This window comes from Pelobates fuscus, chromosome 13 (genome assembly GCF_036172605.1).
Source record: "Pelobates fuscus isolate aPelFus1 chromosome 13, aPelFus1.pri, whole genome shotgun sequence".
NCBI lineage: Eukaryota > Metazoa > Chordata > Amphibia > Anura > Pelobatidae > Pelobates > Pelobates fuscus.
The window spans coordinates 15,636,188-15,780,366 of NC_086329.1; the positions used below are offsets into that span (position 1 = coordinate 15,636,188).

At 40.2% G+C, this 144,179-nt stretch overlaps 1 protein-coding gene across 3 annotated transcripts; it reads right to left on the bottom strand.

The window, feature by feature from the left end:
* Nucleotides 1-2,698: 2,698 nt before the first annotated feature.
* INF2 (inverted formin 2) lies at nucleotides 2,699-74,559 on the bottom strand. 3 transcript variants are annotated; one of them, XM_063439960.1, is made up of 23 exons: nucleotides 74,321-74,559; nucleotides 39,730-40,138; nucleotides 38,749-38,864; nucleotides 37,076-37,235; nucleotides 34,074-34,107; nucleotides 30,781-30,922; nucleotides 29,519-29,660; nucleotides 27,543-28,415; nucleotides 20,968-21,104; nucleotides 20,809-20,870; nucleotides 20,312-20,414; nucleotides 19,390-19,475; nucleotides 18,937-19,037; nucleotides 18,735-18,805; nucleotides 17,719-17,826; nucleotides 16,797-16,867; nucleotides 16,326-16,446; nucleotides 15,482-15,646; nucleotides 14,241-14,343; nucleotides 13,519-13,656; nucleotides 11,693-12,718; nucleotides 10,617-10,670; nucleotides 2,699-4,066 (listed from the first exon to the last, which is right to left on the bottom strand). In XM_063439960.1, the coding sequence occupies exons 1-22, from the start codon at nucleotides 74,339-74,341 to the stop codon at nucleotides 10,618-10,620; spliced, it is 4,242 nt and encodes a 1,413-aa protein (XP_063296030.1). In that variant the 5' UTR covers nucleotides 74,342-74,559; the 3' UTR covers nucleotides 2,699-4,066; nucleotide 10,617. The 3 variants fall into 3 exon arrangements, with proteins under 3 accessions (XP_063296030.1, XP_063296032.1, XP_063296031.1); XM_063439962.1 differs by lacking the exon at nucleotides 74,321-74,559 and adding an exon at nucleotides 44,512-44,532; XM_063439961.1 differs by lacking the exon at nucleotides 10,617-10,670.
* Nucleotides 74,560-144,179: the final 69,620 nt, after the last annotated feature.

The window sequence follows — 144,179 nt, forward strand, 5'->3', positions numbered from 1 at the left end:
GCACCCTAAAGGTAATAAACAACAGGATGGCTAAAAAAAATTATATTTTGCATGTTTGTGTGTATCTATATGTGTGTTTGTGTGTATCTGTATGTAGGTTTGTGTGTATGTGTATATGTGTCTGTATGTGTTACTGTATGTGTGTCTGTGTAATCTGAATGTGTCATTCTGTGTCTCTGTATGTGTATTAGTGAGTGTGTGCGTATTTGCTTTGGCGTCACTGTGTATCTTTTACAATATTATTACAACAGTACATAAAAACACACAACACTACACACAAATTCACGCCTACATTCACAAGCACACATACTGCACACAACAAAAATGCTTACATTCAAACACATGAACACTACGGAGTGCTAATTAAACCCCTGCAAGGGTGGGCTAATGGTAGATCCCCAGCTGGCAAAGCATTGTGAGAGTTATAAGACAGGTGGGAATCTATCTTTTGACCATCTTTCTGATGGAGGGGATCCCAAAAAATTCTTGCACCAGGGCCCTGTCTTCTTTAGTTTTGCCACTGTATCACAGCCCGCTGTAGTGGTTATGATGCCAGGAGTAGCCTGGCCCAATTCCCCACTGACGGGACAGGCACTTCCCCCCTTACTTTGGTCACTGCTGGGCTACAATGCTCCACTGTGGTGCAGTTACATGCTGCTGGCTTCTGCAGATCTCCAGAACCTGTGACAATCGACATGTATTGACTGAGAGTGTCAGCCGACTGGTCTCACACAGTGACTGTCATTTGAGATTTGCCAGCCCGAAACTGTGTTTACGGGCTGCGTGGTGGCACCCTATGACGCTGTCTGGCAGCAGTGGAGTTAATCTCTCTATGTGCAGTGCTTCAAAATGAAAAACTTTACATATAGACTAGAGGCACCATAACCACTTCAAATCATGGGAGTAACCCTTTAACTCTTACGAGTTCAATACCTTTCTTGGCATATGGCTCTCAGATGAGTGGCTTAATGGACACCATAATGTAACAAAGAAGAAAAACTCACAGGCACTCCAATTTCAAGCCGTAGGCAGTTTTATTGTGGCAGCATGCAACGCAACGTTTCGACCGGAAAGGTCTTTTTCAAGCTTGTTCTGGGATTGCTGGTCCTGCTCTGGAGCACCCTTGGCCGTTGGGATTGAGTGCGGTTCTCACCATTTACTCACCATAATGTAACAATACACACTGGGCTCCATAACCACTATAGTGCACATCCCCAGTATGATACCAACTCATACCAGGTTAAGACATTATTTATTGACCAACAGTCCGCTGGCACTCTCCCCTGTGAATACAGCTTAAACCTGGCATGTTAACAAGGAAGTATGAACTTCTGCTTTGTAAGATCAACTCGTACTGTAAGTTCTGTGAGCATCTAACTCAGCAAGGTAAGAGTTAAACCATTCATAATACTTTACGTCTAATTAATGCAGGGTTTTAGTTCATAGTTTATTTAAATGAAAACCAAAAACTTTTTTTTTCTCGAAATAAAATAATTTATTAAGAAAGTATTCTGCACTTAGCAAACCCCCCAAATATCATTATTTACATACAAGTGTTCAATATTGCATCACCAATGCAAATCAGAAATAATGCTCTGAATTTGATGGATAACCTTTTTTTTGTGCCTCAGTGGTGCAAAATACATTCTCAATCTGTCAGCACGCAAAGGAATTAAGACAATAGATACTATGCTTTTTGTTTTTGTTTTTTGTTTTATACATACATATATTCATTATGTGTTGTCTACACTTGGATTTGTGAATAATGGACATGCGGATTGCACTTTGTATTGCAAGCCTGTCACATAAACATTTTCAGTTTGGCAAATATGATAAAAATAGGTCAGTCCAGATGTGAAGAAAAAAAAAACACCAAAACATATTAAATATACTGTGCTTTGCCCAATTAAATTATACAACCTGCACTTTTACATTTAGTGGATAAGGTACAGCAATACTCAGTTATATTTGGTGTATTTGTTGCATGTTATATATTATTACACACAGTATATCCACAATGTTTTTTTGTTGTTGTTGTTGCTTTTTGTGTGTGTGTGTGTGTATGTGTATGTGTGTATTTGGTATGTATCAAATATGGAATGTCCAAGTCCACGAACTGCAGTCTGTCTGACTAGTACCTATTCCCCATACCGAAGAAATGAAATCAAAGCCAACTCTAAAACCAGCCTGGTGTTCTGAACTAAAACCAGCCTGGTGTTTTTTTTGTTTTTTTACTTTTAATTTTGTTTGTTTATTTTACCACCTAAGCCAGGACGGTGTCCTTTATTTTATCCAAAACATTTATCTTTAGTCATATTTCGAAGATAAAGCCATTAGGTCTGAGTACACTACGTTGCTTATATCTACATATAGAAATATTTGCACCTTAACCCCTTAAGGACCAAACTTCTGGAATAAAAGGGAATCATGACATGGCACACATGTCACGTGTCCTTAAGGGGTTAATGATGAATGCACATAACTATTTCACTTTTACGATTAATACCTTATTATATAGGGATATTTTAGTTTGCTTTTAATCTCTTATTGTTTTAATTTCTTTTGACTGTTTAGTGCCTTAATTTATTGTAGTTTCTAAAAAAATAAAAAAATAAAAAAATAAAAATAAAACTGTAGTGTTTTCTAGATGTTTATAAGGGATCCATACTACAAATGTGTTTTCTTTAGTCTTCTGGCAATTAGTTATCTATAGAATAACATTTGTACCATTGTTCTTACATCAAAATTAAATTTCAACGGCTACAAGAATGAAATGACGTATAAGTGTGTTCAGGATGAGAATAATATTGCCATATCATTACGTAAAATGGACTAGAGGGTGACATAAAGTAAACATTGTCACAAAAAGGTGATGTCTTCGGTTGATAGATCCTACTAAGGTCAAAGAAGCTTGTATATGTTCCAAAACGAGATGCCGAGAGGTCTTTTGTTTGTGGTTTAAATTGACTAAATCTTGAGCTAACAAGGTTGCAAAATGTAGTTTGGTTGAGTTGAAATTAAACTTCCACCGTAGGATATAGTTTTTCTGCTCCTATTTGCCCTAAATTTAGCAAACAAGTTGTTAACTAATCACAACATCTGCCTCATTAGTGACGGGAAATACCCAATATGTATCATCTTTCTTAATACCTATTTTAGTCGTTAATCTCTCTCACTAAAATACAGTCAGTGCTTGAAATCCCCACAATGCTTGAGGGCCACCAGCTAAGTCCGAGTACCTTGTGTTTTCTCCTTTTTCTGGCACAAAATTTAGTTACTACACTATTTCCTCCCTGTTTTTTTTTTAATGTTCATTTAAGATCTCATATGCAATTAGGCTTTTATCAATCTGCATCCTAGGCAGTATTACACGTCAACGTCTGAGTCTTTCAGGGTTATTCACTAGAGTGAAAATGGTCAGGAAGTCAAAATGAATTTCCAATTGAAGGCCAAAGGACCAGAACAAGACGCATAACCGAACGTTTCTAGTTTGGCTATGTTAGCCTTACGTTTGAATTTCACTTTGGACTACCAAGAATTGTGAGTAACCTAGTTTAAATTACTTCTTTCTCCAGTTATTTGCTTGCTTGCTTAGCACACTGTATCTATTTTACTTACCGCGAGCACAGTTTACATATTTCATTTAAAGCAAGTAGCTATGCCTTGAGGCTGGCGTCATTGTTTAAAAAACTCTGGTTAAAAATTAGCAGGCTTATAAATGTTTTTTTTTTCTTTCTTTTTTTTTCTCTCCGTGTACGTACGTATCTATTCAGTATAATATCCATATTAATAATACGATCAATGATATAGCTATTTGCCTCTAAAGTGCAGTAAAATACATTTCAGCTTTTCCATGGAAAAACAAGTAATTAATATAGAAGCAGCAAGGCCCATAGACATGCAATTGATAGTAAAACCGTTCCAATTAGGGGACTGATTTTATAAATTATTGTGACCAGCACAAGGGCGAGATAAGCAAAAAGGCAGATTATTGAAAAAAAAAAAAATCTCAATAGATATATTTGCTGTCGACTTCATTGCTTGTTCTTCATCTTTTCTCTGAAACCTATAACAAAAAAAATAAAAAAATAAAAAGGGAGCAAAATTAGACAAGTAACATTATGTTAATAATCGTAGAAGAAGCCAGCAAGAGGGGTCATCTTACTAAGAAATCAAAGAGTTATTTTTACTTCCTTTGAATTGCCCCACCAGAACTTGAATCCCAACACGTGCGTGGGGGGGGGAGATTTATTTCCAACGTGACCCCCAACTTCCTAGATCTCGGTCAACCCCAGGAAACCTGCGTTTGCTCGATGATCTAATTATTATTATTATTTATAAAGCACCAACAAATTCCGCAGCGCTGTACAATGGGTGGGCTAACAGACATGTAATTGTAACCAGACGAGTTGGACGCACAGAAACAGAGGGGCGCTCAATGAGCTTACCTGCTAGAGGGTGTATCTAATAAACAATTCCCACCTAGTACTCCAATTTATCTGCTAAATTTAAATGGAACACAGTTAAAATGCGGGTCTCCCTGAATGCTATGACTTTGTCTGGGTAGAATTAAACTTTGCCAAGTGTAGGAAGTGAAAGTGATGTTCATCAAAACGACATGCCTTCTGTAACCCAAACTGTAGGGAGCAATCGTCTCTAGAATTGATACATTATTTGGAATCTTTTGCTCAAGAAAAGCTGGAGTTGCTTAGGGCAGCTATACCTGCTTTGCAGACAGCGCTCTTGAACGCGCTCTTGCGCTCTTGAACGCGCTCTTGCGCTCTTGAACAATAATATACACTCTCTGCTGTAAAAAATAATTTTTTTCCAATATTGGTTTACACATTTCCATCGGCTGTAAGAATATTTAAAGTAGTATAGTCTAAAACAGCTGACGGACAATGAATGGTGTTTAAAAAGGATTTAAAATGATAGCAAGCAATGTCCAATAGGACATACAAACAAAAAATGTCAATTTTGAAGTGAATTAGCCCTGGTATTAATAATCTAAGTGGATCCAACTTGTCACTAGATATAAATCAAAACTGTCCTGTTCCGCCCCTATTTTCAAGATCATTTTCCAACTACACTAGTTTCCTAAGTATTAAAGCATTATGTCACCCTTTATACATTGCCACAATTTTCCAGTTGCTCCAGACCGACTGTGGTGTAATAAAACGTCAGGAAAAATAATGGCACAGAATTGCCTTTCAATATTATGCATAGACAGTGCCACTAATTCAGCCTGGGAGGGAAAAAAATAATAACATAAGATGAATGTGTTGGTAGGAAAATTTAGGACCCAGAACACGTTTTTTACAGACAAAAAAAAAACCAAGCCGATACGCAACATGTTTTATATACTACTATGTTAATAGCAATTTTATTTTAACTTCCACATGTGAAAACCAGTTATTGCTTTGGGCTGCAAATAATTGGTCATAAAATACCTACCTGTTCCTGTGGACATGCTGGTTTTTAAAGCAGATTAATTATTAGCAGTTTTATGGCGACATATTCTGCAGCGCTTTATAATTATAGAATGGGGATAAAACTTACCAGGAAAGGTTAAAGGATCTTAACATGTATAGCTTGGAGGAAATACAAGACAGGGGGGATATGATAGAAACATTTAAATACATAAAGGGAATCAACACAGTAAAGGAGGAGACTATATTTAAAAGAAGAAAAACTACCACAACAAGAGGACATAGTCTTAAATTAAAGGGGCAAAGGTTTAAAAATAATATCAGGAAGTATTACTTTACTGACAGGGTAGTGGATGCATGGAATAGCCTTCCAGCTGAAGTGGTAGAGATTAACACAGTAAAGGAGTTTAAGCATGCGTGGGATGGACATAAGACTATCCTAACTATAAGATAAGGCCAGGGACTAATGAAAGTATTTAGAAAATTGGGCAGACTAGATGGGCCGAATGGGTCTTATCTGCCGTCCCATTCTATGTTTCTATATCCCAGACCAGGTATTCTAAATACAGAATATAACAGAGAGAAGAGGTGACAAAGGTCCTGCTCAAACTAGCTTACAAGCAGATGTATAAAAAAAAAAGTAACTAGTTTATAAAGGTGCAATTCGCTATTCAAGTATAATTCAATTTCTAACGTTGAAATGATCATGGGATGACACAAACGGAACACGGACTCCGTGATATCACCCTGCACTGTGTGTGATCGTATATCTCAGTCAGACGTTTCTGTGTGAGCGAATATGCTCGACAATTATTGCTGGTGCATATACGACATTTGCCATGACATTTAGTTTCAGCTGTTCCGTGAAGACGACAGCAGATCATGTTGCTATCTAATCCTACTTTGGTTTTAGAAAAGGAACCAGTCTTTTTTTGTTAGAGGAACATGAAATAAAGTCAAATAATTGTAACGGATCTGAGGAAGCAGGCTGTAGGCTTGTTCGTGTCCGTTATTTTCAGCTCGTCTGCTCTAGAACCGCAGCATATTTGGTGAATAGGTGTATATTTTATTTCTTCCCAGTTGGGCAGGTTTGTCATTTACCAAGCAGCTTAAATCTCTCATGAAGTCCCTATTGAGATGTACTTACCTGATACTGGCGCCCACGCTGCTACCCACGTTGGATACTACATACTTTACCTTCAGCCCAAGCAAGCAGCTCCCTCTGCTGGTTCCCACGGGAAAAAATCCTTTTACCTGTTTTCTTCCATGCATATTATTAGACACTGCCCATTCAAATAGGGCGTCTTTTATAAATTCAAATTCTGTGATAAATTCAAATGCTGCCCACCCTTAAAGTGACCACGATATTCCATTATCATTCATTTTGGAGTTGCAGAGAGGACGTGGACCAATCAGAAACATTGTTAGCTTACATAATGCTAACTTGGGCCCTTATTCCTTGCCCTATCATGGTTTCTGGCTTGATACAAGTCATAGTAAACCTCTCTAGTTATATTCTGATATTGACCTTGGCTTGTATTGGGACTTTGTGTATTTCTGGTATCCTGACCTGGCTTGTTATTCCGTTTCTCCATATTTCTATATTACTGACTTTGTCTTTACATTTCTGACATTCAAAGATCTGAATGAGGGCTTTACCTTTACTCCTTTCATAGACACATGATGTTCTATACCTGTAGATATGTATATAGTTAATGTGTTGAAGCGTTCTTTACTTATGTCTCTCTTTCACAATTTATTTCACTTATTATTTTTGTATATAATAATCCTCACATAACCAGGTACTCTTTAACCAACCAGCAGCAAAATATATTCATAGACCATACATAGACAGAGCTCCACATTTGGATATCTCTTTTCTCTAAGTAAGTTTAGACTGAAGTGACCTTATACAACAAACCATTCATGGTTAGATCTAGATCACAGAGACTTCCTCTCAGACCTTTCGATACTTACCTTCTCCAGTGGGATCAGTTTCTACCATAAATTAAATTTCATACCGGAAGAACTATGTACAGCTCTATCTCTAGGGGTCCACAACACAAAATAGGGCTTTGCGCCTTTAATTCCGGTTTAGTCTCCGCATCATCCACCTGCATATATGGTTACTCACTGAGTATAGTTGATATTAGTTTTACTCATGTACTTCCTGTGGGTTCCCCAGACACAGTGACATGATATGTACACATCACTATACCGCTTGTGAGATCGAATTCACTTCCCTACACATAATAGTGGGTATAACATAGGTCACTATGATTCCACCAGGGATAGGGAAGTATAAAAGATCGTATCTATGCAAGATGGGTCGCAGTGTTATCCCCCAAGTATAACACTGTTCTTGCGGACAGATCAGCCAGGCGATTTTCTCGCCGCTCACAGGTCCCGCCCCGTCTACACCCACGTGGGCGGACCTAATGCTGATTGACAGCTCGCACAGCGTGCCGGCTTGGCGGGCGTAGATGGGACACACCTCTTACTATGATTGGTCGCTGGATCGTTCACAGGGCGTACTTAAACGCCAACTGTTTCAGTACCTGGTTTACCTTTGACAAAGGCGCTTTGGCAGCGCCGAAACGTACGTTAGGTCCGCTATTTGCTTTTAGACTATGCACGTTTGATGTGATTCTTTGGTTAGGGGGAATGGGTACTATTGGTATCTAACTGTTGTTAGAACTAGTCAGTAGAATGCTTCCAGAGTAGAATCGTTTTTTCTTTTACAGCAACATTGTGAGTTGATATTTCTACAAAGCCCTGCATACACAGCAGGTTCTCTACAACTGCATCCAGTGTATGATACACTTGCCAACTTTATCAAGTGTTAGAACCAGCCAGCAGAGTGCTTTTAGAATAGTATCTGTTTTCTTCCACAGCTACCATATAAGCTATTATTCCTACAAAGCTCTGCATACATAGTAGGATCTCTACAGATAGATCCATTACATTGTGCAATAGCTTACTGTATGAAGTGGTAGGGATACACTTGTTATCCCATGAATACTGTTTTCACATTCATTTATTTAATTATAATAAGTTGCTATCAAAGATTCTCTCTCCTTTTTGGAGCCTTGGGTTTACCCTGCTGCTGTGACATTGAGCCTCCACATTTAGAGACATTTATACAGCAATTTTTATGCAGGCTTATTTCCCTTCAGACTCCACTAGCATTTCTACATTTTGATCTGGGATATTTCCACAGATTATATCGTCCCTTCCACCCCCAGCTTTTTATCCTTAGTGGTGATGGTGCATTAAGTTTTATTTTCATTATTTTCAGGGATCATTAATTTTATGATGCCCGCAATAAAGTTATTTCTCAAGATTGTTACTTAAGGCAGAACAACATCTGGGCCATCCAAGCTTACGGATCACGCTATTACCATTTTCTATTTCTGACATTCAGCCCAGCCACTCTAAGGCCCGGTAATACGTTATTCTAGTACATCTGTTTATGGGTTTAACCATTCCTGCAAGTTGGGATATGACCCTGTAACACCTATTTTTTAATACAAGAAACTAAAAGCTCATCTTCAGGTTTCCTTGCTGCAGAGATTAGCTCAGAGTGTATTCCGAGCATGCAATGAGTTTGGGAACACCAAACGTCTTAGTTTGATCCTCATTCAACAACTACAAGAAATTCACGGCCACTTGACTTAACTTAGTTCTTGCTTGGGGGAAACAAATGCTAATTTGTAAAATTTGATTGCGCATGTTGCAAAGGAGTGAGTGTAAGCTTCTGGAACAGTACAAAAAATATTGTTGTTTAATTGTAACTCTTCTGGTCGGAGCCAAGAGCTTGGCAGGTGTTGAATTTTGATTTTTCGGAGATTTGGTATCTGAACTCCGATTGAATTCCCTTTGGTCAGAGCTGGGAACTTGTGTGTAGCCTTACCTCCTTACCCTCACCTCAAAGCACCACTTATTTTAATAGTGAGACGGCTTATTACATTTCTGATCAATTACGCAGTTTACCCTAAAGGCATGTTAATGACATCCAAGACGGGAAGACATATTTACACAAATTCAGCATATATTCTCAATTGCAGAACAGTTTGTTGCTACTCTCGTTCATTTCCTCGCTTTAGCCCATGATATAAAAAAGAAAGAAAAAAAGTACATTTCTTGCATTTTATTAGACTAGTTGTTAAATTGCACACACATGGTATGAAACTAAACTGTAATAATGATAACATAAGATTCCAAATTCCAGAAGACAGAAATAATCAGTGTGGAGAAGGCTTATGAGTTTATACTGTAAATAAACTCATTATTGCTGAGGAGGCACAGTGGAACTGTTCATTACTGAGACATTTCGTAGCTTCCCTAACTTTTAATCACTTTTTAATCTTCTTAGGCTGATTTTACCAACTGCCCAGGGCACCATTTTTTCCTTCTGGAGTCCAAAAATGGGGCGAAAGGGTGATAAATGATTATCAGACCGAAGGAAATATTAAAAGTGACTATGAAATCACATAGGGAATTCTAATAGGGCTATAAAAGTTAGAAAATGTGCTTGTTTTGCCTTATATTTCTGCAAGAATTCCTACATACAGATTAAAGCAGTAGGGATTTCTGAGCTACCGACTTTTTGAGCACTGTGTCGTAGCCCATTCACACATTGAATAACTTTGCCGTGCTGGTTCCGGATGACTGAAAATAACAATGGTCATTTCGGGACTACACGTTACCTTCTGTACACCTCCCTTTCCTTAATAGAATTAAGTTAAATAAAAATTGCAATGTTCAAAGAGCAGTGCACAACAACCACTTCAATGAGCTAAAGCGGTCTGGGTGACTAGTGTTACATCTGTATCTCCAGGAAACCCATAATGTCTGTGTCCTGCAATAGAATATGCGTATTCCATACATTTAACAAAAATACATCGAGGTTAACATTTCTAATCTTTCTGAACAAGCGTTACATTTTGGGTGACCCAAAGGCAACATGCATTTGTCCCAGTAAAAAGTAGTTCCACTCTTGAAGCAAACCATTTAAAAAGTAATGAAAAAGGCCAATTGGGACAGGTCTGATTGATAAGGCAAGATGCAGTAAGGATTAAGGAAGATGCAGATTAGACATTCTAGTGTTAAGGATTGAATTAGTATTGGAAAATAATAATTTCAGGGGGTCTGTTAGTGAACGTAAATCCTGTTTTATTTACATACCTCACTGTACCACACAACTTTTTGTTTTGTGTGTTTCAGGTTCAATTTCAACCTCTGTTTTTAAAGAAAGAAAACACTAATGTAACAATGCTGTGCACAACGGTTACACACGGCTTAGGAAGGTTAGAGGGTAAGAAAATACAAGATTACTTTAAATATAAGCTAAATGGAAAGGTTGATATGGATAATAAGGCCACATGGAATTATCTTAGGGGTTTGTAAAGAAACTAGAACTGCTCTCAGACAACAAATGACACACTGTGCTAACAAAACAAATGCACAAAATTGGCATTAGCCAGCGCAGAACTCAAAGCTGAATGCTGCATATACAGACTCCAGGCACCATAACCACTTCAAATCACTTAAGTGGTGATGGTGCTTGGAGTAACACATTAAGTTTAGAGCGATGCTTCACATTAGGTGTGTAGTTCACGCCCTGCTGACCAAACACAATCTCTGCAGCTCTGTTCAGCGGGGAACCAAACAGGAGAAACCCGCAGAGAAGCTTGAGATATTAAGTCATAATAATGTGTATGGGCCAAGGTATTCTGGGAAGTTTGACTTTGATACACAGTAATTGTATTTGGATTCATAGGTTAATGGAAAAATATCCTCAATACCTAGATTAATGTTTACTTAAAAAGCATTTCAAATTTTAAAAGGTCTCTGACATTTTAAAGCATTATGTAAATAAAACATCGACAGTGGTAGGGTTATTTACCAAAATAAACTGAATTTCAGATGTTGGGCCAGTGCAGCCAAACTGAAAGCAAAGTGGACTTAAAGACCTTTTGCAGGTTGGCTATTTGGACCTTAAATTTGTATTCTCACTTCAGTCAATAACCCTTTTTTTTCCACCAGTTTTTCACCAGTGAAATTCGGACATGTGAAATTAGCACGGAGCGTGTGCATAACTGAGAAGACATGCGCCTAGATTGTGCAAAGTTTTAGAGTCATGGTTTTAGGTTAGGTGGAGGTGATACATTGCCGATTACCATACTGAAACATATACCTGTTAATATTAGGAGAAATAAATGGAAAGCCGTTGCAGAGGAAACAAAAATAAATAAAATTACCTTCTCCAGTTTTGGAATGCCTTTTCTTTCTCCTTTTTGAAGAGCCTCTTTTCCCTTTTTGATCTGAAATGGGCGATAGGGTGGAGCTCGTAGAGTTATTTAGGGTATCCTCGTTAACCACAGTTGGTGAACTTTCCTCCAATATATTTGACACGGCTGGGGGTAAGTCATCAATTGGAACATCTGCCTGAGCTGTTGGCAAGCCATCAACGGTATCATTTGTGTGAACTGGAAGCAAGTTATTAACCGTATCATTCGCCTGAGGTGTGTTTGAAATATTTGGGGATGAGCGATCAACCAGAACATTTGTCTGAGGCTGGGGCAAACTATCAACCAGGACATTTGTCTGAGGCTGGGGCAAACTATCTACCTGATCATTTGTCTGAGGTTGGGGCAAACTATCTACCGGATCATTTGCCATGATTAGTTGAGTGCCGTCAACCAGAGAATTTGCTAGGTCTGGAGGTAAACCTCCTAACCCATTTTTTTGAGTTGTTGGAGGAGGTTCATCCTTTGAACTTTCCATTGCTGCTCTGCAAAATGTATTATTTTCTGGATCTGGAGATTCCTTTAACTTTTCTGAATTTTTATTTATTTCATTTACATTCTGTATGTTTTTAGGCACCTTTTCATCATTTCCATTTGATTGTCCTTGGTTTTCAGAGATCTCAATATTTGGTGATTTGCTATTCAAAATACTGTTAGAATCAGCTGGACATCTCTTCTCCTGTGTGGTTTCCACATCTTCTACATTGACTTTTAGGGTAGCATTCAATACAACAGGGGTAACAAGAAGTGGTTTCTCAACAATGCCTTCAATGCGAGGATTATCATTTTGACAAGATTGGCTTGACTGTGCTTCTACATCTACTTTACTAATTGAGTTCAGAATTGGTGGGCTATCCTCTTTGATTTTAGGTTGGTCATTCAAAAGAGAAGGATTTGAACAACTTTTCTCGTTGGTTACTACATTGTCATTTACGTCAGACACTTTTTTGGAGTCTTCCACCATTTGTACAGTTTTGCCTTGAAAAAAAAAAAAAAATGAAATCACAATTTTTAGAGTGCTACGGTCATGAGACAGACGAGACTCACAGAAACACAGGACATATTTAGTTAGTGAGAGGTTGAATGTTAGTCATGCAGTTCGATTTGGCAAGCCACTTAACAAGCTGAACACAGATTTGCAGAATAGGAAAAAAATATTTATTTTTGGCATGCAACGGTCCATTACAGTCAAGAATACATTGTTGTGTTCATTCACAATATTATTAATGCAAAAAAAAAAAATAGAAAAAATAAGAAAAAAAAAATTAAAGCGACAACATACAAGAATCAACAGGTACCAAAAACTTTTATTCCTTAGATTGCATGGGAAAATCTGTCCTGTCCAATAAATTATTTTATCCCACAACACAGAGGCTAAATTACATCTCTAAATGAATCAGCAATGCTAAATTGTTAATGAAAACCCCAAACTACAGTTTACAAAATAAATATTCGTTTTAGGATCCCCAATATGCAATTTACCCCAATACATTTTTTTTTTTTTACAATGCAAAACTATATTATTGCAAATGAACAACTCTCAGTATGCAGTTACAAAAGGAGTGAGATTCTACATAGTTTTAAACGCATGCGGGTCATGCACATCGCATTACACAGTGTTAGCTATAAGCACATGCAGGTTAGGATGCAGAGAGTCCAGCTGATGGTCAGACAGAATTTCTAGTCCATGTTCAAAAAAGAATTTGAAAGCCGCATGCGGACTGGCGACACAACCTTTCTCATGCCGAAACCTCTGATACCTATAGTGTTTAACTCACTGCTGGAATTTTTAGGCCCAGATTCTGCATCAGTCTTAGTCTTTGCAGTTTTGCGCAGCTGAAACCCTTTCTTGATATCCGCCAACAAAGCATCAATAATGCACCCTTCTTCCACCTTTGCCGCTGCTCCTTTACGGACTGGAAAACGAAGGATAAAAGTGGGAGAAGTTACTTAATGACACATTGGAGAGAAATAGTTAATGAGGAACATCACACGTTAAAAGATATTCGCAACTTCCAGCTACACTTTTTGTGGGAGACGTGATCGCTGGTAAAACGGCCGATATGTTTCAAGTATAAGCTATTAAACATAAATCCACCAGATCTCCACGAGCATTAGATAAACATCTGTTCGGGTCTGAAGAGCTGCAATGGGCACTTTATTATTATTATAAAATTAGCTAACTGTAGTACTTTTCTATGTCAAGTAATTTGAGCAGTTTAACGAAACCCCCCGCCCCCCAAAAAAACAAAAAATCCAAATCAAATCTTCACCCCCCCTACCCAATAAAAATAAACAAAAAAAAATCTCTCTACTTTGTTAGTTTCCTCAGCTGGTGATAAATCTGTTATGTTTCGGTGTTTTTTGGGGGTTTTCCCCCTATTTTTTCTAATAATGCTTTATAAGGAATTGTGGGATACAATTCTCACTTTAATTAATAATATAAAGAGGACACACGTTACCAGACATTCATTCACGCACACATGCTCAGTAAACATACTTATTTTTCCATTGTCGCCTTTTTGTCGCTTCGCTTCGTCGTCTGCCAATTGCTTTTTTCGTTTTTCAGCCTTAACGGCTTGATCTTTTCTGTCTTTATTTTCCTAAGGGTGGGGGGCGTGGGGGAGAGGAGACAGTTCACATTATTCCCTAAACTTGAAATTGTCAGGAATCGACTGCTGCATTATACATTATGGCTCAGAATAACTAGTTTGGGCAAGCAGTAGGCTTTGAGATTTTTTTTTTCTCCCCAATTCAACATATTTTGCGCCTAAATGATTAAATTCCAAAATGACTCTCGAATACTCGAGTGAACAGAATCTCCAGCCAAAAGTATTTTCTGCTGTTCAGAGAAAGGGAGGGGGGAAATGCATACTTCTGCTGGAGAACACAAAAATGGTTGTTAAAGTAAAATAGTATCAATTGTTCACTGGGCATGGTCCCTTCTATGAAATGTATCACCTATAACTTATGCTATTTCCTTTTCCAACGACATTCTTTGTTTTGTTTTAAATTGTGCATTAAAGATTTAGCAAATGACGTCACAATCAAATTTAAACCAGGAAGCAGCCATGGCACACATTGCCAAGCAAGAGGAAAACCAGAAACATTGTTTCATCTCTCTTCTGTCTGCTTTCTCTCTGTGCTGACTGACAGGTGCAAGGGGTGGAGTTTATACAAATGATTGACAGGGAGCTAAGATGGAGCCTCCCAATTGCAGGACAAATAGGTGTGGATTTCTACATTTAACTTTTATACCTCACAAAACACATATTTCTGAAGTTCACAAATAAGTAAAGAGAATATCAATCATCACTGGAAGTTGACAGTTCCCCTTTAAGCAATCTTCTCCTACATTTAATGATCCTTAAAGTTATTCCAAGAGAAGAATACTGCAACAGAATCCTCCACCACAAGGATATATCAATAATAAGTTATTAAACTAAAAATGTCCTAAATAAGATATTGGATTATCTTGCTACTTTGCCTTTATCTACAGCAGCCGCCATACTTGGAGACAATGATGGATCAGTGATCCAGAGTTCACCCCCCTGGGATCTGGACTGGGAATTCCAGCTCATAACTAGTCAACAGACTGGATAAAGGGTCGAATCTGAGAAATACAGATGTGAAGCTGTTAGGACTCCCGTTTCATTGGTAGGGCAGCTATGGAGGGGATGGAACCTTACGATATCATCTTATATCTTCTATTGGATATTTTTTAATACAGAAGTTGCAGACCTTTTTTGCTTTCAGGAACAGGTCCCGGAATGCCTTCATGGTGCTAAACGTATCTTCTAATGAGAGTTTTGTGTGATCTTCACATAGATATTCAGCCAGCTTTTTCTTTGTCTCTGAAATCTCCTCCAGTTCTTTATCCAGTTCATTGAGGCCATTGATGCAGTCCTGAAAGTCCATTATTTAAAAACATATCGGATTACAATTATTGGTTATATTGTACATGCATGCAAAATCAACATAGGGGCATAATGTGAAGAATGTTGAAAATCTCAACAGCCGATTAATCATTTCTTGTAAACTACACAGATATTAAAGGATCACTATAGTGTCAGGAAAACAAATTGGTTTTCCTGACACTATAGTACCCTGATGGTGCCCCCACCCACAAGGTCCCCCTCCCTGGGACCCCTTCAGTTACTCACCTTCTTCCACTGCCGGGCTCCCTTACCTCTCCTCCTGCGCTGACGTCAGCTCCCCCGTCTGACGTCAGCGGAGCGGAATGCACATGCGCTGCAGTGCCGCGCGCTCATTCAAAGTGTCCATAGGAAAGACGCTCTGCGTGATGGAGGCATTCAATGCCTTCAGCGTTGCAGATGCGCCACTAGTGGCTGTCCGGAAGACAGCCACTAGCGGCTGGCTTAACCTCAAATGTAAACATCAGGCAGGTTTAACCCTAGAGGGACCTGGCACCCAGACCACTTCATTGAGCTTTTTTTTTTTTTTTAAATAATAAAAATAAAAAAAAGCCAAAATTATTAAAAGTGGCCAATACGGAAATATAACATGGATTTCTTTAGTAAACTATACATATAAATCACAAAAAGATTAAAGACTCCATTCTTACCTGAACAGGTTTTTCATATTGCGCCTTAATATCAGAGTCCGAGACGGAGATTTTTTTCTGCAGATCTTTTAGTTTTTTCAAGTTGCCACTCGTTTCGGAATATATATTTTCAAGGTTAATGCTAGGTAGAAATGTATACATAGTTAAAAATTAGCGTCTTTTAAAAAAAATTAAATTAGCTGAAAAACAAACCGACAATAATTTGTAATAGGGTAGATTTAAACACACATACACTCTCTCTCTCTCATTTATAGGAAAGAGACAAAACCGAAAAATACAAAAGATAAATAATAATAATAAAAAATAAAAAAAAATAAAAAAGGAAAATTTCGCTACAAGCAAAAACACTGATCAATTTACACAAGATACATTTCACGGACATGTAGATTACAAGGATATAATCACAAATATTGAGAGAAGGCATTAAAGACTTGTCAATCATTGCTGATAAATACTGGCAGCAAATATTACCTGGCAGCGAAGGATACATTTTCAAGATCATTTGGAAGCTGAAGTAGATCTGTGTGATTCCCTTCTATCTCCTGAAATGCAGTAAAATTCTTAATTACTTTGATGACGTTTCTGTTTTTTTTGTTTGTTTGTTTGCTTGTTATATTGTGTGTTGTACATTCCATTTAATAATATATTCGCTATTTTTGCACCAGAAAATATAATTTTTTTTTCTGACGTTCTTTTACATCACATCAATTGTGTCGGAGAAAGCGATGCGTAACACTCGCAGTATATTCTTATTTTATTCTTAGTAAATATGAACGAATTGTGAAGGTGCCAAATGTGTATACAATATAAAAAGAAATTAAAAAAAAGTGACACTTTCAGGCTACTTTAATAAATTGGAACAGATTTATAAGACCCTAGTTCCAGTTTCAGAACACTGCTAAAAAACAAAACAAAAAAACACACCAATATAACAAAAATAAATAAACGACCCAGGCTTTGGGAGTTTCCAAAATGGATGGTTGGGGGGAGTAATTTATCTACAGCTGATAAGGGTATACTGACACCTAGTGGGAACTATAGTTTATTCATGGAATATTACTGGTAAATATACTTGGGGGAAAAAAAAAGTAAATACATTTAAGATAATATCCATTACCTTTTGTTTCATCACAAATATGGACATTCTTTCAGTTTTGGCTATTCCGTTCAGATGACATGAATGTCTCAAATTCCAAATATAGTATTTATCATTCCCTATGTAAAATGTATTGTCCTTACTTTGTTAATATGGCATTGCATTATATAAAGGTACCAAATTAGGGAGGGATCTTATTTGTCCCTCACTAAAAGAACAGATGTTTTAAAAAAAAAAAAAAAAAATTCAATAGTCAGACATATACTTTTCAGTAATTTCTCACAGAAGCGATGCTACCTCTAAAATGTGATGCAACAACGTAATGCGGGTTTGGTTGGCTTTGGTCTCAGTCAATTTTAATAATGTGCTTATTTTAAATCCATTGGCGTTTCCCGTGTGACTGCCCTAGAATAGAGGGGAAAAAACCAGAACAGAAAAAAAAAGTTACGTTTAATTGTTTTAGAGAGTTCACATATCAGACGTCTAGTTCCACTTAAACCTCAACTTCAGCAGAATTGTGGAAAGTGTAATACGCCTTTATCTGGTGATCCAGTTTTTCAATATGTGGGATTGGATAGAGAGAATCATGTGATCAACCTTAGATCGCCTGTATAAGTTACAGACGGAATGAAAATGTATCTCTATATTTTGTAAAGCTTCCAAACAGAAAAATAATTCTGTTTACTAGAGGATTATAAAGGTTAGTGATCCCTTCATTTTACTATGCATTTGGGTTACACTAGCACAGATTATAGCATCATTGGTGCAAAAAGTTAGATCAGAATTTTACAGATATAAATGAATACATAAATTCTACACGTGCAAACAAGTGGCTCAGCACAATGTATGGATCAGAGTATTACATGCACCATATAATAAATGGTCAAACAATAAAGAGTAAACACGTTTCTGATACGAAGTGCAATGTCTTAGAAAAGCAAAATGTTTCCAGCAACCCTACAGATTGTAATGAATTATCGAGCCTCGCTTGGCACTGAGTTTAATTTGTTCAGAATGCCAAGCATTCCAGAATGGATTGCAAGGAATTGTGCCAGGTTATGCAATGCAGGATGGATTCCTTTTAACCCTTTCAGCATTCACATCAGGATTGGAACAGTAATTTGCCTCGATACAGTTAACACATGGGCTCATTCCTTTAAATAGGGATTGTGAGTGGCATAAATAGTTGCACTATAGCACAGAGCCCCCAGTCTTTCACCAGAACTCACTCACTATGACCTTGAGTCAGAATGTTAACGGTAGAACAGACACACGTGTGAAGCCCCCCCTTGACACACAGTTACACAACGTACATAATTTAAGAAGTTTCCGACTTTGAGGACTAGCTGACAAAAGACAGGAAGCCTGTGACTGTTTAGGATATCTGGAATGAAAAAAGGAAAGAAATAAAGAGGGACAAAATCTAAATACATATTTATATGATATATATGGATTTAAACCTGAAACTGTATAGTTACACCCTCTTTGGCTGCCAGAGTTAAACCGCTCACTTACCTTCACACGCTTTGCTAACTATTTGTGCTTTTGGTCGCAGCGTCTCAAGCATAAGACTGGTTTCCTCACAGCACAACATGCTCTCAAGTCGAAGTTGATAACTGGCCAGAAAGAAATTGAAATTCACATTGTTTCAATTTAATATAATATCAGAGTAAGAAAATATGAACTGGGAATGCAGGGTTACCATCCCACCCCATTCCCTAGGGCAGGGATAGGCAACCTTCGGCACTCCAGATGTTGTGGACTACATCCCCCATAATGCTCTTACATCCATAATGCTGGCAAAGCATCATGGGAGGTGTAGTCCAAAACATTTGGAGTGCCAAAGGTTGCCTATGCCTTCCCTAGGGTGTCCATTATTCTTGATGAACGTATAAAATTAGCAGGGATTACATGGACACACAGTAAGAAAGAAAGGGGGAAAAGTTCAGAAAGTGTTTTATTCCATACCCAGGAACGCCCAGAAGCCGCAGATAGAATTGATCCGCATTTGATAACTTTGACTGATCTTCTTGGTAGGATTTTAAGTTTTCCACCTTGAAGGAAAAAAAAATATATATATAGATTTACTGTGTAAATGCAAAGAAAATGAAAATGCTAAATTAGCTGCAAAAAAAATAAAAAATAAAAATAATCACAATTTAAATAAATACACGCACCTTAAAGCAACCACATAGGATCCTCTATAATCACTGAACAATGAATGAAGGAAACACTTGGTCTTCTACATACTTTTATCCCATAATCCTTGGCAGCATAAATGTTGGCCACAAGCCACAGTCTAATCTAATTTTAAAACATGGGTCATGAATTTACAGTTATGCTTTTAAGCCCCTTTTTCTAAACCTATATCATGTAATTCAGAACTATGATAAAAGAAAAGGTTAAATTAAAAAAGTGATCTTAATTATCTATGACTACCGTGCTAGAATACACACTTCAATATAGAAAAGGGAGAAGAAAAAAAAAATGTATAATAATAATAATAATAATAATAATTAATATATATATATATATATTTAAAATGTTTCTAATGGGTGCAAATTTTAATTTCATTCAAATTTTTAGACATTTGACAATTCTCTCATATATCCCAATGTCCATTGGTGCTTAGAAGTTAAGAATGTCCCTTTAACTTGCGCAAAGATGTCATATTCTAGAATAATGTAATACAACGCAGACAATCAAACTACAATCTCCAGTGTACGTATGCTATTATCCACTTAAATATTATTATTTTCCATAAATTATTTATTATAATTTTTGTTTCTTATTGTTGCACAGTTTCATTATGAAGGCACATGTGAAAACCTTCAAAACTGCAAAGGGTAAAGATAAACACATTCATGATTAGATCGTAAACTTTCCTTACTTCATGCTTTTCAGGAAGCAGCTTTAGGAACTGTTTCAGAACTTCAATGTCAAACTTAGAACTGTCTCCTTTTTCAATAAGAGCAACGACTTCCTCGTTCGTGCTGCACCGGAAGGGAAAACCACAGTGGCATTAGACGAGATGGACACGTAAAGGGTTTCTGTTTAAACTTCAAACTTCTAAAGGCTGGTCATTGGTACAATTAGACAATTTATTGAACCACTGTCCAAGGAGACATGCTACTTTGCTCCACAATGTTAAAGTTATGCCACTTTTTACATTTTGGACTCATGGACAATCTTTGTGTTCTCCAACACTTTTAAGGAAACGGGGATAAAACCATACAAAAAAAATACTCAATGTTTTTGAAGAGTTTGTACTTTGTGGGTGGGCAGGGTCACCAGAAACACCCAAGTGAAGATCTTCCTTGCTTTAACCCACTATTGGCTCATGAAAAATGTAGGAGATAAAATCACCAGCTTTAATACAGAACTTACCTTCTAAATTGCTTCAAAAATATATTCAAGTTAAGGCTTTTCTTGGAATCTAAAAATGTAATCTTTAAAAAACGAAGAAAAAAAAAGAAATGTTATGGGTAAGCAGCATAATCTAGCATAGATCACAATGCTTCTTGCGTGAATTATAGGTTGGGTTACCTCTTTTGGCACTTTCTTGATGGGGGCTTCTTCTTTAGCTTTTGTTTGTGGAAGACAAAACAGTTGCTCAATACTTGAATAGTTGGGTTCAACAGTTTCCTCAGTGCTACTGGAGGAGGCCCACATCGAATGGGTTTCTGAAAGATGACAAGATGTTAAATGGAAAAACTGAGGCAGAAAAAAAATATATACAATATTTGTTAAATATTTTGTTCTGGGGGGGCGTGTCCTGGACGCGGACCGGAGCAGCCACATGTAGTCAGAGCTCCGGGCCGCGACGGCTAATAAAGGCGGAATACAAAGCCTATCACGCAGCACAAAGCCACAAAACATCGTCCGGAACCACAATGTCTCAGCCCAAAAGCAAACGGGCAGGAGAGAAAGGGGAGAAAAATAATTTATTTGCCGCACAGACAGCGCAGGGGAAGGCCTCAAGCCAGGCTGAGCACTCTCAAGATGGCGCCAGCGGGGAACCCGAAGTGGAGACTGGCGAACAAGAAGGTCCACTGACCCACAACTCCCTGAAAAAGTTGCTGCAGGAGATGTCAGACAAGATAGTGGGAAAGCTGGACACTGCTATCAGAGACCTGCAAAAAGAAATACATGATATAGGCCAGCGCACCTCGCACGCTGAGGATTAAATCACAGAATTGGCGGAGGCCCACAACTCATTGGCAGACACAGTAGAATGTCTAGTTGAAAGGCTAAATGACCAGGATCTCAAAATAGCTGACATGGAGGACCGGGCACGCCGCAACAACCTGCGGATAAGGGCAGTAGCTGAGACGGTGAAAACAGAGGATCTCTCCACCCACATCACGGGCCTGCTACGAGAATTGGCCCCTGACTTACCACACGATCTGCTCCTGTTAGATAGAATCCACAGGGCGGCCAAACCTTAATTTTTACCTCCATCCACGCCAAGAGACATCTTGCTCAGGATGCATTACTATCATGCTAAAGAAGCAATTCTCAACGCCTGCAGAAAACGGAAGGAGATGCAACCGGCCTACAGAGGTACGACTATATATGCGGACATCTCATTTACACTAAAGAGGAGACGGGACTTTCGAGAGGTGACCACCGACTCAGAGAGAATCATCTTCCATACAGATGGGGATACCCCACCAAGCTCTTGGTGATGAGAGAAGGGAAGACTACCGCCATCGGCTCACCAGAGGAAGGCCAGAGATTGGAATATTGCAGCCGCGCCACTGACGGCCCAAGAGGGGGACAGATCCAAAGTGTCACAGGACTGGAAAAAGACGAAAAGGAGATAAGAGACAGAGACTGTCAGTGTGGGCGCTCTATGGCAACCTAACTCATGGACATATCAGCTGCAGGGCTGGGTAAAGTCCGAAAATGCACCGCACTCACGATATAACATATGTGCTCCGGATAGAGCAAGGGGATAAGAGAGGTAATACACTGGGAGCATAAGGGACAATAGAGTAGCACAGGAACCGGCTCCTTTAATTCCCTCCCAGCTCACTGAGGAGAGCCAAACCAGCCTAACATACCCGCCCAAAATCACAAAAAAAAACAACAAAAAAAAAAAAAAAAACCCCACCCACACGACCGTAGCACACTCTGAACCACAATGGAGATAGTGCAAAAATGTGAGACTAAATTAACCACAAAAAAAAAAATCGTGACGAAACGCATCTACATATATGTATAAAACCAGCATAGTCACGAGGCTTTAGCACTTATCTGGGCCTACCCAACATAAGCACAAGATATAGCCGCACAGGGAAACAAAACTCCCATAGGACAAGAGGCCATAAGCCTCTTCCCCCAAAGCACGACAATGCAGTGCCAAGCCGAACATACGGCATCACTAGTACTCAAGAATGTTTATGTTAATGTATTATTGTTTAATGTTTTATGTTATGCTTACGCTATACATGTTTTATACCTTACTAACAAAAGGGTGACAGGGTTAGTGGGTAACCCAATGACAAACACCACACAAAAATTGACGGGCCCCAGAAACCACAAGGTCAAGCCTAATGACAACTCCGCAGACCCATTAAGGGATATAACCTACACACAGGGGGTAGAACTGCTCGGCCGGAACAAGCTGGGAAGAGCAGTGACACCCCTAGACATAGAATACCATACATGAGGTAAAGAGTACCAACCCCATGAACCACCGTGATAGTGTGCTCTTTTAATGTCAGGGGTCTAAACGCCCCGGTGAAAAGACACCTTCTAGCTAAAGAGGTTAGAACCCTGGGAGCTGATATCCTATGCCTCCAAGAAACACACTTTAGACACAATGACCACCCCGTAATATTGACTAATGACTACCCACACCAATTCCACGCCACATCTCCAGCGAAAATTAGAGGATGTCCATCCTGATTAGTAAGGCGGTCTCGTTTACGCTCCACTCCACGGACATAGACCCAAATGGCAGGTACATAATTCTCATAGGGAAGTTTAACAACATGCTATACACCATCGTAAACATATACTCCCCAAATACCAATCAGAGGAACTTCCTACACAAAATCCTAACCAAAACGAGCACTGTCCAAACAGGCATCACAGTGATCGGGGGTGACTTTAATCAAATAATAAACCCGGTGCTTGACACGACACTACCGCCACATAGGAAAAGCCACCGCTCTCTAAATAGGCAATGCAGAGCCATTGCGAAACTCTTGCACACCTACCACCTGTATTATGCTTGGAGGGTTACACACCCAACAGAGAGAATGTATACACATTACTCAGCGGTGCATAACTCCTACTCGAAAATCAACGGTTTCCTAGTATCAGGTTCGGCACTAGACCAAATCATGACTAGCGACATACAGCAAATTACATGGTCTGACCACGCACCAGTCACCATAGAATAAAAAAACAACTACGACTTTAAACACCATAGCCCCTGGAAAATCAATAACTCCCTGCTGAGGGATGAGAGGTTTGCAGAAACACTGGCAGGAGACCTCCGCACATACTTCCAACAAAATGACACCAAAGACACCACAGATGCTACTCTGTGGCTAGCACACAAATCAGTAGCGAGAGGCCTACTGATACGCAGAGCAACATACGTGAAAAAGCAGCGTCAAACACAGCTTAGAGCATGGCAAACAGAACTCTATGAGGTGAATAGACTAAACCAAACCAAACCACACCGACTATAGAGACAAAAACCAGAATAGCCCAGCTCACTAAGCTTATACTCCAACAAGCACTGGACGCACTTAACTCAAACATGCAACGGCTCAGACTGACACCTTATGTGCAGGGAAACAGGGCAAGCAAGCTACTAGCAAAACGACTAAAAACCAGGCAGGCGAATCAGAAAATATCCTACCTCACGGACCAGAAAGGGTCCAAAATCTCCACCCCTAAGGGAATCAGTGATGTGTTCGCCACATACTACTCCTCCCTGTATAACATACGAGACGACGCGCAAACTACGCACCCGACAAACCTAAATATTAGGAAATGCCTAGACGAGATTACACTACCTAAGATTACAACACAACACAAAGAAGCTCTCACTAAACTGATAGAGGAACAGGAGATCAGGGACCTGATTAAAGACCTTCCATCGGGAAAATCCCCAGGACCTGACGGGTTTGACAACCATTATTACAAAAGGTTTGGCGACATACTGGTGCCTTACCTGGTTAGATTGTTCATGGAGGCAGCTCTCAAAGGAGAACTCCCCAGGGAATCGTTGGCAGCACATATTGTCACACTCCCTAAACCGAATAAACCCCCAACGGTGCCGCAGAACTTTAGGCCCATCTCCCTCCTAAACACGGATGCAAAACTTTTCGACAAATTATATGCTAACCACCTGGGAAACATACTACCGCATATCATCCATAATGACCAGGTGGGCTTTATCAAAGGGAGACAGGGTGCGGATAATATGAGGAAGGTTATCAACATCCTCTACCATCTGAAAATCTGGTGAAGGGGGGACTACAGGTCTCCGTCTACACTGGGGGTTCCTACAAGTAGTATTAGGCAAGTTTCACATCCCAGACGGGTTTGTGACGGTGGTGAAAGCCCTCTACAGCGACCCCTCAGCGAGAGTACTTAATGCTGGATTTCTATCCAAGCCATTCCATCTCACAAACGGAATGAGACAAGGGTGCCCCCTGTCTCCCCTGCTTTACGTCCTGGCGTTAGAGCCACTGGCGATTTGGATACGGGATAACCCTGCGATACACAGAATGGAGATAGGGAAAAAGATATACAAGGCAAACTTATTCGCCGACGACATACTGCTAACCCTCACACAACCACACATATCACTGCCGAACCTCTTACATGAAATGTATAGGAATAGGGATACCGCGAAGCGACATAAAACAATTCAAACTCACATTCCCCTTAGACTGGAGAGACGATTATCTCGCATTCCTGGGATTGAGAATTCCAAAAGAGCCACAGGGTCTCTTGGAGCGCAACTATGGGAGACTACAGGGAGAAATCAGCGACACACTAAAACAATGGAGGATAAATACCTGTCTTGGGTGGGGAGACTGGCGGCGGTGAAGATGATGCTATTGCCTAAATACCAGTACCTACTCAGAACACTGCAGATCCCACTACCTCACACATACCTCCGACGGCTGCAAAAAAACATCATTAGCTTCATTTGGGCACACAAAAAAGTTTGAGTAGCCACAAAGATTCTCACTAAACAGGTGTCGCAGGGGGGACTGGGTTTGCCAGAGGTGCAAACGTACTATAGGGCAGCGCTGCTGTCCACAGCATTACAGGCACACACAACACACAGCCCACCACAATGGGTGGAAATGGAATCGACCTGGGCATGCCCCAAGGGCCTTAGATACCTCTTCTGGGTACCGCATGGGAGACGCCCGGCGCTCCCGGGGATGCCCACTACAACTGACACCCTGCTAATGGCCTGGGACAAGGCCAAACCACAGCTAGGGTATACCACTGACTGGACGATGGCCAATCCCTTATACAGCATTCATATAGCATACCCCAATTTTGACCACCGCATATGGACCGAAAAAGGGTGCACACGAGTTACACACCTTTATAGCCAAGGACTACTGAAACAATTCCCTGACCTGCAAACAGAGTATGACCTGCCGCAGAGGTTGATATTCCTACTCCTACAGCTAAAAGGCATACTGGCACACAATACCACCCTAGATACCCCGACACATACAAAGAGTGTAGAAAGAGCATGCACGACCATGACCATGCCCAAGAAACCACTCTCACTCATATATGCCATACTCAACGACTCCAGATTCCAATCGCAAACGGACAACTACAAAGAGGCTTGGCATAAGGAGCTAGGTTCGATATTCACAGAAGAGCAATGGAACAAGGCATTCATAGCGCATAAGGGCAGATCCAGATGCGCCTCCCACCTAGAGCTTATGCGCAACCTGCAATATCGATGGTACCTGGTGCCAACCAGATTAGCTAGCATCTACCCAGGCACTTCCAGACTCTGCTGGAGATGCTTAAAAGAAGAGGGCACAATGCTCCACATTTGGTGGTCGTGTACGGCTCTCAAAGAATATTGGAAGAGAGTAGAGGAGATGATTAAGGGGGTGCTGCTCATAGATACTAAGCTCAGTCCGAAGAAAGCCTTACTATTTATATCGCTGGAATCCTACACAAAACCACAAGCTAGCCTTATATTTCATATATTAATAGCAGCAAACCTCCTGATAGCCAGAAGCTGGAAACAGACATCACTAAACCTGACTTATGAGACAGGGACCTGTCCGTGGTTCCACCCAACGAAACACATGATACAGGCCAGGAGGGAATGGGAAACATACATAGAGGGGGAGAGGAAGGGTCGAATCCCTAAGGAAAGGGAGGTTAAAAAAAAACCACACACACAAAAAAAAAAAAGTGTGGAGTGGCGGAAAAAGTGAGCTTTACGAAATGATCAATAGAAAAACCGGAGATGCAGAGGCAAGCGTTTATAACTAGGAGACAGAGATAAGATTAACGAGCACAAACCAACCGTTCAACGGGCCCCAGGGAAAGGCGGAAAATGAACCCACTATGTACATAATTCTAGAGAAATAAGGTACCCCGTTCCCATGCCCCCTCCCCCCCTTTCTCCCCCCCCAACTGGGACAAAGCATCAACAATAGGGTGCAACAACAATAAAGATAAGCCCCTCATAAAAGCACGAAGATTAACCCAAATGTGAATGCTGAAAATGTCTCACTGGAATGCTATTGTTGTAATACAAATGTCTTCCCCTCCTCCCCTTTTTTCCTTCTGTACCCTAGTTTCAATATCCGGAAAAACAATAAAAATTGTCAAATTGAAAAAAAAAATATATTTTGTTCTGTAATTTTTAAGCAAATTGTAGTTGGAGATTGCTTATACTCATATCATCTCGCATTATAGCCTATTGTATTTGGCATGGACAAGCATGAAAATATTCAAAACAAAAATAAAATTGGTAAATGAAGAAAAAAAAATAGCTAGAATGTGTTGGCACGGTTTAAATCATTGTAGACTTCCCAGAGGGATTCATAGCCATGCCATTCTTTTGAATGCTAGAAGTTACAATTTCGGCTACCTACCTTTAACAACATTTGATGGAAGTTTCTGCCAATTAAGTTTCTTCATTTTTAGTGTTGGTCTATTGACTTTGAAGCAAGCTGGTCTTGAGCATCCCAAGGAGAAGTCAAAACGGGCCACCACAACTTCATCAGTGCCACCCATACCAAAAAATGGGGGAGGTGGTGGAGGAAATCCTCCCATTCCAGGTGGTGGGGGAGGAGGTGGAGGAAATCCTCCCATTCCAGGTGGTGGGGGAGGAGGTGGAGGAAACCCCCCCATTCCAGGTGGTGGGGGAGGAGGTGGAGGAAACCCCCCCATTCCAGGTGGTGGGGGAGGAGGTGGAGGAAACCCCCCCATTCCAGGTAGTGGGGGAGGAGGTGGAGGAAACCCCCCCATTCCAGTCAGTGGGGGAGGAGGTGGAGGAATGCCACCCATCATTCCTGGGTGTGGGGGAGGAGGTGGTGGAGGAATTCCACCCACCATTCCAGGAAGTGGGGGAGGAGGTGGTGGAGGAATGCCACCCATCATTTGAGGGGGTGGGGGAGGCGGCAGCGGAGGAGAAAATCCACCAATTCCAGGAAGCGGTGGAGGGGGAGGAGGAGGAGGAGGAGGAGGAGTGGACGATGGTGAGGTAGTGGGGCGTGGGGGAGGTACATGTCCTGTTAAAGTATGATCCGATTGAGAACCAGATAATGGCAAAAAGTCTGCAGCCTTCAGAGGTTTTTGCAATGCAATTTCCAAGTCTTCATCACGAAAACCATCTGTGGGTTTGTCAGTTTGACTACTTTTATTTAGTTTTTCAATACATCGGTCTTGCTTGTATTTTTGTTTGCCTGGGGGTTTCTTTGAAGCTAAGAGTCTGTCCATAATATCATTGAGGTTTTGGTCTTTGCCTGAAAAAGTAAAATATGGTTAGGGATAAAGTAATAGCAATTAAAGGGATACTGTATGTACTATAACCATTTCATCTAGTTGAATTGGTTATAGTGCCCAGAGTCCACTGGTACTGTGCCTCTATTTTTTGAGCAGTTTAACACTGAATGAGAGTCACTGGCTTCCCATAGCTCCTCCCCCACTAGAGGTATGGCTAAGGCAGAGATTACACACTTCCTTCAAGCCATATTGATTCATACGAGCAGTGAGCTCTGTGATAGGCTGAATGATGTCAGCGGACACTCTCTGCCAATCACAGCTACCCACTACTGCTTATGCAAATGCTTCCTCATTAGATCAAGCAGCAAAGAGGTCATGGGTTGCTGGGGACCCATGTTTATTATTAAAACATTTAAGATGGTTTGAAACTGAATGGAAAGACAGCACCAGGAGACACCATAACCATTTAAATGATATGTAGAGCTTTCAAAATACTTTACAAGAGAGTCCAACTAAACACTTTACAGACCTATAGCACCTGATTTAAAGGTGAATCGGAATTTCACAGAATGTTTACTCATAAGACAAAAACTGCAAGTGGCGCAAAGGTGCATGGTAGACTTGACATCTTGACTTTTTCATTAACTCATGTAGAACCACTGCAAATGCACTAAAACCACTACAGTTTATTACAGTGGTCCCTGTGCAAAGAGACTCTCTCTGAGAAAGGGGCAACTTTTATACTGATTTCTAAGACCACTTCTTGTAGCTGTCACTCAGCCAGCCAGTAAAGGCACTTCCTGTTGTGGTGCTACAATCTTTGTAAGACCACACACTTTTCATAGAGCTAATGCATCTCTGTTTGAAGATGCTGAACTGGTGCAAATCGGTGATTGCCACGCATGTGTCCACAAAAGGGTAAACTTTGGATTGGCTCAGATCATGGCCACTGATGATCTCATGCGGGGCAGAGCAGCAGCCATGGAGAGATCAACAGGGTGTGGGCAGAAAGAGAAGTAAAATGACGTGTTTTCAGTTTTACAGGGGGCCCAATAATCTAAATAAGCAGGGAAGCACTAACGTGCAAAATACATGTTTGTATAAATAAGACAAACATTCTTACAGTCATCTGCAAGTAAAACTGCTCGGTTCACCAAAATCTCCAGGGCTTCCCACAGTAAAGGGCTGGAAGGGTGAGACGGATCCAAATGGAGCAGGCCCTGCAGGATGGACAAAAGCTGTACAGAAAGTGGCGAGCAGCTAACCTAAAGCAAAGGAAAAATAACAAACAAGACATACATAAATTACATAAACCATGTATTCACATAAACTAAACTAGGATAGGACACAACGATCCACAGGCTCATCGTTAAATGCCAACAATAACATCCTCTATAAAATCCAGTATTATCGCTCTTACATAGGACGGACCGGTGACTTAATGGGCTGCAAAACATCCGGCTGCGTTTAGTGCTATTACTTGGCAACTGTGCCAGATGTTGCCTAGCTCCACATTGATATCTGCGCCCGGTGTATCTGACTATTTAATAAGATCTAAAGTGGTGATGGGGATAACGTACCAGTCAGTTACAAGGTGGTAGGAGCATGCATTATGGGGAGAAATAGAGAGAAACAAGATAAACATGGAGGATGGTGGCGGCAGAGAACAAGTGATTTCTGTCTTTGGATTCTGAAAAACACTTTTCTCTAATACGGCTCTTCAAATTGTCCAATGTAATATAGATCATGAGAAAAAAACCTCTAAGTGGAGATTTCCCAATAACCTCTTCTACGTATCCTTTGAGTCCTCCTATTGCAAATGAGATAATCTGCCAACGGGTCCGGCTGTGTATCTAACGGGTAGAAGGGTTCTCACTACCAGTGCTAGTTATTAGGCTGTGGCTGAGCTTAGCTTTGCACTGGAACGAGCCTCATTAGTGAGGTTCTGGTACATTCAGCAACGTGCTGGAACATTTATGATAATGGGTCTGGTCAGAGCAGAGAGATCAAGCCTTGTACCACAAAGTAACCACTCCCCTGTAGCAACACCTTCTGGCACCAGGTGGAAAGTCTAATAATCACATTCCATCGTACATATACACACACACACACTAGTACTGAAATAAGTGGTGATCCATCGATACCTGCCATTACCAAAGTTCTGGCATATGACTGCAAAGTCTTGCCACTTCAGTTATGAATTCCCAGCACACCCGTGGCTTTTTAATGGCTACCTACCTTGTCTGGGTTGGCCCTCCACTAACATTGCCCCTTGGTTTCCTCCATTTTGCTCTTTACTTGATCTCGATTTAAGTGAAAATAATTCTATTTTATGTTAAGGTTATTTTAAAAGCATATGTTTTTTACCTGTGCCCTGTGACTTACTTTGTTAAAGAGCGTAGAGAAGACAGCTTGATGGTTATTCATATCAGTCCCTCCATAGATCTTAAGTAGTTCTTCTTCATCTTCCAACTTGGCTTCTTCAAAAACAATTGCTTGTATCAGCAGGTCTTCATCCTCCAGATCCCTGAGAGGTATATGGATATATGCAGCACATTACTAGGGGGCAACATGAGGTCGCAACAGAACATCTTTGGCCAAATAATATATACATGCTGATATGCAGTCCCGTAAACGACTACTGTGCATTTAAAATGTTATATATCTCTATATATCTACACACACACACAAACAAGGTCTGTCCAGAAAATCTCCAGCCATTGTTAATATAATGAGAATGGTTAAAACAACATCAGTGTATCTTGGCAGCCAAGAAAAGTGGACTGGACTGGAATGTGCATGCGTTAACAATGACAACTTCATTGTACTAGTCTGTGGGGGCGCTAAGACGCCGTTCAAGGAGTATGTGTAACGTGTGGCCCTCGCATTCAAAATTACTGAGTGAGAGAAGCATCAAGTTTTGCGTTAACCTTAAATATTCCTCTGCGGGAACTATTCAGATGATTCAGAAGACTTTTCGGGGACAATGCAATAAGTGTAGCGCAAATAAAAGCACAAATGCTTCAAAGATGGTCGAGAATCTGTTATTATTATTATTATTATTGCAATTTATATAGCGCCAGCAGATTCCGTAGCGCTTTACAATATTATGAGAGGGGATTTAACTATAAATAGGACAATTACAAATAAACTTACGGGAACAATAGGTTGAAGAGGACCCTGCTCGATCGAGCTTACATTCTATAGGAGGTGGGGTGTAAAACACATTAGGACAGGAATTTGCAATCAAATAAGGTGGACTGCCCTTTAGGAGAGGGCAAGAGACAGGTATGTGAGGTAAGGGTTAGTCTTGGAGGCCATAAGCTTTCCTAAAGAGATGGGTTTTAAGGCACTTCTTAAAAGATGCAAGACTAGGGGAGAGTCTGATGGCGGTAGGCAGGCTATTCCATAGGAAGGGAGCCGCCCGCGAGAAGTCCTGCAAGCGCGAGTTGGCCGTACGAGTGCGGACAACGGACAGGAGGTGGTCACGGGCAGAGCGGAGAGACCGAGAAGGGACATACCTATGGATCTGTGAGGAGATATAAGAGGGGCTAGAGTTGTTCAGTGCTTTATAGGTGTGAGTTAGTACCTTGAATTGACTCCTATAGCATATAGGAAGCCAATGTAAGGACTGGCAGAGGGGTAAGGTGTGAGAGAAACGACTAGAGAGGAAAATCAGTCTAGCAGCAGCGTTCATTACGGACTGTAGGGGTGCAGTACGGCTTTTGGGAAGACCAATCAGGAGAGGGTTACAGTAATCCATGCAGGAAATTATTAGAGCATGGTCAAGCTCCTTGGTAGTATCTGGTGCAAGAAAGGGGCGGATGCGGGCTATGTTTTTAAGATGGAGTCTACAGGATTTGGCAACATGCTGGATGTGAGGCTCAAAGGTGAGACCAGAGTCAAGTATGACGCCAAGACAGCGCGCTTGCAAGGATGGACTGATGTTGGTACCACAAACTTGAAGGGAGAGCGAAAGAGGAGGATCAGTATTAGGAGGAGGAAAGACAAGGAGCTCAGTTTTTGAGAGATTGAGTTTCAGAAAGCGGGAGGACATCACGTCAGAGATGGAAGAAAGGCAAGCAGTGACACATTGCAGGACGGCAGGGGAGAGGTCCGGGGAGGAGAGATATAGCTGGGTGTCATCAGCGTACAGGTGGTACTGGAATCCAAAAGAGGTAATAAGTTTGCCAAGAGAGGCAGTATAAAGAGAAAATAGAAGGGGACCAAGGACGGAGCCTTGGGGGACTCCAACCGAGACTCTGTTGAAAGAGTTGGTGCCCTGCGACTTTTCCCAAAACTAAAATCACCATTTAAAGGGAAGAGATTTCGGATAAATATGGCAGCTGATGGCGATTCCAACAAAGGATTTTGCAGAGTGTTTTGAGTAGTGGAAGAGACGCGGGGAGAACAGTGTGAGATCCCAAGGTACCGACTATGTACAATGTTTCTTGTATCTTGTATTTTCTTCAATTACTGTCTCTATTTTTCATGTTATGTGGCTGGATACTTTCCAGAAATACCTCGTACATAAAGTGTCTAATGTGTAAATGGTCACAATGCAAGAATTGATAGTGAACTTCAGATTTTATGCAAAAACATTCAAACTGAATGATCAGATGACTAAAAGATGTTTTTATAGTTTGGCTACTTGGGGCTAAAATTTAGAAATCACCACTTTGAAATCCTGACAATTCACACTTTAGTGTAGAACTCTAATGGAATTATTCATTAAACTATAATTTTTTAGTTAACTGAAAACCCAAATGACCAAAAAAAAAGGCTAAAATAGTCAATTCAGAAAAATTCTCCAACTCGGCTAATAACTATAGCTTGACTATTATAGCCTGAATTTTGCAATGTTTCAATGCGCTGCAGTTAAGAATTCAGTGAACAAGCCCACGTAGGTTTATCTCCAAGACAAAATGCATAAATTATCAGTTTGGGTTAATTAAGGGTTTATCACAACTAGTTAACTACATATATTGGAAGTGCAAAACAAAAATGATACTTGCAGCTACAAACGTAGCAAAGGGAAAATGTAACGGTTTTTATAAAATTGACTTTTTTTTAAAAAAGAATTTAGAATCCCACACCATAATTCCTGAATACACAATGGCCAAGGTTAAAAAAAAAAAAAAAAAAAAAAAAGCCTATTAACCCCAGTAATAAATTGGCTGGTTAGTTTAACACCTCTTTCCTGGTCTGATACCAAACCATGCAGTGTATAACTTACTACAAATCACCATTCAATCAGGGATTTTATATTTAAAAAAATGCAATAAATGGTCGTGGCAACAGCTTTCTAAACATTCAGATCACACTACTGTCTGATAATCATATTGGTTATTGATTTGCCTGTTATGCACTCAAGTGTAAATTGTCTTAAATTTCAGAGTGAATTTGCATTTTTAGACCAAACTTGCGGATTTCTGGAATTTTTCCAGTTAAGATATTTTGCCCGTAAGTTTTAAATTGACTTGGAATTCACATTCTAGTTAATAACCTTGTGTGACAGAACAGCTACCAGAAACAGGAGGATAGTTTTAGAGAACTTAGTAAACAAAACGTCAATACATTAAAGGGAACAGGTCAAACCGAACTTAACGATTCTAAAATAGTCTCAGAAGATAAAGCATTTACCCTTTAATTCAGTTTAACTCTGAGTACATCCGTACCTTAACTTTGTTAGCAAATCCAGCAGCTGCAGGCCTGAAATAGATGGATTTAGCAGTTAAAACAAAACAGGAAGCCAAACAGCCCTGTAATATATGTATTTTTTTAATGGACATCTCATTATTAGGTCGAGCAACTTGATCAGACACACAGGGATTCTACAGCTAACGCAGGAACTACAAGATACCAACTGTTATAGGACTTCCACAAATTAGACTGCGTAACTAAGGTTTGTATAATTAGCAATCAATGTCTTAATGTACACCTAAAGGTGTTATGAATTCTGATAAGCTGTAAATATATGTATTGGAAGAAAACAAATGTGGATCTAAAACTATTGATGCATCAACAATACTAAAAAATTTTTATTTTTTTTGAAAATTGCAGGTCTTGTGATTCATAATTTAAAAAATAAATAAAATGTTTTTGATAGGTTAGTTTAATGTGTAAAAAAAAAAAAAGAAATAGGTTGTATACACAGATTTCCACCTTCCTAACAGACATTGATAGAATTGGCACTGGTACTGCAATTCTACATTATCAGTGAAATTGTGAGCAAATCAGTAATTGATCTTGATGTTTATTAACTCTCTCTTGTCAGTATTGAATAATGGAAGTTTGGTTTAACTTCAGGATATTTCATGCCCTAGTCTTTCAGCAGTATTAAATAATTAAGCATTTTTAAACTGGTCTCCATATCAGTTATACAGCATCGATTGAAGGCTGTTTAAAAGTCCTAATAAAATTAATTTTCATAGACTTACATTCAACCTATATTTCGTTATTTACCCAAACATGGTTTTATTGCCTAGAGTTTATAGTCAGGGCATAGGAGATGGGTTGATAAATTATTAAGTAGACGATTAGTGTGTTAAATTGTTTGACCAAGGAAACTGCCTGAAATAGATTACTGTTCAGGATTATTCACTAAAGTGTGAATTTTGGGAATCAAAAGTGAATTTTACATTTTAGGTAATTATAGCTAAATAGAAAAAAAAAAAAAATCAAAGTCAGTTTTGTTTTCAATTTGGCTGTTTTTTGTTTTTTTTTGCTTCTAAAATGTTAAAATTTGCTGTAGATTCAATACAGCTCACACATTATTAAATAACCAGATTGGTTTAAATGTGTGTGTGTGTGTGTTGTGTTCCCTATGATCAACTTGTCCTGAGAGCAGATTTTTTAATTTTTTTATTTTTTGTGTGTGTGTTTTTTTCCATTATAATAGATCAATATCTTGCCTAAGGGTGTTTTTTTTTTTTTTTTTTTTTTTAAACCTACTGTAGTAGATACAATCAGATTAAAAGCACAGAATATCTCACAGTTTACACCAGACATAGCCACGTTTTCATGGAGGTAAGTCAGTGACCTTCATACCTGTCTTCAGGAGAAACTGACCAGCAACATTTTCATAATATCCCTGCCAAGCACAGGTGTGCTAATCAGTGGATCGGGTAGATTTAATGACACCTGTGCACCAGTAGGGAAATCCTAAAATCCTAAAATCCTACTCAGCTCTTGGGTCCTAAGAAAAGGTTTAAAGAGACACTATAGGCACCAAGACCACTTCAGCTCACTGAAGTGGTCTGGGTGCAATTTTCCGTTTGCATTTAGTGCTACAATGTTAAGCACTAAGTCTGCCTCCAGTGGCTCCCAGACAGCCACTGGGGGCGCTTCCTGGATGTCCTCACGCTCTACATGAAGACATCCAGCGTCAGATTTTTCCCCATAGGAAAGCACTGATTAATTGCTTTCCTATGGGGAGGTCTAATGTGCATGCAGCATTTGCTGCACATGTGCATTAGAGCCTGCTCGTTAGGGTAGAGCATTGACCCAGTGCAGAGGGACATCGGCCCTGGTATCCGGTAAGTAAATAAAGGGTGTTTAACCCTTTTGGTAGGTAGGGGAAGGCAGGGGGACCTATAGTGCCAAGAATACAGCTCTGTATTCCTGGCACTAAAGAATGTGAGACAGTAGTGACTGTGTCAACCTTTTGCGGTGTAGACAAACGACTTTCATGGTTATTTACCAAAATCGAAAATAGTCAGGAATTCAAAGTGAATTTAAGGCTAAAATAGATAAAATGGGAAAAATTATCCCAGTCAGCTTCACATCCATTTTAGCTACTTTGGCCTTGAATTTGAAACTCACTTTCAAATACTGGGGAAAATCAGACAAGTAAAAAAAAGCATTATTTTACTTAGTTCAGGGGTGCAAAATAATTGAAATAGTTAGTAAAACACTCTAGCGTTAGGAATACATGTTTTTTTATTCCTAGTGCTAGAGTGTTTCTTTAATCGAAAAACTAGCTGTCAGTTTGACTATTTTGGTCTAAAATGTTAAATTCATTTTGGATTATCGACACACCACTTTAGATAATAACTCTTTAACCATTTAACACCAGGAAGGAGTGTGCTTTAAAACACATGATTAAAGGGATACTCCAACCACCATAACCACTTCAGTGATTTGAAGTGGTCATGGTGGTAGGAGTATTTATGTGTAGTGTTTCAGCTTGAATTCTGTTAAGGGTGACCTAATGTCAATTCTGTGCATATTTTAAGTCTTTCGACCGCGCAAGAAAAGTTTAAAGTGAAGTTCAAATTTGCTAAATCATGTTTTTTGTTGGACTTAAAATTGTAAAATCCCTTTAGTGGTAACACAGAATTATTCACTAACTAAACTCTGAACAATAGTGCAAACCAGTGACATAGTATGGGTTGCCAGCGCCCGGGGAAAAACAAGTTTTACACCCCCTAACCATGCTTCTACCATGCTTCTACCATGCTTCTACCATGCTTCTAAGAAAATCTTTCACTTGCCATATTTGTATTTTACCACCAGATTCCTTAATTAAAATGCAGATACGCAAGTAAAATAAGTATTTTGAGTGGACTGTGTTTCATTCAGAAATCGAATACTATAATCTTACCAGGAAGACAATTTTTTTTTCATTTGAAGATATAAATGCACACATTTGTGTTCCGTATTTGACATCTGATATTACCTATAAACTCATTTCGTAGTTGTACACGTAGGCGAAGTTCTTCTGTCCCCAATATCACGGCATTTATAACACTCAGCAGTGTCACCATATATGGAACGTTGTCCGTCGTTGACAGTTCAATCAATATTACACTGAATCGATACTGTTGGCTCTTCACGGTCTGTTAAGGCAAAATTACTCTCGTTCATAGCCCCTCTTCCAAACATCATGTTTATTATACCAAAACGTTTCAACATTTGCATTCCGTCTTGAAAATCTCGTTTGTAGAAATGTCAATATAAATGATAAACTTGTTATTAAAATACCTTAAAAGATGTTAAGTTAATAAATAATTTAAAACATTTGGCTTTCTTTTAAACCACGGCAAAAATAATCTTAATCATGTTAAATTTATACCTGATTTAATTTTTGGGTTACTGGTTAATATTTGTTTATTGTAATGTGTCAATATAATGGGGGCACCTTTCATACAAAAGTAGGTCTCGGGAGTGCCCCCTATCCTCTCTCTGTTAATATAATAACTTTATTCTGACAATAGCAGCATGATACATGTCTTAAACATGGATCACGGTCTACTGTTATACGTTTCAAACTTTTTAATAAGCAAATTGACAAAGCTGCACCATTTATTTAGACTTTTTGTCCATGATTGTGAATGACAGTCTGTTAAAGGGACAATGTAGGCACCCAGACCACTTCAGCTAATTGAAGTGGTCTGGGTGCTGTGACCCTTTTGCACTTAGTTTACATTGCAGCTCTAAGTCTGCCCTCTGTGGCTGTCTACCAGACAGCCACTGGGGGGCGCTTCCGGATGCGTAATGGACTTTTGGTACGTTATCTGACACTGGACGTCGTCATGGACCTCCAGCGTTAGATTTTCCCCATAGGAAAGCATTGAATAAGGCTTTCCTATGGGGAGGTCTAATGCGCACGGACATTGCCGCGCATGCGCATTAGGTCTCCCCCGCCGGCCGACGTCGGGGGAGGAGCCTGACTCAGCACTGAGGGACATCGGCGCTGGATTCAGGTAAGTAGCTGAAGGGGTTTTAACCCCTTTAGCGACATGGGATGGGGGGCGGGAGAGAGGAGGGCACTGCAGGGTTCTCTAGTGCCTGACACTGGAGAATCCCTTTAACAATCTGTGTGCAGGTGTATGTTATATTAAACATAAATCGGGAAAAAAAAAAAACACAAAAACAAACAAAAAAGTAAAAAAAAATCCTCAAATGGGGATTAAGACTTTGTGCAGAACTGTATTTATCTCAGGAGAGAAAAGCGCATTTAAGAGTTGGTCCTGCACTGGAGAGCTAAAGGAAGATCCTAAGTATAAGCTTCCAAATCTCTATCAAAAGGGAGGTGGAGAGCAACACCAGAAGGACCCCAGGTAAAATAGTTTGGCTACATACACTGGGAGGCACCAGGTCACTCCTGGTACCATTATCGCTATAGTGGTCATGGTGCTTGGAGTGCTCCATTAACTTTTAATCCTGGCTACTAAGTCATGATTTGAAATTCGGTACCCTGTCCTATCAAATTATACTTTCATTAAAAAATATATATATATATATATATATATATATATATATATATATATATATATATATATATATATATATATATGTAAATAAAAAATTAAGTAAAAGTATTTTTCTGTACGCCAATAAGTTGTTTACCTTATAGTGCTGAAGAGCATCCAAAGCCAAAGCGTGTCCTTCAGTGGAGTAGATGCAAAGTGCAGCCAACAACTCAAAAACCTGTTTCTTGACCATCACATTGGACGTGTCCAGTGCTGTAAAACAGAGATTATATATAAAACATACAGTGAACGCTCTGGATGAAAGAAACAATGTTATACTGCCAGTGATTAACTGTTGCATTAATTAATAAACAATCATAACTTGACTTTCACATTTTTCCTCATTTTAAAAACAAATATTTTTTTTAAATTTTTTTTTTAACAAACTCATATTCCTATCGCTGTGGCGTCCATATTAAAAAAAAAAAAAAAAAATTATAAAAAAAAAACAGCGCCCCTTCCCCCCATTTGCCATAGAATATAATAAAGCTAAATGTTTTCCTAAACTTTTTCTTGGGCCGAGGTTCTGTCACGAAGGAGGCATGGCCAATGTCGAATAAAATGCTTCTCATAGAGGGGAGTGGGAGACCCGATGCGCTTGCGTAGTGAACGCTATGTGCAATCCAAGTCTCCCCATAGATAAATATTGAATCAGTGCTTTCCTATAGGGGCTTCTGCATCATGTGACCCAAATTTACTTAGTCGGTGCTGCAAGTTTCACCCTTTTTTAATATGGTTAATAAAAGGTATAGGATGGTGATACATGAATGCCAATGATAATAGTATTATTAATAGTTATAATATTGGGGCTCAATATAACAGTCACTAGAGGAGGACAAAACCCTGTAAATGTAACATGTTACAAATCTATGGAATCCTTGGACGGGAATGGAATTGTAAGAAATTCATAACCTAAACGCCCAGCTGATATCGGGAACATTAAAAAGCTGCAGCGAACTGGAGGAAAAGTTAGTTGAATGCAAGGAATTATGTTTGTTTTCTTTTTTGTTTTGGACACCATAAATGGAAAGTGGGCTAACCCAAATAACAGATATTCAAAGAATGACGAGTTCCTCACCTTGGGAAATTTTCCGTACATAACCTTCATTCTCAACTATATACTCAATTCCCTTGTGGGAATTCATAATTGTTCGGACACAGTTTATACAAGTCAGCTGGAGGAGGGCGTCAGCAATTCTAGATACCCCTCTCCCAGACAGTGTGTCCAGGGCTTCCAGGAGAAGGTCCAGTCCACTGAGCTCCAAGAACTGTACGATCCAGTTGTCATCACTGCTCTCCAGGCGTTTTTTCAGACCCGAGTAGTTTACAACAGATGGGATTTGCAAGAGTCGGATGCATAATTCAGGGTCTGCATTCTCCAGGTTACCCTCAATCTGGTCGGGGCTCTGAGGGCTTAGTTTCTCCTTTAGAGCCGCCCATTTTTTGTGTGCACCCTCTTTGCTCGCTGACATCTTTGGCACAGCTTCCTGCACACAAAAAATGAATAAAAAATAAACATGTTTTAAAAATATATTACTTTAAACATTGTTTCAGTTCTGTAGAAGAGAGTGAAGCATGACCATACTCTGTTCATAAACCATGACATATTCAGGTTAATTCACTAAATTGAGAATTGCGGGGATTTTAACCCCTTAAGGACCAAACTTCTGGAATAAAAGGAAATCATGACATGTCACACATGTCATGTGTCCTTAAGGGGTTAAATTTAAGCCAAACTGAAAACTTTTGAATTTCTCTCATTTTAATTTTTTGGATTACATTTTGCAATTCACTTCCAGTTCTCTTTGAATTCCCATTCTTACTTTAGTGATTAACTCTGATAGTTTATTTAAAGAGTGCAGTTGTGACCAGGTCAATGTCACTAGGTGTACCAAGTAAAATAGCGGATAACAGGACACCTGTCTGTCTAGCAGTAGGAAAATAAAAATCTATTCTCCTCCTAACGGGCTCTCTGTATTACAGACTGTAAACATCAGGATGTGACATAATGTCCTGGTCCCCCCATTCATTAATACAATGTAAAAGAGAGAAGTATACCTGACTGCACGCTGGTCTCCAGAACCATTCCAGAATGGACTGGTGCAGCAATGATGCATCTTGAAAACATCTGGGAATATTTGAATCCATTTGTGCAAAAAAAAATATTTTGTTGCACATCTGGTAGAGGCAGTGATAGAAAAGAACCTTGCAAGGTGCCACAGAGGGACAGCCAGGCATACATTCATGCCAGACAGGTACCCACCCTCTTTGGGCATTGCCAGTGATGTAAGCTGCATTACTGGCACACCTCATATAGATCCACCTTGGTCCTGATTCTATACCTCCCAATGTTTGAAGCTATAGGGATGGCATCCTATTAAGCACTTGGGTGAAGGTTTCATTTTATAAACTGTAAATTTTAGTGACTTTAAAAAAAATAAAACATTACATTTTAGGCCAAAATAGTCAATTTTTGGATTTTTTTTCCCCCGAAGACCTCGTCAATGAGGGCCAATTACGACACTATAGGCACCATAACCACTTCATCTCATTGAAGTGGTGATGGTGCCTGGAATCATCCAATGGCTCGGTGTTAAACCACCTTTGACTTGGAGCTGCTGCAGATGGCTTCTTTAACCTTTTAGTGAATAACCCCCTTAAAATCTGAAAGACACAAACGTCCCCTCTTTTTTATTGTCATCCTTAAAAGGGGCACTCCAGGCACCATAACAACTTAATTGTAGTGAAATTATTATGGAGCAAGGAGGTCCCTAATGCTGGTACATATTTTTTTTCACTCCATCAGCGGACGCTCTCAGCCAACAGTGTTGCCCAAGCCCAGACTTCTTGATTGAAGCCTCGTACTGGAACAGAAGTGAAAGGGGCAGAGCTGACAGGAGTCGAATTGAAGACTTTGGGGTTAAACCGTCTTAAGAGTTTGACCACTTCAAGTAAACTGGCAACCGGGTCATCCTTGCACCAAAACAACTTCATTTCTATTATGTTTTTATGGTGCCTGGAGTGGACCTTTAAGAGGTTCCATCATGCATTTTGTTTAATTTTTTTTTTTTTTTTAAATGCAATGACAACAAAAAAAACCTGGGAATAATAGGCCCTTATCTTTTGCTGCAACATGGATTGTGCTCTTTCCCTATTTACATCTGAATGTGACCCCAGTTGTCCGAACAGTAGGCGGGCTTTCTACACACAATCCCTGTTTATATTTGCCTTTTCTTGTGTAACAGGCAGAAACTGGCAGAGTCACTGCAAATCTTTATTCCTGCTGCAATACACAATTATACAAGGATTTAACTGTTCATGATATGACCAACACAGACAAAAACATTCATATGGTTTTCACCATGGTACCCGAGATTACAGATAACACATGTGTGAAATATCCAAATTGCTGTTACTACAGTTTGTTGTGATACTCTGTCTTATATTAAAAATCTAGTAAGTCACATCACAATCCAGTTCACTCCTGGCACAGCAAAGGCACGCAATGCAAATTAAGGGCAACAGAAACATTATTTCAATTTTCCTGTATGCTTTCTCTATATGAATAGTTAACTATTGTAACATAAAGACATGCATGCTTTAACTCTGAGCTAATGTAGATCTGTTTAAAGAATGGAGGAGCTGGACCAATCAATCAATAAAGCTAGAAGAATGTTCTTAACAATGTCGTGTGTCCAATATCGGTTATATTGTTTCTACTTACAATCCTCCCTTCTATGGATCAACAGCATAAAAGGTGGACGGTAGTCTTTTTCATCCTGGATTATTATTTTTGTCACTATGTAACTTCCTGAAGCCAAAGAAAGGAAAGGCATACAAAGACAAACCTCCCCAAGAACGGACAATTGGCCAAACCAACTAAAAAGAGGTCACAAGGTTAGAAAAGTGCAAATTTTGGTTCACCTAGAAAGATCATTAACACATATTTTGGGAAGATACACACATTTTTAAATGGGGTTTGGAGATTGGAGGATGGATAATTCAGTGATCCCTATATTTATCCTATGGCTGATGTGGGATTTCTTACCTATTGGTGAAGAGAGAAAACAGAGGTCGGTGCCCCAGCCAACATACACCATAACCGTTTGTTTTCTTGTAACTCTAACATGGCTTAATACGAGATAATGTGCAAGTCAATTATTTCTTTCTTTCTTGTCAAAATAATTCATTTTAAGAATACACAGAAACATTTTTCCCATCGTGTGGTTTATATGCATTGTCACTGTCGGACACATTAATGGGCAATGTGCAAATTCAGAAGCAGGAAGGAAATCCTTAGCTTCCGTACTAATAGCATGTGTCTCAAGATACGCGGTTTATTGTACACAGCTGGATAACAGACAGGGCTGGAGAGAAAGCCTGGAAAATGATGACTGACAGGGACTAACAAGTGCACTTTACTTCCTCTACAGTTGGTTCAGTACACATCATCAGCAGTAGCATAGCACAATGAGGCAGAGTGAAATAATTTACCAAGAGATGTAACGAGGGATTTGAAAGTGTCTCAAGATGAAGAATACAAGTTGGGGAATCACTAGGCCAAAATTGCCCCCAGCATTTTTTTAAAGAGGACACAACTATGGCAAGCAGGGGGCTAAACAGGAGATGGTAAACTGCCTAATTGCGACATTTATGCTGCCATATTGTTACATAGTTACGTAAGCTGAAACGAGACATGCATCCATCAAAGTTCAGCCTTCCTCACATCTGTTTTTCTGTTGATCCAAAAGAAGGCACAAACCCCAGTTTGAAGCGCATCCAAATTTGCAACAAACTAGGAAAAAAAAATCCTTCATGACCCCAGAATGGCAGTCAGATATCTCCTTGGATCAAGCAGCTATTACCCCACTAATTAGACATTATATCCCTGAATACTATGTTTTTTGCAAGTATTCATCCAGCTGTTTAAAACATCTGTACAGACTGTGAGAAAAGCACCTCTTCAGGCAGAGAATTCCACATCCTTATGGTTCTTACTGTAAAAAACTCTTTCCTCTGCGTTAGTCTAAATCTCCTTTCTTCCAGTCTAAATGTGTGACCACGTGTCCTATGCATAGTCCTGTTATGAACAGATTTCCAGATAATGGTTTGTATTGACCCCAAATATATTTGTATAATGCTATCATATCCCCCTCTGAGACTCCGTTTTACCTTGTGTTACCAACAACTATTCCAGCGGGCTCTTTCCTTAAATTATACATGAAAACAAAAAACACAGAATCACATAATTATGGCATCAATCTTGAATTCAATTATTTGTATATCGTTGTCCAGATATGATAGTTTCTTAATTAATTACCACCGTTTATTCAGGTTTAGATTATATATAGATATATTTCCTGGAGAAAGCAGTTTGTAATGTAATATTGTTTTGTCTCACCCCTGTATTATTAGACTTAATTACTCCCAAAGGCTATGACTCAAGACTTGCAGTGGCTCATGACGGGCTGGAAAGGGTGGCTGGTTATATATATATACACATCTATGGTTTTGTTGATATGAAGAATCTAAGCTAATGTTTATTTTTTTAGCAACCTGAAGTACTACATATGGCCACTTGGGGGTGTCTGAAATACTCTATTTTACTCCAGTGAATGGCTAGGTACTTTTTCTTCCTTTTTCCAAGTTATCCATATTAATGATAAGTTTAATGAACTAGTCAGAATAGGTGGGAAAAATACCTCCATCTTGTCGATGATGTCACTGGATCCTCTGAAGCATAGTCTGACAACCCTGAATGTTATTTTGGATGTGTGATGTCCCAATGCATTGTTTATTTAATGTGTGCAGGGTTTAAAATGGTAAAAGTGATTATTGCTAAGGTATCCCTAGGACTTACCGGAAAAGTCAAAGTTAAGCTGCCGGGATAAAACTGATTCACAAAGCACGTCACTTGCCATTCACATTGCACCAGGCAGCATTCAGTGGTGGTTCTCCCCAAACTGAAATTACTTTGTGATAAAACTGGCCAGTCAGCTATTGCAGCAACTCCACCTTAATGGGACCATCCGAAAACCAATACAACTTTCATGCATTCGATAAACCTCAATATTTGTGCAAACAGTTCTTGCACAAAATAAGCAAAATGTTTTGCCGAATGCTGCACAATAAGCCTCCATCCTTAGCCACACCCACTCACTCCAGAAAAAGACTTCCTTATCTAATGTATGCACACAGATCAGCCGATGACAGCACGGAGTGATCAGAGCTACAATGTAACCTGCAACTGACGGAGAGGACACTCAGGATGTAGCTTCTCTGACTGTCTGCAGCTAAATTGTGAATTAGAAGCCGCTCACTCAGTGCTTTTAGGGGTTGAGCTGTGTACATAAATTTGATAAGGAAGCTTTATAATAAGGCAGGCTTATGGTGCAGCATTCTGCAAAATTTTAGTGTTTTGTTCAAAAACTAAAAATGTGAGCATGCAATTAATGCAGCATATTAAAGAGTTATATTGGTGCACGGAGTGTTCCTTTAAACAATGTCATCCCCTGACAGTAAGCTCTCCACTAAATGAGTTCATGCAATACTGTGCAATTTAGAATGCATTGAATAAGTTAGCGTTGTGGCCCTTTATTAATGTAACGAATATAAAAGTTGTTATTCCCACGGTATCAGTGAATCCTTCTCCCTGCATACAAACGTGGGGTCTTCCTGTCTTTTTCCTCTCTGGCAGTTCCTTTCACCGAAGGAAGCAAAAGTCAGCCGTTTATGTGATTTATACTCGTCTGGTTTGTAGGGGAACTACCACGAGACATTAACTTCACTGCCCAAAAAAACAACCCCATTTAGTAAATATACAGCCAGGCTCTGTAGTGTAACTTTATTACATATGTTGCAGATTATGTTAATATATGCTACAATAATACTACAGGGTTAATCACTAAAGTAGGAAATATGGAAAATTAGAAAATTATTTAATTTGGCCAAACTAAGTGGACATCATTTATTTTTTTGTTTTGTTTTTGCGCTAATATGGTCTAAATTTTGAGATTCACATTGAATCTTGTGAAACAGCGTGCTAGAATACAATAACAATTCTAGCCATCTCTGATTTTCCAAAGAGCAGACAAGCCCCCAATGCATATTGCCCTCCCACCCACTTTCTAGTCCACAGCTTCTCTGTACTGGGAGGTGTGATAAAGTAATATTACCCCCTAAAGAAAAAATTCTATTAATCGATCTTTAATCTAAATATTTGGAATTAGTTAGGGTAAAATGGAAAGAAAATGAAATTAATCTAGACGGCTGCTTTAAAAATAAAAATAAAAAAATAGGCTTAGCATTTGACTCATTTCCTGTCACTTGCTGGCTGTTCTTTTTTACATTTTCTCATCTTCGAAGTAGGTGGCACATACCAGCGAGATAATTTAACGCAGGGGTTGGCAACCTTTGGCAGATGTTCTGGACTACATCCCCCAAAATGCTCTTACACCCATAATGCTGGCAAAGCATCATGGGAGGTGTAGGCCAAAACATCTGGAGTGCCAAAGGTTGCCTATGCCTGATTTAACAACTTTTATTATGATCTCACAATTACTACTCAAAGTGAATCAGCTACATATTTGGAATTCATATAGAATCAAAAGTAATTAACATATATTACAATTTATATATATATATATATATATATATATATATATATATATATATTGCTACATATGCAAAAAAAATACATAACAGTGAACCAGGCATTGTGGAAAAACAAAATTATGCTGTTGAGGTGTTTTCGGATCTGACTTCATCAATTCAGCTACGGAAAGAGTAGAATGAAAATCACAGCAACTACGTATCGTACATGTTGTTTAGTAGTGGAAGTCCCACTTATCTTGGACGTTTTCCAGTACTGCATGGTGGGAATTAAAAATAGTGTCTGCCCATGAAAAACATGCAGACCACAAGGACAATTATATAAATGAAGGGCCCATGGATCCTTATCGTTATCTAAAGCTACCACAAAACCAAGAATGAAGTCATCAATAAGATTAAAAACAGCTGCTATCAGATAAGGCAGTAGTTTCATTAATTCTATAATAATAATAAATGGAACTGCTACAATGTGCTGACATTTATATCGTATAAACCTTTATTTGGGAAGGGTATTTATGAGATGCAGTCAGATCCTATTTAAAACCATGAGAAAGCTATGATTGACTGACGTGGAAATCAGCTATATCCAAGTTTGGTCGGAGCACACTGCAGGAAGTCTCAGACATGGTGAGTTGTAATTACGGATGACGTGCCAAGAATGACCTAGTGTATAACTCCTCCTCGATAAGGCAGTACAATAGCAACTGTAAAAAATACCTCCAATTTAGCACAATTGAAGATGTTTTTTTTCTGCAATTCACTTTGCAACTTCTTCCCTAATGAATAAACTTCTTAAAAATTAAAAATTGCTTCTAGAATTTACGTTCAAGTATTTTAGAGATGGTAAAAAAAAAAAACGAGAAAAAAAACCCCAACATTAAGCATGTACCAAGCACAATTATTGCTTCCTCTTTTAGCTAAGGATGGTAATCAGGAAAAAATGATTCCTTCAATGCATTCATTATGTTACCCTAGAGAAATCAGTTTGCTGCCTTTTCATTCACAATGCTTTATTGAAAGCCAGGCATGGATGGGAGCCCCTACCTCTGGATCAGTAATTGGCTTAGAGCTCTGAGCTAACCCACCCAAACACTCTTAGCCAATCACAATGGTCCAAGTTGGATGGACTTGACATTGATAATGTGAAAATATAAATTCTACATTAGCAATTTAGAAGAAGAGACGGGGCAGTTTCTGGATGCAGGAAAGAACCCCAGTATTGTCAAACTGTTTCAGAATAGTTTGACAAAAGAGGATATAATATAAATTATAAGCATAAACTATAATGAAAGCATTTAAAGAAGGGATTTAAAGGCATACCGTGGGGATACCATAGTAAACCCATAAATTATAAGTTTCTAGATGTATGGCATCCAGCGGCAATGTAACAGTCTCACTGTGCCCCGAGAGGTATCAGGAACTCTAAAGAAATGCAGAAGGAAATTATAAAAGGAATATCACAGCTTCTTGAACAACTCATTTAACGTTAAATGTAATTAGCCCTAAACATCTGCAAGTCTCCCTGTGTAAAAAAAAAAAAAGGAAACTAATGTTTTGATAGATGTTCCAGAAACATTTTAATTTAGTAAGGTAGCATCTGGCGTTCTGCACTGAAGAGCAGATGTATTGTCTTACAAAGTACATTTGCATATATATTCTCCCATTACTGTGACACTGTCACGGTTGGCACTGCGCTAATCTTTTGGTAAAAGAAAACAAACGTTGGAATGACGAAACAGTCAGAATTCTTGTTTACAGAAAAATATTTTTATCCATCGGCCGACTAGACCAGACCAAGAGTTGCAGGTTTCTATCTTTCAAAAAAATAAATAATAATAATAAATAAGTTCAAATATATTATAATAATAATAAAAATAGATTCTGTGAGCCATGATACCATGATATCTAGTTAGCAGAATGTCTCTAATTTCACTGGGCAGAAATAAATTACAGATTATCAATATAGGGGCATATACAGCCCAAAGAACTTATAATCGATGAGATGGAGGTGGGCAGTGAAAAAGACAAAAGATTTTGTCACCCAATTGTCTTCTATTAAGCGGGGGGTCAGGGGCATCCATTACAGCAGCATTTCAGGCAGGCACCGGTACCAAAGATGCACATTATTTTAAGGCCAAGGCTATCCCCATCTAAGATTCTCAGTGATGAGTGAGGGCAAACTCTGGGCTGTATATTAGACTTTATATCCCTCACCCCCCTCACATGAATATATGTACAGCCCCCTATATAATTAGTAGGTACCAAGTGGTATGTTTGATTTAAAAGAATCACATGGCATTTTATGGGCTTTTTGACAGATAACATGCATGTTTACACTAAAACGGCTTTCTCATGGAAATAGTAATAAAACAAACAAAAACACACAAAACAAATCTGTTGCTAGAAGGTAAAGTTTAGCTTGCGCCTTTGAGAGTAAGGGGGGGGGGGGGAATTTCCCCACAGTAACCGGTAATGTTAAGTCCTTAAAACAACTTGGCACAAACAAAAAAATGTATTCCAGACCTCGTTCGTACTTTAACAAAGATGCACATAAAGCGTTAAAGAACACATTTTCTCAACACTGTGTAAAATTTTTATTCTATCTTAGATGCATCTAGTGATCTGGTTTATTATTACGCGATAGAATCTAAAATGTAAAACAAACAAACAAACAAACAATAAAACCGGGCCCAGATTCTTCTGATTAAAGGAGGCCAGAAGGCTTCGGCTTCCTAAAGGTGCCCCCTATCTTCTGGGTGCGAGCATTTTGCGTCTGATTATGATTATAATTTAAATAGTGTGACGTATTCCATAGCACTCCACATTTATATAGCGGGATGTATAACAATAAGTAAGAGACACACAAATAACGTTGATGGATAGAAGAGGTGAAGAGGGTCCTTGTCAAACAAACTCGAGTTAGAAACATTTTTAAATGAACACTCCAAGCACTAAAACAGTTTTCACACGGTGTGACCATTTACCTGGGTTCCCCAGGCGCCTGCGCCACATTTAATGGACTGAGAGAGCTCAGCAGATGCTCTGACAGTGTGTGGGGTCCTGCGTATTCTAGCTTTGTAGAGATCTCTGGATTCTCCTGCACAAGAAGACCAGAGGCCGGGTATGGGGTCACTGGCACCAGACTGGAGACAGTTACGTTGTGAAACCATAATATAATAATTTGATTACATGCTGTGGGACAGCACCAGGCCACTCCTGGCAAGCTGTAGTGGTTATGGTGTTTGGAGTGTTTTGTTAATGAAATAAAGTGCTATCCATAGCGACTAATTTTTGAATGACACAGGTGGATTTGTGATTTCTCTGTTTACTGAATTTTTTTAGGGGATAAAAAACGATTTTAATGAAAGAACCTAATCCTGTCGATCCTCACATTGAAAGACAGACCCAGAAACCAGAGATATGATCTAAGGATTACATTACTTCCCAGGTCCTTCTAACATGATTAAGGCTAATCCCATTAACAAATAATAGTCATACTTCGAGATACAATGAATCATATCCAGGAAATCCTTAAGATGTCTGCTTACACTAGAATGTAATGAGTTTTTCAGATTGTATCCCCAGGGCATAATCAAGAGAACTCCAAATGTTTTACCATGTTTGTTTATATACGGCAAACTTTGTATTGGACAATTTGCCTTTTTTAATTCAATGTAAATGAAGTCACTTTGTTTAAATATTTATATCAGACCATCGTCTATCAATGATGATAACAATGCTGCTTGCAAAAAAGGGGTTATGTATAGAAACTGTAAAAAAAAAAAAAAATCTTTATACATTGGGGCATTTTTTCCCAATTCCCACAGACTGTTGCATATTAAAAGGCTGGAATAAAAATGGGCGTGGAATCGTACATTGTATTTATACATTGACAAGAACGCTAATTTGGTATAAAAAAAAAACACCCAAACAACAATCTGCTATCTGGCAATCTGCTATGTCCTTGGGCTCCAGGTCGCGGCTCCCCCTTCTCCTCCGACGAGCGGGCGTTAATGCACATGCCGCACACACATTAGACCTTCCCATAGGAAAGCATTGATTTAATGCAGAGCATGAGGATGTCCAGCGTCTGATACCAGACCAAGGGTCCATGTGGATCCAGGAAGCCCTCTAGTGGCTGTCTGTTAGACCGCCACTGGAGGCAGACTTAGTGCTGCAATGCAAACATTGCACTTTCTCTGGAACTGTAATCATTTACATTGCAGCCCTAAGTGCAATAGGAACACAGCACCCAGACCACTTCAATTAGCTGAAGTGGTCTGGGTGCCTACAATGTCCCTTTAATGTACGTAATAGTTATTTTAATTTTTTTACAGACAATCTTTAGGCCACACAGCTGAATAAAGTTTCATTACCCACAGTTTACAACAGGCGGGATCACAATGATAAATAGATAAATAAATTCAGCCTATGTGCCTTTGAAATATCCTCGATTCTAGTATTTGTAATTATTCATGATCGCATGACCATAATACATAAACAATTCATAGTCCAGGCCTGCAGTTGTGTATTTATTAGATGTGGCTGTATCTCCCCCTATGTTCGTCGATCCAGTTTTACATTGAATAAAGTTTTTTTTGTTTGCAGAGTTCGGTTTGCTATCTGGCTTGCCTATCATCCTTTCTTGTGGAGGTAAATCTGTGCTTGCAGCTCCCGGGCATCTTAAAGGTAAGAGCTTTTCTCATTGTTGATATATATTATATACAGCATGCATACTGGGCTTAATTCAGGTGTATATTTAGTAATACAGTTGGGCGCAAATACACAGCGGAAGTGGCTAAATCATAAAATAAAAATAAATAAATAAAAATATATATATATATACACAAATCAAATCATACAGAAATGAATTCACTAAGCTCAGAATTGAGAGAAAAATTTCACATTTTAGATCAATTAACTCCTCAAACTCCTGAAAAATTGCAACTTTTTTATGATTGGGCACAGTTTCCAGTTTAGTAGGTAAATCCCCAAATCTCTTAATTAAAATGCAGGATCTGACTCCCAAATTACACATTCACTTTAAAAAAAGCAATTCTAGGCAAGACTAAGCTTCTAACACCAATTGAATGTTTGTAACTAGCCATTTATAATTTTCAGCTTACCCCAATTCTTGACTCAATTACGTGTGTCACTGACAATGCTATAAAAGGCAAATTTGGCTGGACACATCCCTGTTTAAATCAGGAGGGTTTAAAAAATTCCTACCTCAGGCCTGCAATCAGTAAACTCTAGACAGCAGGCCTCAATCATCATTTCGCTCAAAGAACCCTCCGTGTTGTCAAACTTTGCTCCCCCTTACCATGACAAGCGACTACAACTCCTAAAATGCTGTGAATGCAACAGAGGGGCCAAGCATTCTAGGAGTTGTAGCCAAACAACATTGAAGGGGGACTGGAATGGAATAAAAAACCCTGATTATTGTTATGTTGAGGAACGTTTATCATCTACTAGTGTTTTTTTACCCCCAAGGCAGGAATGAAATGGTATGAAAACATTCTTGAACTGTTACAATATTATAATATTTGCTAATGGGGGTGAGGGGATTGTCTGTCTTCCTTTAGATAAAAAGTAATTGTTCCGATGTATTGCGCTGACAAACGTAGTCATTAAACGCCAAGTTATAGTGAATTAAATAAGAGTGGTGAAATTTAGGGTAGAATTGCTGCTTTGGAAAAAATCTGCATCTTGGCTTTAATCACAGCTGGACTATTTTAGCCCATGTTTTTAATTTCAGATTTGGTTCACTAAAATTAACTGTTTAGTAGATAATCCAACCAGTCAATATAAGTAATGGCAGAGTTTGTAACTGTTGCTTAACAGGCTGACTGTATATACAATTCATAATCTTAGCAACATTTACATATATTGTACGAATACATATTGATGTGATAGAGGTGAAGAATGTCCAAGCTCAAACTAGCTCGCATTCTAAAATTGATGCTGTGTATCTCATGAATTCCAAATTATATACACAAATGTTTGCTTAATTCACCAAACTGTGAAATAGTGAATTGAAATCCAAATTGCAAAAACTGTAAGGGAGTTAGAGAACTCTTATTTAAAGTGACACTAGAGGACCCAAAACAAGTTTAGCATTAGCACTGCTCGATTCTCTGCCATTTAGGAGTTCAATTACTTTATTTACATAGCTCTAGTCACCCCTCACTGCATGTGACTTGTACAGCCTTCCTAAACACTAACAGTAAAGTGAGATTTAATGTTTACAATTCTATTATTGCAAATTGTTTAATTTTATAATTGCCAATTTTCTGCTTATTTTAATAGCCTTCTAGATCTTGCAGGAACCTCATGTGTGATTTAAAGTTAAATTTACAGAGCAAGAGATAGAAACTTCTAAAGCAGCATTTCTCAAACCAGTCCTCAAGACCCACCAACAGTCCAGGTTTTGTTGGTATCTCCATTGGAATAAAACAGGGAAATACATAAATCCTGAACTATTGGTGGGCCATGGACACTGGTTTGAGAGCCAGTGTTCTAAAGTAAGTTACCATCTGATTTGGAAATGAAGACATTTGTTTTCATGCAGGCTTTATCCGTCACAACCAGGGGAGGTGTGGCTAGCACTGCATAAACTGAATGAAAAGTGATTTAACTCCTAAATGGCAGAGAATTGAGCAGTGAGATTGCAGATACATCATCTGTTCGCTAAAGTTGTTTTGGTGCCTATATTGTCCATTTAAGCATCAATGTTACCATTTGAATTGAAATAAGTTACAATACTGGACCAAACCTGATGTTCTGAAATTCCCATTCAGCCATTTAAAGTGGCATTGTCTCCCCTCTATTAGTATTTTATAAAGGTAAATTATCTATCATTATAAAATCTCTTTATGAAATGCTGAAATTCCAACACAGTCCAAATATATACTAATATAAAGAAGTGACTACTTAGTGTTAATATTTTTCCCACACTTGACACTTGCTATATTTTGTCAAGTGCTCACTAGTGAAGGCTGAGTTGGAAAAGGCTCTGCCTACGGAGGGACTCTTGGTATCCTCCATAGACCTCAATGCGTGAGAATACAACGCTGGTGTAAGCTTCTGGTAGCTGAAGCATCAGCGGCTGAAACGTACCGTCTGGAAGAATATGGCAGCAGACGCGAGGGACAGGTTCAGGTAATTATAACTCCCCTTGGCTACCTCACTGCCAGTGGAGAAGTCACTATGGGATTTATACAAAGACCCCAAACAATGACAGAGCCGCTTTAATTACTTTAGTAATGTGTTCTCACAAGGTGCGATATACCCGATATTCTGTGATGGGTGTGCAAGCTGTCTTTAAGAATTGGAAGCTGAGAGCGGACACACCCTGGGGATGATTAAATCTCTCATCCTCTTGTTTTATTTGTTCAAATATTGCAGCTGCTGTACAGGCATGTGATATTGGGCATTCCTTCTGAATTACTGTACATGGCACTGTGGGCGATTAAATTCATCTGCGTAGTATGCACTGACTGTTTCAGAACAAAAAAAAGGCTTTAATATTTTATATTATTTTTTAATAAAAAAGAAACCGCACAACGTATACGGGATCATTTACTAAAATAGGAATTCGGACTGAGTTTCAAATTTTAAGGCCAGAGAAGCTGAACTGATAGCATAGCTGACTTAGAGAATTTTTCCAGTTCGGCTATTTTAACCTTAAATTTGAAATTAATTTTGAATTCTCACGTTTGTGAATATTCCCTGTTGCTAACACTTTTTTAGTTATCGGTCAAGTTGTCTAAATATCTTGCGTGCGCCGTTTGCACGTTAAAGTGATATTTCTGTGTTACACCTTGTTTATAACCCTCTTTACAAGCTAGTTTATAGCAATAGATTTAGCTGTCACTGGAAACCAAAAAGCAACAATAAAACCATAGTTTAAAGGTGATAAAATGACGGTTTCTTTTAGTAACCAGATCCGTTTTTATGACATTTCTGTGGAAGTCGGAATAGATAAGTTCAGACAAATGCGCCAACAAGGAGTGTCCTCCTTACATTTGGAGAACTAGAAGATTGCCCAAGTATCACATATTATACTAACGTATCTTATAATTATGTAGAAAGCGCAAAGGACCACTATAGTGCCAGGAAAACATACTAGTTTTCCTGGCACTATAGTGCCCTGAGGCTTACCTTTTTCCAGCGCTGGGCGGGGAGCTCTCTGCCTCCGATCCTCCTCCGTTCCGCCTTGTCGGCTGAATGCGCACGCGCGGCAAGAGCTGCGCGCGCATTCAGCCGGTCGCATAGGAAAGCATTTACAATGCTTTCCTATGGACGCTTGCGTGCTCTCACTGTGATTTTCACAGTGAGAATCACGGAAGCGCCTCTAGCGGCTGTCAGTGAGACAGCCACTAGAGGCTTTGGGGGAAGGCTTAACCCATTTATAAACATAGCAGTTTCTCTGAAACTGCTATGTTTATAAAGGAATGGGTTAACCCTAGCTGGACCTGGCACCCAGACCACTTCATTAAGCTGAAGTGGTCTGGTTGCCTAGAGTGGTCCTTCAAACATATTTTGGAATGCTGTACAATAGATTTCAGAAGATACGGTAAAGTTTTTAATAAATCCCACATTGTGCTGGTCAGTCATCCCTCCCCCCAATTATAGAAATAAAGAATAAAATTAAAACGCACCCCCATTCCATTGCTCACACCAACTTCTTTCTGTACTCCAGGCATCATAACCATTTCAAATCACTGAAGGGGTCATGGTGCTTGGATTAACCCTTTAACACGATTTACGGGCAGTGTAAGTGGCGAAGGCACTGCCCAATGAGAACATAGATTACCCTAGACCAAAATATAGACCCCAACTTTTGTTGCGATACAGCAGTCGGAGTTTTTGGTTTTTGGCCAAAGTGAAAATTCAAATAAAATTTCAAATTTAGGTCCAAAGCAGCCGAACGGAGAGCATAGTTGATTTTAGATACCGTATTTATCGGCGTATAACACGCACCTCATTTTTAGAAGGAAATTCAAGGAAATTTCCCCCCTCCCACAGTATTTCCCCCCCCCCTCATCCCATAGTGTCCCCCCCTCATCCCATAGTGTTCCCCCCTCATCCCATAGTGTCCCCCCTCATCCCATAGTGTCCCCCCCTTTCCATAGTATTCCCCCCTCATCCCATAGTACTCCCCCCCTCCCATAGTACTCCCCCCCCATAGTATTCTCTCCCCCCTCCCATAGTATTCTCTCCCCCCCTCCCATAGTATTCTCTCCCCTCCCATAGTATTCTCTCCCCTCCCATAGTATTCTCTCCCCCCCATAGTATTCTCTCCCCCCCATAGTATTCTCTCCCCCCCTCCCATAGTATTCTCTCCCCCCTCCCCTCCCATAGTATTCTCCCCCCCCTCCCATAGTATTCTCCCCCCCTCCCATAGTATTCTCCCCCCCCTCCCATAGTATTCTCCCCCCCCTCCCATAGTATTCTCCCCCCCTCCCATAGTATTCTCTCCCCTCCCATAGTATTCTCACCCCCCTCCCCTCCCATAGTATTCTCACCCCCCTCCCCTCCCATAGTATTCTCCCCCCTCCCCTCCCATAGTATTCTCCCCCCCCATAGTATTCTCTCCCCCCCTCCCATAGTATTCTCTCCCCCCCATAGTATTCTCTCCCCCCCTCCCATAGTATTCTCTCCCCCCTCCCCTCCCATAGTATTCTCCCCCCCCCTCCCATAGTATTCTCACCCCCCTCCCCTCCCATAGTATTCTCCCCCCTCCCCTCCCATAGTATTCTCCCCCCTCCCCTCCCCTCCCATAGTATTCTCCCCCCTCCCCTCCCATAGTATTCTCCCCCCTCCCCTCCCGTAGTATTCTCTCCCCCTCCCCTCCCATAGTATTCTCACCCCCCTCCCCTCCCATAGTATTCTCCCCCCTCCCCTCCCCTCCCATAGTATTCTCCCCCCTCCCCTCCCATAGTATTCTCCCCCCTCCCCTCCCGTAGTATTCTCTCCCCCTCCCCTCCCATAGTATTCTCTCCCCCCTCCCATAGTATTCTCTCCCCCCTCCCCTCCCATAGTATTCTCTCCCCCCTCCCCTCCCATAGTATTCTCCCCCCCCCTCCCATAGTATTCTCACCCCCCTCCCCTCCCATAGTATTCTCCCCCCTCCCCTCCCATAGTATTCTCCCCCCCCCCCCCTCCTGTAGTATTCTCCCTGCAATATGTCCATTTAAAATATCCAAGTTTTCATTGTAGCTGATTTGGTGAATTTTTCCTCGTCTACTATTTTTGTCTATATTTAGCTTTTCGATTTTTCAATTGATTATCATTCAGTGTTTAGTGAATAATCTCCCATATTTGTGGAATAGATACAAAATATACAGGATCAAAGCGGAAGGTGGGCGACTCAATGTGAGACATAAATAGTTTACAGTAGGAAAAATGAAACGATTAAAAGAATTCCACACATTTTTAGAGATTTGTTTCAAAGTAGAAACACAGTTTGATTGGCTGAGGGCGCACTGTATGATGCTTAGATCGGCCATTTTTATATTTTGTAATTTTGTCAATTTACCACAATTGAATGTTTCAGTTACTACAACCTAAACCCAGTTTGAGATCTGATAGCATGTTTATATTTTAATCTCGTTTGTTCTCAGGAATGGAAATACTGTGAAATAAATGAGTTGGGCGTCTCTGTTAGCAGACATGTGATAAGGGTGGAGTAATATTGTGTATTTGTAGAGTGTTTGCCAGACACTTTTTTATACATTAAAACAATTTCTATAAGTGCCATCTGGTTGAGCAATGCATTGGCCTTGATTCAAATACTTGCCCATTAATTTATCTATAATTAAACCGATCTTCGCTCTGTATATTTAGGTATTACAAACGTATGCATCTGTATTGTAACGTGCTTTAATGGAACAGCAGTGTAATAACTCCTTAAATAAACACTCCACTGCCTGAAAAAAATCTTTAATTACGCATTTTTCATTGGGAGTATGTCTAAAATCAGCTCTAGCTATGCCACCGAGAGGGACACTTTAATTTTACAGGTGGGGCAGGGCTGTACTGAGAAACAAGAACAATGTATCTTATTTATACAGACTGATTTCTAAACACATTTTATTGTAGTTTAACCCCTTAAGGACTGGACTTTTTTTGCGATGTTGTACATTTGCGACCAGGCATCTTTTTGACACTTTTGTGGTGTTTGTGTTTAGCTGTAATTTTCCGCTCTCTCATTTACTGTTCCCATACAAATTATATATTGTTTTTTTCAGGACAGAAGGGGCTTTCTTTACATACCATTATTTATATAATCTCATCTAATTTAATTTAAAAAAAATGAAAAAATATGATGAAAAATTGAAAAAAATACACGTTTTTTGAATTTTATGTGAAAAATCTTTTACTCATCTACAAAAGCGAATGAAAAAAACTGCTAAATAGATTCAAAATGTTGTCCTGAGTTCAAAAATACCCAGTGTTTACATGCTTTTTGCTTTTTTTTTGCATGTTATAGGGCTATAAGTACAAGTAGGATATTGCGGTTTCAAAACATACATTTTTAAAATGTATCAATAGTGACATTGTAACACTGTTATCTGTCATAAATTGCTAAATAACACCCCACATGTACATATTTTTTTAAAAGTAGACAACCCAGGGTATTCAATATGGGGTATGTCCAGACTTTTTTAGTAGCCACTTAGTCGCAAACACTGGCCAAAGTTAGCGTTCATATTTGTTTGTGTGTGAAAAAAGTAAAAAACTAAATTGAACGCTAATTTTGGCCAGTGTTTGTGACTAAGTGGTTACTAAAAACGACTGGACTTACCCCATTTGCAATACCTTGGGTTGTCTTCTTTTGCAAATGGTATGCCATCATGAGGGTAATTCTCATTCCTGGGCTACCATATGCTCTCAAAGGCAACGTAACCAACCTGGCCATTTTCAATGTAAAAATATTTGACCTATATATTTGACCCTGTAACTTTCAAAAACGCTATAAAACCTGTACATGGGGGGTCCTGTTCTACTCAGGAGACTTTGCTGAACACAAATATTAGTGTTTCAAAACTGGAAAATGTATCACAACAATTATATCATCAGTAAAAGTGCTGTTTGTGTGTGAAAAATGCAAAAAAAGTCACTTTCACTGACAATATCATCGCTGTGATATGTTTTACTGTTTTGAATCACTAATATTTGTGTTCAGCGAAGTCTCCCGAGTAAAACAGTACCCCCCATGTACATGTTTTAGGGTGTCGTAGAACGTTACAGGGTAAAATACAGTGATAGCAAATTAAATTCTCTGGTCTTTCGGCCTCGGTTGGCAGGCAGGTCCCTTAAATTGCAATCAATAAAATAACTTAATTATGTCAAAATATTACCTAAATACGCACGTAGAATTTAAATATATATGCATATTTATATATTTGAAGTCTACGTGTATATTTATATAATTATTTATGTAATTTTGTATATCGACATATGAATAGTTCGCATTCTTTTTATTTATTTAAATATACATAGATATATATACAATTTCATTCTAAGTGTATTTTGATATAAATATATATATATATTAATATCAAAATACAGTTAGAATAAAATTTCGTATAGATATATAATTTTTTTTCAATTTTTTATTATTATTTTTAAGTTTTTTAATTTAAATTATTTATTATTCGTATTTTATAATAATATATATATACAATATATATAGTTATTATATATATACGTGTGCAAATTAATTATAAGTGTATTTTTATATTAATATATGTACATATTAATATAAAAATACACTTAGCATGACATTATATATATGATATATAGACATATATTATATAGGTATAATATATGTCTATATATCATATATATACACATATATAATAATATATTTTTTTTATTAACTATAACTTTAATTTTTTTTATGATTTTACAGCAGCAGGGAGACTGCCTGTCAGCACAGACAGTCCCCCTGCAGGCAGAGTCTAGGACACCTATTGTGACCATGTGGTCGCCCTGTTGGGCGATCACATGGCCCCAGGGGTCCTAAACCGCCATGGGGAGACTGTCTGGGCTGCAGGCAGTCTCCCCACACCGGGAGCACCGCCGATCGCCGCCGGGGGAACGACGGCGATCGGGTAAGTACATTTTAAATTTAGGACGGTTCAGGACCGTCGTCGGTCGGCAACGCAAAAATGCCGATGACGGTCCTGAACCGTCCTGCGTCCTCAAGGGGTTAAAGACACATTACTGGAGTATTATTTCTGTGGAGCTCTGTTATACACACAGACACATTACTGGAAGTATTATTACTGTGGAGCTCTGTTATAGACTCAGACACATTACTGGGAGTATTATTGCTGTGGAGCTCTGTTATACACTCAGACACATTACTGGGAGTATTATTGCTGTGGAGCTCTGTTATACACACAGACACATTACTGGAAGTATTATTTCTGTGGAGCTCTTTTATACACTCTGACACATTACTGGGAGTATTATTACTGTGGTACTCTGTTATACACTCAGACACATTACTGGGAGTATTATTGCTGTGGAGCTCTGTTATACACTCAGACACATTACTGGGAGTATTATTGCTGTGGAGCTCTGTTATACACCCAAACACATTACTAGGAGTATTATTACTGTGGAACTCTGTTATACACTCAGACACATTACTGGGAGTATTATTGCTGTGGAGCTCTGTTATACACTCAGACACATTACTGGGAGTATTATTGCTGTGGAGCTCTGTTATACACTCAGACACATTACTGGGAGTAATATTGCTGTGGAGCTCTGTTATACAATCAGACACATTACTGGGAGTATTATTGCTGTGGAGCTCTGTGATACCCTCAGACACATTACTGGGAGTATTATTGCTGTGGAGCTCTGTTATACACTGAGATACATTACTGGGAGTATTATTGCTGTGGAGCTCTGTTATACACTCAGACACATTACTGGGAGTATTATTGCTGTGGGGCTCTGTTATACACTCAGACACATTACTGGGAGTATTATAGCTGTGGAGCTCTGTTATACACTCAGACCCATTACTAGGAGTATTATTGCTGTGGGGCTCTGTTATACAGTCAGACACATTACTGGGAGTATTATTGCTGTGGAGCTCTGTTATACACTGAGATACATTACTGGGAGTATTATTGCTGTGGAGCTCTGTTATACAATCAGACACATTACTGGGAGTATTATTGCTTTGGAGCTATGTGATACCCTCAGACACATTACTGGGAGTATTATTGCTGTGGAGCTCTGTTATACACTGAGATACATTACTGGGAGTATTATTGCTGTGGAGCTCTGTTATACAGTCAGACACATTACTGGGAGTATTATTGCTGTGGAGCTCTGTTATACACTCAGACACATTACTGGGAGTATTATTGCTGTGGAGCTCTGTTATACACTCAGACCCATTACTAGGAGTATTATTGCTGTGGGGCTCTGTTATACACTCAGACCCATTACTGGGAGTATTATTGCTGTGGAGCTCTGTTATACACTCAGACACATTACTGGGAGTATTATTGCTGTGGGGCTCTGTTATACACTCAGACCCATTACTAGGAGTATTATTGCTGTGGGGCTCTGTTATACACTCAGACACATTACTGGGAGTATTATAGCTGTGGAGCTCTGTTACACACCAACAAAATAAAGCTCGTAGAAAAGAAAGACATTAGTATAGAAAAGAGGGACAGAGGGATTTGGGCACAAAATAGGGACTGTCCCGACGAAATCGGGACAATTGGGGAGGTAGGCAGATGTGGCATTCATTTCAAAGCAAATTACCAGAAAAGATTGTTTTAATCACAGAAAACCAGCATTAAAATAACTGTAAGGTGCAGCAGCCAAGTTATTATTTTATTAAAAACATGCATTAAATATGTTCTTTCTCGAATAGCCTTAACTAGAAATTCCAGAGTCACATTCAATCCTGGCTTCTACAAAGTGCTGCATGGTGAACATTGCATAAAGCATCTGTCAAACTGCCATTCTAACGCTGACTGCCAGGTTTCCTTGACAACCACCAAAGTTGTCTACTTTTTTTGATTCTTCAGGCATGCTTGAACAGTTAACGGTTTATTCACTAAATACTGAATTCTGCAGAGTTAGCAATGATTTGATAATCATACCATGAATTTCCTTGAATTGGCCTCTTAAAATGTTTCCAAATGTCTGCGACAGGAATACAAGATGGGCCTGACTACCGCGGGAATTGTAGAAGCAGACAGAAGGGAACATGGTAAAAATAATTTTTGAATGATTTTTTAAAATGAGATTTTTACTTAAATATCTGGCTTCAGTCAGGGTCAATTTGATGTTCTAGCTCCAAATTCTTGTTATATAATGCATTGAATGTGTTTCTGAATTACCTATAGTGAATACCAGATGTAGGACATTTCCCTAAAGTTGCAGTTACCAGGCACATTGCGAACCTTGTGAATAAAGCAAAGCATTTTGTCAAGGACATGAATACATTTTGCTGTTTTACACAGCTACTAAATTTTAAAGGGACCTTCCAAGCACCATAACCACTACAGACTATTCTGTTGCATCACCAATTTATGGTCCATTATTTTTTAAACAGTTTGACAAATTGAGGCTCTCTACAGCTCTCCCCCTCCCCAGCTTTCTTTGTGAGAATAAAAATGTTTAAATGCCTATTCATCCAGCTAAAATACAGGGTGGGTTTGAGGAGTCAATATATATATTTTTTATTTATTAATGAACCAACTTCAGTGATATTACATACAATGAATGCTTAAGTTATTTACCTGTCAAATCCTAGTGTGAATTTTGACCCACCCTGTAATTGCATGTGAGTAGATTGCCCTCATTGCTATTATAGAGGCAGGGCCGGACTAGGGATACAAAGCAGCCCTGGATAAAAAATGTATGCCAGCCCCATAAGTCACTGCGCCATATATTGTCTCGTGTAACATGTAAGGCTATGTCTTGCCATGACAGATGATTGAGTAATATATATATATATGCATGTCGCTACAGGCTTTTCAACGTAAACACTGACTTTTCAGAGAAAAGGCAGTGTTTACATTGCTTCAAAGTGACACCGCTAGTGACAGTCACTCAGACGGTCACTAGAGGTGCTTCCTGTGTCAGTGCACGTACATTCAGGGCCTCCACACTCTGTAGGTGCTGAACGTTCCCCATAGAGATACATTGATTCAATGCATCTCTATGAGGAGAGGCTGATTGGTGTAACGTTTTGCAGCCAATCCAATGGCAAAGCATTGGATTGGCTGAGATCATCAAGCTTGATGATCTCAGTCATAGAGGCAGGGCCAGTCGAGGGGAGACCAGCTCGCTGCGTGGGAAAAAAAAAGGTGAGCAAAAACACTATTTTTAAACACACATATACACCATGACAGACACAGAAACACACATATACCATGACAGAGACACACACACCCCATGACAGAGACACACACACACCATACAGACAGACACCATGACACAGACAGACACACATATACCATGACACACACACCATGACACAGACACACACACCATGACAGACACACACACCATGACAGACACACACACCATGACACAGACATACACACACACCATGACGGACAGACACACCATGACACAGACAGACACACACACCATGACACAGACAGACACACACACCATGACGGACAGACACACCATGACACAGACATACACACCATGACAGACAGACACACACACACACCATACAGACAGACACCATGACACAGACAGACACACACACATATACCATGACACACACCCCATGATGGACAGACACACACAGACATACACACATACACACACCATACAGACAGACACCATAACACAGACAGACACACATACACACCATACAGATACACACCATGACACAGACAGACACACACACACATATACCATGACACACACACCATGACACAGACAGACACACACACACATATACCATGACACACACACCATGACACAGACAGACACACACCATGACGGACAGACACACACACCATGCCGGACAGACACACACACACCCCATGACACAGACAGACACACACACACCAGACAGACACACACACACCATACAGACAGACACCATAACACAGACAGACACACACACACACACACACCATGACACAGACACACACCATACAGACACACACCATGACACAGACAGACACACACCCCATGACACAGACACACCCCATGACGGACAGACACACACCATGACACACACCATGACACACACCATACAGACACACACCATGACACAGACAGACAGACACACCATGACACAGACAGACAGACACACCATGACGGACACACACACCATGACACAGACATACACACACACCATGACACAGACATACACACACACCATGACAGACAGACACACACCATACAGACACACACACACCATACAGACACACGCACCATGACACAGACACACACACACACCATACAGACACACACACCATGACACAGACACACACACACACACACACACCATACACACAGACAGACACCATGACACAGACAGACACCATAACACAGACAGACACACACACACATTACTCCTACCTGCCAGGGGGTCGTGCAGTGCAGGAGGCTGCTGGGGCAGGGGCACCTCTGCTGGCGGCCGCTGGGGCAGGTCTGCTGGCGGCCGTTGGGGCAGGTCTTCTGGCGGCCGCTGGGGCAGGTCTTCTGGCGGCCGCTGGGGCAGGTCTGCTGGGGCAGGTCTGCTGGCGGCCGCTGGGGGACTTGCACTGGCGGCCGCTGGGGGAGCTGCGCTGGCTCTCCCGCCCTCGCGCTGCTGAATGAGACCGGTGCCGAAATATGACGTCATATTCCGGCACCGGTCTCATTCAGCTGCATGCTGGGAGAGCAGAGCCAGCGCAGCTCCCCCAGCGGCTGCCAGTGCAAGTCCCCCAGCGGCCGCCAGCAGACCTGCCCCAGCGGCCGCCAGCAGACCCAGGTGTCTGCCCGGCCCCAGGTGCCGACGGCCCACCGGGAAATTTCCCGGTATCCCGGTGGGCCAGTCCGGCCCTGTATAGAGGCACGGGGTGGGGAAGGTGTTAAAAATGGATCATAGCTTGCTAACTAGTGAACTAACCCCTGGGTGGTAAAAATTGTTCTTGAGAGGAAAACCACAAACATATGGAACAGGAAGATTAAAAGCCCTTGGCTGACCACAGTATAAATAATTTGATAATTCCTTTATACATTTTATTATTTTTTTCAGTATTAAAGTGTCTATTACTTACATTACAATTTTTAAAATATAAAAGTTAAAGGACGACTAAATGCACCCAAAGCACTTCATTTTTACGGTGTGCAGTGGTCTTTTGGTTTTAACCCTCAATTTAAAGCATTCGTGTTTAGTAGATATGGCCATACTTGCATTGCAGGGTTAAATTTGCCTTTAGATATTGGAATGTGGGTTTACACTTAAATGGCCATTGCAGGTACCTTCTTGGCTTTGTGTGTTGTTGTTTTTTTTTTTTTTTTTTAATATGCCTCCATCCACTCAGATCTGCTGTCAGCAGAGCACAGGGCAGCACTTTGCACGGCATCCTGTGATTCAGTATCTCCTCCCTCTGCATGCAGACACTGAACTTTCCTCATAGAGATTCATTGATTCAATTCATCTCTATGAGGAGATGCTGATTGGCCAGGGCTGTGTTTGAATCATGCTGGCTCTGCCCCTGATCTTCCTCATTGTCAGTCTCAGCCAATCCTATGGGGAAGCATTGTGATTTGGATCAGGCTACCACATGTCAGCAGACTGCTTGTTTTTCTGAGTCTAACAGCATGCAGATTTACAGCTTCTGGCTTGAATACAGTAAGATTTTTACTATATTTATGGAGGCATGAGGGGCCAAGGGGGGCTAGATGGTGGCGTTAACACTATAGGGTCATGAATACATGTTTGTGTGCCTGACCCTATAGTGATCCTTTAACTTATTCACTCTTTAGTTGTAGCACATTACTTAGCATAACCCATTTTTATACATTGTACACAAAGGAATAAAATAAAACACTTACAAGGTTTTCATAATTATATTCCTAAAATCTACCTATTCTGCAGTCAAGCTTATCCAGCCATTTTTTGCCCAACACTCTGATTTGCTTCTTCCAGTGAAGCTTTGATTTTTTTAAAAAAATGTTCTTTTTAAATCTAATCTCATGTAGGAGGCTGCTGGCAGCGCTATTTGCCAACACTAGCAAACAATTAACAGAACAGGAGATGCAAACTTCTAAAGTAAGCATACTCTGCAGATTAGATTCCAAATGAACATGTATTTTCAGATAGTGTACAGGGAAGCTGTGTGAATTACAGATAGGTGACGTGTGATTAGGTCTACCCTAAATGGCAGAGAATTGAGCAGTGAGACTACAGGTGAATGATTTGTGCACCCAAACAACATAAGGGCAGAAGGTTTTGATGGTTGTGTAACCCATTAATGAGTTACGCATATTCATTATGGCAGTCTTGTGAGATTTGCCACGTGACATGATTTGGCTTTTAAATATGTTTTACAAAATCAGAGCAAATACTCTACATATGTGGAAAAATGTACTACTCTTTTGGATGTTTCTAATGGACTATTTTGGAAACGGCATACTATGATTATCTTTGCAACAATTTTGGAAGGTTTATTGTAGGGATGCACCAAAATTTCAACTGCCAAAATTTTGGGCTCGAAGATGGGCCTATCCCATTTCGGCCAAAAAAGGGTCCAATCTGCTGAAAGTAGGGCAGAGTGACTTGTCAGGTCCTCGGTCCATGACTGAGGACCCGACATTGGGAGGGGGCCCGGCCGCTTGCCCTGTGTGCAGCCGGGTGCAAGGCCCCTCCCGTCTGCCCGGGGAGAGAGCCAGTACAGTCTGTAGCTCTGCCCGGTGTGAGCTGCAGACTGTGCTGTATCTCGCGATCTCTTGCCAATCAGTGCGTTACTGCGGGCTACCACGGCAATGCCCTGATTTCTGGATATCGCTAGATACAGCACAGTCTGCTGCTCACACCCGGCGGAGCTGCAGACTGGAGAGACAGACCACCGGATCACCAGGGAGTCAGGACACTGGACCACCAGAAAAAAAAAAAACACCCTCAGTCACTGTCACCAGTCACTCCCTCCCTCAGTTGCCCTGTCACCCCCTCACTCTGTCACCCCCTCCCTCAGACACGGTCACCAGTCACTCCCTCCCTCAGTCACTCTGTCACCCCCTCCCTCAGTCACTGTCACCGGTCACCCCCTCCATCCCTCTGTCACCAGTCACCCTCTCCCTCCCACACTCTGCCACTAGGCACCCCCTCCCTTACTATGCCACCCCCTCACTCACTGCCACTCGCTCACTCACTGCCACCCCATCACTCACTCTGCCACCCCCTCACTCGGCCACATGTCACTCCCTCACTCGGCCACCTGTCACTCCCTCCCATGCTCTGTCACCCCCTCACTCTGCCATCCCTATCCCACACCACACTATGTGTTCTACCAATACTACATCCCTATCACCCCACATTATGTGCCCTACACCCCTATCACACCACACACTATGTGCCCTACACACACTACATCCCTAGTTCACCCCACACAATGTGCCTTACACACTCTACATAACCTACAAACTACATCCCTATCCCACAACACACTGTGTTCCGTACACACACTATATAACCTACACACTACATCCCTTTCCCACACCTCATTATATTCCATACACACACTATATAACCTACACAAATCATTTGGGGAAAAAAAAATCATTTTCCATTTCGGTTTTCGGCCAAGGGCATCCTGAAGCTTCGGCCCAAAATTTTCATTTTGGTGCATCATTAGTTTATTGGAGTTTCCATTCATTTACTTGCAATCACACACACTGTTCATACCGTTTGTTCTGTTTCTTTCTGTTTCAACCTTCAAAACCCATGATAAACCTGGCCACAAGTTGCTTCATTTATGAAAAGTCATGAAGGAAGGTAGTGGAAGTTGCAGCAGATTATTGTATTAGCTTGCACGGTTATGTCTTACTTAAGTAATTGTATTTGTTCACACACATTGCAGATCAATATGTGACACCATAGCAACAAAATAAAAATTATATATATAATATAATTAGGAAAATACTGCCTTGTAATTATAAAACTTGTGCACAGCGGGAATATTTGGCTCGGCTGAACAATTTTTTCCCGATAACAGAAAATGTCATCTTAAATTTTATTTGATTCAGCTAAGCAGAATTTGGGTTCCCAAACGCCCAGTTTAGGAAGTGAATAGGATAGAAGAATGCGGAAAAAACAAAAACCCATTTGAGATACCATGTAATAAATACTTACATTCACATGCCTGACTTTTCTTCTATTCCAGAATGACTCCTTAAATTTTTACATCACATACACAGCTTACATGTTTAAATTAGGAAATGTTGGGTGTGTTTGTAACCCAGAGTGGTTCTCTAAAAGAAAGAATGATTTGGACTAAAAGCACCTCTCTAGGTTCTAGGTCACAGGTAAACGACAAATGCTGGGTGTTATTAAGAACCTATTGCAGGTCCCTTTCTCAACTTCGGGATGATTTGACAATATACAGATTCTCCATACATATTTTAACTTAAGTAGAGGGTTCTTGAGCCTCTCCAAATGTTTAATATTTCCACTGAAGCACATTCTAAACCATCGGGGAGAGAGTTCATCTCAGAAGGAGCAGCGTAGCTGAATGGTTTAGCAGCAAATGTCCTTAAATGGACACCTGATAAGTTGTGATTAACCTGCTGAGAGCAAGAAGAGGTTTAGGGGACCTAGAGGAGCTTTTACATAACTGGGAGCTACATTAAATGTATCGGGTTATTGAGAAATGTATTTACTTTCTGTTCCTAAGAAACATTCTGTATGGAGATTTTTCAATGACTCAGTGAGGATGCTCTGTAGATGACTCATTTGTTCATTGCGCAGGAAGTCTGTCTCTTTATATAAGGGAGCCATAGCCAGCACATGTTAACTCTCTGCATTCTGATACACGCATCTCCAGATGTTTTAAAACTACAGCTCCCATGATGCCTTGTCATTCTAAAGACATGCAAAGCATCATAGGAGTTTGTTTTACAACATTTAGGGATCTACCTTTTGGGGCACCCCTGGTCTAGAATCCTAAATCCAGTCGTCGATTCTAATCAATTACTATTGGGGGGGGGGGGGGGGGGATTTTTTTGTTACTAATATATTTCCTCTTCCTTATTCTGTTTCACTGTCCCTGTCAAGTAATCAGTATTTTAGAGACTGCAGTGTTCACATTGCGGGGTTCAGTCCAGCTCAGCCACTAGAGACGCTTTGAGAACGGTTAAACCCCTTAAGTTAACAGTGCACCTCGGGACCTTCTGGCTGCAGAACAACTTAATTTAGATGAAGTTGTTATGGTGACCACACTGTCCCCTTAACCCCTTAAGGACCAAACTTCTGGAATAAAATGGAATTATGACATGTCACGTGTCCTTAAGGGGTTAAAGATTATGCAAGGGGTTTACGACTGTCTTAATAAATTCTCACATCCTCCATTACTTATTAACAGCATAAATATGTATGTACTGAATAAATGGATGTGTGCGTGCATTTATTTATACTATAATTGGTAGATTCCCTCTGACAAGTCTTGATAACTTGGGATTGGAAGCAAAGACCCATTTTGGTGAATAGAATGGCAAAGCACAATAGCAGTGATGGATCAATGTGTCATGATATGAAATGTAGTGGGAAGTTGTATAAAAGGAGGAGTCACCAATGGAATGTACCTGCTAGTTTCCATGGTGATTGTTCAACTTTTAGTGCTTGTACCGTTTTTTTTTTAAAAACCATGACTTTATAAATCTTAAGCAGTGTGTTAATTGTCATGGTGCACATTCTGTCAAACATTTCCAACTGCCCCTCGTTACACTGCATGGTGACACTACAGTTAGTAGTGCAGTCACTACTTGGAATTCACTGACTTACAGGGTTACTCCGAGCATCCTAACCCTCACACCCCACCCCACTAACGGGGCAAACTGTTTTCGAATGGTCCAGATCTCCTAACCTGCTTTCTATGATGACATCTGGTTTCTGCAAAGCTGCCGGATCCAATTGGCCATTTATCAGCTGACCACTCTGAGCCAATGAATGCCCCTCTGTGCATAGAAATTTGCATAGAATTCACATTAGCCAACCCCGAACTCTACTTCTGTACTGAGTATCAAACGCCAATAACGCTCCGGAAGCAAAGGAGTTAAATTCCACATACCAGTGTTGGTATGCTGCACATACAGACTCCAGGCACCATGACCACTTCAAGTCACTGATATAGTAATGGTGCTTGGAGTAACCCTTTAATTTCAAAACAAAATCTAAGTGACATATTTAATTCCTATGCATTCTCTGTCTGAAAACTTTACTCATGTGGAACTGTCTGTATAGTACATTTTCTTTAATCCTGATGTAATTTGAGACAACTGTGTTCTCTGCTTTGTGCCACCCATTGTACGGGACTGGAGATTACTTTATTTGAAAAGCAGCGTCTTTGAATTATGTATCATTCACACAACCCACAATTATTTCAGGTCACTTGATCATTATTTATTACTTAAAGGAATTTAACCCCTTAAGGACACATGACATGTCTGACACGTCATGATTCCCTTTTATTCCAGAAGTTTGGTCCTTAAGGGGTTAAAGGAACACTATAGTGTCAAGAATAAACATGTGAATTCCTGACACTATATAGGTTTTTAAATGCGTCGCTTAGGTCACCGGCCATCTTGACCTTTAATTAAAAAAAGGTAATTCGCTCTGTGCAGGCCTCCACCTTCTTGGTTGATATCTTCAAATTTGATTATCTCAGTCAACCCAATGCTTTGCGCAGCAAAACACAGTGCTGGCCAGTGAATCAATGCATCTCTATGGGGAACGTTCAGTGCCTCCATGGAAGAAGTGGAGATACTGAATGTCAGTGCTGCACACCGTGCAGCACTGACACAGGAAGAACCTCTAGTGACCATCTGAGTGGTTGCCATTAGAAGTGTCCATAGGCAGTAATGTAAACACTGCCTTTCCTCTGAAGAGCAGTGTTTACATTAAAAAGCCTGCAGGGACAGGCTATAGACTTCAGAACAACTACATTAAGCTGTAGTTGTTCTGGTGACTTTAAAGTCCCTTTAAGTGACTGAAAAGTAATTTGTGTATGGGCCACTCACTTTGTGACCTGGCTCACTTACAGTTTACCGTTGCTCATGAACATGCATGGTTGGCTACAGTGGGCATTAATGTATACTTTTCTTTGCTCTTGCGTTACGGCTGTGCGACATGTCTAGGCCTCTCGTTCTGGCACCATTTGTTTGAGTACGGTTGGACTGGGGTGTGGTGCCTGCTTCCTATAAAAGTGCACGGGCTGATATTCTCTTAACATCCTACTATAGTTTCCTGTTGTAACCAAGTGCTGTGGCCTTATCTTGTGTCTGGCCTTAGTAACGCTTTCTACTTATTGTATTCCCTGTCAGTTATTAAGCTACATGGCATTCTCTGTTCCCGAAGATCACTGAGCCTGTCCTGCCCTTACTACCTTGTTGGATTTTTTGGGGTCTCTCACCTTTTTCTTAGAAAGGAACACCTGTTGGTTGGAAATCGTATTTCACTGATGATACTATATTTAATATTCATTTTCTCACTGTGTATTATGGTCCCCATTTAAAATGCCAGCGTCCTCTCTATATGAACTTGTTTCCTGCGGGTCCCTAGCCCCTATCTGGGTCCCTATCTGTGATTTGCTAAGTAGCTACAGACATTCCATGGTGCACTGCAAACTAAAAGCTTCTATACACTGCCTGCTTTCTTTGACCATGTTAGGGTAGTTGCAACAAACTGAGGAGGCTGAAACAGTTAACACAAAGTACAGGCAGTATGTTGGGTGTTTCTGCAGATCACGCTGCTGTATGGAGGAGGGTGCATTGTGAGTCTTATACGGACACTCTAATTACATTATTTATTAAAGGGAGAAGTGATGGGATTCCAAAGTGACCTTTAAATAATTGCACAAAAAAAAAATTGCAACAAAATTCATAGCCGGCTTGGAGAATATTTTCAATGAAGCTGGTTTGTGCTTAAATGTAAAATTCACTCTTCATTCCTTACAATTCTTACTTTGGTAAATACATATTAAAGGTTTATTCCAACACGGACTGGCACATGTTAAAGGGTGGTAGGATTTTAACAGTAAAAAAAAAAAAAATGTTCTAGGAAGATGACTAAGAGGGGAAAAGTATAATTTTTTCCCCCTCTTAGTCATCCTCCTAGAACTTTATTTATTTATTTTTTTAATCTGTATTAATTCACAAATAACAGCATTTCAAATGTAACATCCAATGGCTGTGGTTTTCAGGCCTGGGCCTAGACTTGTATCACAGTATTCGCAACGTTTACATAAGGAAATGAAACAATATTTACATATTCATTTACATGTAGTAAGTACAGTGTGTCCAAATGTGCTGCCTCGAATGCCAAGATGTATCTCTGAACATGTTTGTAAGCAGTATTTTGGGAAACCTTAATTTAACAGTATCCCTTTTTTCCTGTGGTGAGAATATTTTTACCTTGGTACAATTGGCTGTGGTAACTAAGTGTTTGGTAAATAAATACCATAATTTAGATTATCATTACAAAACAATCGCAAATCTGGAGCTGCCTGTAAGTTTATTATACAATTTGCTCAGTCACTGTCCCGAGTTTCTCCATTTAGCTTTGACAAATAAAATGAATAATTATTACCACAGGTATATGTAAACAAAAAAACAAACAAACAAACAAACGCCAAACAAAAAACAAGTTCCACTTTAAACACAAGAATGAATTCTCCTTTCTCAATGGAAACACAAATTTACATCAATTTATTGTTTTCTTAGATTACAAACATGTTTAATTGGACTCTCAATTTTATGATAGAATAAAATACCATTTCTCAATGGAAACCCCCTCCACCTCCCAACTAATGTACTGATATCAATGCAGTGTTTCTCCATATTGTAAGCTTGCTTAACGAGACCCTCCGAAATGTGTTTCTGATAGCTTATCATGTTTTATTTCCTTGTATCTGTGTATACCCATTGTACATGGCTACACAATATGTTGGTGCTTCATGGTTTATAATGATGATTGGATAACCGCTCCAAATATAAATTTTCATTATATACATATATATATATATTATATAAAATCACACACCATAGCCTGCTGCTTCCATAACTACGAATTATTAGTTTGCATTTTATAACTTGTTAAGAATTGGAGAATTCCCTTTCTACAAGAACTTTTCTAATTCCTTTTAGCATCTTAACAGTTCACAAACCGTATTACTGACCCTGACAACCCCATGCTATCTGTTAGGTAGCAGACCTTGATAGAATCTTGCTAGTAGCTTAAACATCTGGCTCTGAAACTAAACAGATAAGCTGAATAAGGCCATTGTCACATTGTGTTCTTTTTATTGGCTGAAATTTGTCATTAGCTACTTGTGTGTATGTCAGTGCTATGAAAATAAAAGGTGAAGATTAATAATTGCAACTAGCTAGACTTTTACAATATTTATATCTGTATTCAAGTGGTTTAGTCATCTGACGCAGGGGGTGGAATAAAACAACTTGGAAATCAATTTTAGGCTTTTGGCACGGGGGAGGAGTTCGTAGAATTTAACGGAAAAAAAGTTAATATCTAGGAAGTCACTTAATTCTAGTCTTGGAGTCCCATAAGAAATTACTGGTGTTGTAAGAAGGATGGGATGGCTTCTAATGTTTGAAAATTGCTCTGAATTATCTGAGAATCAGAACGTTTGCCTTGATCTAGAAACCGAAGTGCCAGCCAAACTTTAACAGAGTTATTTACTAGAGTGATTTTCAAATTTAAAGTCACAATAGCTGAACCGAAGAATTCTTTCGATCCACTATGTATTTAGATGGCTGGAAAATGTGCCCTTAGATTTTAAATTCAGTTTAAATTCATTTTGAAGTCTCACTTTATTAATGCTGCACTGTCACAGTCTGGGGACATTGCGGAATTTGCGTAGACCCCTCACTGTGACATTGTAGCTGGCAGTCCAGAGGCAGAGGAGGGGCGGGTGAGGCAGGTAAAGGTGAGATTTACTTACCTGAAGTTGTCCTTTGTAGGCGTGACCATCTTCAGCACCAGGAGCCGCCATAACTGCTGAACTTTCGCGCATGTGCAAGACTACAGCATTGAGGTCTATGGAGGATCCTGCGAGACTGCGGGTTCTTCCATAGACAGAGCCAATTACCTACAGCTGTAGCTGTGTACCTCAACCCAAGTATCTAAGAAAGTCATCCTTACTTTGTCTCTGTATATCTCTTGACAGGGTTGGAATTTTTAATTAAAATTTTAAATGTGCACAGATAGGCTCATTAACTGTTCTGCTTTTTCCAAAAGCTAAATCTATGCTATTCAGCAAGGTGGGTACCACTATGACCGAAGTGACTATAATAAGTTAACAAGGTTCTAAAATCCATGATGCTTTACCATACAAACTGTTGGCAAAGCATCATGGGACACGTAGTCTCCTTATATTTCCCAGCTACATTTCAGCTTTTAGGTATTTCTCTCCTTGTTTGCATCTAAAATCATAACCCAAATTTCCTTATACCACAAGTCATTATAAATGAAATAACTGTATTACTTATGAACTGTGCCTGCACACTGTTCCATGCATACACTACCTCTTCAACGGTGCTTGTATTCTGTAATTCCCACAGAGAGAGATTTCTTTTTACTGCATATTTGAGCTGACTAATTTCCACATTAAGGACACACCTTAATATTTCTGATGTTCTAGCAATCCATTCTAGTAGTGACATTTAATTGCTGCTCCAGTTTAACTCTTTGTTAACACCAAAGCAAATCTTCCCCATTAGAATTCCATTAGAAGTGAAATGCAATACATAAAGTTGTGCAAACCTCACTTGTTCTTTCCCCATGAATAATAAACCTTGTGTCCCTCATTCCTTACCTTATTCTCAGTGTCTTCCATAGTGTAAGTCACTCAGTGATTATTTCCAGATGTGCACATCAAATCCATAACCTCCCAGCAAAGTGTAGATCTTAAAGAGCCCCAGTGAGAGAATGGATGGTGATAATGATCCCTTGCTTGTCACAGTCTGCTTCTGTCTGATCAGAAGTGAACTGAATGTGTACACATTGTATTGTGCCTGCAGACAGTGAGGAATGCAATGGGTGTGTGTGTGTGAGTGAGTGAATCAGTGCACACTGTCAGCAGTCCTCACCATAACTCCACCCAGCTACAGAGCCTCCTCTCCTACCCCACTCCCTCTGTATTTAGGGTGGGCAGGGGAGGGTGTGTCAATCAAAGTGAAACTTTACATTCCCAAAGAGATTACTTTTATTTCCAGGGAAAACCAGTGAAAACACAACGATCTCATTTTCCTTGAGTCCAATTATAGAGGTGACTTTCCCCATGGTTAGAATGGCCAGTTGTGAAGTTTAGATAGTTCTGCTACTTTGTAAATTGTACAGTAAATGTTTCTCTTTTTTAGTGAATGGTATAATAGACACAAGTTTATTGGAGGCTATAGGACTTTGCTTACCACTGATTCGAAACCTGTAGAACCTAAAACTGGGTACACATCCTGAGTAGGCCATTATTGGGTATACAGGTGCATTATTGGAAATGCTTCAAACTGTTTTTTGGTTTTTTTTGCCTTCTTTTGGATCAACCGCAAAAACCAAAAAAAAAAAAACGGACACTTTTCTGTCAAAAATATTTATAAATCTTTTGCAGGTGTGAAAAAAATGGTACATATAAAAAAAATGGTACATATAAAAAAAAATGGTACATATAAAAAAAAATGGTACATATAAAAAAAAATGGTACATATAAAAAAAGTTTGGGCACAAAAAATCCAACAAATGTAATACATTGTGCCAAAAATTAGCCTGAAAACTGTCAACGACACTTCAATAATTCCATCTGAATATTTTATTTTGCAACTAGAATGCTTGAACTAAGAAGGTTTTTGTATTGTCCATGTTTTATTTAGATGCTAATTGTTGCTGCTGCAGTTTTTTTTTTTTTTTTTTTAAATATATTTATATTCTTAAACTTGTGTAGTTTGTTTTTCCTTGGGGGTTACTTGGATAAAGCCAAAATTTAGCTCCGTTCTGTTGAGATTTTGGAGCCCCTCCTATTGCAGCCCTTTACTTGAAGACTGGTCTTTCCTAGAAACTTTAAAGGGATCCTATAGTGCCAGGAAAACAAACCCGTTTTCCTGGCACTGTAGGTTTAGTAGTGCCCCCCCTGCCCAGCGCCACCACCTCCTGCGAGGCTGAAGGGGTTAAAGCCCCTTGAGCCACTTACCTAAATCCAGCGCTGATGTCAATTGGCACTGGGTCAGGCTCTGCCCACGCCCCTTCCCCAGTCGACATCAGCCGGCTGGGGAGACCTAAAGCATTTGTGGCCATTGAATAATACTTTTCTTTGGAGGTTCGTGAGGATAACGGATAGACAGCCACAGAGGGCAGACTTGGAGCTGCAATGTAAACATTGCAGTTTCTCTGGAACTGCAATGTTTAACAATGCAGCACTAGGTGCAATAGGGCTCACAGCACCCGGACCACTTCAATGAGCTGAAGTGGTCTGAGTGTCCCTTTAAATGTGAATTTAAAGCTTATGTGAGCATTTTTTGGGAAGTAAAGTGAATTTCAAATTTAAAGCCAAAGTAGCCATAATGAAAACAGAATCTATTTGGAGGATTTTTCTAATTTAGTTATTTGACGTATGTGGCCGATTTTGAAATCCACCATGTCTGCCATGTCCATTCTATTTAGAGTTTCCAATGTTAGGAGGGATGTGATTAACATCATTCAACTTCCAACATTGATCTACAGATAATAGGGTCATGCCGATGACTCCTGCTGTATGAAGGGTGGTGATAATTAGGGGACGTTTAACATTTGCTAACATGGGTTAATTAAAAAATGCTCACCACCAGTGCTTCATGTTTGCATGCAGTATGCTTTTAGGGGTTTTACCCTAGAGTCTGGAGCCCTAAATTGGGACTATCTTGCTGGCTTTAGGACTCTTGTTATCTATGGGTCACAGGGTCACATGCTAAAATGACATGTGCCTCGTCGGCACAAATAAATGTTTTTGCATAATCGCAGTAATGGAACTTCCTACATTTCAATAACTTCCTAAAATTTGTATTCATTTTATTTTCTCTTCTAAAACTAAATTCCACAATCTTTCACAATTTCCCCTAAATAACAGGCAAAGGAATTAACAAAACAAAACACAAAACTATCAACAAAGTTACCCCTTCCTTAAGGAAGAACAAAAATGTCTATTTAATCTCAGCTCCAGGGGACTCTTCACAAAACAATTTCACAGAGATTTTCTCTCTGTCAGACATCAGACTGCTGACTGGGAGACATGCAAAAGATAATCCGGTGTTGACACATGCTGGCTCGTTATTTACATCATATACATCGTGCAGTCACTATGACTGTCACATGACCAGTACAGCTCATCACTTGCTCCTTGTGTGGCTGCTAAGACATCAAGCATTGGGAGGGGAGGGGTGAATTAATGTTTTGTCCATGTGTCATTTACGGTTTGGAATTTCGTTCGTGCGATGGTTTTGGGAAAAACTTATTTGCATAAACCAAAATGTGCCTATTCGTGTACTGCAAACTATATACATAATATAAATATTAAGTATATATATGCAATACACACAATAAGTGCTCCTTTTGGTTCATAGATCAAGTAACCAATAAATGGGAAAAATAGCAGGGGCAGTTAAAAAAACACACACCACCACCACCACCCTTTTACGACATTGCATTCTAAATATATAGACACTGATATGTAGTTGTCATCCCTCCCCCCCCCCCTTTGTAGCTATAAGAGCTTCTACTCCTTTCAATATTTTGGGGTGTTTCTGTGGGAATTTTGGACGAGAAGGCCTGGCTCGTAATCTCCTTTCCAGTTCATCTCAAAGGTGTTCGATGTGGTTGAGGTCAGGACTCTGTGAGGGTCAGTCAATTTCTTCTATACCAAACTCATTCAACCATATCTTTATGGACCTTGCTTTGTGCACTGGGGCACAGTCGGGCTGGAATAGAAAAGGACCTTCCCCAACTTTTTCCCATAAAGTTGTAAGCATAGCATTGTCCAAAATGTCTTGCTATGCTGAATCGTTAAGATTTCCACTCACTAAAGGGAATGCTCATTTTTATGAGGTTTGATGTAGTTCCTACCAGGCAAAAACCACAAGTTGCTGAATACCATGCCAAATTACTCGGTGCTCAGGTATCTACAGAACCATGGAAGTTGACATATCATCTTTCTCGCTCCCCCGTAGACTGAAGAGTCAGGCAAGTTTGCAATTTTTTCTGGATGGGAGGCGGCATGTCAGCAAAACTACAGCTTGCGTTTCACTTGTTCGCCCCATACCAGCCCCACTTCCTCCTCTACCAGCTTTATCATTTCCAAAGCAGGCAGGTAGGTGAAATGATATTATTAACCAATGGTCCAATTTACATGTTTGCCCAAGTTTAAATAACACCATATAGATGGCAGTCTGTCTCTCGGACTCCTTCCGAGTTGCAGGGTTGAAACACAGTAAATCTGATCTCTGTAAAACTCTCAATATAGGTAGATATGAGACACAATTATGGTTAAACAATGTACCTTTTGTTTCTGTTTATTTGACTGGAACCCAGCTCAGCTGGCCTGTGTATTATTGTTCATCAGGAGGAATCGATCATGTACCCCTCCTAAAATGGAGCCGGCTTTGATTTTCTTATCTCGTAAGTTCTCCTGCTTATGTTTGACGTGCAGCTTACCCTGGTGTGAAGACAAAAAAATGGACAAATGATAAAATAATGTGTTATGTGTAAACTTTTTATGTTTAAGGGATTTATTTAAATTGTGTGTATGTGTATTTTTTATTTATTTTTAAATTTTTTAAACACGCTAACTCCTTGTGCAGGAGAAACCAAATGTAACCAAAAATACTTTAGTTGGTCATGCAGAAAATGAGTCTGGCCTTTGTAACAATACAAAGGGAAACAAAACCGCAAACAAGTCTGACAGGTGCTATTGTTGCAGCCTTTACTGTCCCGTAGCATATAGTCACATTATGACAACTCCAAATACCATTGCTGATAGCTGGATATTTTTCATATAAGGGAGTAATGCTGGGCTCAAGGTGACAGGAACACAAGGGTAAGGGGAAAGCTCACCAATAGGACATGGGGGTAGGGTCAGTGAAGCATGGACATACCTTGCCATTGCACTGTTGCAGGTACGACCTCAGGGCATACAGGACAAAGTAGATAAATAGAACTGTGAGAGGTAACCAAATTTCCCCTACTAAGAAGTTATTGCCATGATGTAAGAAGGTGCTGGGGAAGAGGTGGATCAGAGGTGAAAAGAGACAAAAACGGTTGAGAATAGAGTCAACTGAGTGAAGATCAGCAAGAAGAATGTCAAATGCCTAAAGAGACCATGGGATGACTACGGTAGGATGCGTGATACGACAAGTCAGACTGCAAATGAAAGCTGCAGGAACAAGCTATGGAAGAGCTTTCTACAGCACAACCACTGGAACCAACAATACAATATAACATTTAATGCATTTTCTTGCAAACCTGTCTGTCTTTCAGACCTGCAAACGTTGGCATGTCTGATATCTGGACAGGGCATACTTGGTATATTGATGGCAAATTATCTACAGACAGGCATATCTTAAATGAACAGATGGATTGTTCAGGTATCTGACCATCTTACTTGTAATAAACCAGTCCACACCAACCACAGCAACATCTATTGGCACACCAAAATTCCACATGAATTACAGGATCCAGTCCACATCAACCACAGCAATATCTATGGTTGAGTATGCTACTAGATACATGAGTTACTAGATACAGGAGTAAAATATTTATGGATACACCCCCTAAAATAAGACCTTCTTCTAACTCTAAATTCCATGACCATTACTCTCATTCCCTTAAAATTCTCTCTCTGATTTTCCTCACCGTAATTCTCCTAACCCTAAGTCTTAAGTCCTGTGGCTTGAAGGTGGATATTTGTCCCAGTCCAACACTCACAAAATATATATACAGGGTGGGACAAATTTCAGAGTAGCATTTTACAGATAAATAACTTATTTGTTAGTAGTTAAAAACATTTTTGTTGCATATTCATCATGGGTAATTTCATGAAGGAGCAACGAGTAAAAATAGTGCAATTCTATCTACAAAATGTCAGGTCCTTTATTTTGATGCAAAGAGGAAAATCATCCTGAAATGTGGTTATAACAGGAAGGGGCTACTGCCCATACGGCCAGGGCCAACTTAGACCTCCTGAGACAACTGTTCAGCGAGCAGAAAATTTCAAGAAATTCTCAGATTAATTTGCCGCCACTTTCGCCTGACCTTTCAGCTCCCGATTACTTTACTTCCTGAGGGGATATCTGAAGGAACATGTGTACGTGAACAAACCGCGTACACTTGAGCAGCTCAAGGAGAATCTCCATGCAGAAATTTGAATTTAACTAATGTTATGAACAATGCAATCGAAAGAGCCCAACTTTGTGAGACTGCAAATTCCGCTTATTTAAAGATATCATCCGTTAAGCATTTATTGTAATGTCATTGAAATTGGTTCGTTAATAAAAAAAAGGTTATTGACTCGTCAAACTCTACTCTGAATTTTGGCCAACACTGTATTTCCATTGCACTCTCTGGCTAGGTCTTAAGAAATCTCTCTGCCTTGTACCTATTTAAAAAAATATTTTAAAATCATGAAGAATTGCAGTTTTTAACTGACAGGTGTCCCCAGCTGTCCAGTATGTCCTATTTTTTGGGTGATACACTCTGGCAATGTATTGCTTTGACTGTGAATGAAGATTTTACTTTTTCCAACTCTTGGCATTGGTAACATTCGGGGTTTAATACAAAACACTGTCTTTTTGTCTCACGAAACAGAACTCTATTGTGTGTTAAACACAGTGAGACAGATAGTTATGGGATTTGTTAAAGAGCTTGTAAAATACAGACTGCCTGTTTTATAGAAGAGGCTGTTTTGCCATAGTTACAGCAAGTTCTCTGTATCTATTCATATTACGCATTTTTTTTCCTTTTGAAATCTAATTGAGTCTATAACGTGATTACATGACAAGCTGAATGTTGGTTGCCAGTCATTTTATTGATATATAGAGCTAGATGTACATCAGAGAAGGGAGTGTTACATCGTAATAAATCACAAATCCAAAGGTCAACCTATTTTATGCATGCCAACCGAAGCCAGAGATAGCATTATTAGACTCTTATACATCAGCATTATCTATCTTTTATATTACATGAATTGTATCTCTGTTTTTGTATTCTTTGTTACAGGGTTATCCGCTAAAGTAAGAATTCAAGGTGAATTAAAATTAAATTTTAAATTTAAGGTCAAATTAGTCAAACTGGAAAAATTCTTTCAGCTATGCTTTCAATTTGGCAACTCTGGGCTTAAATTTGAAATTATATTTGGTATTCACATTAAATTCTCACTTTGATGAAGAGCCCTGTTAGGTTGCGTTCCTATAGTGCAGCCTCTGTGGTTTGAGCTAAAGTCGCGAGCAGCAGCTTGTATTTGGTTTAAATCATCCATTCGCACTTAAAGGGGAGCTATCTTTTTCCAAGATTTTTAACACCATGTTTACCAATACCTACATTGTAACACATATGAATTTGTGAGGGTTGAAAAATAAAATGAAATGTTTATTCCACACCTTTTTTACCCTGCAACTGGGCGCCTCCATCTTAGCTCCCTGTCAATCATTGTTCTAAGCTCCGCCCTTTGCAGCTGACAGCAGCATAGAGAGTATGGAGAAGAGGAGAAATGAAACAATGTTTCTATTTTTCCTCTTCATTTACATTATCATTCTTATTATTATTGTATTTTGCTAATTATTTATATAAATCTAATAGTAAACCAAACATCACAGAAAAAAATGGTTAACACGTATTCTAAGAGATTTTCAATGTTTAATTCAATGTAAATCCCAGAGAAGTGACTATTTCCATTTTAGATGATCTTCTTGGAATAGTCACTGAGAAGAGAGAATCCGATTGTCTCCCTGTCTCCATCGCCTCTCCTGACATACTCGTATCAGAATAAAGACTAAAATAATGGTAGCCTAATTTCCAGTCGTGTAGCTCCCACTAATCCTGAGCATGCTCCTTGTACCGTATTCAATGCAAGGGACATGACTTGTTATGCAGTGTCCCTTTGGGCACATAGTGACATCAGTGGAAAAAATGCCTAATACTTGTTATTGTGTGCGTCTCATCTATCAAAAATCTAAAAATAGAAGGCAAATCCAATAATAAAGTAAATAAAGAATAGTATATACAAATCTGCTGCTATTATGATTTATTGTGTGTGACAATATATGCTTGTAATAAGCCTCCAGAATATAGTTCTGGAGAAACTCTTACAAATTCCATCAATCGTGTAAACTCCGGATTGTGCATTTTAGGTTGGTAGGGGATTGGACGGCCACTGTGGACCACTTGGTGTGTAACTAACTTTTAGGAAAATTTCCTCAGCTCACCCGCCAGATTTATAAAGAAATCTATCTAATCGGCTGATCGTCCAAGTTCCACCTACATTCACACTGCTTTACAAACACCTGCCTTTCCAGAGCTTGTTACAATCAATCTTTTGCTTACACAGAGGGTGGATACATATCTGTATAAATATATTTTACACCTGGCCTGAGAGAAATTGGATGACTCCCAACTGTTAATGGCTCAGATGGGGAACCTGTGTGAAGATAACATAAAACGTATTGGAGAAGTAAGGTGCTATACAAAATGTGTGAAATGAATTTAATATTAAACACTTTTATCTAGAGCTCTCCCGGTACCTGGCTTTTTAAATGCCTTGCAAAGGAAATCTACCAGTCCTAGCCTTTACATGAATACACCCAACTTTTAAAGTGAATGCTTGTTCTCAGCATATTAAATAGTTTTATAGCTAGCCTATCTAATCTTTCCAGCCTATTTCTATGGTATATAATCACTGTTTTGTGTGTGTATATCACATCTCTCTGTCTCTCTGTCTTTTTGGCCTGTTCTTTGAGACTGAGCACATTGCAGACGGCCTTTTATGTAGGTTGCCATATCCACTTAAACTATCCTCATACTCCTATCACACAATAAGGATCTGACTACAAACTAAGACTCTTCCTACCTTGCAACCTGACAGCTAATTACTACATTATTATTGGGAAGGTGCAGACTCTAAATAAAAAAGATGGAAAAAAAAAAATAAGGTTTATATAATGCTGATGTTATCTGAATCCACATCTTCTGCAATGGAGATATTGTCAAACTCACTCTAAAAAAACATAAACAAACATAACCAGTCCGATCTGGACAGGATTCCAACGTGATGGTTGGAGTGGATAATTCCTGGATATGTAGAATCTGTGTGAGCCTCTGTCTCTTTCCAGGTTCTCGCAATGTGATTGGATGGGTTTGAATACAAGCAAATTTATTGGCTAATAAAAATAAAATATGAGTATTTTATTACATTAAACTCTCTATGCCAGCACAGTGCAGGGAGATACTGCCCAAAGCCTCTGTTATAACTTTAGTGGTGTTTAGGATCTTCTCCCACGCGTAAAAGGTAAAAATGCAATAGATTTTGTTGCATGACGTTTCTGGATAATATAATATATATTATATATATATGTATAATTTTTTTTTTATTCTTTATTTTGTTGTGTTCGGGTTTACAGTACATGCTTGTGTAGCCACGATAGCATCCACAAGCTCAAGTTATAACAATTATTGGCGATTACCAGTATGGCATTTCGAGTGACACATGTTGGTTAACATAAGAAAACGTAATCATGCAATAGGTAGCTTCTGGGTTAATGCTAACACATACGTCAGATTGCATAGTATAGGCTGCATTTCAGATGTTGATAAAAAAAATAATATAGGCAGCTCACATTGTACAAGACACAAACTAAACAGTAGTAAAAATACAATTATGAATGTGCCATATTCTTTGTGCTAGGCCTGTATATCTTAAGTTTAAAGTTAGACTAGTATTCGTAAGCATAAATGGCATGTAGTGTGTAAAGGCTCTGTTCTAATAGCAAGATATCAGCTGTGTGTGTTAATTATAACCTGTATGTGAGAGTTGAACATGAGCATTTAATGCAGAGACAGTGGCAGGCTTGTTGTTCCTACGTGCCATATGTATGTGTAGTTGCAGGCTTTTTTGATACATATGGGGTATGTGAGGGGTCACGGTGGACTCAGTGGGCTCGTGAATTGATAATAAAGCGAGAGTAGAGATAAAAATAGATGAGCTGTGTTGTGCACCAGAAATATATATTATGATGAACTGGCTGTGTATAATACGGTGTATGCTGGAGTGATACGGCTAATATATTGGTGCACGGTGGAACCAACTGGCTTGTATTGTTAAACTTGTAGGACTGTTCAATTATGTGAGAGTAGGCTCACAAGGGTAGTAAAAGTTATAGTGGGCCGCTGTAGTTCAGCCACGGTAGTCTGAGTGCCAGGCTTGTTGCCACCTTAGGGTGCACAAATTCCTTAATCTGCATGGTTTTGGGGAAACTTGGAGCCACCGGCATACGTGGATTTTTGGATTGCCGGAGGGTATGCGTGGCGCTGTACAGTTCTTTTGCAAGTCATACGAGGTAAGTCCTGCTTCAGGTGGTGGCCTTGGCATATGGGTCCTCATGTGGTCTCCTGGGTACATGTTGTATTTTTTTTTGTTAACTTAATGTTTTCAAAGCCCCCCCCCCTACAACCCAACACAACCTTTGCGCTGGTAGTAGAACAGCTTCCTATATCTTACTAGTGTTCATAAGAAAGCTGTCTACACCTATTACCTAATTTTTACACAACTTCACTAGTCTGAATGCACAACCTATATCTGTCTTTCACTCAAAGATCTTGGTATTACTATCGCATTCTTAACCCTTAACTCCGTTACATCACTTTTCTAGGACCGACCATTTTTCTGTAATTACTTTAATCCAGTTTCCAATACTTAAATGAATAAATGGGGACTATGTGTGACAAGTGTTGCAAAAAGTGGGGCAAACATCAAAAAGGTTCAGAGTCCTCAATGGAATGTGTCTAATGGCTCCATTGGTTTCCAGGGCGACTGCCCCACTTTTGGTACTTTTAAATCACTTTTCAAAATACAACCCTTGTTACTAAACCATGTGCTCCAATCTTCTTCTGAAGACGTTGTACATTTCAACTTTTAATATCCCTACTTTGTTTAGACTATAAGCTTGCATGAGAAGGCACTTATGACCTAAAACTCCTCTGAACATCTTGTTCCCTTTTGGAACACCAAGGAATATGTTGGTACATTATAAATAATAATTACCGTATATTGAAATCTGTGCTAAGTGTTCCAATACATTATGCACTATGATTTAATATTGAAAGCGCTGTGTACATAAATGATAATAGGAAGTATGTGATTATTAGTTTCAATGTTGTTTCAATGCCTTCTGAGAGATATCAAGGTCAAGAAGAAGCCTCTTCTCTCCTAGTGTTTGTCTGAGGATCAGTGTTGCCAAATAACAATGCCTGCGGTTCCGAGGAAGCTTTGCTTTGACAGACTCGCATCTGTGACCTTCAATTATTATTCTTCAGTTCCAAGACGATCCTGTGGCATGCCAAATCATATTGGCATATTTTAGTCCAAGTCCCTTAGCATAAAGATTCCATGTGCACCTTAAAAGAGATCAAACCAACTCCTAAATCTTTATTGATTGAACAAAGGTGAAGAGAACAGAGGCAATCATTGTAAATGGGAATTATATGACACAACTTGGACTATTGTACCAGAAATTAATTAAGTGTTTCCTTTCCGGCACTTCCTTTGTCTAGAAAAATATTGAAATAATTTATCTGAAGCTTGGAATTCAGGAAATTGGCCCTTGTGATACTGGTCGTTCGCTGATAGATGTTGCTGTGTTTATTTTTGTGTTGTTTTTTCTGTACCTGAAAAGAGATCATTTGTGCTCTTATTGTTTGGAGTTAGAAATTGGAATAAATGTACATCACCATACTTTTTCCTTTTTCTTTGTACTTAATTTGTATATGGATAGTATCAAAATAACCAGGAAAGGTACATCATATGGCTTGTCATTATTTTCCTGGTTTAGAAATTATTACCAAACATACTCATCTCACAAGATCTGAGAAAGATCTGTCATTAGGTCAAAACTTTCTACAAATGATGTGTGCTGGAGATTTTACTTTTTGGATTCTAATATTCACAGACAAAAATCTTGATTTTTATATTTTTGGATACGCTTTTCAAATTATTTTGTATTTTTGGATACATTTTTAAAATGATTCAATACCATGAAAAAAATCTGGTTTATTTTTTTAACTTTTTTTTTTTTAACTTTTTTTTTATGTATGATATATTTTTAAAAATATATTTCAATATTTTTGATAAAAATATTTTAATAGTTATTCCAAAAATATTAAATCAAGGCCTATGTTGGAAATTACCCTCCTATCGGGCTGCTTGCATGAAATGACTATTACATTTCGTACATTTCATGACTTACATAGTGTGCACCTTTAAACCTTTAGCTGTTGGGGGAAATGATGTTCTATTGATTTAAACTATGAGAAATCTGGTCAAGCAGTTGAAGGGCCAATTATATCTCCAAATGAGAGAGAATCCTGATATGTCTCGACTGCTGAGCTACATTTGTAAAATGCCTATTATTATATTCTTTAAAAAAACAAAGAAAACAAAAACAAACACCCACTACATGTGAGTAGACCTAGCCAGTGGGAGAAGAAAAACATAGTCACTCCCTCTTAGATTGGGTCCAAGTTATTCCACCACATTCCAACCTTCCAAAGAGGACTTTTTACCTTTTCAGAGAGTCACTTGAGCCAAGTTCCACACTCCGTTAACCATTTATTTACTTAAAGTAGTTTTTACTTTTGGTGATTAATTACACTTCACATTCCTAATAGAAAAGTGTTTCACTAATCAGTGTTCCGTAATCGGACATGTGAGCATTAACTGCCAGGTCAGCATAATTTTTTTTTTAGATGATTCATGCCACGTATCCACAAGGTTATAAGAATACTTCCTGTTTTGCGTTCTGATGAACCATTCACACGTGACTTTGCACCTTCCAAAAAAACCCAAAAAAAACCCAATAATCACTGCTTTTAATTAATATGTGATTAAGTTACTAGTTTCTCATATCCAGTTCATGGAATAAAGACTTTTCTGGAGGACCAACTACAATCCATCCTCATTTATATAATGATGATGGGTGTGTATAAACTGTTGACATTATGTATTCATAGAACGTGTGGATAATTACATCACTCCTTCCTTTACCCGGTGGTTTACTTGACGCCAGATTGGACTGTCATCTGACCCCTAGTTCTGTTTTTCTAAAGGGCTATGTTTATCTAACACTGTAAATGACCTTGTTTTTTTATTTTTGTAATTCTCGTTGGAAAGGCAGTTCGACAACAGAAAAGTTACAAATTCCAGAATCTCAATGGATTAAGTGAAGCTGCTATGATACCTCCCAGCATTTATTGTATCCCCCCTATTTAGCTGTGTAATATTTTAATATTTTAGCACAAACTTTTAAAATATCATATATATAAAAAAATCAAAGTATTAAATTTTCAAAATAGTTTTTTTTTAAGTTTTATACAATTAAAAAAAAAAAAAAAAGATTTTGTCTAAAAATATAAAATCTTTTTAAAAAGCTTATCCAAAAGTAATTTCACACAAATACATCAAACTCCAGTACTTCCTTTGTGACCTATTAGACATGGAAAGAGTTAAACCATTTTGCATTGCCTATTTTAATAAGCTGTGCATCTTTTAAACCCAACAGTGTAATTATTTATTCATAGGAGTGAATCATCGTTGAGTCTAAAGAATCAACAGAACAGCAAGTCACATGGCACTAAAGCGAAGCCATAAAACTGGTCCACTAGATGTACAAAAGATATCCATTGCACGTTTTGATACTTTTATTAGAAAACACTTGACTTGAGAACAGAAGTATTGCTTCTGAATTGTTCGTTGTGAATTCTTCATTCGTTTGGTTTGTTTGGGAGCCATTTTAATTTGTAAGCTATTTTCTATAATGAAATCCTATGTTAATATAATAATATAATTTTGATCCCAATTATTATTAACCTATGGAGCATGCAGTTTACGCACACCTCTGACACTCAAAGGGTTATTTGACTTATTTTGTTTATTTAAAGGATCAGTATACTGTCAGGAAAACAAAGCGGTTTTCCTGACACTATAGTGCCCTGAGGGTGCCCCCACCCTGAGGGTCCCCCTGCCGTGGCGCTGAAGTGGTTAAAACCCCTTCAGTTACTTACCTTAATCCAGCGTTGGGCTCCCTCGGCGCTGGTGACCTCTCCTCCCCCGTCCGACGTCCGCGGAGCCGAATGCGCATGCACGGCAAGTGCTGCGCACGCATTCAAAGTGTCCATAGGAAAGCATTTCTCAATGCTTTCCTATGGACGCTCTGCCTGATTGAGGGGAAATGTGCCTCCAGCTTCGCAAATGCGCCTCTAGTGGCTGTCCGGAAGACAGACACTAGAGGCTGGATTAACCCCAGATGTAAACATAGCAGTTTCTCTGAAACAGCTATGTTTGCATCTGAAGGGTTAAAACCTGAGGGACCTGGCACCCAGACCACTTAATTGAGTTTAAGTGGTCTGGGTGACTATAGTGTCCCTTTAAGGGTAAAAGATAGAAGCATGTTGACAGATTTGTTGCTTGTAGCTCCCTATTCCTATTCTATAGAGCTATGGAATTCTCAGCTTTATAAATAATAGTATTAATAATAATACCAGTCCCCTTATTTGTGTTGGGTGGGGTACAAGTAGTTCCAAATATTGAAGAATCTGCAAAGGATCCGATTATATTCTTAAGATTAGGTCATTTAAGCCTTCACTCAATGAATGGCTGAGGGGCATGGGGCACCATTGTGCAGGTCCAACCACGCAACTAATTCTGCTCTTGTTGTACACCAACGTGGAGGGGTGCATGTTAAATGTGTGGGATTTGGGTAATGGTTGTCCCCATGCCCGTCACCCATTAAACAGGGTTAAATTACATTAGCAGGAGAGCAGTGATGATGCTCTTGGTTGTGTATGCCTCTTGCTCGATACCTTTTAAGTGGGTGAAGGGTTAAAGTTTGTAAAACTGCTATGGGTGTCCAGAAATGTATTTTTGCCATGCCTCTCACCCCTTTTGTTGATGGAACATTCCTGTCTCCTTGGCAATAAGAGTTATTAAATAAAATGATTGCTGCCTCTCCCATGTGCCTATAAATGCAGATGAGCCAAGGGTGTTTCTTCCATAAACTTGCACGGGCGGAGAACAGGTAAAACCCAAATGTTACAAAACTACAACTCCTGAGATTCTTTACCAGCCGTTGTCCGTTCTAATGCTCACCAGACATTGGCTGCAGACAGGTTTTGGAATGCTGGGGCCCCATTTTTAAGAAGAGGGGTGTTTTTCTTTGTCTAATTTGATAGAAACCATGCAAATATATTATTACATAAACCTGCATAAGCTACTTTATATGAAAGGATTTCCAGATGCAAATTATGGGGAAAATAAAGTATGCAATACTACATAGGCAACGTTATCTAAATTTACCTACAATGTGGGAGTGTTAAGCCCGAAGCAAAATATTTGGGAAATTTGATTAGGTGTAGTCTTACTAAAGTGAGAAATTGTCATGCAAGGACTGTAAATTAATGCTTAAAGTTAACCTTTTGGAAGATTCATTTCCCCTTTTTATTATTTTAAACAAATCAGATACAATGAGTGTTGGTTACAATACAGACCACCCAGCTGATATTAAAGCTCAGAAAGCCAAAAATAAAATCAAAACAAAACAAAGTCTAATAATAAACAAGTAAAATGATGCATTTTAGAAAAATCATGGTCGGTTCCAGGGTTAAAACACGTTAAATAGGTGGAAGTGGAGGTCTTTCACAAGGAACCTGTAAAGAATACTGGACAGTAAATTGGAAAATTCTATAAGTAAGGACCTTCTGTTGGGAGTCTTCAGACTGCACATAAAGGCTCCCAATATTTAAAAACAGGTAAACCATATACTCCTTAGAGGTCTCAATTGAGTCCAGTTTAACCCCTTAAGGACACATGACATGTGTGACATGTCATGATTCCCTTTTATTCCAGAAGTTTGGTCCTTAAGGGGTTAAACATGTGAGCTACAGTAAACATGTAAGCTGCAGTAGTAGTTTGAATTGGCATAATGATAAAGTGCGTTTATGTGGTGAAATCGAGACCTGAAGGGTAGTCTTCCAGGCATCAGCTAGAAGTATCTGAATAAATCTACAGGTTGTAGGAGTAATGCCATTAAAGATACAAAAAATGTACAGCTCTGGGAACAGCTGCACTGAGATGTTTAAGAGAGATTCAATATAGGTTTGGATGTCTTTCCACAAATCCTTTATCTTAGATCAATCCCTTCTCCCCACATTTCAAACATTTAGAGGAGTTGGTCAGGTTTAGTTGGTGTTGTAAGTCAGGAGCTAAATAGACATGCAACGTAATCCATTGATGCATCTTTTGGTATGAAATAGCTGGAAGGGGCGGAGCCTGACCAGCGAACGGGCAAGACGTGTGTTGCAGGAGCTCCTGCCACACGGGCGCTGATTATGCCTACCTTCCGAGCTACAGGGCTCAAAACCTCCTACCATGGTGCCCACGATGTAGAGGAGACCTGCCGGAGCACATCGACACCGAACCCGACGCCCGGGTTGATCGCACACCGCAACGGCAGAATGAGGCCTGGGTCGAGAGGAGGCGAGGAAAGACGGCCGCTTTCCCGCCAAAGGCAAACAGCCGCAAGCGAGTATTCTATCCCCCCCCCCCCCCATGGACCGGTGGGGGAGATCCTGGTCCCCGCCGGATGGGGTGCCCCACACCCTGCACCAAACGAGTGCACCTCCAACTCCTCCAAGCAAGATGGGAGTTAGGGCGCCCAAGATGGCGGACACAAGCGCAACCAACAAAAGAGACAAGCAACAACTCGCTGGATTAGGCGCACAGGCAAGAGACTCTATCAGTGTAATCTTTGACTGTTTCTGGGCCAAGCTGCAGGCACACATGCAGTCAGCAGGACCAAACAACGCGGAACCTACGAAACACACAGCTCGAGGGGTGGGGAGGCCTGGGAAACCTCCGCAGGGCGCCATGGAGCACCAAGCGGCAAATCCCCTTCACGGGGGCCCTCTCGTGCGGGGAGCAATAGGGGCAACGCCCCACAGGTGCCAACCACACCGGCGGAATGGGACTGGAGATAACCGACTGAAAACGGTGAACCATACCCACCGCAATATCCCGACAGGGAAGACCCAGGACCACTTCGGAACCCTGGCTCGTGGCACAAGAGCACCAGCTCCCGTACAGCGCCGGGGCAGAAGGGCACAAACGACGGAAGACGGATCCAAACGCCCCTCTGGAGGGTTTAACTTGAGCCCACTATGGAGACTTCAGGGCCGAAATGCACAGACTACAGTACCCAGCGGTAAACAGACACCAAAAGCAGGCAAGAGTATCCGACATCCAGCAGGGCCACAAGACCACCGCCAGATACACCCAGCGGCACCCAAGACCCACACTGCCATGTCTGATGGTCACCCCAGACACGCAACAAAAACACCCAGACATGGCATCGGCTGACCCATGCAACCAGAGACTCACAGAGACTTTCAGGCTGTTCCGAGCTGAGACACTGGCGAACAGTGCCAAGTTGTCCCGAGCAAGGTAGCAGTACCTCATCTCACCCAGGACTAGCAGCTACGCAAAAGCATAGCCGTCCCCAGTTAATTTTTGAGCCAGTCTAATTTGCTTGAACTATTATTTTCGGGTATCACCACAGTCTTATATGATGTTATATTTTGTTTTTATTAAGATTTGCTTTAACTAGAAAGGGCAACGCAAGCCTCTCACCTGACAGAACTAAGCAAGCAACTAATATGCTTAAGCAACGCTTAGTTAATTCTGACGCTACGACGCTAACACACTGTAGCTCCAGACTACAGTAGCTTCCCAAAGTAAATGTAGCCTGCTTAGACTAAACCTGCAGCAAGACGAGTCTTGTATAATCAATAGAAATGTCTATGTATCTTTAAGCGATATAACCTGCAAGATACCCCTAAAACCTTTAACCCCTTAAGGACCAAACTTCTGGAATAAAATGGAATCATGACATGTCCCACACGTCATGTGTCCTTAAGGGGTTAAAGAGCGCATGTTCCTACATATGTATAACTAGTCTAAGAATATATTACTATTTTGTTTTAACATGACTTAGCTCCTACCTAGCATGTATCATACTTCAAGCGATACATTACTTTTCTTTAAACTCGTAATCACTCAGATCATATTTTAAGATCCACAGTTAAGATTGTTTTATCGTACCTATACAAGGTGCAAGCTACCGTTAAACCTGTTTTATCATGCCTATACAAGGTGCAAGCTACCGCCATGCCACATTTACAACACACAAGCTTTGATTCTCCTGACTTATAATTGTCATAATCCAAATGATGTTTCGCTTCTGGTTCTCAACATTATCATAAGTCTTATTGTATGCTTAAAAAATATAAAAAGAGGCAGTCCCTCATGGGAGATGTTGTACTGTATAGACGTGACACTAAGCTGTATGAAAATCGTACCTCCTCTCTTTGTTCTGTACCCCATTTAACAATGCCTCGATAAAAGAAAGATTGACAAAAAAAAAAAAAAAAAGAAATAGCTGGAAGAAGCTTAATATAATTTGTTTGTAGCCGTGGGAATGCCATCAGTGGTAAATGAGGGTGACCATGTCCATTTGTGAACATGGTTGGTTGGTATATAATGGTTTGATATCATTTGAATACAACTATATAGTAGCCTATTAGGATAGTGGGGTTGAGAGAGGATCCAAGTAATAGTGGAGTGACTGAGTCCTGTCTTTGTCTTGTAGGTGAGGTAAAACTGTTCGGATATAGTCCAGAATGTAAATACTAAAAAAAGAGAATTAGAAATGGAGAGAGCTTGTCACATAGTTGTGGGAAAGTTAAGATTCTATCATGATGAGTCTAAACAATTATCAATGCAGAAAAGGGAACTCTTGCACCAGTTTTGAAATTCTTGGGTATATTGTAGAAATAATGCTGGGGCCATCTCCCTCCCACCTGCCAACATTTATGAAACAGAACATGGTTATGCCACTTGAACTTGTACTGGTTTGGAGTTGTATAATTGTGGTATTATTATTGATGCAATTTCAAGAGTCTGTAATGACTTGGGCCATTCTGCGACTGTATTGATGAGACTCAACCCTGGCCTAGGAAGTCGTGCTGTTCCTTTATCAATATTGACATGATTCAAAGACCTTTTGACTTGGATTACTGTTATCCTGTTTCTCTTGCTCTTAACCCTTGTTTATGTTCTGATTATTCTCTTCATTAAGTCCAACCATTCTAAGTACTATTAATACACGGGCTTTTCTTAGTTTTTTGCCACATAATCTGGAATTTCAGAATTCTTCATGATAAAGGGTTAGAGTGGAATGTGAGGAATCTGGAATATTGCCAGCTAATGTCAACTTAGATTTCTGTACATTTCCATGCTTTAATTGCAGAGACAAATAAATGATTATGTTTAAAATGATCTGCCAATTAAGACCGCTGTATGGAATAAGTTAATATGGTGGATGTCCGTAAAAAAACGTTGTGCTACAAAAGCAATTGGAGAAGGTATTATGTCGCAAAATCCTATCCAAGGCCTGGTGGTATCTAGCCGCCATGTTATAATCAAATATGTGAGGAGTATTAAGCCCTAGATTAAATTTAGATTGCAGTGATAGCCGCTCTAGTTCTCCCATGCCAGTGGAAGGTGTTAAAAAGAGAGTGTAACTTTCTAACATCACATTTGAAAAGTAGTAATGGAGGGATTTGGAATGTAGGCAACAGTTTGGGAAATACTATTTTTAAAGGCATGACCTTCCTGATATTGTGAGAGAAAAGGTGTTGCCAGTCCTTTAGTTGAGCGGTGAGAAGTTAGAGAAACGTTAAGCTGGTATAAATAATCAACCTGTCTCGGAATCAGGACACATATATTATGTGAGAGTAGGGCTATTGCATGGTATTAAAAGAATGGAAAGGTCATGTGGGATGTAGTCCATGACCTAAGGCTGAGGATTTAGACCAATTGTCATGATAATTAATAATGGGACCAAAAGCATAATATTAATCATTAAAATTGTGAGCTATTAATAGAAGTCTGATATACAAAGCAATATATAATCTGCAAAAGCCATGATGCCAACTGGCTCACCGCAACAGAACAAGCATAAAAATATAACACATTCAAATAAATAATATTAACCTATAATACACAATGATTAGTGGATCTAACCTTCTGAAGATGAAAAAAAACCTGACAATTGGTTCTGCTGACTAGACTCGTGCAGGATAAAAAAAAAATATATATTCTTCTGAATTGATTTAGTTCAGATTTTTTATTATTTGGTTCTGAAGAAATTCGATTCGAAAATATTTTGTTTCCATATGAAATTTGTTATGGATTGGAAGATAACTAACTAAACAGAGAAGTAGCTGTTTTTGCTGAATTTTCTCAGGTCATTCTGCGTAGGTTTTAGGACTGAGATTAAGCAAGTAAAAATCAGCCCCAAGTCATTTAAGAATTCTTTTATTTTCACTTTATTTTAACTTTTTGGTAATGTCATTAAAATGTATTTTTAATTATTATCATTGAGATTTTAGTGCAAGCAAGAATGTTTTTTTTGCAGCTGAAGTTTAATTTTGATTAATTAAGAATTTATATTATTAGAGTTAAACATGATTTAGAACCCTATTTCTGTGGGTGGACAGTGGAGAAATAAATGTCTTATCTGCCCCAACTGCATACAGTAAGAATAAAATAAATATTGCTTTTTATAGAGATTCTGTTAGGCAAGCGATGTAGAACATTTCAAGCACTGATCTTGTACAGCTCATTACATGGACTGTTTTATTCGTTTTTGGCTTTTTTTTCTGTAGGTTTATAGGTGAAAATATTAGCACATGTGCTTTTTACTCCCATTGACTTAGTTGTCCACCAGACTTTTGTTCTTTAGAAGTTATTACATTCCATTAATGGAGCTTCCGTCCAACCTCTGTTAATTGCCAATTAGCTTTGTTAGTTTTACATACGTAAAATATGCATAAGACTGACCTGTATTTACAGGAAAAACCAAACTATTTTCAAAGGGACATATTCAGTGTCAGTAAAGTTTCGGTTCACTTAAAAAAACAGACACATCCATTCCAAAATAGTTTTGCCGGGAGTAAAAAGAGGCAACTGACACACTGTATAAATGCAATATAAAGGAAAGCAATATATCACAATTAAAATCTGCAATTCGATATATATCTAATAGAAGGCCCTCTAGCTATGGGAGGCAGCAGATGATGTGACAGATGAAGAAGGCAGATGTGCGGCATTGGAAACAGCAGTCAGGTGAAACCTGGCCATCCGTTCACATGATGGGAATTCCAAGTGGCGGAGCCGCCCATCTGGATCCAAGAACAGAAAAGAAGAGAAAATGAATACTGGAAAACCAAAAATATATACTGTTAAGTCTTTGTTACGGCTTATGGTAAAACCACTTAAAAAGTGATCACGTGAAAAGACATGTAAAATGCTAATTTGTAGCTTTGCTGAATGCCAACTTGTGCTCAATATTCCATGCTTCAGGTCAGTGGCACAGCTAGAGGATAGCATATTCTCCAACGTGGCACGTGTTCAGCATATTTAAGATGGAGTTGATGTTTTCCCTGGTGTAAGCCATAATTATATGCAAGCTAGGCAGTGCTGGATTAAAGGACCACTCTAGTGCCAGGAAAGCATACTCATTTTCCTGGCACTAGAGTGCCCTGAGGGTGCCCCCACCCTCAGGGACCCCCTCCCGCCCGGCTCTGGAAAGGGGAAAAGGGTTAAAACTTACCTTTTTCCAGCGCTGGGCGGGGAGCTCTCCTCCTCCTCTCCTCCTCCTCTCCGCCTCCGTTCCTCCCCGTCGGCTGAATGTGCACGAGCGGCAAGAGCTGCGCGGGCATTCAGCCGGTCACATAGGAAAGCATTCATAATGCTTTCCTATGGACGCTTGCGTGCTCTCACTGTGATTTTCACAGTGAGAATCACGCAAGCGCCTCTAGCGGCTGTCAGTGAGACAGCCACTAGAGGAAATAGGCTGAAATAGGCTGAAATAGGCTGAAACTGCTATGTTTATAAAAAAATTAGTTAACCCTAGCTGGACCTGGCACCCAGACCACTTCATTAAGCTGAAGTGGTCTGGGTGCCTAGAGTGGTCCTTTAAGAGCCTATTGGTCCTGGTACGGACGATTATGATGGGCCTAATTACAGATACTTGTATCCATAAAGCGCTCAAGCAGCCATACCCCCCAAATGTCTTGTATCTGGTGGAGTTGGTGCTGGAGAAAAACCTGTTGATGCATTTTAAGTCTACATATACCCTATATCAATCTCTCTTCTATCACTCAACCCAATTAGTCTGTCCATTTTACAAGCATCAGAACATTTTATTTATTTATTTATGTATTGATGTATTTGTTTATTTATTTTAGGATCAGTCGGCCTGGAGCTGTCGCTCCATTAGCCCTATGTTGATCTGGCCCTGAGCCTAGGAAGTGGGGACCAGAGAAACCCCAAGCATGGGTATCATGTTCGTACCAGCTAAGCTGAAAACTGTTTAATTTGAGGATTCTTACAAATTGGCTATTGTGGCTGACATTTGAAGTTCACTTTAAATTTATATTGTATTCCCAACAATTCCCACTTTTGTTATTAACCCTAATAAAGTCACAGCAATGTAATATTGGTGTAATTACCCTACGTCTGGTATGCTTATCCAGACAGGTTCACACAGATTACATTTGATATGTTTATATTTTAATTTATTCCTTTCACATTTTGCAAGACGCCACTTTCCTGATTAGATTCTCATCCTCAATTATTAAAGTCATTAAATAACTAATGTAGTTGGAACAAACATCCTTTTAGCTGTGTATCTTTCAGAAAAAAACTGTTTAGTGGAAAAAGTCATGAAGGCATGAGGTCCGTGGAGTTGAAGTCACTTTTTACCGTTTGACCTCTAATGACTGCTTTCACGGTACCTTTGGGGACTGTTCTTGTGTGTTTTAAAAAAAATCTTTAATTTTAGCACTTATGAGCTTTCATTCTCAACAACAACGAAATACTAAAACGATCCCTATTCTAGTTGTATTTGGCCGCCATCTACTGGCCAAAGTTATTATTTTTATTATATTTATTAGATATTTTTAATCAGATTGAGATACAAGGGATAAAATGACAAAAATCCGAAGTCTATATTATTATTTAATGCAGTAGAACGATAGGTTAGTTAACAAGTTTGACTCACGGGTATACATTGCATGGACCTTGAGTAAGAAGATAGAGAATCTATTGATCTCGTAATCATTTTATTTTGAAATAACTCTAAAACCACAATACATATTGTGGCATTAACGGAAATGAGAGATAAGAAAAAAACAACCTATGAGTGGAGAACCAGTTAGAAAACGTGAAGACAATAGCCATTTAGAGAAAGAAGGGAGAGAAGAAGAGGTGAAAAACAAACAAACGTAAATAATACTGAAAAGAGTAAGAGAAAGGTATAGGGTTACCTGTCAGTTTGATGATGATGTGGGGAACGTTCGGCCAGAGTATATCCTATGTAACCATAAGAGACGACCTCTGTATTACCCAGGAATGGCAAATTTTGGCGTGGTAACCAAGATTCCTATTCATTTTTACATCCCGTCCATGTCATGGACATATATTACATTTTATATGAAACGAAGGTAAAACTTATCTAAGAATTATTATTTATTTTTTTGAATTCATTAGTAAATCAGTAGTGACATAAATTTACCTGTTCAGTTAATCAACACTCCAATAAAGTTAAATTGATTTGTTTATGCTTTAGAAATTTTATGATCTCTTGGGAACCTTGCAAGTAAACTGATTTATTGTTGTCCGGATTTACAACTAAGCTACAAACTATATTTAGTGGACATTTCCCGTAGGATTCTGACTTCGTACATTGGCTGGATTGTGAAAGTAGTCTTTGTTCTCTGCCCAGCGTTCTCCCTCAATCTGCAATGTCTTCTATAGCAAAACTGTGTTGTTACTAAAATCAGCTCTTTCTTACTCTTTTCCAGTAGTAGGGTTGCCCAGTTAGAATGCTCTATGTGCTTATTTGCATATCTTGCATGGCATTCTGGGAGTTTTGGGAAAACACATTGTTTTCACATTGATCTAAGGAGCGTGTGTTTTTTAAAATTCTATTTAGAATATTGAGCACAAGGAAGTAAGGTGAAAGGTTAGTGTAGGACCCAACTAGCGGGGTCTGCCTTGATGTTGGCAGGCGGACATTCCCTCCAATGGCCATTGGAGTAACTAAATGACCTCCATTTGTTTAAATATACATAGGGATTTAAGAGAGAGTGCAGGCAACTTTTTCTTAGTTTTTTACTGTAGGTATTGGGGCTGATGTGTACTGTGGTTGTTGCTGCCGTATTTAGTAATTTAACTTACAATGGCATTGATTTAATATTGTTGGATATACGTTTATTTAAATGATTTAATATTTTTGAAGAAGTTCTCTGTGTGCATATTGGTGTATAGGAAGAAGCATTTATGTGAGTAAGTATATTATAATAATAGAATGCTGATAAAAATAATGGGAATTGTAGAGAACACACAGGAGGGCCAGCATGCTCTTTAAATAACCTGCTCCATATCTGTAACTTGCATTACGTACATGGTTGAAACCGAATCATATCTGTGCTTTTAATTATTATTTTAGGTATGAATTTTATATGTGCTGCTGCAATGCTTTTCAACATTCTAAATAACCTCTACAGTAGTCGTTGTATAATTTATCTATTAACAGGTTAAACATTCTAAATATTCCTGCTCTATTGGGATTTGAAGCTAGATGCGACTGCCACTAGAACTGGACCGTGCACACCAAATTGATCATGACATGCTGGGGATTAAACCTGAATCTAGAGTCTACTTACATTTGTCAAGATGTTTATTAGTGAATACCAGAAGGATCCTTAATAGCGCAGGATGCAGGTAAGTCATAGCTCTTCTTATTAGTTATGTACATGTAGACATCATTTCCTCCTTAATGTTTTAGATTATAGCAGTATCTCTTAACTAGCGTGCTCCTGGTTCTACGTTTTTTTCCCGTTCTGACTGATGGCAGAATTTACTTATTTTCTCACGTGGTGGCCATTCTTCATGATTCCACAAACATAACACAAGAACTATGATATTTCTCCAGATTAAGTAATATAAAATGGTGCATTCTATATATGACTTGCATTATTTATGCGACCAAAGACTACAAAATAAAACTACAAAATAGAATGTACACAAGTAGCAATTGTTTGACAATTCTGTGTGTTCACTGGTGATATTTCGAACATTTTCTTAGGAATTTTCATCCATGTGTGTCCAAATGTTCTCTTCAGGGCTGTTTTGGGGAATTATAAAGCCCAGTACATGTTTATTAACTTAACCGTCTCTTGGACATTTAGAGGAAATATTAAGACACAAAAAGTGCCATGATGTTTTATATTTAAATGATGTACGTTTTCAGCAAGCAGGTCACGGCTGAGCGTCAAGGATATTTGCTCAGCATAGGCCATCAGACATCAAAGGGCCCAAACACAGTTTGGCCTTTTAAATGTTATCCCAGCTTTACCCTCCTTATCCAATATCCTTATTGAACAGCACCTAAACTTCTTTTACTAATATCTTGTCTTCTCAGTCGATATAACCATTAGACTTGGGCATTTTCTCCGTATGGATCAGATAGAATATGTAACTCTGAAGCACCATATGGTGCATATGCAACCGAACAACCGACTTCCATAGTGGGCAGCAATAGGAGGAGCAGTAATATATTTAAGTAAATATATTCAATAAATATATAACCTATCTGTGTACTGCAAAATATATCATTAATATTCATACCATTTATTTATTTTGCAGTACACTGATTGGCCTTTTCGGTCTGTTTAAAACACTTTCCTGAATATTTTGCATGGACCATGTTTGGATGAGCTGAACTGCCACATGGAAGGACTACCCAAACTAAATTGGGCCAAACTAAGGCAGCTTATTTAGCATGGAGAGTCTGGCCAGTCTATTGGGTCTTTGAGAGCAAAACTAGACAACTCAAGAGCTTAGCATTTTTCATCTTGAGAATTAGGTAATGAATATTAAAACATCCCTCTAACCGCTAATTTCCTAATCATGTCCTTTGTGACTCCAGTGATGTATATAATGTTTCACTTAAAGTCCAACAGTTCATTGTTTCTAAGACATCTTTCATATCATATATGTATAGTGCAGGGAAATAGTTAAATATCTTATCAAAGTTCTAAAATAATATTTTTTTTAAAAGCATGCATTGCATTTTCCTGTAACTGATGAAATCTTCCTGATTTATTTTATAATGCATGTCGGAATAAATTTGTCAGTCTGGTTTTATTATAATAATTATTTGAAACGAAATGGCACATCCATTTTACAGAACCAACAAATTGCACCTTTTATTCTGATGTTGGTAACCATGGTAGCGGGAAAGTCAGAGTATTCTAAATAAAGAGTTTCTGATGTTGCCTTAAAATAAATACAGCATTAAGAATTCATCCTGCTGCACAGAGTGACCATGTGTATATGAATCTATGCATGACTGGTCATGTTTATTAAACTAACTACTAGCTTCTATATCTATATCATAATGATGAATGGAGCAGCACATAGTTCTTCTATATATGTATTATTGTCTGAGAATATGGGTCTTCTTCAAGTCCTTGTTAAAAGTTGTATTAATAAAATGATAAACTACCTGCCGAAAAAACAAGACTATATATCAAAGCATTATTGTACCAAACCTCAAGACGCAGAATATGAACCCATTCTTGAATAGACTGGAAGGTGTAAGAATGTGTTACTGTTCTTTAGAGGTAGCCAGGCTTCACGAATAATAGATTGAGAAGAATAACCAACAAGCCTAAGCCAAGTAGACCACAGATCAGACTGGCAAGGAAACTGAGTCGGGGCTTGGATGCCAGAAATCAGAATGATCAAATGGAAAGTTGGGTTAACAATATCAAGAGGTCAAAAAGACTATAATGTGTTATTGGGACCAAACATGAATGACAACAGTGCAAAGAGCATGGGATGAACTGGTGTTTATATACCTATCAATGCTCTGCGTCATTCCTGCGTGCCCACAGCGAGCATTACATTGTTGCAGGAATGACGTAGGACGCTGTTTTGATCTTTGTATGGGACCCTATAACATGGCATAGAGAGTAGGATGCCACACCAGCGTGGATGTGTAAAGGATGCATGACATCAGTATGTGTGTGAAAATAGCGCACGCTCAGTGACGTGCTGCAACCACATACAGGTGCTCTTGTACTCTCCATCCTCTCCATCCTCCCATCCTCCTCTCTCTTCTCACTTTTTCACCATTTCAGTGTTCTAATTGGTGTGTGACAGTGTTCTTCACATACCCTTCCCACATAAACCACATTAGTTCAATGGACGTACACAAAACTGGACTTGGGCATATATGCGTTCATTCAACAAAGCACCAAACTAAGTTCTGTATAGTCCTATATCGCTTTACAAATAAAATCCTTGTGTGGAATCCAATGGAGCCAATATAGGAGAGAAAACAAAATGTGATTGTACTGTCGATTCGCTGTGATCTGGAGCAGATCTTGAGCTCCAGATAAGTGTGAGTGCAATATATTTTTTTATAGACATACTACACTATATTAGTATTCCTGTCCCATTTTGGTTTAGAGTACCTGTATTATATTAAATCCACCCAACCTCGCTACCTTTGGAGAGCAGGAGTGGATCCTGTCCCTGACTGCTGCTGGGCTGGCTGGCAAGGCTCCTTGCTGGTTGGGCTGGCTCTGCTGGCTGCGTGGGCGTTCAGTGGAGGCGGCAAGGGAATTGAGATCTCCTTGCTCAGCTCCCTTGTGCCCCGCTTAGCAGAGGCGGCTCTAGACTTTATGAGGCCTTAGGCAAAACGCAAACATGAGGCCCCACTAACAAAAAAGTGTCACATATACACATTGATGCACTGTCTACCTGTGTATGTGCCTGAGAGTGTGTCTGACAGAGAGTATCCTTGTGTGTGTGAATGTATGTCTCTGTGAGCATGTTTGCGTTTTTGTCTGAGACCCTATGTGTATGGGGTAGCTGATGGTGAGAGGGAGCGGGGTGTGTGATGGTGAGAGGGAGCGGGGTGTGTGATGGTGAGAGGGAGCGGGGTGTGTGATGGTGAGAGGGAGCGGGGTGTGTGATGGTGAGAGGGAGCGGGGTGTGTGATGGTGAAAGGGAGCGGGGGGTTGATGGTGAGAGGGAGCGGGGGGGTGATGGTAATGTGAGAGGGAGCGGGGGGTGATAGTAATGTGAGAGTGGGGGGGTAATGTGAGAGTGAGGGGGGTAATGTGAGAGTGAGGGGGGTAATGTGAGAGTGAGAGGGGGTAATGTGAGAGTGAGAGGGGGTAATGTGAGAGTGAGAGAAAGGGGGGGTAATGTGAGAGTGGGGGGGTAATGTGAGAGTGGGGGGGTAATGTGAGAGTGGGGGGGTAATGTGAGAGTGGGGGGGTAATGTGAGAGTGGGGGGGTAATGTGAGAGTGGGGGGGTAATGTGAGAGTGAGAGGGGGTAATGTGAGAGTGGGGGGGTAATGTGAGAGTGGGGGGGTAATGTGAGAGTGAGGGGGGGAATGTGAGAGTGAGAGGGGGTGATGTGAGAAGGAGGGGGTGATGGTGAGTGGGGTGAGGCTGAGGGTGGTGACGGAGGGTTATGCTGAGGGTGGTGATGCTGAGGGTGGTGGGGGTGAGGCTGAGGGTGGTGAGGGGTTAATGCTGAGAGTGGTGGGGGGAGTGATTCTGAGGGTGGTGATGCTGAGGGTGGTATGGGGGTGAAGCTGAGGGTGGTGGTGGGTGGTGAAGCTGAGGGTGGTGAGGGGTGATGCTGAGGGTGGTGGGAGGTGAGTCTGAGGGTGGTGGGGGTTATGGGGGATGGTGAGGCTGAGGGTGGTGAGGGGGTAATGGTGAGGGTGGTGGGAGGTGAGGCTGAGGGTGGTGGGGGTTATGGGGATGGTGAGGCTGAGGGTGGTGGGGGGTAATGGTGAGGGTGGTGGGGGTGAGGCTGAGGGTGGAGGGGGGTGGTGAGGCTGAGGGTGGTGGGGGGTAATGGTGGTGGGTGATGGTGAGGGTGGTGGGGGGTGGTGAGGCTGAGGGTGGTGGGGGGTGATGGTGAGGGTGGTGGGGGTAAGGCTGAGGGTGGTGGGAGGTGAGGCTGAGGGTGGTGGGGGTAAGGCTGAGGGTGGTGGGAGGTGAGGCTGAGGGTGGTGGGGGTAATGGTGGGGGTGAGGCTGAGTGTGGTGGGGGGTGAGGCTGAGCGTGAAGGGGGGTGAGGCTGAGAGTGGTGGGGGTGATGGTGAGGCTGAGGGTGGTGGGGGGTGAGGCTGAGGGTGGTGGGGGGTGAGGCTGAGGGTGGTGGGGGTGAGGGGTAATGGTGAGGGTGGTGGGGGGTGATGGTGAGGGTGGTGGGGGGTGATGGTGGTGGGGGGTGAGGCTGAGGGTGGTGGGGGTGAGGGTGGTGGGGGTGGTGGGGGGTGATGGTGAGGGTGGTGGGGGGTGATGGTGGTGGGGGGTGAGGCTGAGGGTGGTGGGGCTGAGGGTGGTGGGGGTGATGGTGGTGGGGGGGTGAGGCTGAGGGTGGTGGGGCTGAGGGTGGTGGAGGGTGATGGTGGTGGGGGGTGAGGCTGAGGGTGGTGGGGCTGAGGGTGGTGGGGGGTGATGGTGGTGGGGGGTGATGGTGGTGGGTGATGGTGAGGGTGGGGAGGGGTGATGGTGGTGGGGGGTGATGGTGGTGGGTGATGGTGAGGGTGGGGAGGGGTGATGCTGGTGGGGGTGAAGCTGGGGGTGAGCCTGAGGGTGGTGGGGGGTGATGGGGGGTGATGGGGAGGGAGAGCCTACCTTTCCCTGGTGGTCCAGTGGGCTCCCTGGTGGTCCGGTGGCCACTGCTTCCGGTCTGCAGCTCCGCAGAGCTGCAGACCGTGTAATCTTGCGAGATTTCAGAGCGTTGCCGTGGTAACCCACGGCAGCGCTCTGATTGGCCAATTCTCGCGAGTCACATGGTCTGCAGCTCTGCACACTGCGGAGCTGCAGACCAGTGTCTGCGATGGTGGCCGGGCAGCCAGGAGGGGCCTCGCACCCGGCGGCATACCGGCAAGCCGCCGGGCCCCCTCCTGGTGTCAGGTCCTCGGTCAGTGACCGAGGACCTGACACACTCTGCCAACAGGCGGTTTAGGCGGCCGCGAGGCCCCCGCCAGCGCGAGGCCTTAGGCGGCCGCCTAATTAGAGAGCCGCCTCTGCCGCTTAGTGATGCCAGGGCCGGAGGGACGTCATTTTCCGCTTCTAGGCATCACAGAAGGACGCGCGAGGGAGCAAGAAGAACTGAGGACAGTGCTTCCTTGCCACCCAGATAGAATGTTAATAGTTTAAAACCTCAGAGGGCCCTAAGGTGGCCAGCCGGCCAGCTCTTGGGCTCTTAAGGAAAGGAGGCAAACAAGGCAACAAATGCCTTGTTTGCCTTTGTGGTAAATTCAGCCCTGGCTGTACACATAATGAACAAGTGCCAGAACTCTCATGTGCTTCTATATCTGGAACTTTTCCTGTTGTACTCTTAATCTAAAAAAAGTTCAGGTTTTACATGCTTCTTGCAATTTACACATTCCACCATGAGAGGGAGACAGAGAACCATCATATGATAAATCACACAAACACAGAATTGTATTTTACGGATGTATGCAAAATCATCAAGCATCTAGTGATAAGACAAATAACAGCACACATTCACATTAAAGGAACACTCAAGCACTATAACCACTACAGTTTTATTGAAGTGTTCCTTTCAAACAAGCTTAATTTCACTAGGATTCCTATAATTATCTTAAATACAACTTAATCATAAAGGGGCACTACAGGGTGGAGTTGAACTTTTATTTATTTTTTTTTTTTTTACATTAAAAGAAGAGATTGATAGATCTCAACTACGTCCTCAATGCACACTAAAAGTCCATGATATAAGCATTTTCCAATTCTGTTTGTATTAAATATGAATACAAGGGGGACTAGGTTAGGAATCAGGAATAGAGATGTCGCGAACGGGCGAACCGCCATAAACTTCAATAGGCAGGTGAATTTTAAAACCCACAGGGACTCTTTCTGGCCGCAATAGTGATAGAAAAGTTGTTTCAAGGGGACTAACACCTGGACTGTGGCATGCCGGAGGGGGATCCATGGCAAAACTCCCATGGAAAATGACATAGTTGATGCAGAGTCTGGTTTTAATCCATAAAGGGCATAAATCACCTAACATTCCTAAATTGTTTGGAAGACGGCGTGACACTGCCGTATCTGGGATGTGGAATAGTACCTGGGGAGCTGGGGGGGTGCCGTTGATGTGGAGCAAGACGTAGCAAAAAAATTTCGGCTGGGTACCTTCCACTGCGGTGTCCCAATAGCTACAAATTTTTGGAATGCCTCAGACTCCACCAGCTTGTATGGTAAAAGCTGGCGGGCTAAGAGTTCAGACAAGCCAGCTGTCATTTGCCGGGCAAGGGGGTGACTTTGTGACATTGGCTTCTTACGCTCAAACATGTCCTTGACAGACACCTGACTGTGGGCAGATGAGCAGGAACTGCTCAAGGCGAGAGACGGAGTGGCGGATGGTTTAGAGGGGGCAAGGAGGACAGCAGTGGTTGACGTGGCTGAAGATGCTGGACCAGGAGGAGGATGGTGGCTTTGAGTTTGTGTGCTGCTTGTACTCATGTGTTGATCCCATAGGTGTTTGTGATGTGCGATCATGTGCCTTCGCAAAGCAGTTGTACCTAGGTGGGTGTTGGACTTCCCACGACTCAGTTTCTTTTGGCATGGGTTGCAAATGGCATCGCTGTTGTCAGAGGCAGACACACAAAAAAAATGCCACACTGCTGAGCTCTGCAATGACGGCATTCTGGTGGTGGCAACAGCATGCGTTGATTGGCGTGCTGTCTTGCTGACCCCGGGTGCCGATGCATGCTGTCCGACTGTGCCACTAGCTCCTTGCGATGACCTCCCCCTGCTTCCAACTCGTCTCCTCCTCCTCTCTGTCTCCCCATCTGAACTTCCCCCTGATCTTCTTCTCTTCTAGCGGGCAAACACATGACATCCATGGACGCATCGTCATCATCAACCGCTTCACTTGTATTTGACAACTCAGCAAAGGAAGCAGCAGTGGGTACAACATCATCATCATCACACCATATGTCCATGTGTGTAATGCTGCCTGACTGAGACATATCCCTGTTATCTACATCCTCTGGCAATAATGGTTGCGCATCACTCATTTCTTCCAACTGATGTGTAAATAACTCCTCTGACAGATCAAGTGAAGTGGCTGTGGTGCTAGTGTTGGTGGTGGCGGCAGGCGGGCGAGTGGTAACTTGAGAGGTGCCCGAAGCTAAGCTGGAGGAGGATGGTGCGTCAAGGTTCCGAGTGGAAGCTGTAGAAGATTGTGTGTCCTGTGTTAGCCAGTCAACTATGTCCTCAGAACTTTTTGAGTTCAGGGTACGTGGCCTCTGAACACTGGGCATTATTCTAGGGCCAAAGGGAATCACAGCACCACGACCACGACGGCCCCTGTGGGGTGGCCTGCCTCTGCCTGTCATTTTTTTTTTTCGATTAGTGGTACTATGCGTGCAAGCTACTGTGACAACAGACATGAGTGGCACTGTGCACTAGCAGAAGTTGGCAGAGTAGACGCTGTAGGCCTGACACACACGCCTGCAGACAACTAACTGCTATTCAATCTATTACAGTCAAAATTTGTATTTTTTTTTAAATGTACACTACTGTTACACCAGATATGAGTTGCACTGGTGTGACACTGTGCCCTGGCAGGCCCTGAAATGCACACGTGTGAAGGAAACTGACTGCTATTATTTCACAGTCAAAAAAGTTTTTTTTTTTTAAATGCAAGCTATTGTGACACCAGATATGAGTGGTGGCACTGGGAAAGTGGGCACAGTATACGCTGTGAGCCTGACACACACGTTGGCAGGCAGGCAACTGCAATTAGATTACACAGGAAAAAAAAAAGCAGACTGATGTTCTAGCCCTAAAAAGGGCTTTTTGGGGTGCTGTCCTTACAGCAGAGATCAGATGAGTCCTTCAGGACTGTAGTGGACAATGAATACACTAGCCTAGCTATCGATTTCCCTATTAAATCAGCAGCAGCTACACTGTCCCTCCTCTCACTAAGAATGCAGCTTCCGGGGGGCGGGGCCTAGCTGTCATGGAGGAAAGACGCACTTCGTGTGAGCTCCCTCAATATCTCACTTTAAGCAGCTATCAACAAGCAAATTTCCCCCCAGAAGGGGATGACCCAGCAATGTTGCTCCTACCCGACCCGACATGCTTAATAGCGGTCAGCAACTCGACAGAGTCTTACTTACCTCCGCGTAGCAAGTGTGGCCTGGTGCTCACCGGGCGGGAGATGCGGCCGATCTCCCGATCCTGGGATGCCCAGGAGCAGCTACATCCCAGCAGGAGCTCCATTACCCCCCCACCCCTCGGACCGGTGGGGGTTATCCCGGTCCACCCCTGAGAGTTTGTCTGGAGCTAATGGACGCACAGAGCACAGCCGCCCAGGCTGACATACTCATCTGCGACTCTCCCAATGTGGCGGCAGCCGCGTGTCCTCCCGGTACCAGCAAAGCATGGCAGGATATTGAGTCTAAGCTGGACAGACTCTTTAATCAATTTTGGAAGCAAATAACAAGCAGGAAGCCCCAACAAGCTCCACCACAGCTAAGCGAAGCAGTCCCCATTAAAAACCAACCAACGCAAAAGGCGTCGAAGACGGGACCGGAGGCACAAACTGAAATGCAGAGCCTGCCCCACGTCAAGCACTCGCCTCCACCTTAAGCCACCACAATCCCGCACCGGACGTGAAGCACCACCAGGACAGATCCGACCACCCGACAAAACAAGCTTCCACCACCTCAAGCCGCGAACTCGGCACTCAGTCAGAGACTTGCCTTTGTTGTTCCAGGTATCAGGGACTCCCAGGGTCTGCACCTGGCGCCCAGAAGGGATCGGATGAGCACAAGCAGTAAACAGCAGCCTGCCAAGCATGTCCCACTATAGCCGATCCTCCACACCATGCCTTTGATCACATGAATTGCTCTCTGCACATTAACTAATCGTAAAGTAGCAAGTGTTTAAACATGTCATTATTTCACCTCCTAAAGAGTTTATTTCCATAGTTCCTTACATGCCTTTACCTTAACCGTTCATGTATTATGTTATTCACTAGTCTCATCTCATGGGGCGACTCACACTTGATTTATAACTAGTGGTGGAGCTGCTGATATAAATAGACAGTTGATAACGTGCAAGCTACACCCTAAACATGACAGCCATCTTTCACAACAATGTACTGCTATATACTCATACCCTCAGTGCAACTAGCCATGATATACGCACGTTCAGCCTAGCATGCTCAAATATAACACACTTCTGTCTAAAAAAAACAAAAACAAAAAAAAAGAATGCAGCTTCCGAATGAATCTAAAATGGATGCTGTCCAGGAGGTGGGAGGGCCTGGGAGGGAGGGTCTGCTGCTGATTGGCTGGAATGTGTCTGCTGACTGTGAGGTACAGGGTCAAAGCTTACTCAATTATGACGAATAGGGGGCATACCGAACATCGCATATGTTCGCCGTCCGTGGTGAACGCTAACAAACTATTCACCAGCAAACTATTCGGGACATCTCTAATCAGGAATATAGATAATATATGTGTAGGATTGGCCCTTGGCGCACTCTCTATGAGAATGTCAATGTTTATCTTATTCCAGATTTATCAGATTCCTCTTCTGGATAAATAAATTTCTCTTTCTATAGAGGTAATGATTGAAGACTTCTATAGACTTTCATGGTCATTCAAGATAATACCTCTTGATATACAATTTTTTTTGATATACCTTCTTCTAATGGTCCTGTGAATCTCAGATTTATATTGCTCTGAATACCTCACCCAGGCCCGGACTGGCCAGCGGGGAAACCGGGCAAATGCCCAGTGGGTTGCGATGGCCACTGGCCGAGGCTGGCCGGGAAGATCCGACCCGTCCATGCAGAGCCGGCGCTATCCGCCGGCTCTCTCGCGAGATCCAGGCCGTTGCCATGGCAACAGTCCTTGTCTCGCAAGAGTGAACTTTAGCCCCACAGGCTAGAGTTCACTTACCACGAGGACCACCAGGGATGGATGCCAGCAGCACGACCCCCCCTCTTCCAGGCTACAGGTAAGAAGGAGGGGGGGGTATAATGTCTGTGTTTTTTTATTTTATTTTATTATTATTATAAAAATAAATACATCAATATTGGCATTTACCCGCCTCCCCCTACACACAATCCTTACAAACACACACATCACCCTCACACAGAATCCTAACACACACACATCACCCTCACACAGCACTCTAACACACATCATCCTCACACAGCACTCTAACACACATCATCCTCACACAGTATCCTAACACACACACCACCCTCACAAAGTATCCTAACACACATCACCCTCACACAGCATCCTAACACACACACACACACACATCACCCTCACACAGCATCCTAACACACATCATCCTCGGACAGCATCCTAACACACACACACAGCACCCTAACACACACAGAACCCTAACACACACAGAACCCTAACACACACAGGACCCTAACACACACCACCCTCACTCACACATACTGCACCCCCCGACACACACAGCACCCTCACACACACACACACAATATACTCCTCACAAATGCACACTACACCCTTCACACACACACTGCACACCTCACACATACACACAGCAGCCCCCAAACATGCTGCACCACACACACACACACACACACACACAGACACACACAATACTACCAAACATATATGTATGTATATGAACCCCTCACACACATACTGCACCCCTAAACACATTAAATTCCAGACAGACACTAGATTCCTTACCCAACTCTGGATCATCTACAGATACAAACACACTAGATCTCTATATACACTCTGAATCCTGTATACACACACTCACTAGATCTCTATATACACTCTGAATCCTCTATACACACACACACACACACACACACACATACACACACACACTCACTTGATCTCCTATACACACTCTGGGTCCTTCAAACACACACTAGATCTCCTACACACAGATGCTGCACCACCTACACACACACTACATTTCTGACATACACACTCTGGATCCCCTATGCACACACTAGATTCCATGTAAGCAAACACATAGTGTCTCCATAATTGGGATACAGTGAGTATCCCAATTATGGAAACCCCTGAGACAAGTTTCAAGCAAACACAATGCAAGCATTTTATTAAATTTGCTTGCACTGTGTAGAACAAATACAGGGCCCTTTTCTTATGCCCTGGAAGAGCATTGAACCAACATGCTCACTTTGAGATGGGGCGTGCTTATCATTGGGGATGACAAAACACCCCCTATCTGGCCCCACCCCCTTTCCAGTGGACCGCTGTGAATACATTTTTCCCCAGTCCGACCCTGACCTCACCCGAAGAGTGTTTGGCAAAAATCCCATATTACTTTGTTTAATTTTTCCTTTTGGAGAAACTACTTCCCATGTGTGCTCTCTGCCTTGTCAGTGTCCTCCGTGTGCTCTCAGGCCTTTCCAGATAAATCCTCAGACTTGTGCATCTTGAAAAAAAAAACGTGACCAAATGGAACCTTTTTCCCAAAAATTGAAAATTTTGGTTTGCAAAGCAGAATTTCGGTACCGAGATTCTGAATCAGGAAAACAAAAAAGTATGTGAAAATGCACCAAATCTAATACGTAATTATACATAATGATGTGTATATTTGACAGTACACCGATAAGAGCAGGTTTCTGCCATTTGGTTCACAGATCAAATGTGAAAAATTAACCAATGCAGGGAAAATGGGAGGAGTTGTAAAAAATAAAAAAATAAATAAAATAAAAAATATATATGTGTGTATTAAAGCTGCACGGTCATGGTCACATCCAAATTATCTACATTTAGTTACCCCCCAATGCCCTTAGGTCCCCAATTTCACCTTTTTTAACATCTTTATTTCTTGTCCGGATCTGTGTTCTTGGCACCGCTACTTGCTTGGTGCTCCCTCCTAGTAATATGTAAAAGTAGAAGTGGCGGCGAGCTATGCTCCCCGCCACTTCATGAAAAAAAACCCCAACCTATTGTCCCCCCCAAACCTCCACCCAGTGGCAGCATGTAGGGGCTAATTGTAAAAATATCTATTCTCTTCCCCCAGTGATTAGGAGTTCCCAAGCAAGTAAGCACTCAACCTAATAATAGGGAGGGGGGTGGCAATGAACTAAATACCTGTAAAATAAAACATTAATACTTGTCATTTGATGTCTTCTTTTTACTTCAGTCTTCTTTTTTCAGCCCCCCCAAAAAATGGCAAATACAAATTCATAATGGCCATTGAACTATTTAAATAAAAAAACACACAAACGCAATTAAATCAGCATTTAGTGACTCCTAGTCATCAATATTTTTATTTTATATTTTTTTACCCTCATCAATCATCTATTTTTGACACCACTGGCATAATTCAGAACCATGACCCGAAAGCTAACACGTTCGGAATTTTGCTGTTCAGTTGGACCATGATTCGGGCACATTTCGGCTCGGAGTTCATGAATTTGACCGATCACCGATTGGCCCAAATTCAGACAAATTGCTGTTTGACCCGAAACTAATCTCTATTTCTGGGCTGGCTGATAGCACCCCAGAGATGCACCTGGCAGCAGAGGGATTAAACTCTGTATGTGCAGTATTTCAAAGCAAAATGCTGCACATACAGACTCCAGCCACCACGACCACTTCAACTGACTGAGGTGGTTATTGTTATTGGAATAACACTTGCATTCTAAAACAAATTATTTCACGTATCACTTTCAAAAATAAGTTCCATTGCATTTTGGTGAAAAATGAAACATATGATCTGTTAGAGAAAATATGATGAGCTTTATTAACTAAACCCTGAATATTGATAAACTGAAATCTCAAACAGGAAATAATTATTCCTTTTTGCTTATTTGGCTTAAGTTCTTGCGAGTTAGTTTTTAACTACTATTCACTGTTCAGCGAATAAACCCCTAGTCTAGCAAACAAGTAGAATTACAGGAACTTGGTGCATAAGCAACTAAAAACATTGGTGTAAACATATTAGAAGTGTAGACTTGATTATAATATTTGATCTAATACTTTAATATTCATTGTCTACACCAGTTCCAATTCAGTCGTGCTCTTTTATAAATATCGAATCTAAGTTAGTTATTATGCGTTTTAAATAACAAATCGGAAAATTATTCAGACAAATTGCATCTGTATGTGTTTTGATTATCTCGGCCTGCTTCGCAGATGGAGTAATGAATCTGCTCAAACCACTTTTCTGAAAAAGCCATTTCTCAAATTAAACTAATTATTTAAAATTAATTGCTTTGCGTATAACTGCAATGCTACCCAATGAAAATGTCAAAATATAGACTTGAGCAGAATTAAAATTTAATGTACAAAATTTAATATTGACACTGAAACTATTTACAGCTTCCAAAGTGTAATAGGACTCGGAAGGTCGCGTTCTGAAAATGCAGTCTTGTTTCTAATCTATTCTTACTAGTGCTTACTAATATAGTGAATAAAATGATTTTGCGAATGCTGTTACACATAACTGAGAGATAACAAATACATAGATTGTGTTGGTTGACTCATTAGATTAAATCGGCACTGTGACTTTACTTTTTATTTTTATTTTACAGAGTTCCTCTATTTTTAAATGTTTTGACTTATTGGAAATTTACCTTCGTGTTTTTGTTTTATATTAGTGTTGTCGCGAACCCGAAAATTTCGGTTCGCGAACGGCGAACGCGAACTTCCTCAAATGTTCGCGAACCGCGCGAACCGCCATTGACTTCAATGGGCAGGCGAATTTTAAAACCAACAGGGACTCTTTCTGGCCACAAAAGTGATGGAAAAGTTGTTTCAAGGGGACTAACACCTGGACTGTGGCATGCCGGAGGGGGATCCATGGCAAAACTCCCATGGAAAATTACTCAGTTGATGCAGAGTCTGCTTTTAATCCATAAAGGGCATAAATCACCTAACATTCCTAAATTGTTTGGAATAACATGCTTTAAAACATCAGGTATGATGTTGTATCGATCAGGTAGTGTAAGGGTTACGCCCGCTTCACAGTGACAGACCAAACTCCCCGTTTAACGCACCGCAAACAGTCCTCTATATACAGAGTAAACATGGCTCCCTCTATATACAGAGTAACATGGCTCCCTCTGTATACTGTGTAAACATGGCTCCCCTCTATATACAGTGTAAACATGGCTCCCTCTATATACAGAGTAACATGGCTCCCCTCTATATACAGTGTAACATGGCTCCCCTCTATATACAGAGTAACATGGCTTCCCTCTATATACCGTGTAAACATGGCTCCCTCTATATACAGAATAACATGGCTTCCCTCTATATACCGTGTAAACATGGCTCCCCTCTGTATATAGAGGGAGCCATGTTACTCTGTATATAGAGGGAGCCATGTTTCCACTGTATATAGTGTAACATGGCTCCCCTCTATATACAGAGTAACATGGCTCCCCTCTATATACAGTGTAAACATGGCTCCTCTCTATATACAGAGTAACATGGCTCCCCTCTATACAGGGGCGTACCTGGAGCATTTGGCACCCGGGGCGGATCCTTTATTTGGCACCCCCCTCCCCAACTTTGAAATGTAAAAAACAGCTGCAATTTTTTTTTAAATGTGTGTGTATAGTGTGTACAGTGTGTGTATAGTGTGTGTATAGTGTGTGTATGCAGTGTGTGTAGTGTGTGTATAGTGTATGCAGTGTGTGCAGTGTGTGCATAGTGTGTACAGTGTGTGTGTATAGTGTGTGTAGTGTGTGTATAATGTGTGCAGTGTGTGTGTATAGTGTGTGCATAGTGTATGCAGTGTGTGCATAGTGTGTACAGTGTGTGTGTGTAGTGTGTGTATAGTGTGTGCAGTGTGTGTGTGTAGTGTGTGTATAGTGTGTGCAGTGTGTGTATAGTTAGTGCAGTGTGTGCAGTGTGTGTAGAGTGTGTATAGTGTATGCAGTGTGTGTATAGTGTGTGCAGTGTGTATAGTGTGTGCAGTGTGTATGCAGTGTGTGTAGTGTGTGTATGCAGTGTGTGTAGTGTGTGTGTGCATAGTGTGTACAGTGTGTGTATAGTGTGTGTAGTGTGTGTATAGTGTGTGCAGTGTGTGTATAGTGTATGCAGTGTGTGTCCCCAAGCCCCTAGTCACACAGCCAAATAAAAAAGCCCCTACCTACCCCCCTCACCCTAAAAAATAGTGAAGGGGGAATAAAATTACTACCCTGTAAAGTAAAATTCAACTTACTATTCAACGTCTTCTTCTTCTAAAATCTTCATTTTTTTAGCCCCAAAAAAGGCCAAATAAAAAGCCATCATACCCGTCGAACTTAAAAATAAAATAAAAAACCCGAGCACAAAAAAAAATTAATCCATCTTCACCCATGGAGGGCTCCGTGTCAGTGTTTATCAGGGATCCTTAGGATAGGTGTCAATCCATATCTGCCAAGTGACCCTATGTAGGGGGAACAGTCCCTATTCTGCTCTGTGTCAGTGTCTGGGGGGAGTATCTGCAGTAACACAGGGTGTCTGGAGGGAGTATCTGCAGTAACACAGAGTGTCTGGGGGTAGTATCTACTTGTAACATTTATATGCACTAAAAAAAAAAATAATAAATTGAAAAAAAAATAAAAAATGGTTGCAGCTTCCGAATTAATCTAAAATGGATGCTGTCCAGTAGGTGGGAGGGTCTGCTAGGGAGGGTGTGCTGCTGATTGGCTGTAATGTGTCTGCTGACTGTGAGGTACAGGGTCAAAGTTTACTCAATGATGACGAATAGGGGGCGGACCGAACACCGCATGTGTTCGCCCGCGGTGGCGGACGCGAACATGCTATGTTCGCCGGGAACTATTCGCCGGCGAACAGTTCGGTACATCACTATTTTATATTTATAAATATACACCAAGGTCCTTGCACTCAGACTGACCCAAGATTTTAAATGCCGGGTGCACTTTAAGCCACAGCCAAAAACTATAAAGTAGTAAGAAAGGGTCTTTTGACGTAAAAAAAGTTTTTTCTTTATTAGGAGTTATTCCATAAAATCAACGTTTCAGCCCTTGTTCGGGACTTTTTTCAGGATCAACCAACACTGCCAACGGCCTTTTTTTACGTCAAAAGACCGTGAGTACAAGCCCTTTCTTACTAATTTATATATATATATATATATATATATATATATATATAACATAGGAACAACGTGTTCTAATGGGGAGCATGCTTTTTGGCAGTAGGCGGAGCTAAGCTAATTTACCCACAACCCATCAGTCAAAAGAATCCAACAGAAGGGCAAACTGCAGACATCGTGGACAGAGGGGAAAAAAAATGGAGGCACCCAGGTATTGAGATCAAGTGCATAGAAGAATAGAAAATAAATAAAGGCAAGTGGCAATAGGAGGAGTGTAATCATTAAAGGGCCACTATAGTCACCAGAACCACTACAGTTTAATGTAGTGGTTCTGGTGTCTATAGCCTGTACCTGCAGCTGAGAACGGTAAATGCTGCTTTTTCAGAGAAAATAGCCTAGTAACACTGTGGCAAACCTAGCCACTTCTGGACTGTGATATGTAGAGGTTGTCCATAGGCTGTTAGGGGGGACTGTATCTTCTATATTGTGTGTGTATTTTATAGGACCGTTCGCATGCTGGCAGCCCTAAGCTACCAGCATACAAACCCTTCGTTTGACGAATTGCGGCCATCCGGGCCGTTCGCCAACCGAACACGGGCTCCCCAGGTAGACCACACACTTAGAAGTCGTGTGGCGCTCATTAACCGATTGCAACAATGTTGCAATCGGTAATTAAAGGCTCTCCTAGGTGGCCGTCGTTCGACTACCGACCATGCGGCGGTCGGCCATCTTGGATCCTTTGTCTCTCCAGCGGTGTTCGGTCGTCGAGTGCCTGGTACTAAAAACGGCTACTCAATGATACGAACACCGCTGGACTTCCAGAGTGTTCGGGAGTTCCGCTCTCATCACATTGTATTCCCCATTGGTGTTCGGTAGTTTTAAACCGAACTCGAGGGCTAAGTGTATTTTATGTGGCGTTCGGTCAGTTCAGCTGGGAGCTGAGCGGTATTCTCCCAAAAGATGCGCTCAGGTCCCAGCTACCTGCCGAACGTTCGGTCATTTAAATCTGCCGAATAGAATGTAAAAAACGTATTTTAATACAGATTGTCAGTTCTGCTGCACGAGGGGATAATCCACTTAATCGTCCATTTTAGTGGGAGTATCCTTCTCGTGCAGCACAGCCTGTTGGGAAAGTTACATTGCATGATGGGAGAAATCCCCTGGATTTACTGTATGGAAACCCCTTGCATGGGGAACTGTATAAATATGCCAGCTGTGAATAAAGCCAGTTAGTTGACTCCCAAACTGTGTTTCGTCCGGTTATTGGGAGGATTTGGGAACTTGCCTTACTTTTCAGCGCTGACCGTGGATTTACCTGTGGAACCAGCGGAGATCGGGGATTTTAACATTACACTCCGCTACAAACACCTCTATGGGTAGACTCTCAGAAGGCCACAAGAGGTGCTTCCTGTGTCAGTGCTTCACAATGTGCAGCACCACGTTCAGCACCGCCATGCTTTTGATTCAATGTATCTCTATGAGGAAATGCTGATTGGAACAGCATTGCATTTTGCTGCACATGCGCAATAGCATCACAATACCTTCCTATGGGAAAGCATTTGATTGGCTGAGATCATAAAGTTTGATCTTAGCCAAGGAGGCGAAGTCAGCCACAATGTACCCGTGCGGCACCTGGGGAAAAAAGGTGAGAATATTTTTATATACATGTTTGAATTCCTGACACTATAGTGTTCCTTTAACCCCTTCCCGCCGCTGGTCCGTCATGGCGGGGAAACGGTTAACACCGAATGACGGACCAGGTCCGTCATGCAGTAAAATTAACCCCAGATCGCCAGATGTATTAGAGGCAGACTGGGAGCACCCTTTCACCCTGCTCCTGCAGCAGTGATCGCTCTGACAGGCTGTCAGAGCGAGCACATATGCTGCAGGGAATTACCATCCGCCTCCCTGCACTTCCGGGTTCTGTGTGAAGTGCAGGGAGACAGATCAGAGCTGATCTGCTTCCTGTTAAAATAAAAATAAAGTTATAATAAAATCCCACCCCCTTTACCCATTTTAATAAAAAATTAACCCCTTCCCTGCCAATTGATAACTGACTACAGTGATCAATTGGCAGGGTATACATTTTACTGTGATCTGATTTTTTTAAATTCAGTTTTATTAATTAAAATATATTAAAATAATATATTTAGATAGCTGGGGTTGGTGGAAATTAGTGGGGAATTGGGGAATTTGGTGTTAGGCTAGCTAGGGGTTAACGTTAAAAAAAAGTTAAAAAAGATGTTTTAATAACATTTTTTTAAAAAGTAAAAAAAATCCCACCCTCATTTACCCAGTCCTAAGAAATAGTATGCCTTTATGGTGTAGTTCTAATATGTAGCCTGCTCAAGTGCTCCAAAGTGGGACACGGACGCATCAAAACCCTCCATGAAAATTCACACTTAAAAACCTGAACTTGTCACGTCCTTTTTACAGCACTGTAACTTCACAAAATAGTGTCTAGGTCATACAATGGGCATATTGTTTTACTCAGAAGGTGTAACTAAGTATAATTTGGGAATTTTTATGACAGTGGTACATATTAAGTGTAATGCAAAAATGCAACATATATGTACATATGCCATTTTCCCTCCCCTCACCACAAACATTGACATAAATTGGTAACAATATGGTGACAAGTTATGGCACAATATACACCATATAAGATGCCCTGGGGTGTCTGCTTTATCAAATGAAAGCCCTTTGTGGGGTTATTTGAACAGTCACACTGCTAAAATACCCTAAAATGAGACATAGGCCGGTCAAATCGATCTACGAAAATTCAAACTATAGAAACTGAAATAGCCTTGTCTCTTATATGGCATTGTAGCTTTACAGAATAGTGCCAAAGGCATACAATGGGGGTATCATTATACTCAGCAGATGTAGCTGAACACAATATGGGGTTCTGTGCAGGAATCGCACACACCAGCTTTACGAAATACACATTACAAAAACCTTGTTATATGTGTACGTATATGCCAAAATAAAGAAAAAACACAATTTAACTCCAATATTTAGCAGAGATTGGAGATGAAATGGCAACGTAAAAAGTGTCAAACTAACCTTAGGTAAATAGCCTGTGATGTGTACTTCATATAAATATATACTTTTGTGTGGCAATTTTGTTTTCTGTGATGGTTACTAAACCTACAAGACAAACATACCAAATTCTAAAATTGTTGCAAATTGAAATTTAATTTTAGTCCTTTATTTTGTGACCTGTAGCTTTCAAAATAAGCTGAAATCCTATACATATGTTGTACTCTGTAAATCAAGACACATAAATTAATTTTGCACACGCTGTTATTGCCAAAACTGTGATTTTTTTTTTTTCTTTCACTTTTTTGGATTTTTACATAATTAATGAGAATGTATCTATGTATATGTTATTAAAGCCCTGTTTGCCCTCTAAAAAAGCGATGTATAATATGTGTTGGTGCAATAAATGACAGAAATGGCCTTTGTCCTTAAGTGTAAGACAAGCTTCTGAAGCTGTGTCCTTAAGGGGTTAAGATACTAAGAATAAAATAAAACAAACCAAACCAAACAAGAAACATGACAGTTCGGCGTTGGCTTACAAATGATGAGAAGCTGAATTGACCGGAAACACACCCTGTGTCTATGAGATTCAACGCTTGATGCAATAACTAAACAAATGACATGATGTAATGTAATAATTTTGAGAATTGATTGTACTTCTGCATGTTCCGTAACATACTAAATGGAATCAAGACTTGCAGAATAAATATTCTCTGGTTTATTTGTGAATTTTATTCGTCCTCTGTGCTTATTATGTTTTTAAAATTTCAATAAATTCTTTAATTACAAAAACAGAACCCTGAACATTTTAACCTTATTCTCTCGCCCATAAAGGAGTTAACGTAAACTCAATGCTACTCGAAAGTAATCACTAGTAATTGTACCATAGACCAGTTTCCATTCGAAAACTAATGCCCGATGAAATTAATGTGCGTCCTAAGGCTTTTCCAAACAATATTTTACATTGAAAACCTTTCAGTTCTCTAATGCTTTCGTTCAGTCAGCGTGAAACCCGATTCCATAATAGAAGGAGCCACGCTGTTCATTTTTATGAGGTTGAAAAAAATCTTGTTTTTGCACTGATTAGAATGGGTGTGATGAAATCTCTCTCTTGCTGTGAAGCCAGTTTGTGTTATCCCAACCTTTTCTCTCCCCTTTTGACTGCAAAAGTCATGTTCCATCAATTTTCTTAAAGCAAAAAAATGTTTCGCTCGGTGGCTGGTCCAAGAATTTGCTAACACACGCAGTTAAATGAAAGAAAAACACAATCACGCCGTGTGGTCGTTGCTTTTATTTTATTATACTGGAGAGAAGAGATTTACTTTTGGACAGACGAGATTTTGGTAAGCCTCTTAGATCTCATCATGTAAAATGGTAAGAGAACCCAATGACTTATATTTAATCTAAATTCGAGTTTTATTGTGAAATTCGGTTGAGTCACGAGGAGACATATAAATGATTGGATAAGTCTTTCCTCAATAGATTAATGAATGAAAGATTCAATCCATAAAACAAGCTTAACTGTAGAACTAATTCTGCTTCAATACATTTAATATTAGTTTAAGTCAAGCAATTTAAATCTGTTGCCTGAAAAATTGTTTTTTTGGGGTTACCTGTAGTAAGGTTTTTCCAATAATGTTTAGGTGTCGAATTTAGGAGATATCTTTTTAACATGGTCCTGATATGGGTTCTAGTTACTAGGGGGGGGGGATGTTGAATATTTAAGGTAAATTTTTATATTTAGCAGTACCCACCTGATGTAGGGATTAATTGGTAAATAACAAACATGTCTACATAAAAGATGGAAATCAATTAGGGATAGGACTTTGTAGCAGGAATAATATTGAATGAATTCAAGTGGACTTTGTGAGTTACGTTAGACTTCATACTGATTAGAGATTAGAGCTGGAGCAGGATACAGACCCAAAGGTCCATTAGCAGTCTTTGGTTCTTTTCATTGCCAAACACAAATATTTTAAGGAGCAGACAATCTAATAACCAGGAATCAGCCAAGATCAAAAGAACAGAACTATCGCAAGGATTTAAGAACCATGAAGCTGGTGAAAAAACTAGGGCCCGAAGCTCTTAGTTCTGGCAACAATATGAGTCTATGATTTTTTTCTTTTTAAAGCCAGCACATGAGATGTGACATACTTAAAAATAGGTAATGGGATCCTCTGAGACTGGCTGCATTACCTGCTTAGTCTTTAGTTTATTTTATTTTTAAAATGTATAAGGAAAGTGATGGTTAGTATCCCCTAACATTTTATTAAAACCAGTTATATAAAATGTTTAGCAAAAATATTTATGGAGATTTTATATATACATATATATATTTATTTATTTTGAGCAGGGACACAAAAGGAATGAAGATTGGAAGTAATTTGTACAATATTGGGCATACCTATGTTGATTACTCCCCCCTTTGTTTAATTGGAATATTGTAAAAACACCTGGTCGTGTGTGTGCTTGTTTTTGTTTCGATTTTTTTTTATGGGAGTTTTCATCTCAGAGTGTAACCAGTGGCAGATGCACTTAATGTTTGGGTGAATATCTCTCCAATGAACCAATGAATTTGGATAACTTCTACTGTAAGTGAATCTAAATAAACGTTCTCCAGTTTCTAATCACTAAAGGGCATTTTATTTTAACTGAGGATCCTACTGGCCCTTAAATACCTAATTCTAAGCCCATAGAACATAGGTTCTTCTGGTGCTCTAAACCAACAATAGCGACCAAAGCTCATATAGGACACCTAGCACTCCATGATGTCTAAGTGGCTACTCTGAACATTCTATGACTTCAACTACAGCTGCACATATTACTTGAAGAAGAGTATGGCATGCCAATTATTTGCTTTATTTATTCATTAGAATAAAGGGAGAAGAGGAAGAGATTGAAGAGATTGCGGAAAGGTAAGTTCGGCATGCCGCTTTAAATACAACATACAATTTCCAAATTTGCAAGTTTACTAAACCCCAACAAACTGAAATCTCAAATAGCTATTTGTTTTTCGATTCTTGGTACGATGAGACGATGAGTGGTACATAGAAAAAAGGATTGTTGTGACATCACAATATGACCGTAAAAGGGCAAAACAAACATTGCACCAATGGTTACGGACACTGAAGGTCTTTTTCACTTCTTCATATTATTGGTGAACACAAAAATAGCAAAAATGTAAGGTTAAGAATACGTTGTTTGAGAGCGACATATTAACATTCTCACTGGAATGCACTTTAATATTAAAATAACAGAAACCGTCAGCAGACTATATGAAAAGCTGTGTATGATTCCACTCTAAGGGTTTTTATACATTTACGTGAGTTCCCCACGTGGGAGAAACAGATGATGGGAAAAGGGAAATAATAGAGGAAAGTATAGAAAAGAGGGAAGAGAGAAAAAAGAGGGAGAGAAAAAGAGCATTAAAAGAACATCTAGAAGGAAGTCTGCCACCGTCATCAAATAGAAAATTAGAATTACTCCAAATCATATATGCTTCAGTGAATGATCTTGATAGAGTTTAATGATATTCATCATTGCAGGTATTGGAATGAAAGCTGACTCATACTGGTTATGGTGAATTATGGTGAAGTGGCTCTCTTAGCAAAATATGTGCAAACACGCAACATAAAAACGACAGACAGACTTTCAGTCTGTGTCAGGGAATATTCCAATAAGAAGCTTATCCTTGAGAAGAAGCCTATGGGCTAGAGCCGCACACACGCAGCTTTCCTATACTTCTGAATTAGCTGTAATACAACTCATTGAGAAAGGGAGAAGGCAGGCGCATTCTAGCAGAACATTGCAGAACTTTATACTGGAGCTGGTCTGGAGCTCCATCACATGTGAGTTGGCAATCACAAGTTTGTTTGTTGTGTGTATCCCATCTATCAAGATATACTACACTATTGGATTTTTCTTCACTTTTGGTTTTCTTCACCTGTACTCCTGGACATACCTCAAGCATTTATAAGAAGCTAGACCTTTTACCCACAAATTACAAGGAAAATATACCCAGGACTATACTATAATATTTGTTGTTGCTTGTTTTATACGATATGGTTTACTGCAATAATTTGTCACCACCAAGTACAACCTGCTTTAGTTTTTCTGTTGTACATCTACCTCTGGGACTTTGAAGGAGTCCCCATTTTCAGGGTTTGCTGCCAAATCTCCTTTTTGCACAATTATTAACCCTTACCCATTACTTCATTTTTAACTCTAGCAGAACATGCCTGCCGCTTCTATTAGCTCTGTGGAGTTAACGGAAGTGGAAGAAAATCTGCCTGGCTGCCCGACGGCCAGGGAAGTGTTTCTGCCGTAAATTTAAAAGTGCCAATATCTATGGAAATCTGCAATTTTATAACTGTCACAAACATGGTAGACTCTAGCAAGCTTGATGTACTTTAGGTGTCTGATGGGGTTCATTTAACACCCTGGGGTGTATTCTAAAAAGCAATGTATATCACACAGACCTTCAGTCGCATTTTGAATTTCATAGAGATACTTTATTGAGATGTGTTCCTGATAAAGTGTCACTGTGAGATAAGAAACGCAAAGATTTTTATAGATATTTTCATTCGTTATCAGTAGCGAGGGGGTTAATCTTTGTATGTACAACATTTCAAAGCAAAACGCTGCACATACAGAGTCCAGGCACCAGGGCCACATCAAATCTCTGAAGTGGTCATGGGGCTTGGAGGAATCATTTAAGTGCTAAGATAACCAGTCATCTTTTGGGAGTCTTTTTAGTTGTTGTTTTTTATTTGGAACTCTAAGTAACATAACCAATACAGTGTGTAGAGTACACTGCAGCAATACCCCAGTTTAATGTCAAACTTTTTTTAGATATTACTCTAATAAGAAAGATAGAACACTGTGAGAATGAAAACCATTGTAGACCATACCCCATTGCCCCACTGGGATTGCCCTCTAATTGATAATGTGGAATTGCTATATCATTGTCAATTCTGTCCAACCTGAATGAAGCTGATTGGCTGAGGTGCTTTATATTATTATTATTATATTATATTATTATTATATTATTTATAGAGCGCCGTCAGATTCCGCAGCGCTTTACAATGGGTGGACGAACAGACATGTAGTTGTAACCAGACAAGTTGGACACACAGGAACAGAGGGGTTGAGGGCCCTGCTCAATGAGCTTACATGCTAGAGGGAGTGGGGTAAAATGACACAAAAGGTAAGGATAGTATTAGACTAGTGACAGTTGCAGAAGAGGAATCAGTTGGGAGCTATTAAGAGTTTAATTGATAAGCTTTTATGAAGAAGTGGGTTTTTAATTATATTTTGAAGGAGTGGAGACTGGGTGAGCATCTAACGGAGGAGGGAAGCGAGTTCCACAGGAACGGTGCAGCCCTCGAGAAGTCTTGAAGGCGAGCATCAGAGGTGGGAGTACGGACAGAAGATAGACGTAAGTCTTCAGCAGATCGTAAGGGCCTAGACGGGACATACTTGTGTATAAGGGAGGATAGATCTTTTAATTTGTTATATGCACAACCAATCAATGCTGCCCAGGTTGGACAATTCTGACACTGATTATGAGGAAGTGTAATTCTGCATTATTAGCAATAAATTTGCGGGAAGGGGCTATGAGTGCTAAGAAGAACCTCATTTCATTTTTTTTACATCAAACCATGTTAAACAGTAAGATACTGATGTCACCAGGACACTCTAGGCAAAGTAACCACTACAGCATACTCTAGTGGTTATGGTACTTAAAGTGTGCCTTTAACATGTGATATGCAGACTTTCTGAACATATATATATATTTACCCTGAAATATTATGAAATCTGATTTTAATCAATCTTGTTGATTGCCCCTCTGAGATACAACAAAGTGCTGAAACTGGAGCCGAGAAATGAGTCATAAAAAGCATCAATGAATTACTGTATTGTTAACATTTAAAAACATTTTATTATGTGGAGCAAAAATAAAGGTCAATTGGAAAATGTAATCTTCAGAAGCAACTACGTTAATAAAACACAGAGTAACTCTTCACACATAATGTGTCTGCATAAAAATTTATATTTTTCAACATAGCTTTTATTTTGCCCTGCTGGGCATTTTAAATGTGCTCGTGTGTATATAATTATAATTTAGTCATAAAATGATGCAATTTAGTCTCTGGCCACAATGTGCTATTAAATCCCAAAGAACTATGAAGACGATCTATAGCTATTTTTTTGTGGTTTTTTTTAACATTTATTTTTTTAAAATACTGTTGTTTAGATGATGTCAGCAGGGAGAGAGTCAATATTTGTGCTATGTTTTTTCTTTTCTTTTCTCGCAATTTAATGCCTTTTTATTTTACAGTCTACTAATGTCAAGGCTAATTGCCATCTTAAAGTAAAGTCGTTTCTTTAGGCATCAGAGATTCAATTTCTAGACAATATAAGAAGTAAGAAAACAAATATTTTTTTGTTAGGTTGGTTAAACAGAACAACAAACGTACAATAATAAAAATGAATGCTAAATACTTCAATAGGAAAACAGACACTCGGTGCACGAATAAAGCAGTAATTTACACTAACTGAAGCTCTTTTGATTTGTTTTCCAATGTCATATATAGTTACAATTTTTTTTTCTGAATTCTTTCTTCATATAAAATGGGTAAAAAAAAAAAAAAAAGTGGTTAAGTTGTAAGGATGATTAAATAAAACCGTAGTTTAATTGAATGCAAAAGCCAGTGGAAATCCACAGTATGTACACACAAAACATTTCTAGGAAAACTGCAATTAACAAAGTAAAGGGCATCTACGAAGAATGCTGCAACAGCATTGCAAGTAAACCCCAATATATTGAACCATTTATAGGTAAAATAGTGCTCTGTGCTGCAGTAAGTTTCCCACGCACTGTCCCATTTATTAGATGTTTTAATGTTCTTATACATAGTTGTTTGTTTAATGGGATTGACTGCTTAGTTGATCTAATGCATATATTACTTGAAGTTGGCATTTTTTTAGTTCTCTTATAATATTATATATATTTATATATATATTATATATTTTTTGCATGTTTTTGTTTTTTCCCTTTTTATAAACCCACAATATTATAGTTTAGTGTTCATGACAAGCCTCTGTGTATTTAAGCTTATTTATCATTATTTAATTTGTCTCCCACATTGGAATTAGTGTAGGACCCACTGATATTGAGGTACTGTGAAATAGTGGTGGGGTTAACACAATATGACCATATGGGGGAACTGAATCCCCATATTTGTTTGCTGAGATACGTGATTTTAAGTAGCATTATAGATTTTGGGAATATCTTTTTGTGTGCTCTGTTTCTTATTCTGTATGTTGCGCAAATTTTGGTCTCTACAGCAGCACCGTTCCTGCAAAATGCATGTTCCAGGTGTGACCCCTTGCAGCACTTGTCATTGTTTTATTTTCATCAGTAAGTCCGTATTATTATAAATATATATATATATATATTTGTGTAAGGGGCAAATAGCCGTATATGGAGTAAGGATCCAGCATAAGCGTAGGATAGTATAAAGGGAGCAAGTCCGTTGTGGTGTGCCGAGACCGACGATACGGTAGGCCTGTAAATAAAGAGGGCCCACCAAGGAGTAAGAAAGTAAAGTAAATGGAAAGAAAAGAGAAAGTGTTGAAATGACGAGTGGGTGCGAGGGTCATTCTGATGCTGACCTCAAGCGATATGAGTCAGGTAAGGGGTGACCCTTATATAGGGGAGTGAATTAATTTAAGCCCCTCCCACAAATACAGGCCAAACGGCCTTAATACATATATATATATCTATCTTTTAAAATTCAGGCCTGATTAGCCTAATTAGCAAAATATCTCTGTCAAATCTGTTTTCAGTTTTGATGTTTTTGTCTTAAATTTGCAATCCTCACTTTAGTAAATAACTCTGAGATTTACATGCTTGTTTCTTCCAGTTCCATGTGAGTTAAATGGACATGCTCTGCTTCACTCAACCCATATGACTGGTTGTAGTACACACTTGTGTTTCTTATTCCATGCATACACAACCTTGGTTCTAGGATAGAGCCATCATCATGATAAAACATCTTCACTGGTACTGACCTTGCAACTATTTATTCTGCAAACATAATGTCTTCAGCCACATACACTCCGAATATTTGCATATTAAAGAAACTAGAAAATTGTACTAAATAGTAAACTCATAAAGGCAAGTTTAGTTGCTTTACTGAGTCTGGAAGTGGGACAGGACTTTATTTCTGTTTATTGGATTAGATGGACAAGAAATCAATATTATCTATGACACCTAAAAGAACACTATAGGGTCAGGAATACAAACGTGTATTAAAATGTGTTAAAAACACAATTTAGGTGGCCAGCTCCTCCTTGCCCCCCTTAAATAGGGTTAAATTTACATTTATTCCAGCGCCACATGGGTCCTCTGGCGCTTGCTCCACCCACGATCTGCCTTCTTGGCTGAGATCATCAGAATTAACAATCTCTCAGCCAATCCAATGCTTTTCCATGGGAAAGCATTGGATTGTTTGAGATCACCAATTGTGATGATCTCAGCCAAGGACGTAGGGTGTGGGGTGGAGCCAAACACCACACTGACCAATCCGCATTTCCTCATAGAGATGCATTGAATTAATGCATCTCTATGAGGAATGTTAAGCATCTCCATGCATAGTGTGGAGAAGCTGAACGTCAGTGCTGCACGTTGTGCAGCACTGTCCCAGGAAGCACCTCTAGTGGCTATCTGAGTAACTGCCACAGAAGGTGTCCCTAAGCAACAATGTAAACCCTGCCTTTTCTGTCAATAGGCATTGTTTACACGAAAATGTCTGCATGGGCAGGCTATACTCACCAGAACAACTACATAAAGGTGTAATTGTTTTGGTGACTATAGTGTCCCTTTAAACTCATCGAACCTCTCCTACAGAGATGTCGCGAACATAAAATTTTCTGTTCGCAAACGGCGAACGCGAATTTCCGCAAATGTTCGCGAACGGGCGAACCGGGCGAACCGCCATAGACTTCAATAGACAGGCGAATTTTAAAACCCACAGGGACTCTTTCTGGCCACAATAGTGATGGAAAAGTTGTTTCAAGGGGACTAACAGCTGGACTGTGGCATGCCGGAGGGGGATCCATGGCAAAACTCACATGGAAAATTACATAGTTGATGCAGAGTCTGGTTTTAATCCATAAAGGGCATAAATCACCTAACATTCCTAAATTGTTTGGAATAACGTGCTTTAAAACATCAGGTATGATGTTGTATCGATCAGGTAGTGTAAGGGTTACGCCTGCTTCACAGTGACAGACCAAACTCCCCGTTTAACGCACCGCAAACAACCACAAACAGTCCATTTGCACAACCGCAAACTCCCCATTTGCACAAGGTTGGATACCAAGCTAGCCATGTCCCGTTCCTTGTCCTCACTGATGTCATTGAAGGTCTCTTCCTCCACCCAGCCACGTACAACACCAAGGGTCCCCGAAAGGTGACAACAAGCCCCCTGGGACGCCTGCTGTGTTTGGTCTTCCACCTCCTCAAAGCCACCTTCCTCCTCTGACTCCTTTTCTTCAGACTCCTCTCTCTGCATTGCCTCTCTCTGCGTTATTATAAGGTGTGTTAAGTATTACTGTTCCTATCGAAACAAAAGAAAAGAAAATACTGGCAGTCTCTAGATGGGAGGGAGAGATACCAAAATCGGTTAAATCATTGTCAACTGCCTACCAGGAGCCAGTACATAATAAGCAACCCATGGATAAGTCTACATAATAGATCTTAAAATATAACTTTTAATAAGGACATTAAAATCATCCAAGTCTTGAATTGATATAGAAAAAAATAAATAATACTAATTTGAAATAATAGTCAACGACCTGTCAGGTCAGAAAACCGGGGTTAAATAACCCTATTCTAGTGCTAGCAACAAAAGTGGATTATGTGGAGGTAAATGAACAAATAAATAATTGTATAATTAAAGTGAACAAAATATGATCCCAAACTTAAAATTCATAACCTAAACCACCCTGGAGGTGAAAAAAAAAAAATATATATAAACACCTCCAAACTGTTGCTAAACGTATCGCAGCGATCAGAGGACCTCCAAATCTGTCTGTGAGGGTAATAAAGGAAAAAAGGACTAATATTGCGCTAGGAGGCTAAGGTAGTCACAACCATTATCTTGCTCCAAAGTCTCTTTCCTCCCTTAATAAAACTCCCACACGTAGAGCGTCCCTGCGGCTGAGATTGCTGTCGGCTACTAGCTGAATATCACATTTGAGCTAGAACTAAACTGGAGAAATGTAATCACAAAATTTTCTGTCTGTCCCTTCTGTTAACTCCATTGCTAGCTACAAAGTTAAAACATCCCATTGGTCTTATCCAAATTTTCTTGTTCTAACTTTATCAAGAACTGCATAATTCTAGCTGAGCAATCTAACAGTTCCTATCCTCTTCCTATCAGTTTAATCCCTGTTACGTCCCCTATCAGGGGACGTGTATATGGCATCGATTTTAGGAAGCGGGAGATGGAAAAAGATGCTTGGTCAGTCCTCCTACTTCAAATTTGGGGCACTGCACGTGCAATCTAATGTGCCACCAGATAGGAGTGGTGTGTTAAGTAGTACTATTCTTATCAGTTTAATCCCTGTTACGTCCCCCTCATCAGGCCTTTTTTAGTCGAATGTATCGCCCACTGTCAGTCCCTTCGGGATCCATCCCTCATTCATCTTAATAAAGGTGAGGTAATCTAGACTTTTTTGACCTAGGCGACTTCTCTTCTCAGTGACAATACCTCCTGCTGCACTGAAGGTCCTTTCTGACAGGACACTTGAAGCGGGGCAGGCCAGAAGTTCTATCGCAAATTGGGATAGCTCAGGCCACAGGTCAAGCCTGCACACCCAGTAGTCAAGGGGTTCATCGCTCCTCAGAGTGTCGATATCTGCAGTTAAGGCGAGGTAGTCTGCTACCTGTCGGTCGAGTCGTTCTCTGAGGGTGGATCCAGAAGGGCTGTGGTGATGCGTAGGACTTAAAAAGCTCTGCATGTCCTCCATCAACAACACGTCTGTAAAGTGTCCTGTCCTTGCCGGAGTGGTCGTGGGAGGAGGAGGATTACTTTCACCTCTTCCCCTGTTAGATTCCCGTTGTGCTTTGACATCACCCTTATACGCTGTGTAAAGCATACTTTTTAATTTATTTTGGAACTGCTGCATCCTTTCCGACTTGCGGTAATTCGGTAACATTTCAGGCACTTTCTGCTTATACCGGGGGTCTAGTAGCGTGGGCACCCAGTACAGCCTTCAGCCTTTTTATACGAGGGTCCCTCAACAGGCACAACAGCTTGAAACACCCCATTTGCACAAGGTTGGATGTCGAGCTACTCATGTCCCGTTCCTCGTCCTCAGTGATCTCACTGAAGGTATGTTCTTCCCCCCAGCCACATACAACACCACGGGTACCAGATAGGTGACAATGAGCACCCTGGGATGCCTGTTGTGGTTGGTCTTCCTCCTCCTCCTCAAAGCCACATTCCTCCTCTGACTCCTCTTCCTCACAATCCTCTTCCAGCGTTGCCGCAGGTCCAGCAAGCAATGCTGATAAGGCTGTTTCTGGTGGTGATGGTGACCACAACTCTTCCTCTTCACGCTCATCTACGGCCTGATCCAGCACTCTTCGCAGGGCACGCTCCAGGAAGAAAACAAACGGTATGATGTCGCTGATGGCGCCTTCGGTGCGACTGACTAGGTTTGTCATCTCCTCAAAAGGACGCATGAGCCTGCAGGCAATGCGCATGAGCGTCCAGTAACGTGGCAAAAAAATTCCCAGCTCCGCAGAGGCTGTCCTAGCACCCCGGTCATACAAATAGTCGTTAACGGCTTTTTCTTGTTGGAGCAGGCGGTCAAACATTAGGAGTGTTGAATTCCAACGTGCCGTCTGTCGCAAATCAAGCGCCTCACTGGCATGTTGTTTCGCCACTGGATATCTGAAAAGTGCGCCATGGCTGTGTAGGAATGCCTGAAATGGCCACACACCTTCCTGGCCTGCTTCAGGACGTCATGTAAGCCTGGGTACTTATGCACAAAGCGTTGTACGATCAGATTGCACACATGTGCCATGCACGGCAAATGTGTCAACTTGCCCAAATTCAATGCTGCCAACAAATTTCTTCCGTTGTCACAAACCACTTTGCCGATCTCCAGTTGGTGCGGAGTCAGCCACTGATCCACCTGTGCGTTCAGGGCGGACAGGAGTGCTGGTCCAGTGTGACTCTCTGCTTTCAGGCAAGTCAACCCCAAGACGGCGTGACACTGCCATATCCGGGATGTGGAATAGCACGTGGGGAGCTGGGGGGGTGCCGTTGATGTGGAGCAAGACGCAGCAGAGGACTCATCCGAGGAGGTTATGGAAGAGGATGGAGTAGGAGGAGTAGAGGAGGTGACAGCAGGCCTGCCTGCAAGTCGTGGCGGTGTCACCAACTCCTCTGCAGAGCCAAGCATTCCATGCTTGGCAGTCGTCAGCAGGTTTACCCAATGCGCAGTGTAGGTGATATACCTGCCCTGACCATGCTTTGCAGACCAGGTATCAGTGGTCAGATGGACCCTTGCCCCAACACTGTGTGCCGACATGCCATTACTTACTTTTGCACAATCGAGTACAGGTTGGGGATTGCCTTTTGTGCAAATAAATTTCGGCTGGGTACCTTCCACTGCGGTGTCCCAATAGCTACAAATTTTTGGAATGCCTCAGACTCCACCAGCTTGTATGGTAAAAGCTGGCGGGCTAAGAGTTCAGACAAGCCAGCTGTCAGATGCCGGGCAAGGGGGTGACTTTGTGACATTGGCTTCTTACGCTCAAACATGTCCTTGACAGACACCTGACTGTGGGAAGATGAGCAGGAACTGCTCAAGGCGAGAGACGGCAGATGGTTGAGAGGGGGCAAGGAGGACAGCAGTGGTTGACGTGGCTGAAGATGCTGGACCAGGAGGAGGATGGCGGCTTTGAGTTTGTGTGCTGCTTGTACTCATGTGTTGATCCCATAGGCGTTTGTGATGTGCGATCATGTGCCTTCGCAAAGCAGTTGTACCTAGGTGGGTGTTGGACTTCCCACAACTCAGTTTCTTTTGGCACAAGTTGCAAATGGCATCGCTGTTGTCAGAGGCAGGCACACAAAAAAATGCCACACTGCTGAGCTGTGCAATGACGGCATTCTGGTGATGGCAACAGCATGTGTTGATTGGCATGCTGTCTGGCTGACCCCGGGTGCCGATGCATGCTGTCTGACTGTGCCACTAGCTCCTTGCGATGACCTCCCCCTGCTTCCAACTTGTCTCCTCCTCCTCCTCTCTGTCTCCCCATCTAAACTTTCCCCCTGTTCTTCTTCTCTTCTAGCGGGCACCCACGTGAAATCCACGGACGCATCGTCATCATCAACCGCTTCACTTGTAAATGACAACTCAGCAAAGGAAGCAGCAGCGGGTACAACATCATCATCATCACACCGTACGTCCATGTGTGTAATGCTGCCTGACTGAGACATATCCCTGTTATCTACATCCTCTGGCAATAATGGTTGCACATCACTCATTTCTTCCAACTGTTGTGTAAATAACTCCTCTGACAGATCAAGTGAAGTGGCTGTGGTGCTAGTGTTGGTGGTGGTGGCCGGCGGGCGAGTGGTAACTTGAGAGGTGCCCGAAGCTAAGCTGGAGGAGGATGGTGCATCAAGGTTTCGAGCGGAAGCTGTAGAAGATTGGGTGTCCTGTGTTAGCCAGTCAACTATGTCCTCAGAACTTTTTGAGTTCAGGGTACGTGGCCTCTGAACACTGGGCATTATTCTAGGGCCAAAGGGAATCACAGCACCACGACCACGACGGCCCCTGTGGGGTGGCCTGCCTCTGCCTGTCATTTTTTTTTCAATTAGTGGTACTATGCGTGCAAGCTACTGTGACAACAGATATGAGTGGCACTGTGCAGTGGCAGAAGTTGGCAGAGTAGACGATGTAGGCCTGACACACACGCTTGCAGACAACTAACTGCTATTCAATCTATTACAGTTTTTTTTTAAATGTACACTACTGTTACAGCAGATATGAGTTGCACTGGTGTGACACTGTGCCCTGGCAGGCCCTGAAACGCACACATGTGAAGGAAACTGACTGCCATTATTTCACAGTCAAATTTCTAGTTTTTTTTAAATGTACACTACTGTTACACCAGATATGAGTTGCACTGATGTGACACTGTGCCCTGGCAGGCCCTGAAATGCACACGTGTGAAGGAAACTGACTGCTTTTATTTCACAGTCAAATTTCTATTTTTTTTTTAATGTACACTACTGTTACACCAGATATGAGTTGCACTGGTGTGACACTGTGCCCTGGCAGGCCCTGAAAGGCACACGTGTTTAGGAAACTGACTGCTATTATTTCACAGTCAAATTTCTAGTTTATTTTTTTTAATGTACACTACTGTTACACCAGATATGAGTTGCACTGGTGTGACACTGTGCCCTGGCAGGCCCTGAAACTCACACGTGTGAAGGAAACTGACTGCTATTATTTCACAGTCAAATTTCTATTTTTTTTTAAATGTACACTACTGTTACACCAGATATGAGTTGCACTGGTGTGACACTGTGCCCTGGCAGGCCCTGAAACGCACACTTGTGAAGGAAACTGACTGCTATTACATTATAGTCAAAACAGTTTGTTTTTTTTTAAATGCAAGCTATTGTGACACCAGATATGAGTGGTGGCACTGGGTAAGTGGGCACAGTATACGCTGTGAGCCTGACACACACGCTGGCAGGCAGGCAACTGCAATTAGATTACACAGGAAAAAAAAAAGCAGACTGATGTTCTAGCCCTAAAAAGGGCTTTTTGGGGTGCTGTCCTTACAGCAGAGATCAGATGAGTCCTTCAGGACTGTAGTGGACACTGAATACACTAGCCTAGCTATCGATTTCCCTATTAAATCAGCAGCAGCTACACTGTCCCTCCTCTCACTAAGAATGCAGTTTCCGAATGAATCTAAAATGGATGCTGTCCAGGAGGTGGGAGGGTCTGGGAGCGAGGATCTGCTGCTGATTGGCTGGAATGTGTCTGCTGACTGTGAGATACAGGGTCAAAGTTTACTCAATGATGACAAATAGGGGGCGGACCGAACATCGCATATGTTCGCCCGACGAGGCGAACGCGAACAAGCTATGTTCGTCAGGAACTATTCGCCAGCGAACTATTCGGGACATCTCTACTCTCCTATATCAAGTAGTGTGACTTCTTACAAAGTTGTAGACTGAAAACTACAAATAAAAAAAATTGCAGTGCACTGGTTTTCAATATATGTGCATATTCACACCATAAAAACTACCATAAAATATACTTTAAATTTGATCATTTGTTATTTTTAAATCTATTTTCATGGAATCATGTAATATTTAAAAATAAACAACCAACAGTGTAATATTTACAGTATAAATATATGATTGTGCACTCCCAATGTTCAGAGCCTTCTCAGTAGTCTCTTGAGCAATAAGTTGGTGCCTTTTATATGTGAATATATAAAAACAAAATAGTGCAACACCACTTTCATAATAAAATAAAGTCCTCAAATTGACATGTCCTAGCTGTGATTTGAACATCAGTCATACACTTTCAATGGAGTTGCTAACAGCCTTGCAGTTTAAAGTAATGATGGTTAAAGGCTTTATTAACTGCAGATGGAATGGTGCAGAGATATCAACTAAAGGATAGTAACATAGGATTAAACATTAAAGCAAAGTGCGAGTTACAATTTATATTTCTACTGAGAAGTATAAAGATGTCCATATGTAACTTAATTTTGTTTCTGTCTCTCCCCTCCATCCCTCCCTTGCCAGCTCTCTTCTGCCAAGTGTTCTTATTTTATTTTTATATATAATTTGACCTTTGTTTTGATTTACTGTGTGCTCCCAAATGAAGCTCGGCAATGCAGGGGCAGGTTTAACTACTCCATTCTCCATCACGAGTCTGTGCACTTGAGTCAAGTGTTAATGGCTCAGCAAGGCCCAAGTGTTTACCTTGCATTTTTATTTAGTGCAGGTAGCAGAAAAATACAGAGCGGTACGTGCCGGCTTATAAAGCTCGTAACGCGGATCCGTGTAAGAGTTTTCTTGGGATTAAACACATCCATAAACATTGGAAAGGAAAAAAATAATTTAAAGACTTGACTTAAGGAGATGGAATGTGAAACTCTTGCACTGGATGATTTAAACATTAATTTTAAGACAAACCTCTTTAATTTAAACAGTAATACTTTTATTCTTTTTTTTTCTCCTTTTATACATTTATAGATTTTGAGAATTATCCTTTTCTTAAGTTTCTCTTATTAGAATAAGTAATACATTGTTGCATTTGGTAAGATAGAGTACTGTTTAAAATATGTTTTAATAGTAATCTGATCTCATAGCCTCGGACGTTTTAGAATGTATTTGCAAGAAATAAATGTCTAACCTTTTGTATTTGCCATCAATGTTTCTAAACAAGCATACATTGTATATATAGAGTGATGCACAGCTTCATCATTCAAGGTTGAATGGTGCCGTGATGGCACAAGCATCATAGTTACATAGCAGAAAAGAGACATGCATCCCTCAAGTTCAGCCTTTTTGACATTCTTTTTTGCTGTTGATCCAAAAGAATGCCAAAAAAAAAAAAGTTTGAAGTGCTCCCAATTTTGCATCAAACTATGGAGAAACCCTTCTTGACCCCAGAATGGCAGTCAGATATCTCCTTGGATCAAGAAGCTCTTATCACACTAATTTAAGATCATATCCCTGAATATAATGTTTTTGCAAGGATTTATCCAATTGCTGTTTAAACATATGAATAGACTCTGATAAGACCACATCTCCAGGTAGAATATTTCACATTCTTATTGTTTTTACTGTAAAAAAACCCAAAAACATTTCCTTTGCCTTAGCCAACATCTCTTTTCTTCCAGGCTAAATGTGTGACCTTGTGTCCTATGTTTATGAATAGTCCTGTTTATGTAAGTGGGTTATACACAATTACTTAATTACTTGCGTACTAATGCGGAAGTATGATTCTATATACAATTCTACGTACAATTCTCCCACACCCCTAGACCAAACAACTGTAAAGGAGGTGATGTAGGCATCCTTCTCTCACCTCAACCTATTCTCCCTGCCCTATCCTTTACTTCCTTTGAAGTTCACTCTGACTGTCTATTTAAACCCACTCCTCTAAGAATTGCCATCATAGATCGCCCCCCTATTACCCCCCAGTTATCATAGGCTATTCATTGAGCACTTTTCTTCCTGGCTACCCTATTTCCTCTCCTCTAGCACTCCTTTCCTCATTCTTGGGGACTTTAATATCCCAATCAACAACCCTAGCTGCCCTGATGCCTCTCGTCTGCTTTCAATAACCTCCTCTGTTGGACTCACACAGTGGTCTAATTCATCAACTCGTACAGCAGAAAACACTCTTGACCTCATCTTCACCAATCTCTGTACCACCTCTAATTTCTCCAATGTTCCATTTCCTCTATCTGACCACCATCTGCTGTCCATTGACATCCGCAAACCCCGTACCAAAAGTACACCACCCTCACCACATCAGTCTTGCAGAAACCTCCATTGTCTTGACCTACAGCTATTCTCCAACAACCTCCAAAATCTCCTTATATCCAGCTCAAATCTCACCTGCCCTAACGCTGCAACTTCCATCTACAACTTCACTAACTCCTCTCAACTAGACATCGTGGCACCTCCTACACTTAAACGCACTAAGCACCCCCCAATTACAACCCTGGCACACCAAGCTGACCCGATACCTCCAAAGAAGTTCCAGAACTGCTGAACGCTGCTTGAGAAAGTCTCAATCTGCGTCTGACTTCATCCACTGTAAATTTATGCTGCACTCCTATAGTCTGGCTCTTTCCTCTTCAAAAGGAAACAATTTCAATACACTCCTAACCACACTCTCCCGCGAGCCCAAACAACTGTTTCATGCTTTTAACTCTCTTCTGCGCCATGTAGTGGCTGTCCTATGCTCATTTGCACCCGCTACAGCAGAAGAGGATTCTGCTCTGCTCTGTTCCTCCTGCCCTACCACCTGTTCCCTCGATCCTATTCCCTCGTATTTCATTCGCACTCTGTCCCCTTCCCTTGCTCGGCCTCTCACTAAAATTATCAGTCTCTCCCTCTCCCTTTGGCACATTTCCTCTACCCATCAAATATGCAACAGCAACCCAAATTCTGAAAAAGTCCAACCTTGACCCTAATTCCCCGTCCAACTACTGCGAGATTTACAGACTTCCTAGAATCCAACTCTCTGCTTGACCCACATCAATCTGGATTCTGCGGTCGTCACTCTGTTGAAACAGCTGTGTCCAAAGTATCAAATGATCTTATCACTGAAAAATCCCATGACCACTGCTCTATCCTAATTCTCCTCGACCTTTCTGCTGCTTTTAACACTGTTGATCATCAACAGCTACTCCTCGTCCTCCATAATCTCGGTCTACAAGATACCGCTCTCTCCTGGTGCTCTTCCTACCTCTCATTCAGTGCTCATTCAGTGTTTCTTTCTCGGGATCTGCCTCTTCTCCACAATCCCTCTCTGGTAATGTTCCCCAAGGGTCTGTCCTTGGTCCCCTATTGTTCTCATTCTACACTGCCTCGCTTGGTAAACTCATCAGCTCCTTCAGCTTCCAGTCTAATTTCTATGCGGGTGACACGCAAATGTATCGCTCCTCCCCTGATTTCTCACCACCCCTCTTGACTCTTGTCTCTGACTGCCTCTCTACTATTTCCAACTGGATGGCTGCTCATTTCCTTAAACTGAACCTGTCCAAAACAGAACTGCTGGTCTTTCCTCCCTCAAGTGTTGCTACTCCCTTGTCTGTATCCCTCCAAGTCAATGGCGCTACCATCTGCTCTACCTCTAAGGCTCGCTGCCTAGGTGTTTTCTTTGACTCCGACCTCTCCTTCACCCCTCATGTCCAATCAATCGCCAAATCCTGCTGCTTCCATCTCAAAAATATTGCGCGCATCCGACCCTATTTAACGTCTGATACGGCAAAGGTGCTAGTCCATGCCACTGTCCTTTAGCGCATTGACTACTGTAATCTGCTTCTCAGTGGTCTTACATGTTCCCAACTTGTCCCGGTACAGTGTATAATGAATGTGGCGGTGAGGCTCATCTTCCTGTCCACCCGCACCTCCCATGCCTCCTCCCTTTGTCAGTCTCTACATTGGCTTCCTGTAAGATATATGACTCAATTTAAGATCCTGACACTTGCCTATAAATATCTACACAATGCTGCTCTGACCTACTTATCCTTACTATTACACAAATATGTCCTATCTAGGCCCCTATGCTCTGCCAGAGACCTACCTCTAACCTCTGTTCATTCTCCTACCTCTGACGATCACCTTTAAGACTTCTCTAGGGCTGCACTGTTCCCATGGAATGCACCCTCTCTGTGTGACTTTCACACAATCTTCACTACTTCAAAAAATCTTTGAAAACTTACTTCTTTAGGAAAGCATATCAATTAAACTGTGAACAGCTTTCCCTCCCCGTACCCTGATTCCTCTCCTGAAACTGTCTTTAAAACAAAACACTAAGCCATCAATTAACACTATCCTAGCAACCTACTTTTCTACCCTACCCTTACCTTTTGTGACATTACCCCACTCCCTCTAGCATGTAAGCTCATTGAGCAGGGCCCTCAATCCCTCTGTTCCTGTGCGTCCAACTTGTCTGGTTACAAATACGTGTCTGTTAGTCCACCCATTGTACAGCACTACGGAACTTGGCGCTTTATAAATAATATTAATAATTATTAAAAAGTAGGAAGTCACCCATAGACTCCTAGCACCATATTTAATACATCAAACTGTAGTTTAGTTTATATAATAGATTAATTATTAGAGTCTAGTGTTGTATACATTTGCTATGTTTTACAATAACACACAAAAAAACAACACAACCCTGCACCAAACAAAGAGATTTTTTTTACAAAACGTGTACAATTCTGGTAAACAAACATTTTCTAACCTCTTCTCCTGCTGACTTTATTTGAGTTAAACCAATATTGGACATTATCTTGGACAACATAACAATCTAATAATTTAGAAAACCATATTAAATTGTTTCAGGTAGTCTGGAACCATCAATGTATCCGTTTTTTATTATTATAACTGGTTCTTATGCAGTCAAAGTGCCATGGTACAAATTGTACAGAATCCCATAAACATAAAAGCGCTTGTTTGAAATCTCACAAAGCAATAAATAATCTTTTGTGTTTGTACCATACACATAAACATAGAATCCCCACCTATATATACCGATTTACTAGTCATGTGCCTTCAAGTAACACCACCAGGGCCAAATGTTTTATATACTTGTCTGGTAAAAGCTGAAGAAAACCTTTATATTCAGTGAATAAGAAAAATAGACATAGGGGATTTAGGTTCATGAATGTTTCATTGTAGCTGACTTGCATTATACAGGAATGCTGTTGAAATAACATGTTAAATATGACGGGTCAGTTACAATGATGAATTGTCCATAATGGTGTCCATCATGACCATTTAATTGGTTCAAGCTCCTGAAACTATTTAAATGTGTTGTACAAGAGGAAGAATGATTGCAAATCATTTATTATCTATAGAAAAGAAAAATAATGGCACAGTGGATAAATTGTGTGCTTATATCAAAACCTGTGATATAAGCCGGGCAAGGTCTTTCTCAAGATGAGTGGGCAAATAAGTATGAAAAATAAGCAATTCTGTAGATCGTATGTTCTGCAAAATAAGTCTATTAGGCAGAATATATATATTACTGCATTGAGATGGGGAAGGCTGATTCAAATCCCGTCTCAGCCTCCTGTAACAATATGTTACATTTTGGTCTATGTTTCATTGTCTAGCAGGGGAGAAATGGTTACCTGAACGAACATAAAATGGAGTACACTTCTGAAGAAGCCTGACGGGTGAAACGCGTAAAGTGGGACTCTTTTGTTTTATATATAGCCTTTTTTACTTTATATCTTATTATAATTATATTATTATATTAATATTATATTATTATTATTATATATTTTAAAGCTATATTAAAGCTATATTATCCTTTTTATATTTTACTTCCTGGTCATCATATCCAACGGTGGGGATTATACCACCCAAGCTGATTATACTAGAGCAAGTTTCTGCTCTAGAAAATGTGAGTACCATAACCACCATTTGTATTTTTACACACCTTATCAGTATATACTGCACCATTGGAGTTCTCTGTTTTATTTCTTTTACAAACACCACTACTATTGAGAACTTGGAAAACACCTGCTGAGATACAGATCCTTAGACGGGGATAATTCCGTCCAAGCTATATTACGGTAGAGCTCCTGGAAAGCTCTACTAAATGTGAGTGTAAATTACTTCAATTCACTCCATTTATTTTCTATTTTAAATATACTACACTATGATATTTTTTCTCTGTTTTTATTTCTGAGGATAAACAAGAAATTGTCCAATATATTTATGTACGTATATTTTATATATTAATCACTATCTGTGGCGCGGTTCCTTTCCTTCTTTTTTGTGTATCCTTCTGTTACAAGGTTGGGAATCCTTGTATTAGGTACCTGCAGCCCACCTTTTACTGTATATTGGAGTGAGCACCTATTACCCCCTTTTTTCCATAAAATGGAATGCCTATGTCATACGTTGGAAAGCTGTTGATAACATGCTAGAATACTGTATTGCACAGAAGTTTAACCTATGTATTTTCAGGAATTAAGCCACTATTCAATCTCTCTTACTCCATCTCTCTCAAGATGTCAGGTCCGTCTACCTATCCACATCTTCCTAAGTATGTCCATGTCATCTCCATCTAATGCCTAAACCACATCTCCGACCCTGCCATTGAGTACTGTACAAAAAATGCAGATTATCTTTCTTCCAATAGGATTTTCTGTATACAACTTTCCCAAATTAAGTTCTCTGACCACCACGCCACGACAATTTGGATAGGTAGGCTATTAGAGGAATTTTATATTTTTTTTTATCAAAATAAACAGAATGGAGAAATAATTAACTTTGGCTGTTTTTGTCCTATAATTTTGTAATCCTTGTGTCAAGTCTCCACAATTTATAGTTTAGTGAGTAACCCGATGATCCTTTACAAAGTTCTTTTTAGAGGTAACTAACCATTCCAGAACTCTTGGCTCCGCTATCTGATACGTAAACGAGCAGAATCAGATGTGAAGTTATGACATTTATCAAACCCTACGCGCAATATGAAATTGTCTTTGGAATGGCTGTGTAGAGAGATTTGGAAACAACCTGTCTTTCCTCTGTGCCTGACAATAAACAAAGGGCTTTCTGGCAAACACATTTTTTTTTTGTTGATTTTCTGAGAAAATAAACACTTAACTGTTTAATTTCTGAATTCTATTGTTTTCATATAACATGTACAACGGTGACTCTCCTTATACTTTGCCATCTTTGCCATAGATGGGTAGGAGAATTTAAGATACATACCTAGAAATAAGAAGTCTACTGCTTTGTAGGAAAATTAATGTTTTAGAAAGGCAGTTTGTTAATAGCAGAATTCAATTTCAATTCTATTTATATGTGTATTATACACCAATACATTAAGTATATTTATAAGTACATCCGTACTGCACAGGGCAATGCAGAATGTACGAAGCCCACTGCCTCGACCCCCACCCTTCCCTTTACTCCCCCCGTCTTCAGCAGTGTATAATAAACCTTGTACTTTGAATGATAATGTACAATGTATAAAGTCATAGGAGTCAGAATTTACAGTCCATTCTGTGCAGAGTGACTGCTCACAGTCCCAGCTGAGACATTTCGTAGGAATGACTTAATGGGCTAGGAATTGTTTTGCCTTGGAAAAATAGTGAAGCTTCAAAAGCTCAAAAGATATGTTGCAAATTATACTTAACCTGAGATTACCCTGGGTGTGGAGAGAAGAGGTTAATGTCCAATAAATAAATTTAAACATAAAAATGTTAAATAATTCTTAACTGAAAGCGGTAGATTGTGTCCTTCCAAACTATTTTTTTTTTTTTCTTTAAACGCAGTTTTATTTTTAATATATTGCATTCTACTAATTTGCATTGTCTATAATTTAAAATGTCATGACGGTGGAATTAAAACCCAGTTGGCTAATTTGTTTGTTATCATAGGAACAACACGCAGCACGGAAATCTGTTTAAATCACTATTTCAGAGCTCTTCATCTATCCTCTGTGACTTTTATATTACACAGTGTAAATAAAAAGTGGATCTCGTCATAAAAATCTAATAAAATTGTATGACTATTAATGGCAGGGTCATAAAGAAAACCTTCGACGTGCATTTTATGGCAAGTTTAATGTTCAACAAGTATTTGTATAAATTTTAAGCCTGTTGTACATAAAATTGTTTTATTGTATCATTTATATAATTCTTTAACCCCTTAAGGACACATGACATGTGTGACATGGCATGATTCCCTTTTATTCCAGAAGTTTGGTCCTTAAAGGGTTAAACTTTGTAAAGGGGCATCACCAATAATGCAACCTAGAGATAGGACATTTTGGACTGACAAGACCTTAATTATATATCCGGCTGAAATGCTGTATGCCAATGTGCTCTAATAAAATGTAACTATACCCCAAACCAGTGTGAGTCCATCCATTGTTTTTTGACTTGTCCATTTAAAATTTCTTAAGTGTAAAGTTGTGTCAAGAATTCAAAGTAAATTTTACACCTTAAGACTCAATAGCTAAATTGAATACATGGTTGAATACAATCTTCTGTAGTTGTCAGAACAATGGCCGTGATTTAATATTGTTGGATAAGTGTCAGGAAGGGGTAGGAACCTAAACGTGCAGATCTATGTATCAACAAATAGACTTTCTGTGTACCAGTTCCTAGCGTGACCGAACTAACGGTGGACAGTGTCTGAGAGAATAACCAAGGTCAAGGACAGGAGAAATAGGGATAGATGGTAAACTAGCCAAGGATTAAGGAATACAGAGATTAGGATAAACGTTAAACAAGTCAATAATCTGATACCAGAAAAGGATACACAAGGAACACGTAATTGGGCTAACTAGAATCACAACTGGGCAACATGGAGTAGGAGAAGTGAGTATAATTCCTTATGATTTGTGGGTGATACAAAACCCTATTAGACTGCATGCTTTTGTGGGGAATTGGGCCGAGCGAATTTGTCATTTTGACCCGAATTTGGCATTCTGGCCCGAATTCGGCGCAGAAAATTTGAAATTTAGATCTCAATTCGGTTGCACATAAAAATACGCTGTGCGCTATTGTTAATTGTCAAAGAAAATGCCGGGAGGCGCAGGGAAGAGACAAGCAATCCTGACAATAAGATTTCCAAATTATTTAAAAGTTTTGGATAAACTTAAAATAAAATGAGTTAACATAATGAAACCTATTTTAATTTTGTAATATGTTAATTATTTTTTAAAATAAATGGATTACTTTTTAATACATGATATATTTTTTTCTATTTTTAATATGTTGAAATAAATAATATGAAAAGTTTATCAACATTTTTAATACATTTTTAAAGCTTATTCAACAATATTAAATAGAGGCCCACATCTAGTATTCCTGGTACTGTTACAAAATTACATAAAATATTTAGACACATGTTCAATAAAATGTTTTTTTAAGTAAATGTCTAAAAATGTTTGTGTGTGTGTCTAAATATTTAGAACATTTTAATTCTTATTTCCCATACTTATTTCCCGTTTGTAGTTTTACCTAAAAATTAAGTACAAAATAAAAAAATCCTAGTTGATGCCAAGATAGCACTCGCATTTCTTATATTATTTAATAATGATTTCGCAATGATGACATAAAAATATCTAATTCTGTTGAATTATAATTCCAAGCTGTGTTGCTGTCGGATCTTTCATTGTATGTAAAAATGTAAGAAGATTACAGTATTACCATCTTTTCAGAATAATAAAACCATTCTTTGTGTTGGCTTAGACTGCAATTATCTAAATGAAGCAATTACAGATAAGTATATAGAGGAGAAAGAAAGGGGATAAAATTATATTATAGTTGTACCTAATATGACTCAATTAAAGGCAGTTTAATTTATAATGCGAACTTTTACGACACAAATGAATTAAATGTTTGCTGAAGCACCATTACATTGAAAATATCACCTTGTTACAACTTATGTTGAATAAACGTAGCTTAGAAAGAAACCTACTATGACAAATACTTTTATGGTGTTTTAACTCATGTGTTTTGAGTTATTGAAAATCAAAATAATGGAGTCCTGTAATGGAGAGCAATGTGCATAAGGTGTAATTGTTACAAATAAAAAGCAAATGGATTGATGTTTTAAATCTAGCTGAAATTTAATTGTGCATGGCAGATAATTTTGTTTCTGCCAAACCACTTTATCCAAATAAATAAATAAATATATATATATATATTTTTTAAACTAAATTTCTTGCATGTGGTGGCTTTACTTATTAGAATTTAATCCACTAAAAAATATATGGGAAAATGAATCAAATAAAATAAAAGGGTGCAAAAATGGGCCAATCAGGGTACTGCTGTAAGAAGAGATTGTGGCTCAACACGCAGAATTAAGTCAAACTCTGAAAAATAATAAACTAAGGAGGAGTGTATTACCGGGCCTTACAATGGCCAGAATTAATGTAATAGAATAACCAGTAACTATCCAAGGTCAGGGATACAGACAGAATCATAAATGGTAAATAACAGTCAAAGAGTCATAAAGCCAGAAACACGGATAGTCCGAACAAGCCAAGATCGAAAACCAGAATAACAATAGACAAAAATGCGCTCTCGGATAACCAAACAGGATGGAAACCATGACAGGGCAAAGAGGAAACACATTACAGGGTTTAAATAGCCTAATCCTCACTGTTTATGGTGGGCAGGGATCATGTGATTTGAAAGCGTGCATGCGTGCAAATGACGTGGTGATGCACGCACATCTGCATGATCCCCAACCCCAGCTGAGGCCATGCTACAAAGGACCGCAGTATTACAGCAGCCAGCATCAATAGGAATGCTGAGCTCGCTGGGGAAGGATGCTC

What these genes read in the sequence shown, in the direction of transcription:
- INF2 (XM_063439960.1), bottom strand. Translation starts at nt 74,341, where the DNA reads ATGGAAGACACTGAGAATAAG. An exon ending in TGGAAGACACTGAGAATAAG is followed by an intron (nt 40,139 to 74,320) that starts GTAAGGAATGAG and finishes TTTTGTGTGCAG; the next exon opens with GAAGCTGTGCCAAAGATGTC. An exon ending in TCTCTACGCTCTTTAACAAA is followed by an intron (nt 29,661 to 30,780) that starts GTAAGTCACAGG and finishes CCTTTGCTTTAG; the next exon opens with GTTAGCTGCTCGCCACTTTC.